Genomic DNA, 144,179 nt, shown 5'->3' with positions numbered 1-144,179 from the left:
GTTCACGATGCAGAGGAGAAGGAGCATGGTGACCATTACGAAGCCTCTGAGGAATCACCACATCCCATATAAATGGGCCTATCCAGCCAAGCTTCTAGTTTCTAAAGAAGGGAGAACAATCCCCATCAAGTCAGTGGAAGAAGGAATTCGCCTTCTGCGCGACTGGAACATTCTTGCTGGAGAAGAAAATGCGCACTCTTCCGATTCATCTCCGCCTCAAGGTTCCCATTCCTGGCCGAGACCCATTTCAGATTGACTGCCCAGGTAATCAGTATTTTGTATTCTCATAGAGCTCCGGGACATGGTGGAACATGCTTTGCTCTCTTGAAGCCCTCCATAGTTTAAGGGTCAAATCCCTACAGATTCTATTGAATCGCCTGTTTTTACGAGTTTTCTTCTTTTTTTTTTTTGTGTTTTGTTTTTTGTTTCCTGTTTTTTTTTTTTGATTTTCTTTTGCAGCGCATTACCACGTGCACATTATTGATCCCCTCTGGATAAAGCATCGATAGAAGACGGATAAGACACTCACACGGGTCTATTGGTCATAACTGGTGGAACCCAATTGGATCGGTAGACTGTTTCTTTTTTTCTTTTTTTTCTTTTTTCTTGTTGACTTTTTATTTTGTTTCTGTTTGACACCTCATTGGTATTTCCCTGCCCACGGTTACTACGGTGTAAATTGTTTGGTCTCGTTTTTCTAGTCACAAAGCTGTTCAAGTGGTCAGTATTTTATTCTAGTGTCTGGTAAAATGGGTTTTAAAATTACCTCTTTTAATGTTAGAGGGCTGAATAGCCCACAAAAACGTGGTCTTCTTTTTAGAGAAGCGAAAAAATTGCAGAGTGACATATTATGTCTACAAGAAACTCATCTTTGTGCTTCTAAACACCCTCAACTTCGGAATAGCCATTTCCCTACTGTTTATTACTCAAACGCACAGAAGAAGCATAGGGGAGTGGCTGTTCTGTTTGGGAAATCGATTTCATTTAATTGCACTCATGTTGAAAACGATCAAGCAGGTAGATTTATTATTTTGGTAGGGGAAATCAATAGCACTGTATACACCTTTGTAAATCTTTACTTGCCTAATACTAAGCAACTTTCCTTCTTGCAGAAGTTGTGGAAGAGGGTCGTTGCGGTGCGCAAGGGTTACCTGGTAGTCTGTGGCGATTTTAATGCCATACCTAATCAAGCTTTAGATGTTTCACCGAGTCCTAGGGTATGCAGGGACAGGGTCACCCTTGCGCGCTTCATGTCCTCTGAAAATTTGTTTGACGTGTGGAGATGTCAGCACTCCACAGAACGTGATTATTCATACTATTCGAAAGTGCACAACTCCTACTCGAGAATAGATGTCTTTCTAACTGATAAATTCCTGCTTCAAAAAATTAGTTCCTCAGTTATTCACAACATATCATGGTCAGACCATGCACCAATTTCCATTGTGGTGGAGGGGTGGCGCACAGAAACCAGGGCCAACCGATGGAAAAACGACACTTTTCTTTTTTCAAATCCGAAATTTAGTAAAGAAGTTGCCTCTGAATTGAAAGGTTTTTTTGAGATTAATGCCCGCTCTGTGTCAGACCCCTTCATCCTTTGGAACTCCCATAAAGCTTTTGTATGAGGCATTCTCATTAAAATGAGTAGCTTGGCTAGAAAACAGTCTATGTTGAAGACTCAAACGCTTCTCTCCCAAATAGATCAGTTAGAGTCAGCGAATAAAAAGTTACCAGACCCTGCCACGAGCTCTAAGCTTGACAATCTACGTCACGAACTGCGTTTACTACTGATTTCACAACAAGAGCGAGCATTTAAAAAGTGTAAAGCTCGCCTTTACTACCAGGGGAATCGTGCGGGAAAACTTTTAGCCAGACAAATAAAAGAAAGATCTGTCCAACAGAGGATTCCCTTTGTTTATCACCCAATTACGGGCTCTAAATTGTCCAACCCTAGAGATATTGCTAATGCTTTCCGGGATTACTACAGTACCCTTTACAATTTAAAAGATGACTCAAATATTCCACAACCGTCCGCAGATGTGATACGCTCGTTTTTGGATAAAATCTCCCTTCCCAGGATCTCCCAGGACCAATTAGACACCCTAAATGTTCCTATTTCTTTAAGTGAACTGTCTAAAACAATATTAGCTATGCCGTTGAATAAATCACCAGGTCCAGACGGTTTCTCGGTGGAATATTACCGAGCATTCTACCCAATTATAGGTCAATACCTTCTTGAAACCTTTAATAAGGCCACAGCAAACTCTTCTTTTCCAACGGAAATGCTAGCTGCTACCATAGTTACCCTTCCAAAGCCAGGCAAACCTCCAGATAGACCGCAGAACTTCAGGCCCATCTCGTTACTAAATGTGGACCTGAAGGTCTTTGCAAAAATTTTGGCTAACAGATTGTCGAAAGTTATGTCCTCCTTGGTCGGCAACGACCAAGTGGGATTTATACCGGGGCGTCAGGCACCTGATGCAACTAGGAGGATTATAAATCTGATTCACGCGGCAGAAGCATGTGGGGAGCCTTCTCTGCTTCTCACGTTAGACGCAGAGAAGGCTTTCGATAGGGTCCATTGGGGATACCTGGAGCAGGTGCTTGCCAAATTCGGTCTCTTGGGGACCATTAATTCAGCTATCTCAGCTCTCTATTCCAATCCCTCAGCTATGGTGTTTACTGACGGTATGTTCTCTGATTCATTCCACATCACCAATGGCACTCGTCAGGGGTGCCCGATGTCACCCCTGATCTTTGCCCTCCTCATGGAACCTCTGGCGGAAACGATCCGCACACATCCTTGCATCTCCGGCATTTCGACGCCTAAACATTCACACTCCATTACACTATTTGCAGATGATGTTATTTTAACCTTAACGGACCCTGTCTCCTCCTTGCAAGCAGTGCACGACACCCTTGGAGAATTCAATAAAATCTCATACTACAAGGTGAATTCATCCAAATCCAACATTTTAGCAATTAAAGTTAGTGACAGCACCAGATCGCTATTAGCCTCCCGATTTCCCTACCCTTGGTCTGACAAACCCATCCAATATTTAGGAATCCTTCTGGCCTCTCCAAGCGCTAATATTTTCAAACTCAATTTCTTACCCCTCCTATCCTCGCTACAACAAGAACTCAGCAGAATGGCGAAGTTTTATTTGTCTTGGATGGGCAGATTGGCAGCTTACAAAATGTTAATTCTCCCAAAGTTGTTATACCATTTTAGGGCCCTTCCTGTTCATATCCCCATGTCATTTTTTAAATCTGCCCAAGCACAGTTAAATAGGTTTGTGTGGGGGGACAAAAAACCCAGATGTTCACATTTATACTTACTTAGAAAGAAGGACATAGGGGGCATGGGTCTTCCTATTCTTAAAGACTATTATGTTGCATGCTTGTTGGACCAAATGAAATATTGGATAAATCCTCCAGTGGAGAAGCAGTGGGCTCTGATTGAGGGCTCATGGCTTTTGCCTGGGACGCCACTTTCCACCTTACTAGCCGCGACCTATGTCAATCAGACATCTATATCAGAATTTCCTGTCATACAGCTGGTACTCAATACTTGGAGATACTTCTTGAATAATGTCGAAGTGTCACGTCACTCTATTAACATTGACATTCCGCTTACCTCTATCAGTACTTGCATTCAAGACCTGAACTTGGATATTTGGGTAGAGAAGGGTATTTTAACGGTTTCAAACATAGTGGAGAACGGGAGACTCATCTCATTTGCATCGATTGTGGATAAATTTGGTGTTCCTAGTTCGGAATACTTTACTTATTTAAGAATTCGGTCCTTTTTTTCTCAATCTAGGGGTACTTGTGTGACAATCCCTCAACAGGCATGGGCGTTCTGGTGGGACAACTCGAAAACCAAAGGGGGAATTTCGCTCTTTTACAGTCTTCTTCAAAGCAAAAATGTATTTAAGAAGCTTTCCCCCCTGCACAAATGGGAGACTGAATTGAATAATCGGTTCTCAGATATGCAATGGGGAAAGGCCATCAGAAACAACAGTAGATTTATCAGATCAGTAACACAATGGGAAGTTTCCCAAAAAATGTTACTTAGGTGGTACTATACGCCCTTTATAACAGCAAAGTTCACTCAAAGTAGTTCCAATGCATGCTGGAGAGGTTGTGGAAGAGTTGGAACACTTCTTCACATGTTATGGGAATGCCCTCACCTCAGGAGCTTCTGGCGAGGAGTATTTGCCCTGCTTGCTAGAGTTACTGGCATTCTTAGAACAGGTTCACCTGAAATGGCTATCTTGAATTTAGACGTAGATCAGTACCCGCCCCAATTTAGAATGCTAGTGGTTCAGTTACTGTCCACAGCCAGACTTATGGTGGTTAAACATTGGAAATCCTCTTGCTCCCCAAACATAGGGGAGTTGGTCAGAAGAGTCGATGAGACTTTCAAATATGAGCAAATTTTGGCCAACTTGGAAAGTAGATACTCCCGTTTCGCTGCACAGTGGGCCCCTTGGTCTGAATTCAGGAAAATATTCTAAACTGTTTTTCATACCTTAGGTTCTTATTCTGGTACGGTATATTGGACATCACCGTCAAATGTTTGTGTTCGTTTACTTTGTTTTTTTTTATGCAAATGTATTTTATAGGTAAAATGTGAGGCTTGCAAACCCTCTGGATCTCAGTGGGTTGACCTGTGTTATCGTTCTAAATAGTTGGAGACTATAAGATGTAAAGGATTTCCTTATGTCTGCTGGCTGTTTGTAAGTTTCTTCTTTGTACCATGCAAGCCTTTTAATAAAAATTAATATTATAAAAGAAACAATTTTTAACTATGGAACTTTTAGAGGCTGTTATCTACATGTAATAATATGAGAGACTTTTTGTTTTCTCTTATATCCACATCGGAAAATACAAGGGCTTTATGGAATTTTCTGTTGCAGCTCTCAATTGATTTTCCATGGCACAAGTAGCTCATGGGACATTTTGGCGTGGTGCAAGTTGCACATTTTTTCCTGAGCGTTTTGCTGCATTTGATCACCACGTCCAGGCCAGAAATCATTGACCTGGGCCTGGGGACTGGTCGGTTCTGAAGCAAATCCGATCGCCCGACGTATAGCTACGACGCTACACCCAGCCATGCCGACGCGCCACAGTATAACTGCTGCGGCTGGTCTGGAACTAGTTCATTTTAGGTATATAAAGGTGGCCTTACACCCAGCCTTTTTCAACCAGGGTACCTTGAGGTTTCCTCAGGGGCAGGGGCGGACTGACCATTGGGCCACTCGGGCACTGGCCGAGGGCCCTGAGCCACTAGGGGGCCCCATCAGGGTTGCCAGCCTCAGTAAAACAAGGGACAGTATATAAAAACCTGTGTTTTTTTTACATCTGTCTCTAAAATGTCCCTTACCGACATGCTTTTGGTCTAAAAATCCCAAGATTATAGCTGTCCCACCTCTCCAGTACCTTCTCAGCCAATAGAAACATGTCTTTGTATACTGTGTGGCCCCATAATCTCGGATTGCCTGGAGGCCCCATAATCTCCTATTGCCCGGGGGCCCCATGAGTTGTCAGTCCACCCCTGCTCAGGGGTGCCTTAGCAAAGTGCAGAAAAATTGACTACAGATTGTATACAACCAGAAGATGGATAAAGCCTGCCCTTTTAGTTACACAAAGCCACCGGTTTTTATTCTGCGCCATTTCAACCTTTCAGCCATCGGTGACCTAACCACCAGTGATGTCATCAGCATTAATAAGAAGGGTGTTGATTGCCTGCACAGCATCCTTGTTGCCCCCCCCGTCAACACTGGGTTCACACTGTGTGATGGAAAGAAACTGAGGGAGAGGAGAAACACTGGAATACTAGTCGGTACTAGTGTGAAAAAAGGACATTTTCTTTAAAAAATAAATCACCTCTAATGATGGGTGTCCTACGTATGTCAAATAGTTTTTTATATTTTACAGTGGGGTGCCTTGAGACTTTCCATAATTTTAACTTGACTGAAAAAAACATTGAGAAATCAGGGTGTGTGTGCAAATGAGGTCAGCCGGTAAACTCCTTCCTGTGTCTTTCTGGTTTCTCCATCTCAAATATAGAGCAGGAAGTCTCTGAAGCTTTCTAAGAAATAGGGCTAAGGTAAGGCCTTGTTCTAAAAATCAAAGAAAACTTTTATTTTTCTGCAACCGAGGTACATTAATGGCATATTAGTACATAGGGGAGCTGGAAACTAGGAAAACAAAAAAGTTAACTTATGTTTTAAACTAACCATACACTAATAGAAAAGTTTTTTATTCATTTTTAGATTGTTCGTTCAATTTTCTAGTTGTTAAGGAGGAAAAATCAGCATTTGTTTTTCACTGTATAAGCAAGAAAATTGGTGGAAAAATGTGCTTGTTTCTTATTTGATCAAAGGAAATGCTATTAATTCTCAGTTGGGAAAAAAAGTTTACATTGTGTTCACATACGATTGTAACGATTCAAACTTAAACATTAACCGCTTAGCGACCGGCATGGCGGCCGCTCTGCGCCAGATCATGTACCTGGTACGTGATCTGAAAGTTCCGGGTCTGGAGAACATGTGCGTGCTGCCGGCGATGCACTCCCACTGTGAGTGGAGATAACGGAAGCCAATCAGCGGGTCCGGCGGACACGGTGTCCGCCGGGTCCCACTGATTCGTGAGAATCGTGAGATATTCGTGAGAAAGACAGAACAGCGGTCTGCCTACGTAAACAGGGCAGACCGCCATTCTGTGAGAGGGGAATGGGCTGGTCCTGAGTTCCGGGTCTGGAGCACACGTGCGCGCTGCCGGCGATGCACTCCCGCTGTGAGTGGAGACAACAGAAGCCAATCAGCGGGTCCGGCGGACACGGTGTCCGCCGGGTCTCACTGATTCGTGAGAATCGTGAGATATTCGTGAGAAAGACAGAACAGCGGTCTGCCTATGTAAACAGGGCAGACCGCCGTTCTCTGAGAGGGAAATGTGCTGATCCTGAGTTCCCGCTAAACAGGAACACGGATCTTTACATTCCCCCCAGTCAAAGCACCCCCCCCCCACAGTTAGCAATTGCTCCTAGGAGACACATTTAACCCTTTGATCGCCTGTGATGTTAACCCCTTCCCAGCCAGTGTCATTAGGACAGTGACAGTGCATATTTTTTTTAGCACTGATCACTGTATTGGTGTCACTGCTCCCCAAAAATTGTCAGTTAAGTGTCCAATTTGTCTGCCACAATATCGCAGTCCTGCTATAATAAATAAATAAATAAATAAAAATATACCATAGTGTAGACGCTGTAACTTTTGCAAAAACCAATTAGCATTCACTTATTGTGATTTTTTTGTTTTGCCAAAAATATGTAGCTGAATACATATTGGCCTAAATTGATGAAAAAATTTGATTTTCATTTTTTTTTTATTGGGAATGTTTTATAGCAGATAGTAAAAAAAAATATATATATATATTTTTTAAATTGTCATAAATTTTTGTATATAGCTTAAAAAATTAAAAACCGCAGCGGTGATCAAATACCACCAAAAGAAAGCTCTATTTGTGAGGGAAAAAAAGACATCAATTTTATTTTGGTACAGCATCACACACCTGCGCAATTGTCAGTTAAAATAATGCAGTTATTTATGTAGTAGTAATGTAGTTATCACAAAAAATGGCCTGGTCATGAAGGAGGGTAAACCTTCCAGAGCTGAAGTGGTTAAAGTGATATACATTGGCATGCCAAGCAAAACACATTTTTAAGGGCTTTTGAAATTCATTGATTCCATGATGGCATCATCAGACGCTGTAATGATTTTTCAGAATTTCGTATGAACGTTTCATCAGAAATGTAACCAAATATGGCTAGCTTTAGTAGTGTAGATTCTTTGCCTTAAAGTGGTTGTAAACCCTTACAACACACTTTGACCTACGGGTAAGCCTAGATTAAGGCTTACCTGTAGGTCCAAGAAATATCTCCTAAACCTATACAGTTTAGGAGATATTTGCCCGAAGACAGGCACCGCTGTCTACGGCGCATGCGCTGTAGACAGCGGGGCGCAGGCACACTGATCGCAGCATCTTTAATGACGGAGATGCCGCACGTGTCGGCTCCCGTGCGCATGCGTGGGAGTGACTTCATCGTGGCTTCGCCGAATGACAGCAGCGGAGCTGCGAGACCCCACCGTGAAGATGGATGCGCCGGACTACAGGGGACAGCGGGGACTTCGCTGGCTCCTGTGTCAGGTAAGTGACACATAATGGGGTAGTATGCGATGCATAGTAGTCCATTATGCTTTGCCTTTGCAGGGAATGAAAGAGGAAGTAAACCCATCAGGGTTTACTTCCTCTTTGAGAGCGTCAGCACTGAAATTAACCACGTATTCTTAACACAGTGTTCCTGAGGCTGTAAAAACACCAGAGTGTCTCCCCAGCCAAAAAATAAGCAGGCGGTATTTTGTAGTTCTGCAAAAAAGTCACAGTTTAAAGTTGTTTGTATTTGGGTTATAGAGTAATTGTGTGCTAAGTATGATTCCATAAAAAATTGTGATGGTCGTTGTTATTACTACTTTTTTTTCTAATTACTACTAGATTACTTCATTTATCACTTGCTTATTGTGGAAGAGTTGAAAGCATTTCAAAGACTGGGGAGCTACTGAGGACAGAATAGTTAGATGGAAACACTGATCCCTTTCCTCCCTGATAACTTCTATCTGTCATGGTGTGGAGTCAGGCTTGAAGGCCAGTAGCCTATAGCAATAGAGAGGCTCCCACTTAGCAGTAGAGAGGCTCCCACTAACCAGCTGGATGAGTACAGAAGCAGGTTACCCTGGTGGATTAAACTTGGTCACCTGAGGAGCCTAAGTACTGACCAGTGTTCACCAGAGCACCTGATGGTGGAGATGGGTTTTGCTGACTGTTTACCAGGTCACTGTCCTCAGGTCAGCCCCACCAGGAGGTGAGCAAGCCAGGATCCAGTAGCAGATAAAGCAGCTAGGGATAAGCAGAAGCTTAGTCAACAAACAAGTCAAAGGTCAGTTATGATTGGCTGCAGGTTGGGATCAAGCATAAGCGTAAAGGAGGAATAAGCCAAAGGTTTGTAATGAATGGTTGCAGGTTGGGTTCAAGCAGAAGCATAGTTGAGGAACAAGCCAAAGGTTGGTAATGAGTGGTTGCAGGTTGGGATCAAGCAGAAGCACAGTCGAACAACAAGCTGGTAGCAGATATAGCAGGTAGGGATAAGCAGAGGCATAGTCAGTAAACAAGCCAGTGACGAGTGGCTGCAGGTTGGGATCAAGCGGAAGTGTAGTCAAAGAACAAGCCAAAGGTTAGTATTGAGTGGTTGCAGGATGGGATCAAGCAGAAGCATAGTCAAGGAACAAGCCAAAGGCTGGCAATGAGTGGTTGCAGGTTGGGATTAAGCAGAAGCATAGTCAAGCAACAAGCCGGTAGCAGATACAGTGGGTAGAGATAAGCAGAGTGGTTGCAGGATGGGATCAAGCAGAAGCATAGTCAAGGAACAAGCCAAATGTTGGCAATGAGTGGTCACAGGTTGGGATCAAGCAGAAGCATAGTCTGGCAACAAGCCGGTAGCAGATATAGCAGGTAGGGATAAGCAGAAGTGTAGTCAGTAAACAAGCCAAAGGTCAGTAACGAGTGGTTGCAGGATGGGATCAAGGAGAAGTGTAGTCTAGGAATAAGCCAAAGGTTGGTAACGAGTGGTTGCAGAATGGGATCAAACAGAAGCATAGTCAAGGAATAAGCCAAATGTCCATAACAAGTGGCTGGAGGTTGGGGTCAAGCAGAAGCCTAGTTGAGGACCAAGCCAAAGGTTGGCAAAGAGTGGTCGCAGGTTGGGATCAAGCAGAAGCATAGTCAAGCAACAAGCAGGTAGCAGATATAGCAGGTAGAGATAAGCAGAACTGTAGTCAGTAAACAAGCCAAAGGTCAGTAACGAGTGGTTGCATGATGGGATCAAGGAGAAGTGTAATCTAGGAACAAGCCAAAGGTTGGTAACGAGTGGTTGCAGGATGGGATCAAGCAGAAGCATAGTTAAGGAATAAGCCAAATGTCCATAACAAGTGGCTGGAGGTTGGGGTCAAGCAGAAGCCTAGTTGAGGACCAAGCCAAAGGTTGGCAATGAGTGGTAGCGAAGATTCAGACAGCAGCGGGAGTGTCAAACATGAGATATTGGCTGAAGAGGGCGCAATAATCTTGCAAAAAGGAAGGGAAAAGGCTTGGCTAAAATAGAAAGTTCATGGGAGGAGCAAAGGGTTCAAAATTCAAGAGAAACAGGGTTCAAGGCAGAATCATTCAAGGAATTGTCCATGAAGCTGTCCAGACCCAGTCCCTGACACTATCCACAGTTCTGGTCCTTAGTAACCTACTGTCCATGTTGACAAGCTCTCCTGCTACCCATCCTTGGTTCAGCCATACTTTATGCCAAGATCAATGACACTAGGGAGGCTGACGGTGGGGCCCCTTCACCATTTTCTATGTAGCCCTATGATCTGTAGTTACTCTCCTCCATCCAATACAATTGCATTAGATACACTTGACCTGAATCATCTTGACCTGGGCTTCCTTTAATGGTCCAAGTCCAGCCAAAACATTCTTTTGTTTTTGGTTAAAGTTGGAAAAGTTTACATATCTGTTTCTCTGTTGTGGGAACGTCATTTACTTGTTGTGACCACACAGAAAGTAAAACCTTCTTAGTAAAAACACAGATAATTATCTAAATATAACCTTCTCACACTTCCTCATACTACAGTATATGAAAAAGAAAGTTACTGTGAGAATTTCCCTTGTTCCCGTCTAGGCGACCCTACAGGAAGTGAGGCAAATCTGTCCGATGACTATAGAAACAGGGATATTAACCCAAGAGAGGAGCTAACCCTTCTCCACTCTCTCCAAAACTATAAAAGCTGCAATTATTACAAGATAAATGTCTTACAAGAAAGGAAATATAACATTTTACTTACAGACCAAGAGCACAGTTAATTCGGGATGCATGATGACTGGCAAATGTCTAGAAAGATAATACTGAACACATAGAAAGGGGAACGTAGTCTGTGTGCCGCTTCCTCTATTTTACAGGGTGAGATAAAATGTAGAAATATTTATTACAACACCACGGCGTCTATGAAAAAAAAAAAGTTTTTGGAAATTGTAATAGTTAGACTTGAATTTACTGTAAAAATATGCAGCTCCGTCCTAAACATTGTGTACAATTTTACGTTTTTTTATTTTTCTGTTTTATTTTATTTTTTAGCTTATATAGGCGACTGACTAAAATACTAGGCGACCGACTAAAAATGGTTTTCCCTTAACCACTTGTTGACTGGGTACTTATACCCCCTTCCTGCCCAGGCCAATTTTCAGCTTTCAGCGCTGTCACACTTTGAATGACAATTGCGCGGTCATGCAACACTGTACCATTACGAAATTCTTTTCTTTTTTTTTTTCTCACACAAATAGAGCTTTCTTTTGGTGGTATTTAATCACCACTGGGGTCTTTATTTTTTGCTAAACAAACAAAAAAAGACCAAAAATTTTGAAAAAATAGTTTGTTGTAAAATCGTTTGTTTGTAAAATTCTGCAGAACAGGTCATTTTTCTCCTTCATTGATGTGCATTGATGAGGCTGCACTGATGGGCACTAATAGGCAGCACTGATGGGCACTGATAGGGTGGCACTGATGGGCTACACTGATGGGCACTAATAGGCAGCACTGATGGGCACTGATAGGGCGGCACTGAGGAGCTACACTGATGGGCACTAATAGGCAGCACTGATGGGCACTGATAGGGTGGCACTGATGGGCTACACTGATGGGCACTAATAGGCAGCACTGATGGGCACTGATAGGGTGGCACTGATGGGCTACACTGATGGGCATTAATAGGCAGCACTGATGGGCACTGATATGGCGGCACTGATGGGCTGCATTGATGGGCACTAATAGGCAGCACTGATAGGCACTGATAAGATGGCACTGATGGGCACTAATAGGTTGCACTGATGGGCACTGATGAGGTGGTACTGATAAGTGGCACAGATGGGCACCACTGAAGGACACTAATAGGTGGCACTGATAAGTGGTGCTGTTGGGCACTGGCAGGGGACACTGATAGGTGACACTGATGGAGAGGCACTGATGGGCTGCACTGATGGGCACTAATAGGCAGCACCGATGGGCACTAATAGAGAGGCACTGATAGGCTGCACTGATGGGCACTAATAGGCAGCACTGATGGGCACTAATAGGGCAGCACTGATGGGCACTAATAGGCAGCACTGATAGGCACTGATAGGGTGACACTGATAGGCAGCACTGATGGGCACTAATAGGGCAGCACTGATGGGCACTAATAGGCAGCACTGATAGGCACTGATAGGGTGACACTGATAGGCTGCACTGATGGGCACCTATAGGCAGCACTGACAGGCACTGATGGGCACTGATAGGTTGCACTGATGGGCACTGATGAGACGGCACTGATAGGTGGCACAGATGGGCACTGATAGGCGGCACTGAAGAACACTGATAGGTGGTACTGATGGGCACTGGTAGGTGACACAGATAGGCAGCACTGATAGGTGACACTGATGAAGACGAGACAGAGGCTCTAAAATGCTTCAAAAAAGGGTGGGCACTGCACTCTGAGCCCACCCAGTTGTGTGACAATAGCGAATTAATATTAATATTATTATAATATTAAAAATAAGCCGATCCTGAGACCGGTTTGGCCAGGGAGTCTTAGAACTCCCGGTCAATCGGACCCACTTCCTGTTCGGCCGGGAGCAGAAGCAACGGCCTGGCTCTTCTTTGGAGCCTACAACCTGCAAGGAGCAGCATCGGCCTCTTCTCTGGAGCCGGCAAGCTGGAGCATCGACCTTCTAAGGTAAGGCCACCGATCCCCGCTGTCCATCTCCCATGGGGGGGTTTGTTTGATGCCCCCCACAAATTTTGAGCACCAGCTGCCACAGCTGTCAGTGCTGACTGGTCTTCAGCTTTCCCTGTGTCTTTAGTGTATCCTATATCTGACTTCCGTTGATGACTTGGCTTGTTACTGACGACCTGATCCTAGATTCTGCTTGTACCTCTGCCCACCTGTTACTGACCTCGGCTTTGTTCCTGACCATGCTTCCGCTTAAGCTTCTGTGCCTCATTGCCTGCCTGCTATTCACCTTGGCTACCGCTGTGACCTCGCTTCTGCTTCCAACTTGGCTTCATACTACTTCTGAGTGTCTGCTTCGGCTGTCCTTCATAACCACTCCAGTCATCACAATGTGTTCCTGCCTAAAGCCTGCTGAGAGCTTTGACAAACCACACTTCCAGAACCTTTAGTACATGCTGAGTGACCCTTTAGCCTCAGCTGGTCCAGCGTGCTTCTCATCTGCTCCCGTTCCTGATGTTCTGCCTGACTTCTCAAACCTGCATCTCCAACTGCAAGTTCTGCTATCAACACCTACCGTCACTTGTGTTCCTCCAGTCCCTTTGCACCATCTGGTCCACCTTCAGTGGGGCCTGGGCTGGAGATACAGGAGAGGCTGACCTTGTGAATTTTGTCTCCTACCAGATATGCGACATTGACTCTGAACATTTTAGAAGGGGAACATTTGTGTATCTTCCTCTATTTTACAAGTTGAGAAAAGATGTCAAAACGCCTACTGCAACACCATGGACTGTGTACAAACGTTTTGAAAATGGCAGATTATACATTTTAGACTTACAATATACACTATATTGTCCAAAGTATTGGGACGCCCGCCTTTACACGCACATGAACTTTAATGGCATCCCAGTCTTAGTAGTCTGAAGGGTTCAATATTGAGTTTGGCCCACCCTTCGCAGCTATAACAGCTTCATCTCTTCTGGGAAGGCCGTCCACAAGGTTTAGGAGTGTGTCTATGGGAATGTTTGACCATTCTTCCAGAAGCGAATTTGTGAGGTCAGGCACTGATGTGGACGAGAAGGCCTGGTTAGCTGTCTTCACTCAAATTCATCCCAAAGGTGTGCAGGACAGTCAAGTCCCTCCACCTCAAACTCTGCTCTAATTCATCCCAAAGGTGTTCTATCGGGTTGAGGTAAGAAATCCGTGCAGGCCAGTCAAGTTCCAAACCCAAACCTGCTCATCCATGTCTTTATGGACCTTGCCAAAAAAATGACATGCCAAATGTGGCATGTAAGGGGCCGAGGAGTGCTTAAAGCGGAAGTTCCACTTTTTGGTGGAACTCCGCTTTAACCGCTTGCCGACTATCGTCATTTTACAGTGGCAGGTCGGCGCAATCCCGCGAGCCATCATAGCTATATGTTGGCTCGTGTGATAGGAATAGGAGGTGGCTGCACTGCGGGAGTGCCAATGCTCATTGCCGATGGTCGCGATGACTGCCAGCCACAAGCGATCACGGGCACGAGAGGCAGTATGTATGTGTGTAAACACACAAATTCCTGTTCTGCTCTGAGGGGAGTGACAGATCGTGTGTTCCTAAAAGCTAGGAACCACGATCCGTCACTTCCTCTAGTCAGTCCCCTCCCCCTTCAGTTAGAAACACACTGCGGGAACACATTTAACCCCTTGATCGCCCCCCTAGTGTTAACCTCTTCCCTGCCAGTGACATTCTTACAGTAATCAGTGCATTTTTATAGCACTGATCGCTGTATAAATGCCAATAATCCCAAAAAATGTGTCAAAAGTGTCATAATGTCACGGTCATGATAAAAATCTCAGATCGCCGCCATTACTAGTAAAAAAAAAAAAATTATAAAAATGCTATAAAGCTATCCCCTATTTTGTAGACGCTATAACTTTTGCGCAAACAGATCAATATACGCTTTTTTTACCAAAAATATTTAGAAGAATACGTATCGGCCTAAACTGAGAAAAGATCAGTTTTTTGTTTTTTTTAAATGGGGATGTTTATTATAGCAAAAAGTACAAAATATTGTGTTTTTTTTCAAAATTGTCGCATTTTTTTTTTTCTGTTTATAGCGCACAAAATGAAAACTGCAGAGGTGATCAAATACCACCAAAAGAAAGCTCTATTTGTGGGGGAAAAAAAGGACATCGATTTTGTTTGGGTGCAGCGCCGCATGGCCGCGCAATTGTCAGTTAAAGTGGCACTGTGTCGCTAAAAAAATGGCCTGGTCATTCAGCAGCCAAATCTTCTGGGGCTAAAGCGGTTAATGTATATTTATTGCCCTCAGAGCTTCTGGGTCATCCCAGCCAACACTGAAATTATCCCTGAGCATTTTAAAGGGGAAACATTAAATTTTTGCATCTTTCTGTATTTTAAAAGATGAGATAGAATGAGATTAAATTCGATTATTTACAATAATTATATTCAGGTTCTTCATACACATTGAACTATATATAGAATTTTAATTTTATTTTCATTTTTTTTTAATTTTTTTTAACAGACTAGTAGAAGCCAAACTTAAAATTTCAAATTGTTTTTTCCTCGGCGGCTGTACAGGAAGGATAATTTGTTTAGCTGTCTTATTAGCGTAGATTTATTGTCTTTTGACCTTCCGGTCATCCTGGCCAGCACTGAAATTAACCCTGAAGGGGGAAATAAAATTTGAGTATCTTCCTTTATTTTATCCGATGAAAGTAGATGTCAAAATACAGTATCTATTGCAACTTCATGGCGTGTATATGAAAAAAACGTTTTGTAAATTACAGATGTAGCGCCCTGCTCCTAATGGGCAGATGCTATTATTTTTCAAATTTAGTTGTCTGAAGCTGCAGTTGGGCTCAGGCTAATTTTTCCTAAAAGTTCTGGTTTCTGTGCCAGTCCAGCTGGGTTGCACCGATTCCCACGTGACCGTAGGTGTCGCTGTCACTGCCGGTAAGTGTGGAAATGCAGCAGGCTGGATGTATAGAATACCACCTCTTGCTCGGAAATAGCTCAGTGGGAGTGGTTTCCCTGCTGTGCATTCTGTGAGAGGGTATTTAAGGTACCGACGCCATTTTTGGTGGTTATTTTTCCGGGGTCTGCCCGACCTCATGGCCCTCCTGGGTGGGGTGTGTGTTGCATGGTCCTGTGCCTCTGGGCCGGCTGGCCCGAGGCTTTGCAACTGAGAGGGTAGGCCCAGAAAAGTCTTGGGGCCTACTGATCCAGGGGTGGTCCTGTGCTGTCTCGCCTGCGGGGAGAAGCCAAGAAAACTGGAGGATCCAGGAGGACTTTTCTAGTAGAGGACCGAGCACAAGGCTGGTATCTCTGGAGGAGCCTGGAAACTCAGTTAGAGGACGCAACCCGGATCAACACCCATACAGTACTCTTCCTTTTTTCACTTCACAGTTCACGGTAATTCACTCTTCGTATTTGTTATGCATGTCTATTGTTGGTGTTTGTGTTTTCTTTTCTTCTACATCACCCTCAGTCTCCTTTTTCCTGTACGGTGGGACCTAACCTGCACTGCTCCATCACTCTTATCATTCTTTATTTCACTCTCCTTCCCCATAAACCCTCATACTATACTTACCTGCGTATTTTATATATTTACACAATATTTATGTATTACAGCATACTCCTTGGGGTTATATTCACCCCTATAACTTCAGAATGGGGAGTCCACTCTTGCACTTTTCATTATTCCTAAGCCCTGTTTTGGTCTCACCCTGCTGCCGCAGTGTCTGCCCCCTCAGCTCCCGGTGGGGATGTATTCCCATCCCCCGATGTCCTCCATTACATGTATACTAACATACGTTATTTTGTACCTCTATCAGCTACCCATAGGTAAGAGTGATAGGACCATCTGTTGGTGTTCCCTCTCTTCCCATGTTAATTTATGATTATTAATTAATTATATAATTACAATCTATTACAGGCACTCCCAGACTGGTTGCTCCTGATGAGTGGATACTACTCCACGAAACGCGTCGAGCTTATATATTTGGTGATATATCATGGTATCCATGTGTACACTATGGGTTTCTTTCGGCTGAGTCATAAAGAATTTTTCTTGAATTTTTTTATTCTTATATCTGTGCCTATCTTTGGGTATACTGTTGATACATATTGTACTATGTGTTACATTGTCTACTATGCTATGAATTGTACATTGTTATGATGGTATAATCATGTTTGAATATGCATTGTATCCAATTATTTATTTGATTACATTTTTATCAATTATTATAATATGCCCATGATGGCCACTTATTTAACAACATATATTATATCTACCGTATGTCTCATCCGACCTGAGTGGTGTGCTTCATATAAAGTCCCAATTTCCCTTAATTTTTCCCCCCTTTTCCCCTTTATGTTTACCCATACAGTATTGCAGGGTCGGCTGAAAGAAACTGGTACTGTATGGTAGTTCTTCTAAACTCTCAAGATTTCTTAGTTTAATTGACAAGTCTGTGGCAGAGACTTTGTTGAGCATCTCATCGGCTGGTAGGTCAAGTGAGAGGGGCCTATCCGGTGGTTGCTGGATCCAGTCTGTGGAGCTGTTTGTCCTCTGGATCTGACCAATACCTCTAACCCGCAACTACTAGGTGCCTGAACATCCCCCTTTATCCTTTGACCCTCTATTGAAGGACTTTTGTGCTTACCCTTAATAAATGTTAAAAAAGGACTAATGCCGCGTACACACCACCGGACTTTTTGACAGCAAAGGTTCGATCTTGTGTTGGCTCCATCGGACCATTGCTTGCCAAAAATCCGGCGGACTTTAGAAATAGAATTTTTTTTTTAATTTTCTACCGGAACTCCGCCGGACCGAGAAATCCGTTCGTGTGTATGCTAGTCCGACGGACAAAACCGGACGCTAGGGCAGCTATTGGCTACTGGCTATGAACTTCCTTATTCTAGTCCGGTCGTACGTCATCACGTTCCAATCCGTCGGACTTTGGTGTGATTGTGTGTGGCCAAGTCCTTTCATTCGGAAAGTTCGTCGGAACTCCACCGAAAGTCCGTCGGGAAGACCGTCGGACCTAGTCCCTCGAAAAGTGTGTACGCGGCATTAGTGTCGGATTCAACATCATTTGAGCTACTTTCCAATGGGACCCCTGTGACGAAGAAGCGAGCAGGTGAGGTAACAGTAAGCCCAAATAAAACCAGCAGCTCCTTCGGGGGTTAGTGCTACACAGATTATAAATGTTTAGGCTTATACTTAAAATAATTATATTCAGTTTCTTCCTAAACATTGTATTATGTATAGAATTTTTATTCTTTTTCTTGACTATCTTTTTTCCCACTTCAGTGGCTTCGCAATAAGGAAAATTTGTTTAGCTTTCTCAATAGTGTTGATTTATTGCACTTTATGATGATCCCGGCCAGCACATGGCGTATATGACAACATTTTGGAAGTTGCAAACGATAAATGTTTCGGCTTTTATTTTACAATAATTATATTCTGTTTCTTCCTAAAAATTATGCTAATTTATAGAATTTTTATTTCGGATTTTTTATTTTTTTTTATTCCTCTCAGGACTGGTGACAACGCCAAAGTAGGATCCAAGTTCAGGTCAAAGGCAAGCAAGGCAAGGTCTGTAATAAGAAAACAAGCAGAGTAGGAGCAGGACACATGGAGTAACTGAAAGACTAGTCAGCACGTAAGCATGAGTAGAAATAGTCTAAATAGCCAGACTGGTGCCAACATACACTGAGTGCGCGCCCGTGCGCGCCCGTGCACGCCCGTGTGCGTGTGCGCGCGCCTGCACATGCACATTCCTGGTCACAACTCTTCTGAAAATTCTGCGAGCCAAAGGTCTGATAAGCATTCTTTTACAAATATAAAGGGGGAAAAAAACGAAAAAAGAAACAAATGCACTAGCCACGTTTAAGGATTGGTAGTTTACAACGTATTACATTTTTGTTTTTGGGTTTTGATAGCCCTTTAAACAGTGGAATGCAACAGTCCCCTGTGTTTGATTTTTTCACAGCCGCCAACCAGTCTAGATGGTTCATGGCCTTACAGATTACATTATCTGAATAATAGAACGTTGGGAGGAAGGCCTCAATAAGAGGCCCTCGTTTGGTAGACCATGTAGGTCTCGTAACTCATCTCACTCCATGCCGATCTGAGGAACGACATGATGGGAACCTCTTTACCTATCAAATATATCACCTTGTATATCACTAAGTGTATACTATACGATTTGACTATGGATACCTAGTTCCGATTACATAGAAACTAACAACTATCTTGGAAAACGATGAGAACCGTCCTGTGGCATTATATGGGTGACAATGACCATTTGTAGGAGGACCATTCAATGTGTTTCTATTTTGATGTGTTTGACTATTAACCGTGAGTGTTCTTGCGGAAACTTTTCCTGAAGATGTGGGTTATCTCCTGCGAAACGCAAACTGCATCGAATTTACAGCAACTCACTGTGCTCTACCATAGTGGTGCCACCAAGAACCTGTATTCAAGGAGCACTAGATGGTTTTGATTATGTTTTTATGTGCAGCTGTAAGAGTCCAGGGCTTACTACGCATGCACCAATGGCGCGTTGCCGCAAGAGAAAATCCGTGGCAACTGAGCATGCGCCAAAGACACCTCAGTGCACCAACCCGCACCCGTGCGGAAGACCTGATGGGAAAGTGCAGGAAAATGCCCAGGAAGCTGACAGGAAGTGACCTCAACCTGATGGAAAAAGGCGGGAAAATTTCCAGAAGGCGCACAGGAAGTGACCTCAACCTGATGGAAAAAGGCGGGAAAATTTCCAGGAGGCACACAGGAAGTGACCTCAAACTTCCCTATATAAGCCCAGCCCAGACACTGCCAAATTGCTGGATAATCTTCAGTCCCCCCCTTGTTCCTGTGCTAGTGTGTGATCTGTCTGAAATTGTTGTGACCTAGAAACCTATTTGACTACTCTTGATTGCTGCTTGCCATTGACCTCGGATTTGTACCTTGACCATTCTACTTCTTTGCCCCATTTGTACTCAGCTGCCAGATTGGAACTGACCCCGGCTTGGATCTCGACCATTCTTCTTCTGATTAACCCTTTTATACTTCGTTGCCAAACTGGACTTGACCACAGCTCGGATCTTGGAATAAGGCTTGCACGGTGCTCCGCACCCCTAGCACCCCTGCCACTCTGTCTCCATCTCCAGAGGCTTTAAGGACCTGAGGTGCAAGGGAGGCCTCCACAGTACTTCAGTCTCATCTCGGGTACGTGGCCCGTGTGACAGCAGCTTTTGTGTGTTTTGTATGTTTGTTGATATGTACAATTTTTATTATATAATAAATACTTTTTGATAATTTTTACAAAATTTGGTACCGTTATAATAGTCCTTATATTTAGTTTGCTAGGGTCTATTATTTTGTAGATTACAGGGATCACCTTTTATTTTGAATAAAAATATTTTCCTCAAAATATGGTACAGCAAGGGTGTACAGAGTGTATCAATGTAAGAAATTACTTTTTTTTGGTCAAATATTTATGTTGTAAGATCTAGTGATATATTTAGATCAGAAACTGTAATCACTTTCGGCCGGGACCTTTCCACCTTTTGTCTCATTGTTCATGACATTCAATGTTTAGCTTGGCATTTCCTCTAATGGTAGCACACTGCTGAACATGTGTTGGCTCTCCATAATAATGACGAATTTTAGAAATGTATTAGAGTTACATCAGGTCGCTCTGATGGACGCCTATCTTTTTTCATGCTCACTAAGTGACAATGCGTACTCGGTGAAAAAATAGATGATGGCTTCCTGTTCAAGGTTTAGAACAGTCCAGATCAGGAAAGGTGGTGTAAACACGGGCAGATGGCTGGAACAATGCAAGGGATCTTCTCTAGGGTAACCACGCTGCACATTTTTTTTTTTTTCCAACCAAAATAAGTAAAGCTTCAAAAATTCACCTAGAAAGGCAACTCTCCACCAACCTCTGCTAAATACTGTAACTGGGCACAATTCATTTAGCTAATATGCAATTTAATTGCTAGCTCTGGGGCAATTTTCAAATGTTTCACAGACATGTTAACCACTCGATGACCAGGCCTTTTCTGGAACTTTACGTTTACCAGCTTAAATTAGTATTTTTTGATAGAAAATTACTTAGAACCCCCAAACGATATAGATATAGATGATATAGATGATATAGATATAGATGATATAGATATAGCTTATATAGATATAGATGATATAGATATAGATGATATAGATATAGATGATATAGATATAATGGATATAGATGATATAGATATAGATGATATAGATATAGATGATATAGATATAATGGATATAGATGATATAGATATAGATGATATAGATATAGATGATATAAATATAATGGATATAGATGATATAGATATAGATGATATAGATATAGATGATATAGATATAATGGATATAGATGATATAGATGATATAGATATAGATGATATAGATATAGCTGATATAGATATAATGGATATAGATATAGATGATATAGATATAATGGATATAGCTGATATAGATATAATAGATATAGATGATATAGATATAATGGATATAGATGATATAGATATAGATGATATAGATATAATGGATATAGATGATATAGATATAGATGATATAGATATAATAGATATAGATGATATAGATATAATGGATATAGCTGATATAGATGATATAGATATAGATGATATAGATATAAGGGATATAGATTATATAGATATAGATGATATAGATATAGATGATATAATGGATATAGATGATATAGATATAGATGATATAGATATAGATGATATAGATATAATGGATATAGATGATATAGATGATATAGATATAGATGATATAGATATAGCTGATATAGATATAATGGATATAGATATAGATGATATAGATATAATGGATATAGCTGATATAGATATAATAGATATAGATGATATAGATATAATGGATATAGATGATATAGATATAGATGATATAGATATAATGGATATAGATGATATAGATATAGATGATATAGATGATATAGATATAATAGATATAGATGATATAGATATAATGGATATAGCTGATATAGATATAATAGATATAGATATAGATGATATAGATATAAGGGATATAGATGATATAGATATAGATGTTATAGATATAATGGATATAGATGATGTAGATATAGATGATATAGATATAGATGATATAGATGATATAGATATAGATGATATAGATGATATAGATATAATGGATATAGATGATATAGATATAGATGATATAGATATAGATCTATACATATATATATATATATATATATATATATATATATATATATGATATTAGATATATAGATATATAGATATCTATATATTTTTATTTTCTTTTGCCAGAGACCCTAGAGAATAAAATGACGATTGTTTTTTTTGTATTTTATGTCCCACTGCATTTGCGCAGCTGTACTTTCAAAAGCAATTTTTGGGGAAAAAAATACAATTTAATGAATTGAAAAAAAAAACACAATAGTTACCCCATTTTTTTTTGTATATAGTGAAAGATGATGTTACATGCTAGGTATCTATTAGCAAATAGATACCTAACATCTCATGATTTAAAATTGCATACGCTCCTGGAATGGCGACAAACTACGGTACTTAAAAATCTCCATATACGATGCTTTACATTTTTTTTAGTTTACCTGTTTAGTGTTACAGAAGAGGTCTTGCAGTAGAATTATTGCTCTCGCTCTAATGATCGTGGCAATACCTCACATGTGTGGTTTGAACATCGTTTACATATTTACGTTCGCTTCTGAGCGTGAGCATGGAGGGATGGGGCGCATACATTTTTTTTTTGTATTTATTTTACTTTTTGTCCCTTTATTTATTTTTAGCCTTTTCATTCCTAATACAAGGGATGAAAACATCCCTTAATATAAATAAGCCTGAACAAAATAATACTGCATTTTTTGGGGCGTAAAATATAAAATATGATGTTGTGTCGAGTAGATAAATACCAAACATGTCAAGATTTAAATCTGAGCAGGCCAGCGAAAGGTTGACAAATTGTGGTACCTAAAACTGTCCATAAGTGATGATTTAATAGCCTTTCCAGGTCATTAGTGTAGAGTAAACTAGTAATTGAGGCCCTAGAATTATTTCTCTCACATCAATGTTTGAAGTGATATCTCACATGTGTGGTGCTATCACCAGTTCCATATACGAGCCGGACCTAGGCATGTATGCATTTCTGTGTGTGCACAGGAGCAAGGGGGTGTTTTTAATTTTTAATTTAAATTGTTTTTTTACATTTTTTATACATTTTTTCATCCAACTTTATCGCTATCGCAATAGGGCGAACAGGCCCCCTTGGTGATAGCTTTGGGCAGGTGACATGTACTCTTTATGGAGACAGAACCACTGATAAAGCAGTACAACTGGTCCTGTTGTACTGGGACCAGGCCTCATCGGCTAAACAGGGGGGCATGGGGACAGCTTTATTGTTCATTTCGGCCTAAATTAATACTTTGATTTTACTTGGCCATACCCCCACTCCTACTTGCTTACTAGGGCTTACATTTCCCTGGGCCCTATCACATCAACAGAGGGGCCTAGGAGGTGGGAGCAGAGGAAGGAATTTTTTTTTCGGTCACTCTTTTGGTGTTAATGAAATTACCGACAGGTGCACTAGATGGGCAACAAAGAGACAAACTCCAAACAGGAATGGTTTTACAGGTGGAGGCCACTGACATTTTTTTCCCCTACTCATCTTTTCTGAATGTTTTTCACTAGTTTTGCATTTGGCTAAGGTCAGTGTCACTACTGGTAGCCTGAGGAGATACCTGGACCCTATGGAGGTTGCACAGTCAGTCCAACTCCTCCAGGATGGCACATCATTACGTGCCATTGCCAGGCAGTTACTGGACAGGGCAGTAGAAGGCCCCTAATCAGCAGGACCAGAATCTGCTCCTTTATGCAAGGAGGAACAGGATGAGCATCGCCAGAGTCCTTCAAAATGACCTTCACTGGTGTGAATGTTTCTGACCAAACAATAAGAAACAGACTTCATGAGGGTGGCCTGAGGGCCCAAGTTCCACTTGTAAGCCCTGTGCTCACTGCCAGGCACTGCAAAGCTTGATTGGCATTTGCCATTGAACACCATAATTGGCAGGTCCACCGCTGGCGCCCTGTGCTTTTCACAGATGAGAGCAGGTTCACGCTGTGCACATGTGACAGATTTGAAAGGGTCTGAAGAAGCCATGGAGAATATTATATTGCCTGTAACATTTAGTGGTGGGTTAGTGATGGTCTGGGGGGGGGGGAGCATATACATGGAGGGACTCACATAGGTTAGACAATGGCACCCTGACTGCCTACTTGCTTACTAGGGCTTAAATTACATTTCCCTGTGCCCTATCACATCAACAGAGGGGCCTAGGAGGCAGGAGCAGAAGAAGGAATTTTAATTTTTCGGTGCTGGGGGAATAAAGTTAGTGCCCCTGTTCCGCTGCTTCTCGGGGTTGGGGGCCCCCCCATCAGGAAAGATGTACAGTGCCCCACGACTTCTAACAGCAGTCCTGTATGGAGTCTGTCTCCCCTGCCCCCCGTAACAGCCAAGGAATGACTTTGATCCTTGTCACTTCCAGCTTCTTTCTTCTCAGAGATCGAGGGAATGGATCCTTCTCCTCTGTGGGAAGCCGACCCACAGCTTACTGTGGTCCCAGGATCCCTGGAAGAACGGGAGAGACACAGAACCACCTTGGGTGGTGATGGGGAGGTCTACCCCAGTGCATTACAGCCACCCAGGTCTGGACAGCCAATAGCAGGCTGAAAAAAATAGGGGCAGCTGCAGCCATGATCCTGGAATTAATCACTTGCTGTCAGGGCATTTAAATACGTACATTGGACAGCAATTGCTTAATTTGATGTGGGCAAAGACGGTATTCATATAAATTCATTTTTGGGGGAATTAACAAAGAGTGATCAAAGCACAAGCTTGCACCACACTTTAGAGCATAAAAAGAGGAGCAGATGTTGCTCCCAATTAATAATAGGAGCACAAGCCCCTTTGTTTATTAGGAGAGATCAGTTTTCTGTTCTGCCCTTCCTGCGACAGGCAGCAAAGAGAACAGAGAGCTGGAGCTGCATGCCAGTCCACGCCCCCCTGCCCGACTCAGAGCGGGAGGGACTCGGAGAATTGTTAACCCAGCAGGCTCTGCTCATGTAATGTAATCACTGCACAAGCAGAGAGAAGGATGTTTTCAAAAAATGAAAAGGTGAACACCATACCTTCTCCCCAACCCCCTGTTCATTGCTGTACTTAACTCTGTGGGTGAAAAGCTGTCAGTGCCCCCACAGCCAGTGTAGCTTAGTGGTCTGGAGATTTTAAATCCCCACTGTTCTTTCCCTTCTTTATTTAGGGCTTTCCAGGATAGATAAAAGTGATTTATATTGGTCAAAGCGGTCATGTGCCAGTGCTGACCAATTGGAATTGCTCCGATCTGTCCCCAAAAGGCTACAGAAAGAAATAATTGAAATTGTTGGATTGCTACACTGGCTGTATGGGCATGGACAGCTCCTCTCCTATGAAGTCCAGCGTGGACCAGAAGGAGAAGGGTGGGTGTAGGATGTTCACCTTTTCATTATTTGTTTAAATTTAAGAACTGTCCTGATTTTCACACAAATTTTTGGGGGAAATGAGAAATCTCACCCTTAATCTTCACTGATTGTAGTGGTAAGTCTGGGAACTGTCCACTGGGATCCTGATAAGCAATTTCAGCTGGTGAACAGGAGATGACCACAATTTAATTTAAAGAAGAGTTGCTCGTTATTATACAAAGCAAAAATCTGAAAATACGCTTAGCTATATTCATTTAATACAAAAAAGACCAAATGTAGGTTTCATAGTTAAATGTATGATTTTTATTATACACACAAAAACATTGAAAAATAGGCTATAAAAGTAGAATATATTGGCGGTAACATGGAAAGCCGTGAACACAAATCAGGGACCTTTAATCTGTTACATTGTTAAATATATAGAGACTAATTGTAGACATAAGTTAAAGTCAGTGGCGGCCCGTGCATTGTGGGCACACGGGCACCGCCCCCCCCCCCCCCATTCATGTGTCCGGCCACTTCAGGGCGCCGGACACATGAAATACTATGGCGGGATAGGCGGGGGGGTGTGTATTTTGAAGCACATGTTTAGAGCCAGAGGGTCTAATAGGCTTTTAAATAGGGTGGGCTTGGAGCACACAAGACTGTTTCCCAATCCCACCCTGTTGTGTGATTAATTTTTGCTATTTTCACATTAACGTTCCTCCCTGCCAGTGAGACCTGTCTCCTGATTGGCCAAAGCATTAGACGATCCTATTGGATGCCTAACGCTTTGGTGGAAGAGGAGACACGGCGATGGAAGCCTGAGGAGCCGAGGGGACACAGGAGTCGCCGCTTATTGCCACTGCAGAAGAAGAGGCGGCGAGCCTTGTCACTCCAGGAGAGGAGCAGAGCCCCGCCACACAAGCGGTAAGTGCCGTCGGTCCGGTTCCAGGGTGAAGAGATGTCATACATATGCTGCTCAAAAAATGAAAGAAACACTTATTAGCATCAAGTCAGTTAGGCTCCTGGAATATTGATCTGGTCAGGTAAGTAGCAGAGGGGTTTGTTCATCAGTTTCAGCTGCTTTGGTGTTAATGAAATTACCAACAGGTGCACTAGATGGGCAACAATGAGATGAACTCCAAAACAGGAATGGTTTTACAGGTGGAGGCCACTGATATTTTTTTTCCCTACTCATCTTTTCTGAATGTTTTTCACTAGTTTTGGTCAGTGTCACTACTGGTAGCATGAAGAGATACCTGGACCCTAAATCGTTTGCACAGTCGGTCCCACTCCTCCAGGATGGCACATCATTATGTGCTATTGCCAGGGTTGCCGTGTCTCCCAGCACAGTCTCAAGAGCATGGAAGATATTCCAGGAGACAGGCAGTTGCTGTAGGAGAGCTGGACAGGGCCGTAGAAAGTCCCTAACCCATCAGCAGGACCAGAATCTGCTCCTTTGTGCAAGGAGGAACAGCATTGCCAGAGCCCTTCAAAATGACTGGTATGAATGTCTCTGACCAAACAATAAGAAACAGACTTCATGAGGGTGGCCTGAGGACCCGACTTCCTCTAGTGGGCCCTGTGCTCACTGCCCAGCACCGCGAAGCTTGATTGGCATTTGCCATTGAACATCAGAATTGGCAGGTCCACCACTGACGCCCAGTACTTTTCACAGATGAGAGCAGGTTCACCCTGAGCATATGTGACAGATTTGAAAGGGTCTGGAGAATGTTATAGTGCCTGTAACATCATTCAGCATGACCGGTTTGGTGGTGGGTTAGTGATGGTCTGGAGGGGGCATATCCATGAAGGGACGCAAAGTAGACATGTGCATTCGTTTTCGTCCGAATTAATTTTCGTCCGAATTTCAGGTATTTTCATTTTTGTTTTGAGAAACGATAACGAAAGCACAGAATCCGAAAAACGAAAGATCCGACATAAATAAATGCTTTATTTTCGTTTTCATTGTTACAACAGTTCGATATAGAATAGGAGATTCGACATGACTCTGACAATAACAATCTGTGTCTATAGAACCTGTGGTCGAATGTGCCTAACTTTACCTCTATTAGTCCAAGAGTATATAGAGAAAATATTCGACAGAGAAAAAAGATTTGACATAGAGAAAAGATTCTGCAAGTTACTGTCCTAAACAGTGTTTGGGGACCCGGGTCCTGCCCCAGGGGACATGTATCAATGCAAAAAAAAAGTTTTAAAAACTGCCATTTTTTCGGGAGCAGTGATTTTAATAATGATTAAAGTGAAACAATAAAAGTGTAATATTCCTTTAAATTTCGTAGAGAGGGTGTCTATAGTATGCCTGTGAAGGGGCTCATGTTTCTGGTGCTTAGAACTGTCCCTGCACAAAGTGTCATTTATGCAGGAAAAAAGTCCTTTAAAATCACTCGCAGCTATTATGAATTGTCGGCTCCTTAATACAGAGAACACTCATTGAAAGTCATTGATAAAAAAATAAATAAATAAATAAATAAGCGTGGGGGTCCCCCAAATTCAATTACCAGGCCCTTCAGGTCTGGTTTGGATATTAAGGAGAACCCTGCCTCAAATTTAAGAAAAAAATTGACGTGGGGTTCCCCCTAAATATCTATAACCTTCAAGTCTGGTATGGATATTAAGGGGAACCCCGCGTCAAATTAAAAAAAAAATTGACGTGGGGGTCCCCCTAAAAATCCATACCAGACCCTTTATCCAAGCACGCAACCTTGGGAAAAGAGGGGGGGACGAGAGAGCGGCCCCCCCTCCCGTACCAGGCCACATGCCCTCAACATTGGGAGGATGCTTTGGGGGTCTGTGACCCCTCAAAGCACCTTGTCCCCATGTTGATAAGGACAAGGGCCTCATCCTCACAACCCTGGCTGGTGGGGCTTATCAGAATTTGTAAGCCCCCTTTAACAAGGGGACCTCCAGATCCCGCCCCCCCTGTTTTAAATGGTAAGGGGGTACAAAAGTACCCCTACCATTTCACAAAGAAAGTGTAAAAAATTGTTAAATAAGACAAACACACTTTTGAAAAATTCCTTTATTAAAAATAAAAAAAATAAAAAAAAGATTCCAGCGGTGGTAATCCACTCTTGCTATCCAGCGACGGACGGTCATCTCTCCGGCGATGGCTGATCTGAATCAGCGCAGCGAATTCATCCTTCTTCTGTCTCCGTGGAGGAGACACTGCAGGGATTCCGGTGGCCTGACGTTTCTTATATAACACAGGCAGGTTTCCGTTACATCAGAGGGGGGCGGGGTCACCCATACGTCACGGGGAACCCCGGGTTTCCCCTTGCGTCAGAGGGGGCGGGGTCAGGTGACGGGTGGCCCTGCCCTCCGTATATAAGAAACGTCAGGCCGCCGGAATCCCTGCAGTGTCTCCTCCACGGAGACAGAAGAAGGATGCTGCGCTGATTCAGATGAGCCATCGCTGGACCCCGGAGAGATGATCGTCCATCGCTGGATAGCAAGAGGGGATTAGTACCGCTGGAATCTTATTTTATTTTTTTTATTTTTTTTTTTAATAAAGGAATTTTTCAAAAGTGTGTTTGTCTTATTTAACAATTTTTTACACTTTCTTTGTGAAATGGTAGGGGTACTTTTGGGGGGCCGGGATCTGGGGGTCCCTTTGTTAAAGGAGGCTTCCAGATTCTGATAAGCCCCCTGCCCGCAGACCCTCACAACCACCGGCCAGGGTTGTGAGGATGAGGCCCTTGTCCTCATCAACATGGGGACAAGGTGCTTTGAGGGGTCACAGACCCCCAAAGCATCCTCCCAATGTTGAGGGCATGTGGCCTGGTACGGTTCAGGAGGGAGGGGGGGGTCGCTCTCTCTCGTCCCCCCTCTTTTCCTGCGGCCTGCCAGGTTGCGTGCTCGGATAAAGGGTCTGGTATGGATTTTTAGGGGGACCCCCACGTCAATTTTTTTTAAATTTGACGCGGAGTTCCCCTTAATATCCATACTAGACCTGAAGGGTCTGGTTTGGATATTTAGGGGGAACCCCACGTCAAATATTTTCTTAAAGTGGAGGGCCACCCTGAAAAACAAAAAAATTTGAAAAATTTGAAAAAAATCTAAAAAAAAAAAAAATGAACATTTTTTTTTTTTTTTTACTTACCAGAAATGCCTGTTGCTAGGCACTTTATCCTAATCTTCCTCTTCCTCCTCCGCGGAGATCTTCTGTCTTCTGTCTTCGTTGCGATGTCTTCTGGGTAATGGGTCGCGCTGTGTTCTGGGAACTGTGTGTTCCAGAACACAGCGCGTCCCATTCGGAAAGCGCTGCGGGACTCGCGCATGCGCAGTAGCTGCGGGACTCGCGCATGCGCAGTAGGAAACGCGCAGTGAAGCCGTAAGACTCCACTGCCTGTTTCCCTTACAAGGAATGGCGGCGCCGGGACCCGAGAGCCGAGGGACGGGTCGGCCTCGGGCGGCCGACATCGCGGGCGCCCTGGACAGATAAGTGTGTTTATTAAGTCAGCAACTGCAGTGTTTGCAGCTGCTGACTTTTTTTTTTTTTATTATTTTAACCGGCCCTCCTCTTTAAATTTGAAGCAGGGTTCCCCTTAATATCCATACCAGACCTGAAGGGCCTGGTAATTGAATTTGGGGGACCCCCACGCTTTTTTATTTATTTATTTATTTATTTTTCATAATAGCTGCGAGTGATTTTAAAGGACTTTTTTTCCTGCATAAATGACACTTTGTGCAGGGACAGTTTTAAGCACGGGAAACATGCGCCCCTTCACAGGCATACTATAGACAACCGCTCCTTACGAAATTTAAAGGAATATTACACTTTTATTGTTTCACTTTAATCATTATTAAAATCACTGCTCCCGAAAAAACTGCCGTTTTTAAAAAAAAATTTGCATTGATACATGTCCCCTGGGGCAGGACCCGGGTCCCCAAACACTTTTTAGGACAGTAACTTGCAAATTAGTCTTTACAATTAGCACTTTAGATTTTGAACGTTGGAGTCCCATAGACTTTAATAGGGTTCTAAAGTATGCTATATACTAGCTCCGTCGAATCTTCTTTATACATTCAACAGACACCATAAGCCTTCAAATACAGATTCGATCGTAATTCATGTGGATTTTCGGACGAATGCAATTTTTGAACGAAAAACGAAATTCGGGAGTAACTAAATAAATTAAGTTTTCGGACGAAAACGAAATTCCGAAACAAAATATTTTACTCTGCACATGTCTAACGCAAAGACCTCTACAGACTAGACAATGGCACCCTGACTGCCGTAAGGTATCGGGATGAAATCCTTGGACCCATTGTTAGACCCTACACTGGTTCAGTGGGTCCTGGGTTCCTCCTGGTGCACGACAATGCCCGGCCTCATGCGGCAAAAACATGAAGCCAATTCATGGGGGATGAAGGAATTGATACCATTGAATGGACCCCATGCTCGCCTGACCTAAATCCAATAGAACCAGGGCCGGTGCTAGACTATTTTGCGCCCTAGGCAGGACCAGCTACTTGCACCCCCCTCCTGTGACAGATCTAGCCGGGACAGAGGCTTTTTGAGAGGACTGAATGTGAGCCTCTTGCCGACGGATTATGGGCCCTGGATTTTAAGGGGCACAGGGTGAATGAGAACCCCACTATAATCTGTGCTAGTGAGATTCAATGCTGTATATATGTATATATAATGTGTGTTGTCTCATGCTGTTGGGACACACACTGTCAGATGCTAATGTCATGAACTCCAGCCCCCTAAGTCTAGTCTGGCTTGTAATGGTATTCCACACATTGTTGCTTGGGCTAATTAACCCTGTGTTGATGTTTATGGTAATGTTTATTGAATTGTTAGTGAGCTAGGAGCTGAAAAGTCTTATCTCTCAGTCAACTAGTCTGAGTGTTGATTTAGATAATTAGCTCATGCAAATTAGTTTAGGTTTTAGTCTTCTACTGTATTATAAATACTTGGCATTTTGGTTCTAATAAATGAGTCCAAGTTAGCACTAAGCAAGTCTCATCTTGTTTTGTGCTTGTGAGCGGTTGGAATATCTAATATCTATATTCAGACTTAGGAAGCGGTATACTGATGGAAGCACTCAAGCGGAGTGTGGGATCGGTTCCGTCACACCTCCCATAAAAAAAAAAGTCAATTGTTCAAGCATAGAAGGACAGAAAATGGTCAACAGGTCTTTCAAGTTCCCAGCCTGACCAGCCAATTTCTTCAAAGATAACAAGGAAAAGGTCAAACAAATCATGGGTGACTGACACAGGACTCTGAAAGAAGAAGTCTAATCATCATTCACCCATCCTGTGCGCAGTGTATTATGGGATAAAAGATAACAATGAGACCAGTAGTATACATCCTGAGAGTACCAGCCAAGTAATGTTCTGATTAAATGCTGAATTCTCATATCCTCTGATCATTGGACCTGAAAAGAGACAAAACATCTGAAATCAGGAAAAAATGTAATTTGTCTTCTGTGTCTAACTGCTCTGTTATCTTGTGTGGTGTCCTGTGCAGGGGCTTTTTATGATATAGGGGGCCTTAAGCACGACCTTTGAAATGACTAAAGGGCCACACATTTAATTAATGTAATGCTATAGAAAGCTGTTACACTGCAGAAATGCAACAGGATGGTGGTCAAAGCCTACGCGCTTGCTACAAGAGATGGTCAGGGAGTGAAGACACATTGCAGGGGATGGCCAAAGACTATGTGCTTGCTATAAGAGATGGTCCAAGAGTGAAGACACTTTGCAGGAGATGGCCAAAGACTTTGTTGTGTTTGCTACAAGAAATGGTCAAAGAGCGAAGACACATTGCAGCAAATGGTCAAAGACTACGTGCTTGTTACTAGAGATTGTCAGGGAGTGCACACATTATGCAGTAGATAGTCAAAGACTACATGCTTGCCACAAGAGATGGTCAGGGAGTGAAGACACTTTGCAGGCGATAGTCAAAGACTATGTGCTTGCTACAAGAGATGGTCAGAGAGTGAAGACACATTGCAGGAGATGGTCAAAGACTACGTGCTTGCTACAAGAAATTGTCAGGGAGTGCACACATTATGCAGTACATAGTCAAAGACTAAATGCTTGCCACAAGAGATGGTCAGGGAGTGAAGATACTTTGCAGGAGATGGTCAAAGACTATGTTGTTCTTGCTACAAGAGATGGTCAGAGAGTGAAGACATGTTGCAGGAGATGGTCAAAGACTATGTGCTTGCTACAAGATATTGTCAGGGAGTGCACACATTATGCAGTAGATAGTCAAAGACTGCATGTTTGCCACAAGAGATGGTCAGGGAGTGAAGACACTTTGCTGGAGATGGTCAAAGACCATGTTCTTGCTACAAGAGATGGTCAGAGAGTGAAGACACATTGTAGGAGATGGTCAAAGACTACATGCTTGCTACAAGAAATTGTCAGGGAGTGCACACAGTAGGCAGTAGATAGTCAAAGACTAAATGCTTGCCACAGGAGATGGTCAGGGAGTGAAGATACTTTGCAGGAGATGGTAAAGACTATGTTGTTCTTGCTACAAGAGATGGTCAGAGAGTGAAGACATGTTGCAGGAGATGGTCAAAGACTATGTTGTTTTTGCTACAAGAGATGGTCAGAGAGTGAAGATACGTTGCAGGAGATGGTCAAAGACTATGTGCTTGTTACAAGAAATTGTCAGAGATTGCACACATTATGCAGTAGATAGTCTAAAGCCGCGTACACACGGGCGGACTGTATGGCCTACTTAGTCCGTCATACAATCCGACGGACAGTCCGTCCTACTTTCGAATGAACAGACTTGACCACACACGGATGCACAAACAGTCCATCGAAAGCTTGTGCGATGACGTGTACAGCACGTACGACGGGACTAGAAATAGGAAGTCCAATACACAGCAATGCACCCTTCCGCCGTGTAAATCCTTTCTGAGCATGCGCCATTCTTAGTCCATCGAACTAGCCTACTGACGAGCGGATTGTCCGCTGAAACCAAAGTATGACGGACATAATTTCGAAAAATCCGAAATACTTAGTACGCCAGACTGCACGCTGAAAAAGTCAGCTGAAGCCCACACACGAGCGGACTGTCCGCTGAAATGTGTTTCGACGGACTAAGTAGGCCATATAGTCCGCCCGTGTGTACGCGGCAAAAGACTACATGCTTGGCAGAAGAGATGGCCAGGGAGTGAAGACACTTTGCAGGAGATGGTCAAAGACTACGTTATTGTTACAAGAGATGGTCAGAGAGTGAAGACACATTGCATGAGATGGTCAGAGACTGCAAAGCATGAAGCCATCTCCAACAACTCCATAGGAGTTGTTGGAGACTGAGGACATGCTTATCTCCTTCTCTCATAGCTCCCACATCCCTTTAACAAGGTCTTTACATTGGCAAGTGGGAAGGATCAGCCATTCATGGTGATTGGCTGTTACAGTGGTCACATGATCCTGGGCCGGTCTTTCTGGTTACTGATTAGTAGCAGAGACTGAGAGCTGCCTTTGACAACTCACTGATTGTGCTGTGAGTGTACAGTGAGAGCGCTGTCAGCACTGCAAGCTCTGCCACCCATGGACACATGCGCGGTGGGTGGGCGTTAAGTCCACCCTCTTTGCTGCCACACATATGCAGAACATAGGCAGCAACAGGTGCAGGAGACATAACCTGGAGGCCCATTACATGAGACTGTTAGAGACCCCTGCTATTACAGGACAATAGGGAAACATAGATTATTATCGCCAGGGGCCATAAAAAAAAGAAAAGTTGTGTATGCTCCCCAGGTCATAGCTTGGACAACGTGGCTTTACAGGCTTCATGCTAGGATTCTTTTACTGCCTGCTGAAAAAAAAAAATGGGGTCACCCCCAATTTTGGTTGGGTCTGCAAGACCAGAGCAGTACATCAGGAGACCTATTGTGAATGTGAAAGATGGATACGATAAAGCTACAGGATAACATGTCTCTATTTTACATACCTTGTATATGGACATAGACCTCTTTACTTCGTTTTGTTTCATTCCTGGATGGGATTTTCACTTCACAAGAGTAATTCCCGGAATCCTCCACCTGAGAAAATGGGACTTCATACTGGTCAGATCTGCTGAAATTCCGGATATTTTCTCCATCTTTGTAGAAAGCAAAGTATTGGTCTGCATACCATGTGCTGGAACTTGTTTTACAGTATATGTTTAAGTGGTCTCCCACTATCTTCTCATCTGCAGATGTCCATATATGTGGAGCAGTGATCCATTCTGATTAAGAAGTCAATAAAAGGAAGATACATCACTGGTTTTATATGTTCTGAATAAATGTAATCCACTCAATCGTTATTTTATTACCAATGTGGTAGCAATATATTAGAAACCTTAAGGTGTGTAGGTATCCGTATTACTCATTTAACCACTTAGAGCCCAGGCCTATTCTGACACTCCTCTCATACATGTAAAAAATCCAATTTTTTTGCTAGAAAATTACTCAGAACCCCCAAACATATATACATATATATATATATATATATATATATATATATATATATATATATATATATATATATATATATATATATATATATATATATATATATATATATATATATATATATATATATATATATACACACACATATATATACACACATATATACATACACACACACACACACACACATACATACACACATACACATACATAAATACATACATACATACATACATACATACATACATATATATATATAGATATGACCATCTCTTGTATCATGTCTACACTCTGACCATCTCTTGTATCATATATACACTCTCTGACCATCTCTTGTATCATATCTACACTCTCTGACCATCTCTTGTATCATATATACACTCTCTGACCATCTCTTGTATCATGTCTACACTCTCTGACCATCTCTTGTATCATGTCTACACTCTCTGGCCATCTCTTGTATCATGTCCCCAGTTTCTGACCATCTCCTTTATCGTGTCCGCAGTCTCTGTCCATCTCCTGTATCATGTTTGCAGTCTCTGACCGTCTCCTGTATTATGGCTGCAGTTTCGGACCATAGCTCCCAACTGTCCCTGATTTGATTTTTTTTTTAAGTCATGAAAGTGTCCCCCACCCCCCCCCAAAAAAAAATCACTTTTGGAAAATTGCTACGCAAATACCGTGTGTCACACGGTATTTGCGTAGCAATTTTCCAAAAGGGATTTTTTTGGGGAGAAAAAACCTTTCATAAATAATAAAAAAAAAAAAAAAAACATCAGGGACAGTTGGGAGCTATGGTCAGAGACTGCAGCCATAATACAGGAGGCGGTCAGAGACTGCAGATATGATACAGGAGATAGTCAGAGACTGCGGACACGATAAAGGAGATGGTCAGAAACTGTGGACATGATACAAGAGATGGTCACATACACTTTACCGTTATTTTGAATTTTATTTTAATCACTTTTATTCCTAATAAAAGAAATGTAAATATCCCTTGTAATAGGAATAAGGCATAAGAGGTCCTCTTTATGGAGAGATTTGGGGTCTACAAGTCCTCACATCTCTCCTCTATATGCTGGAGAGCCTGAGATGAAAAAAACAACAACACAATCTTATGCTTTCTAGCTAAAAAACAAAAATGTGTTTACATAGTTAGTAAGGTTGAATAAAGACACCAGTCCTTGATCCCTACCCTCAAGGAGCCCACAATCCAAGGTCCCCATTCATATGCTGGGGCCAATTTACCTACCTGCATGTCTTTGGAGTGTGGGAGGAAACCCACGCAGGCACAGGGAGAACATGCAAACTCCAGGCAGGTAGTGTCGTGGTTGGGATTCAAACCAGCAACCCTTGTTACTGCTAGGTGAGAGTGCTAACCACTACACCACTGTGCCACCCTACATCTGTCAGAGCTGGAAGTTTCCAGCATCCAAAGGGTTATAAAGATGGTCGGGGACCACCTGGTCCACAGTTGGCTCTATGGTAAATTGCCACCACCAGCCAATTCATTCTCAGGCCCGCATGAGCCGGGAAAAGCACCAGAGGATGGTGGGGGTCATCCCATCCTGCCACCTGTAAAGGCAATCAAGTGGCTAAACAGCCACTATGGTTGCTTTTACATATGAGAGATTGGCAGCTAAAAATAAAAAAATGAGGATATCTGAATGATGCCTGCAGCTGCACTTCAACCTAAGAACATCATATGATGTCCACCTAAAATGAAATGGTTTACAAGTGCATCTCCACTATAGGGTGCTTGTAAAGCCATGCAGTTTTTAAAATGTTGGATAGAGTAGAGAAGGGTTGAAGCCCACGTTTTTGCTGCCTATGTCCTGATGGGGAGAAGTCCCTTCACTTTCTGTGCTGGAGAGATAAGAAGTGGAACTAAACCCTCCTTTCCTTTACAGCCAAGGAAGCTGCCATCTTAGCCCAAGTTAAATCTGCAGTTGCCCGGGTGCTGCACATGTGATCAGTTATGACAGAAGCCATTTGATAGCTGGACAATCCGGGTTTAGCCCTAACATAAGCACACTGGCAACTGTGAGATGTATCATTCACATCATGCCTTGGATGTAAGCGTTTTGGGTTTACTTCCTCTTGAAGCTGTCCATAGATTCAAAGATTTCTTTTATTTCGCCTGTGGGGTGAACTTAAAGAATCTAAACGGTTTCTCCATCCAACGCAGATGGACAAATCTTCCCTGTCGGCTGTTGCACTCTTGAATATTGCCCATATCTGATTGGATCCAGGAGCTGTTTGGCTCACAAGTTTTCACCTTGTAACCCTTGTCACCCTAAGGCACTGGGGAGCTACAGTTCATTGAGGGAATCATGAATGCCAACATGTACTGTGACATACTGAAGCAGAGCATGATCCCCACCCTTCGGAGACTGGGCCGCAGGGCAGTATTCCAACATGATAATGACCCCAAACACACCTCCAAGACGATAACTGCTTTGCTAAAGAAGCTGAGGGTAAAGTTGATGGACTGGCCAAGCATGTCTCCAGACCTAAACCCTATTGAGAATCTGTGGGACATCCTCAAATGGAAAGTGGAGGAGCGCAAGGTCTCCAACATCCACCAGCTCTGTGATGTCATCATGGAGGAGTGGAAGAAGACTCCAGTGACAACCTGTGAAGCTCTGGTGACCTCCATGCCCAAGAGGGTTAAGGCAGTGCTGCAAAATAATGGTGGCCACACAAAATATTGACACTTTGGGCCCAATTTGGACATTTTCACTTAGGGGTGTACTCACTTTTGTTGCCAGCGGTTTAGACATTAATGGCTGTGTGTTGAGTTATTTTGAGGGGACAGCAAATTTACACTGTTATACAAGCTGTACACTCACTACTTTACATTGTAGACAAGTGTCATTTCTTCAGTGTTGTCACATGAAAAGATAGAATAAATTATTTACAAAAATGTCAGGGGTGTACTCACTTTTGTGATTAAAAACAGTTAAATCTTATGGGACTCTTCACAGCACTGTGCTGTGGTGCATTTGGAAAAGTCCTGCATGCGGCATCTTTGGTACGGTTTTCAAAACCTCACCAAAAACGCAGGTCCTCATTGAAATGAATAGAAAATGCTTATAAAATGTGGAATGTATGTTCTATTTTTAAGGAACATTAATTGTTCTGGATAAAGTCCTGCTATGTACACTTATTCTGTTTGAGAACTATAATTCTTTTTGAGGAATCAGCTACTGTATGTTCAAATGTCTTGTAAAGTAACATCCTTTTTGAGATAACAAGATGTTTTATAGTTTTCACAAAATGGGTATGTTAAAATCCAGTTAAAAAAATAAATTACCTGTACGTACCGCTAGTGGGAAGCCTTTGAGCACCTCTCCTCGATCAGTGATTGCCTTCTCCATCTTCCTCACTAAGTCCCCCAGTAACGTCTAAGTTGAATGATGCAAAACATCAACCACCCTCTTCTTGTGACCTAATGTGGCCACAACTGTCACTCCTGTCAATTGCTGTCCAGTCAACTGCTGCCAAGACGTTCACACAGACCCAAAGGGGGCGGGCATGCTCATTACATCATTTACCTAATATGGTCACATCTGTCACGTACTCCCACTGCCACCCAATCAACTGCGGCCACGTCATTCAAAGAGACCCAAAGGGGCGGGGATGCTTGTTATATCATTGACCTAATGTGGACACAACTGTCACTCCTGTCAACTGCCGCCTAGTCAACTGCTGCCAAGACGTTCACACAGACCCAAAGGGGCGGGCATGCTTATTACATCATTTACCTAATATGGTCACATCTGTCACGTACTCCCACTGCCACCCAATCAACTGCGGCCACGTCATTCAAAGAGACCCAAAGGGGCGGGGATGCTTGTTATATCATTGACCTAATGTGGCCACAACTGTCACTCCTGTCAACTGCCGCCTAGTCAACTGCTGCCAAGACGTTCACACAGACCCAAAGGGGCGGGCATGCTCATTACATCATTTACCTAATATGGTCACATCTGTCACGTACTCCCACTGCCACCCAATCAACTGCGGCTACGTCATTCAAAGAGACCCAAAGGGGCGGGGATGCTTGTTAGATCACTGACCTAATGTGACCACAACTGTCACTCCTGTCAACTGCTGCCCAGTCAACTGCTGCCAAAACATTCACACAGACCCAAAGGGGCGGGCATGCTCATTACATCATTTACCTAATATCGTCACATCTGTTACGTACTCCCACTGCCACCCAATCAACTGCGGCCACGTCATTCAAAGAGACCCAAAGGGGCGGGGATGCTTGTTATATCATTGACCTAATGTGGCCACAACTGTCACTCCTGTCAACTGCCGCCTAGTCAACTGCTGCCAAGACGTTCACACAGACCCAAAGGGGCAGGCATGCTCATTACATAATTTACCTAATATGGTCACATCTGTCACGTACTCCCACTGCCACCCAATCAACTGCGGCCACGTCATTCAAAGAGACCCAAAGGGGCGGGGATGCTTGTTATATCATTGACCTAATGTGGCCACAACTGTCACTCCTGTCAACTGCTGCCCAGTCAACTGCTGCCAAAACATTCACACAGACCCAAAGGGGCGGGCAGGGGCGTAACTATAGGGGGTGCAGCAGTCGCGACCGCAACTGGGCCCTGTGATGCAGGGGGCCCATGCAGCCCCCTCTACATATGGCAGGCAGCAGCATAGACAGCTAGCACACACTATTGCATACCCCCTCCATATCCCCCTGGGGACAGGGACCCCTTCTCACATGGGGACAGGGACCCCCACCTCCCCTGGGGACAGGGACCCCTTTTCACCTGGGGGCAGTAACTTCATCTGCCCCGGAGAAAAGGACCTCATCTCTTCTGGGGACGGGGACCCAATACTGCCTAGGGACAGTCCCCCAATGGGGCACCTAAAAATGTAAAAAAATAAAAAAATTAAAACTACTGATACCAGTGGTGGAACTACAGGGCTCACAAAGGTCATACCTGTGACCACGCCCTGGAGTTCCACCGCCGGACTCAGAGGGAAGGGCCCTGGCTGGAGTTCAGGGGGGCCCTTCATGGTTTCTTGCATCGGGGCCCTGAAGGTTCTAGTTACGCCACTGGGGGCGGGCATGCTCATCACATCATTTACCTAATATGGTCACATCCGTCATGTACTCCCACCCAATCAACTGCGGCCACATCATTCAAAGAGATCCAAAGGGGCGGGGATGCTTGTTACATCATTGACCCTTGCTGCACAAATCAACTGCATGTGTCTTTCCTACAGACACAAAGGAATGGTAATGTTTGTTAAATCATTGACCTAAGATGGCCACGTGGCCATCTGTCATGAGCCAACATTAAGTCAATGATGTCACAAGCCACCCTGTCCCCTTCATGTATGTTTAGCTGCAGTTTGGGGAATGCCTCGGCTGCTGTTGATTGGGCAGTTGGTGGGGGCGGGAGTGACAACTTCCTTCCAGGCTCAATCTGTATCCAAGTTCGGACCAAACCCATACTTATCCCTATTTGCCTTACTTTCTTGAGTTCTACTTACTGTTTACTTCAATATAAAACATTTTGCTTCTTTTTATTATTCCGTCAACTTTTGCTATGCAGGAATAATTCCCGGAATCCTTCAGCTTAATGGACTGAATGACATAGAAAGAATTAGAATTGAAATTCTGAATATTCTGCCCATTTCTGTAGAAAGCATACTGCATTTCTTTCTCCAGTCGAAGTGGACTCAGCTTTGTCTCACATTGAATGAACACCTGTTTATCTTTTAACACTGCAGATGCGTCTGTTCTAATTTCTGGAGGGGTAAAAATCTCTAGAAGGAAAAAAAGAAAAAAAAAAACACTTATTGATGCGTGAAGATGGCATTACCAAAAGTATTGGGACACTTGCCTTTACACGCACATGAACTTAAATGGCACCCCAATCTAATGCCGCGTACACACGATCAGAATTTTGGTCGGAAAAAGCTCTGATGGTTTTCCCGACGGAATTCCGATGGGACTTTGCTCAAGCTGTCTTGCCTACAAACGGTCACACCAAATTCCGACCGCCTAGAACGCGGTGACGTACAGCACGTACGATGGGACTAGAAAAATTAAGTTCAATAGCCAGTAGCCAATAGCATCCATCTCGTAGTTGAATCTGAGCATGCGTGAGTTTTTGCGTGTCGGAATTGCATACACACGATCGGAATTTCCGATAGAAAGTCCTTCTTTCGGGAAAATTGAGAACATGCTCTTAAATTTTTGCTGGCGGGAATTCGGCCAGCTAAATTCCGATGGAGCATACACACGGTCGCATTTTCCGATGAAAAGCTCTCATTGGTCTTTTGCTGGCCAAAATTCCGATCGTGTACGCGGCATTAGTCGGTAGGGTTCATTATTGAGTTGGCCCACCCTTTGCAGCTATAACAGCTTCAACTCTTCTGGGAAGGCCGTCCACAAGGTTTAGGAGTGTGTCTATGGGAATGTTTGAACATTCTTCCAGAAGCGCATTTGTGATGTCAGGCACTGATGTTGGATGAGAGTCTCTGCTCTTATTCATCCCAAAGGTATTCTGTTGGGTAGAGTTCAAGATTCTGTGCAGGCCAGTCAAGTTCCTCCACCCCAAACTTGCTCATTCACACTACAGTGCCAAAAGTATTGGGCCACCCGTCTAAATCATTTGGTGGAGGGGGGATTATGGTGTGGGGTTGTTTTTCAGGGGTTGGGCTTGACCCCTTAGTTCCAGTGAAGGTAACTCTTAAGTAGTCAGCATACCAAGACATTTTGGACAATTTCATGCTCCCAACATTGTGGGAACAGTTTGGTGTTGGACCCTTCCTGTTCCAATATGGCTGCGCACCGGTGCACAAACAAGGTCCATAAAGACTAGTGATGGCCGAACGATTCGCCCGGCAGTCATTTTGCGGGGAATTTCGGTCGTTCGCGGTCCGCTCGTTCGCTCGCCTTTTGCCGTCGTTCGCCCCGGCGGACTTACGTGTTTAATGTGTAAAAGAACTTTGACCTATGATGACACGTCTATCATGGGGTACAGGACAGCCAATTGAGACATGACAGCACATGGACACTTGGACATTCCCCCTAACCTATAAATACACCCGATCCGGTGGCCATTTTACATTCTTTCTTCTGTCACTATAGGGAAAGGTTGCTGTGTGGAGTAGGGAGAGATAAATCGCTAGCTATTTGGTACACAAAAGTTCTTTTCAGGACTGGTATAGGTGTTAGGTGTATATAGGTTTGCTGTGCTACTGATTCTTGCAGAAGCCTGAGTGTCTTTTGTCAGTTTAGAGAAAGGGAAAGGACGGTGTGTGCTACAGGGAGAGTCAGTTTAGTCGTCATCATCATCATCATTAGCTGTTACTATCAGGTCCACAAAAGAACTATTCCAGTAACCACTAATTGTTCCAGGCTCCTCTTTTTTGCCACTTTGTATAGGGACAGGAAGGAAGCAGTGTTTCAGGCAGTGAGGGTCAGTTTAAAGACTTGCTGTTACTATTAGTTCCACAACCGTTCTTTTCAGGACTAGTATCAGTGGTATGGTAATAGGCTTGTACACGTATAATATTCTTTCTTCCAAATATAGAAAGAATATTATACTTGACTGCTGCCCTTCTGCTGCAGTCTGCTAATCATTCACAACTCACTTGTTCCACAAAGCTCTTTATCAGGACTGGTAACTTGGTCTGTGTAGGGTGCTACAGTACATAGGGTTGAGTGCGGTACAGTCTGCTGTTCTGTAAGGACCGCTATCGGTCCACAATAGATAGGGTTGAGGTGCACCACTGCTGACCGCTGCCCTATACTGCAGCAGTCCTTCATTGGTATAGGGACTGAAGTACAGTCTGCTAATCACTAACACACAACCTGCTTGGTTCACAAAAGTTCCTATAAGGACTGGTAACTTGGTCTAGGGTGCTACAGTACATAGGGTTGAGTGCGGTACAGTCTGCTGTTCTGTAAGGACCGCTATCGGTCCACAATAGATAGGGTTGAGGTGCACCACTGTTGACCGCTGCCCTATACTGCAGCAGTCCTTCATTGGTATAGGGACTGAAGTACAGTCTGCTAATCACTAACACACAACCTGTTTGGTCCACAAAAGTTCCTATAAGGACTGGTAACTAGGTCTAGGGTGCTACAGTACATAGGGTTGAGTGCGGTACAGTCTGCTGTTCTGTAAGGACCGCTATCGGTCCACAATAGATAGGGTTGAGGTGCACCACTGCTGACCGCTGCCCTATACTGCAGCAGTCCTTCATTGGTATAGGGACTGGAGTACAGTCTGCTAATCACTAACACACAATCTGCTTGGTCCACAAAAGTTCCTATAAGGACTGGTAACTTGGTCTAGGGTGCTACAGTACATAGGGTTGAGTGCGGTACAGTCTGCTGTTCTGTAAGGACCGCTATCGGTCCACAATAGATAGGGTTGAGGTGCACTACTGCTGACCGCTGCCCTATACTGCAGCAGTCCTTCAGCGGTATAGGGACTAAGAGTTTTGTCACAGGGTGATTTATAAAATGACAGGCAGAGGAAGAGGCAGGCCCTTCCGCAGGGGTGGTAGGGGTAGGGCAGGAGCAACAGCCTTGAGCCAAAGTGGGAAGTTGCAGAAGGTGCGTTCAATTACTTTAAAGGATGCACCAGACTTGGTTGAGTGGCTCACTCAGCCTTTTCTCTTCTGCACCCTCCTCATCCTCTCGATCTGCACCCTCTTCTTCACTCTCTGCTATGCGCACCCCCAAAGACACTACCACCAACAACACCACCACCACCACCACCACATACCTTCCGCTTGAGTCACAGGAATTATTTTCCGATCCATATCAAGAGGACATTTCTGATGCGCAACCACTCTTGGTATTGGATCAGGAAGAGGAGGTAGCAACAACCGCTACTCAGCAGTCTGACGACAGTACCCAGATCAGCCCAAGGAGGAGTTTGGTCCCCGGTGTTGCTGCCTACTCCGAGATCTCTACTTATAGCGGTGGGGAAGGTGACATTGATGATGACGTGTCTAGTGATGTCACGTGGGTGCCCACAAGAGAGGAAGAGGAGGGGAGTTCAGAGGGAGATATGGACCAGCAGATAGGGAGGAGAAGCAGGAATAACTTACATTGCACAGGAGGGACAAAGCAGACTGCAAATGTATCAGGAGCGAGTCATCGACCATGTACAGTCACATCTGGCGCTCCCAGGACACCGGCACATGGCTCCGCAGTGTGGGCTTTTTTTAACGTGTCCGCTGCTGACAATAGCGTTGCCATCTGCAATCTTTGCAGTCAACGCATTAGTCGCGGTAAGCCCAACACTCACCTAGGGACGACCGCCTTAAGAAGGCACATGAGCAGCCATCACCGAGCCCAGTGGGAGCAACGGAACACACAAAGCCACACTGCAGGCTCTCACCGTCCAGCCTCGTCTTCTACTTCTCCTTCTCCTCTCTCCTCACAATTGTCCTCCACTCCACCTTCCATCACGCCAAGCTCACATTTTTCTGCAAAAAGGCAGGCATCCGTGGGCCTAATGTAAGAGCGTAAAAAAATGATGACGCCGGATAACCCTCTTGCCCAATGGTTGACGGCTGGCTTGTCAGAACTGATAGCCCGCCAACTACTGCCATATAAACTGGTGGACTCGGAGGCCTTTCGCAAATTTGTGGCCACTGAAACACCACAATGGAAGGTCCCAGGAAGGAAGTATTTCTCAGAGAAGGGCATCCCAGAGCTATATGGCCATGTTCAGCGGCAAGTGAATGTATCTCTGGCACACAGTGTCGGTGCCTAGATACATCTGACCACAGACACGTGGTCTAGCAAACACGGGCAGGGAAGGTATATCAGTTTTACTGCCCACTGGGTGAACCTTCTGACGGCCGTCAAGCATGTAACCCGTGGCACCCGTGTAGATTTGGTTTTACCGCCACGGATTGCATGCAGGCCTGACTCTTCTTCTCCTCCTCCTCCTACTCCATCCTCCTCCCTCTCCTCCTCAGCTGCCTCCTCCTTTTCCGCTGCTAGCGTCTCTTCCACTGCACCGCCCAAGCTCCCCAGAACCTATTTCACATGCCAGGTAAGACGTTGCCATGCCGTGCTGCGTCTGTTGTGCCTGGAAGCCAAGAGCCACACTGGCCCGGCACTCCTTTCAGCTTTGCGTTCACAGGCAGATCAGTGGCTAACACCGCTCAATTTGACAGTTGGTAAAGTGGTGTGTGACAACGGTGCCAATCTGCTTAGCGCATTGAAACAGGGCAAAATCACGCACGTGCCATGCATGGCACACGTCTTAAACTTGGTCGTGCAGCGATTCCTTGTCAAATACCCTGGGGTCCAGGACATCTTGCGGCAGGCAAGGAAAATCTCGGCCCATTTCAGAAGATCTTACACGGCCATGGCTCGCCTTGCTGACATTCAGCGGCGACACCATCTGCCGGTCAGACGTCTTATTTGCGATTGCCCGACGCGATGGAACTCAACCTTCTATATGCTTGATAGGCTGCTCCAGCAGAAACGTGCAGTTAACGTCTACCTGTATGAACTCTGCGAAAGAAACGGTTCTGGGGAGCTGGGGTTTTTTTCACCGCGCCAGTGGCTGCTCATGCGCGACGCATGCAGACTTCTGCGGCCATTTGAGGAGATCACCAAACTGGTCAGTCGCAGCCATGGCGCCATCAGTGACATGGTACCTTATGCCTTCTTTATGGAGCGTGCATTGCGTCGTGTCATTGATCAGGCTGTGGAGGAGCAGGAGCGGGAAGATGAGGAAGTCGCAATGCTGGATGAATTCCCAGGGGGGGCTACTCTATGTGAGACAAGTCAGCAACAGGAGTCTGAAGAGGAGTCAGAGGAGAATGGTGCCGGGGCGGATGAGGAGGAGCAAGAAGAGCGTGCTTTAAACCTTTCTGGGATCCCTGTTGTGCGTGGATGGGGAGAGAAGAATGAAGAGGACGACATTATCCTGGATGATGAGCAGGAGCCAGGCCACCACACCGCTTCCACTTTAGTGCAAATGGGGGCCTTCATGCTCCAGTGTTTTAATAGGGACCCCCGTATAAAAAGAATAAGGGTCAAGGACCAGTACTGGGTGGCAACGTACTTAGACCCCCGGTACAAACACAAAATGGCGGAAATGTTACCGCCGTCGCAGAGGGCTGTCAGAATGCAGCACTTCCAGGCCTTGCTTCGAGAAATGCTGCATTCTGCTTTTGCGTGCGCTGGCAGAGGAGCAATTCCCACTCCCAGAGAAGGATTTGCGGGTACCAATCCAACAGCGCCTGCAAGAAGAGGCCGGTTTGAAGATGTGTTGGTGACTTCGGATATGAAGTCATTCTTTCAGCTGACCCATCGACAGGTGTCATCCGGATCCAGCATCAGGGAACGCCTAGACCGTCAGGTGTCCGACTACATTGGGTTAACAGCCGATGTGGATGCTCTGAGGAGTGATGAACCCCTGGACTACTGGGTGGGCAGGCTTGACCTCTGGCCAGAGCTTGCCCAATTTGCAATGGAACTGTTGGCTTGCCCCTCATCCAGTGTCCTGTCCGAAAGGACGTTCAGCGCAGCAGGGGGGATCGTGACCGATAAGCCTAGCTCACGACAGTGTTAACTACCTCACATTCATAAAAATGAATGAGGCATGGATCTCGGAGGAATTCAACACATGTGACCAGTAGACCATGTATATGTCTATAAACTATTTTTTTAATCAAGCACACAGACCTTCTTTCTTCATTTGGCTCACTTCCTTGTCCCAAAAAAGCACACCATACTATATGCCCCTACCCTCCTCTTTGAAGAGGTTGAGCGGTGTCATATTTCTACTGGGGCTGCTTATGATATCCCTGTGCTGTGTTGACTTCCTCCTGGGGGTTCTTATTATGAGGGGATCACACCATCCCTGTGCTGTGCTGACTTCCTCCTGGGGGTTCTTATTATGAGGGGATCACACCATCCCTGTGCTGTGCTGAGTTTCTCCTGGGCCTGCTTACTATGAGGGGATCACACCATCCCTGTGCTGTGCTGACTTCCTCCTGGGGGTTCTTATTATGAGGGGATCACACCATCCCTGTGCTGTGCTGAGTTTCTCCTGTGCCTGCTTATTATGAGGGGATCACACCATCCCTGTGCTGTGCTGACTTCCTCCTGGGGGTTCTTATTATGAGGGGATCACACCATCCCTGTGCTGTGCTGAGTTTCTCCTGGGCCTGCTTATTATGAGGGGATCACACCATCCCTGTGCTGTGCTGACTTACTCCTGGGGCTGCTTACGGTGCTGCTGTCAGTGCTGTATATCACGGTGCTGCTGTCAGTGCTGTATATCACGGTGCTGGTGTGAGTGCTTAATGTCAGGGTGCTGCTGTCAGTGCTGTATATCACGGTGCTGATGTCAGTGCTTAATGTCACGCTTCTGATGTCAGTACTCTCTATCACGGTGTTGCTGTCAATGCTGTATGTCACGGTGCTGGTGTTAATGCTTTATGTCACGCTTCTGATGTCAGTACTCTCTATCACGGTGTTGCTGTCAATGCTGTATGTCACGGTGCTGGTGTTAATGCTTTATGTCACGCTTCTGATGTCAGTACTCTCTATCACGGTGTTGCTGTCAATGCTGTATGTCACGGTGCTGGTGTTAATGCTTTATGTCACGCTTCTGATGTCAGTACTCTCTATCACGGTGCTGCTGTCAGTGCTGTATATCACTGTGCTGATGTCAGTGCTGTATGTCACGCTTCTGATGTCAGTGCTCTCTATCACGGTGCTGCTGTCAGTGCTGTATATCACGGTGCTGATGTCAGTGCTGTATGTCACGCTGCTGATGTCAGTGCTCTCTATCACGGTGCTGCTGTCAGTGCTGTATATCACGGTGCTGATGTCAGTGCTGTATGTCACGCTTCTGATGTCAGTGCCCTCTATCACGGTGCTGCTGTCAGTGCTGTATATCACGGTGCTGATGTCAGTGCTTAATGTCACACTTCTGATGTCAGTACTCTCTATCACGGTGTTGCTGTCAATGCTGTATGTCACGGTGCTGGTGTTAATGCTTTATGTCACGCTGCTGATGTCAGTGCCCTCTATCATGGTGCTGTTGTCAGATGCCTCTATCACGGTGCATGTGTCATTGCTGTATGTCACGCTGCTGGTGATCATCTCCTGCACCCTCTTCTTTGCCTACCCTGGTCCCTGACCTTCCCTCTCCTCCATTGCCTTCATGCGCTCCACAGTCCTGAATTGTCAGAACAATTTCCCATATAAAAAAAGAATGCTTGTAGTTACCGATCCCAAATTCACCTCATACATGTATTATGTCATTGGCCATGTGGTGGGACTATGTTTGCCCTGCTAATAATTACCTCGTGGCTGCAAATTTGACCTAAAGGTTGGCGAAGTTCGCCTCCCATTGAAGTCAATGGGGCCCGCGTCGAACGTTCGGATTCGCGAACGGTCGGCCTCGTTCGTGTTCCGCGTTCACAAAACGTCCCGTCGGAAGTTCGTCCATCACTAATAAAGACATGGATGAGCAAGTTTGGGGTGGGGGAACTTGACTGGCCTGCACCTCAACCTGATAGAACACCTTTGGGGGGGAATTAGAGCAGAAACTATGAGCCAGGCCTTCTCGTCCAACATTTGTGCCTGACCTCACAAATGGCTTCTGTGTTCTTCACCTATAGCAGCCCCATTTCCCATAAGGCAAGCAGGCCTACCGGTACTCGATTGCCCCCAGGACTTGTACACAATGCTATAGTGCCTGGCTGTCATGCCAAGGCATGCGGGAACTGAGCAAAGCAAACAGGTACTTGCGGTTGGCAGACTGGCAGAGTGGTTCAATGACAGTCCAGGTACAAGGCAGGCAGAGTTCGGAGAATAGTCAATATCCAATCCAAGGTCATCAACAATGGAATCCAAACAGCAGAGCAGAGCAGATCAAAGACAAACAGGCAGTTTGAACATGTGTAACAAACGCAATATCACAAGTATTAAACTGCCGGCTTGGCTTGCTTAAATCAGGTTTGGTCTCCATCCAGAGACTGGCCACGCTAATCACCTTGCAGGTGGACAGACAGACAAGGAGATTGCCACAACCAAAACCAGGATGCTGGAATGAGGCGCAGGAGTGCTAGACACTCCTGACAGTGGTGATGCTTAATACAACAAGATTGTTTACTAGAGTTTGTTCATGGTTGTCATCTACCGGGTCGTGTATGTGGCTTAAGTAAAGGTACTCCATGTGTGAGGAGAGTGACCATGATACAGGTGCCTACCGTGATAGACCTAGCTGGGACCGAGGCTCTTGGAGGGGATAGAATGCGAGCCTCTTGCCTTGTCATTGTGGGCCCTCGCATTTGGGGGAACGGTGCTTTTTGTGAGCTGTATGCCTAGGGACCCCTGAGGTGTTACTTGGATTCAAGTCTGAAGGAGTCCAGTGTTGATTAGATTATTAGCTCATGCTAATTAAGTTAGGTTTTAGTCACCCCGCTGTATATATTTTGTGTGAGATCTCAAATAAAGGTCATTCCTGATGTCCTCCAAGACTGGTGTTGTCTAGTTCTTGGGGGTTCCTATAGCCAGATCCATTGGACTTGTGTTCCAGGACTTAAGAAGCGGTATATAGACGGAAACACTCAATTGGAGTGTGGGGGACGTTCCGTCACACCTACCATTGCCCGGAAGAACCCACCCCTGGGTAGTCCTCTCATGTGACCTAGAAATTGGCACCCAATGAGTTAATGGGGAACATGAAGCAAGGTCCATCAGTTTTCTTGTCACTGTGGCTGAAAATGAACATCAATTTGACCACACTAATGATTGGAAAAATTAATGAATGTTCTTACAACGTTCTTACACTGAAAAATATTGAACAGAATTCTAAAAGGATATACCCAGTTTTATTGCTGCTTCCTGTGATCGCTGGGTGCTTAGAGTAAAGCAACAATATGCCTCCCACTAATGGGCTGGAGTGCATTCTTGTTGGATTGGGGGACGGTCGTGATGGAACAGAAAAGGACCTCCAGAGATCTTAATAATAAACAACACTGGAGGGGACTGACCCTATCGCTCTTTACCAAAATCAATGTAGAGCTTACCTTTGATAGACACAGAAGCTTCTCCGCTGTACTGGTAATACAGTAAGTGGCGATACACCTCTTTTATACATTTATATCTACCAGATCTTTCCAGGCTTATGTTTCCAATACGTAACTCATCATCAGATCCCCAGTCTCTTATTACAGTATTATCCTCATAAAATATAGTCTGTCTTGCAGAATATCCGGGATAATGAGCACATCTCAGAGTGAGGTCCTCACTTTCATGAATATACAGAGGACCCTGCAGGATTACCCAGCCTGAAACACAGAAATAAATCATTTACAATCTGTAGTATGCTGCGTACAGACGATCAGAATTTCCGACAACAAATGTTCGATGTGAGCTTGTTGTGTATGCTCCATCGGACATTTGCTGTCGGAATTTCTGACAACAAATGTTTGAGAGCTGGTTCTCAAATTTTCCGACAACAAAACATGTCGGAAATTCCGAGCGTGTGTACACAATTCCAACGCACAAAAGTCCACGCATGCTCGGAATCAAGCAGAAGAGCCGCACTGGCTATTGACCTTCATTTTTCTCGGCTCATTGCACATATTGTACGTCACCGCATTTTTGACGTTCAGAATTTCCAAGAACATTTGTGCGACCGTGTGTATGCAAGACAAGTTTGAGCCACCATCCGTCGGAAAAAAATCCACGGTTTTCTTGTTGGAATGTCTGATCGTCTGTACACAGCATTATGCCGCGTACACACGGCCGGACTTTTCAACATCAAAAGTCAGACGGAATGATTCCGGCAGACCATTCGATCGTGTGTGGGCTGCAGCGGACTTTTGATTTGCAAAAGTCTGACAGACTTTAGAAATGGAACATGTTTCAAATTTTTCCGCCAGAACTCCGCCGGACCCAGTTCCTACCGAGAAATCCGCTTGTGTGTGTGCTATTCCGACGGACAAAAAACGACGCTAGAGCAGCTACTGGCTACTGGCTATGAACTTCCTTATTCTAGTCCAGTTGTACGTCATCACGTTCTAATCCGTCGGACTTTGGTGTGATTGTGTGTGGCCAAGTCCGTCAGAACTCCGTCGAAAGTCTGTCGGACCTAGTCCCTCGAAAAGTCCGGTCGCGTGTACGCGGCATTAAAGTAAGGTTGCTAGGAGAGCATGCTACTCTTCAGAAGTGAGAAATATACTTTCTAAATGTGGCTAACTACTACAACACTCCAAAGCCAAATGTTCGTGGACTCTTGATTATCACATCTTTATGAGTTTGTTGGATATCACTTTCCAAAACCATGGGCATTCATTTGGAGTGGACCCATTTTGCACTATAGAGCCTCGTACACACGATCAGATTGATGGCCGACAAAACCGTGACATTTTGTCCGAAGGGCATTGGCCCAAACTTGTCTTGCATTCACACGACCACACAATAATTACGAACGTAGTGACGTACTAGACATACTACGTGTTTTTTGAGCTCTTGGTGTATATAACCAAAAGTATTACAGTGGTCACTTCAAGAGGTCATCTCCAGCTGGAGTAATTGTCATGGTTGACAAACTCCGTTGTTGCACTTTTGTAAACGTTTACTTATTTTTGTGTGTCCACTGCTGATGGAATATTATCAACTTTCTGTGTGTCCTCTGTGGGTGAAATTAAACCCCTCTCTGAGGGTAGCATTGCATCCCTTTATGTGGGTGGAGTAGTACCCCTTTCTGTGGGTCTTCTCTGGGTTGAATTAGGCTCTCTGTGGGTGGAATGCTCCTTTCTGAGGGTTTGAATAGGCGGTCCATTAGGGGCTCATGGGCGCGGCCCCCTCATCCATGTGTCCAGCCCCCTGATCCACATACAGGGCGCCAGAACAGGATTTCCAGTGGGGGGGGGGAGGTTTGAAGCACGTGATTAGAGCCTGAGGCTCTAATGGGCTTCAAAAAAGGGTGGGCTTGGGGCACAGTGACCCTCCCCCACTTATATGACTATAGTGAATGAATATTGAATCAATATTTGCTATCACCACACTGATCCTCCTCCCAGCCAATCAGGAAGCGGGTCTTGAAACCCATCACCTGATTGGCTGAAAGGACAGGTGATCCTTTTGGATGCTTAGGAGGAGGAGATGCCAAATGCCGTGATGAGGAGGAGAGGACACAGGAGACGCTACCCACCGCCTGCTGCCCGTGGGAGCCAGCAACCCGCCCGCTGCCTGCCCACAACCTAGATGGGGTAAGTGCCAGGCTTGATGAACGATTGCCTGATGGGGGGGGGGGGGTTTCGGGTGACCCAACAATCAACCTACCTACAGCGGATGGGGGGGAGGGCACCAGCCACCCCTTTTTCTGGTACCGCACTGGTTACCCCCACCAAAAGGGTGGTGAAATGTACAATTGGACAGATTACCGCACGTTTATTTGCGCTGTTTATCAACAATTTTTTTTTTTCTCGTTGTTTAGCAAAATCTTTATTTAAAAAAAATAAAATAAAACATTTATGACTTGGTCTTCATTTACCGCATGCGATAATTTATGCAAATAAGAAACATGATACCCTTACCGCACGTGGTAAAGCTTAGTGAATTGACCCCTATGGCTTTATGGAGCTTAGAGCTTTAGGGGCATAGTCATGTAAGCAGGCAGGGCCAGGACAAGGGCTGGGCAGGAGGGGCGGCTGCCCTGGGCACTGTGGTATCATGGGCGGTGGGGGGGGGGGGGGGATAACCACAAGGAAATAGGGGGGGAGGGGATTTGTGTTGGAAAGGGGGATTTGGGGGGCAGCAGGGAGTAAGTATTGTTCTAGGAGGGGAAATTTTTTGGGGTATGCTAAAATTTAGGGTCGAGAAGGAATCTTTAAGTACATGTACTCACCATTACTGACTTGCAGGCCGGCAGGGTCACTTATTACAGTAGAAAAACTTTGTTGGCACTGGTAATTCCCACTGTCCGTTATTTTTAGAGATAGAATTACAAAGATCTCTTTTGTGTGCTGTAGCTTTTTATTATCCTTGTACCAGATATAAAGACTGCCTGAAGACAAACGCAAATGCAGATTGCTCTTAATTTCACACTTTAGTCTTATATTCTCTCCTGTGAAAACTGTATCCCATTTTGGAGTGAAGGTGACCACAGGATGTCCTACAGGTCCTACAAATTAACACATTGAATGTTTAAATTATTAGAGATTTTTCAAAAAAAAAAAACACACAAAAAACTTTTATTATTTATACTGTCTACTGAATTGTGAAATCGATTTTTTTTTTTTTTATACAGCCAACCCTTGATTTCATGAGTCTCAAATAATGCTACTTCAACCTAATGACTGTTAGCCCCTGTACACACGGTCGGAGATTCCGACAACCAAATCCGTCGGATTTTGTCCGAAACTGTTGCATACACACGGTCAGACAAAGTTGTCGGAAAATCCGATCGTTCAGAATGTGATGACGTAATTTCGTTACGACGGGACTACATTCACGCTAGTAGCCAATAGCTTTGATGTAGGAATTTGATCTGAGCATGCGTGGCACTTTGTCCGATCGGAATTCTCTACACATGATCGGAGTATGTCCGATCGGAGCAAAATATTTCCGGCAAGTTGGAAAATTTGGTCCGACGGATATTCCGACAGAATCAGTCCGATGCAGACCACACACAGTCGGATTATCCGACAACACGCTCCGATCATGCACATTCCGACGGATTCTCCGACCGTGTGTACGGGGGCTAATTCTAAATTTGGCTAATTTGGTTAAATTTGGTTAATTTTGCTGAATGAAAAATAAAACAGATTTCCCCATCCACATGAATGAGGTGGATGGAGGTATTCCCCTCACTAGGGCATTGATTTCTGACAGCGGGTCAAACTAACAACTGACTTCTGTCGTACAGAATGGGCCACACACTGATTGGAATTTGTCCTCCGGACCCTGCTGAATCAGCCTGCTTGAATAACCTAAGCCCTTGTACATACGGTCAGACATTCTGACAACCAAATCCGTTGGATTTTGTCAAACGGATTTTGTCCGACAGATTTTGTCCGAAACTGTTGCATACACACGGTCGGATAAAGTTGTCGGAAAATCCGATTGTACATAACGTGTTGACGTTATTTCGTTACAACGGGACTACGTTCAGGCCAGTAGCCAATAGCTTTGGTCTAGGAATTTGATCTGAGCATGCGTGGCACTTTGTCCGTCGGAGTAGGCTACACATGATCGGAGTATGTCCGATCGGAGCATTTTGTCGGAAAATTTTACGGACAAGTTGGAAAACTTGGTCCGTTGGATACTCCGACGGAAACAGTCCGATGCAGACCACACACAGTCGGAAAATCAGACAAAACGGTCCGATGGGACACATTCCGTCGGAATCTCCGACCGTGTGTACAAGGGCTTAGATCCATCTTCCTGTTCACATTTGCCTCCAAGCTCATAGAACACCTCATCCATGACCGAATGAGTCGCTACCTCACTGACAACAACCTTCTTGATCCCCTACAGCAGTGATTCTCAACCAGGGTTCCATGGAACCCTAGGGTTCCTCCAGAGGTTGTAGGGGTTCCTTCAGCATTGGGCCATTTCTGCCTCTCGAATAAGTTCCCACTGACACCATTGACGTTTTTAGCTATCTGTAAGGAGGTAATTCTTCCCAATGACCACAAGTGTGAGGACCATTCTTCCCACTGACCATCACACTAATGTATCATGAGGTGTAGATTTCGAAAATTTAGCAGGGGTTCCCCGAGACCGAAGAACTAGTTCAAGGGTTCCTCTGTGTTGAAAAGGTTGAGAAAGGTTGCCCTACAGTCTGTCTTCCACCCGCCACATTCCACTGAAACTGCCCTACTAAAACCCTGGGACCTGTCAGAGCCCTGCTCTCTTCTATGGGGACATCGGATGAAAACAGACCACCTGTTCATTTTCATTCGATCCGCCAGACTTGTAGTCCTACAAGTCTATTCGAAATTGGAATTCTGGAAGATGGTGGTATTCTTCCTACTTTATTGTATTCTATGCCATTGGTTTTCTATTCTACTCTATTCTTTTATTTTCTATTCTAATCTAATCAAATCTTTTCTATTTTATTCAAATGTATTCTATTCAAAATTTGAATTTCAGAAAAAGGTTATATTCTTTCTATTTTATTCTATTGGATTGTTTTTTCTATTCTATTCTATTCTATTCTATTCTATTCTTTTTCTTCTATTTGAATTCCAATTTATTCAATTTGAAATTTGAATTTCAGAAGATTCTCTTATTATTCTTTTAATGTCTATTATATTCCTTTATTTTTTATTCTATCCCTTTATTTTCTATCCTATTTTTTTCCATTTTTTTATGTTCTGATCTGTTTTGCTTTACTTTATTATATTAAATTCTTTTTGTTTATTCTATTATATTCCTTTATTTCCTGTTCTATCTTACTCTGTTCTTTAATTTTTTTTTATTCTAATTTGTTCTGTTTTACTCTATTCTTTTATTTTCTACTCTATTCTTTTATTTTTATTTTATTCTATCCCTTTATTTTCTATTCTATTTTATTCTCTTCTGAAATTCAAATTCTGCTCTTTTATGTTTTATTCTAATTTGTTCTATTTTACTCTATTCTTTTCTTTTCTATTCTATTCTTTTATTTTTTTTATTCTATCCCTTTATTTTCTATCCTATTTTTTCCATTTTTTATGTTCTGATCTGTTTTGCTTTACTCTATTATATTATATTCTTTTTGTTTATTCTATTATATTCCTTTATTTCCTGTTCTATATTACTCTGTTCTTTTATTTTTTTTATTCTAATTTGTTCTGTTTTACTCTATTCTTTTATTTTCTACTCTATTCTTTTATTTTTATTTTATTCTATCCCTTTATTTTCTATTCTATTTTATTCACTTCTGAAATTCAAATTCTGCTCTTTTATGTTTTATTCTAATTTGTTCTGTTTTACTCTATTCTTTTATTTTCTATTCTATTCTTTTATTTTATTTTTATTCTATCCCTTTATTTTCTATCCTATTTTTTCCATTTTTTTATGTTCTGATATGTTTTGCTTTACTCTATTATTTTATATTCTTTTTGTTTATTCTATTATTTTCCTTTATTTCCTGTTCTATCTTATTCTGTTCTTTTATTTTATTTTTATTCTAATTTGTTCTGTTTTACTCTATTCTTTTATTTTCTACTCTATTCTTTTATTTTTTATTCTCATTCCTTTTATTTTCTATTCTATTTTATTCTCTTCTGAAATTCAAATTCTGTTCTTTTATGTTTTATTCTAATTTGTTCTGTTTTACTGTATTCTTTTATTTTCTATTCTATTCTTTTATTTTATTCTATCCCTTTATTTTCTATCCTATTTTTTCAATTTTTTTAATGTTCTGATCTGTTTTGATTTACTCTATTATATTATATTCTTTTTGTTTATTCTATTATATTCCTTTATTTCCTGTTCTATCTTATTCTGTTCTTTTATTTTTTTTAATCTAATGTGTTCTGTTTTACTCTATTCTTTTATTTTCTACTCTATTCTTTTATTTTTTTATTCTATCCCTTTATTTTCTATTCTATTATATTCTCTTCTGAAATTCAAATTCTGTTCTTTTATGTTTTATTCTAATTTGTTCTGTTTTACTGTATTCTTTTATTTTCTATTCTATTCTTTTATTTTTTATTCTATCCCTTTATTTTATTTTATATTATTTATTCTCTTCTGAAATTCAAATGTTATTTGAAAATTATTCAATTTCAATTAGAAACCTATCCGAATTTGATTAGAAAAACTATCCACATTTTGTCCGCAATTTTTGTTATTCGGATTTGTTTAAATTCATTAATATTGTAATTCAGAAATTCATCAGAAATGATAACACTTCCCTGTCTTCAAAAACTCAAAATTTTTTTTTGAATATAGTCATTAAAGTAGTTGAAATTTTGAGATGTCAGGTTCACTTACGTAGAGTTGAAGCATTAACAACTAAAACAGAAAAAAAGAGAGTGTTAACACAAAATAACACAACATTTTGGCAACATAACCAATTAACAGAAATATAATTTTTTTTATATTTTCTTCTGTATTGTGTATTGTGTATTTATTTATTTTTTTGTGGGTTTTTTTTTTTTTTGTGTGTATATCAGTATGGAAACATAATTTTGGCATAAATCTTTTTTAAATTAAATTGCTTATCACTTAGCAGGTTCTGAATTTTCAAACTATGTCTGGTCTTCTATGGGGTTGCTTTTTTCACGTAATTATCCAAGCAAGCACAAGCAGAGGCCAGTACATCTTTTTTTTGCTAATACCCAATCTACAGTCTGAGAGCAAATACTTTCTGATAGTCGAAGCTTAACCACTTCAATATCGGGCATTTTCACCACCTTTGATCATCCCTCGCTGGATAGCAAGAGTGGATTACCACCGCTGGAATCTTTTTTTCATTTTTTCTATTTTTAATAAAGGACTTTTTCAACGGTGTGTGTATGTTTCTTTTTTAACATTCTTTAACACTTTATTTGTGAAATGGTAGGGGTACTTTTGTACCCCCTTACCATGTCAAACAGGGGGGGGCAGGAACTGGCGGTCCAGATTCTGATAAGCCCCCCGCCCGCAGACCCCCACAACCACCGGCCAGGGTTGTGAGGATGAGGCCCTTGTCCTCATCAACATGGGGACAAGGTGCTTTGAGGGGTCAGAGACCCCCAAAGCATCCTCCCAATGTTGAGGGCATGTGGCCTGGTACGGTTCAGGAGGGGGGGTGCTCTCTCATCCCCCCTCTTTTCCTGCTGCCTGCCAGGTTGCAAGCTCGGATAAAGGGTCTGGTATGGATTTTTAGGGGGAACTTCATGCCATTTTTTTTTTTAATTGCCATGGAGTTCCCCTTAAAATCCATACCAGACCTGTAGGATCTGGTATGGATATTTAGGGGGAACCCCACGTAATTTTTTTTTATTTGATGCGGGGTTCCCCTTAATATCCATACCAGACCTGAAGGGCCTGGTAATTGAATTTGGGGGAACCTCACGCTTTTTAAAAAATTTTTTATCAATGACTTTCAATGAGTGTTCTCTGTATTACGGGGAGCTGACAATTCATTATAGCCGCGAGTGATTTTAATGACTTTTTTTCCTGCAGAAATGACACTTTGTGCAGGGACAGTTCTAAACACGGGAAACATGCGCCCCTTCACAGGCATACTATAGACACCCCCCAGGTACGAAATTTAAAGGAATATTATACTTTTATTGTTTCACTTTAATCATTATTAAAATCACTGCTCCCAAAAAAACTGCAGTTTTTAAAACTTTTTTTTGCATTGATCCATGTCCCCTGGGGCAGGACCCGGGTCCCCAAACACTTTTTAGGACAGTAACTTGCATATTAGCCTTTAAAATTAGCACTTTACATTTCTCCTATAGACTTGTATAGGGTGTTCCACGGCTTTTCGAATTTGCCGCGAACACCCCAAATTGTTCACTGTTCGCAGAACAGGCAATGTTCGAGTCGAACATGAGTTTGACTCGAACTTGAAGCTCATCCCTAGGTGGCACTGATAGGCGGCACGTTTAGACAATACTGATGGGTACTGAGGGGAGGCACCGATGGACATTGAGATGGGCAGCACAGATGAGCAGGCACTGATGGACACTAAAAGGCTGCACTGATTGGCATCACTTATGGACACTGATTGGTGTCACTGGTGGGCACTGATTGGTGGCACTAAAGGGCACTGATTGTTGTCACTAGTAAGCACTGCTTGGTGTCACTGATTGGCACTGATTGGTGTCACTGATAGACACTGGTGCCACTGGTGGGCACAGATTGGTGTCACTTATGGGCACTGATTAGTGTCACTGGTGGGCAATGATTGGTGTCACTGATGGGCACTGATTGGCGGCACTGATTGGCAGCACTGATGGGCCCTGATTGGTGGCACTGATGGGAGGCCCTGATGGGCATTGAGATGGGCAGCGCAGATGAGCAGGCACTGATGGGCGCTAAAAGACTGCACTGATTGGCATCACTTATGGACACTGATTGTTGTCACTGGTGCGCACTGATTAGTGGCACCAATGGGCACTGATTGGTGGCACTAATGGGCACAGATTGGTGTTACTTGTAGGCAAAGATTGGTGTCCCTGATTGGCACTGATTGGTATTGGTATATATTATATATATATAAAGTTTGGGTGTTCTAAGTAAATTTTCTAGCAAATAATACGGATTTTAACTTGTAAGCAACAAATGTGAAAAATAGACTTGGCATGAAAGGGATAAACAACTATCAAGTTGTGCTCAACATGTTTTGTTTACAGTATTAGGCCATTTTTAATACAATTTAATAGTAAAAGAGATTTTTTTTACCTCTTACTCCAAAAGTCACTAGAAAAAAGGAAAAAGAGTGTCAATTAAATGTTGTCATGGTCTTTTTTGTAAAGGTTTTCTCTGTCTCTCTTTATAAATGTGTTTATTCTAATCTTTCTCTCTATAGGGGAGATTTACGAAAACGTGAAAGCGATAAATCTGGTGCAGCTCTGCATAGAAACCAATCAGCTTCCAGCTTTTATTGTCAAAGCTTAATTGAACAAGCTGAAGTTAGAAGCTGATTGGCTACAATGCACAGCTGTACCAAATTCTGACTTCTCCACTCTCCAGTCCAGGCCGGGTTCACACTGGTAGGACACAACTGTCATTCTACTTTTACCTGGGACATTGGTCCTACTTCCATTTTTTGTTCCAACTTTGAGATAGTACGACTTGTCCTTTGACCAATCAAAATAATCCCAGTGTGACATAAATTCCTTTTACTGCTGCTGTTATCACCATGTTGGATGTTACAAGTCGGATGGTTAGGACAAGGGTTCTACTTTGACCCGACTTCAATGATATTCAATGGGCTGAAGTAGGACCAAAGTCAGACCAAAGTAGTGCAGGAACCTTTTTTAAAGTCGGACCGACTTGTGTCAGACCAATTAGGATGGCTCTCAAAGGGAACCATTGATTTATACAATTCATGAGACATGAGCTCCCAATGTCAGAGTGTTTGTCGTACCGGTGTGAACCCGGCCGTATACACCCGAGGGATGTTTCCATGGCCACTCTCCAAAAGACACACTTTGAGGCGACTTTAAGGAACTACCTACTCCATCATCAAGCACAGATCTTTTCCTCTTAGTGATATTTATCCAAAAGAGAAACAGAACATCTCCACATAGTATTAAACCATAATATTGAGGATTTATTTAAAAAGTCAGAACACCTTACATTCAGCTGGTAGAAAAACATTTATCAAACAGCATCAAAAAGCATAAAAGATGCAATGGCCTGGATAGGACTCGATCTGACACGTTTCGTCTACTTGACTCATCTTTTAAAAGGTGGTGGATATCCTTAACCGTGGTCACCTATCATTATTGGGATTGCCAGCCATTACCATTGGATTACTATCTCTGTTAACATCGGGACATTTCTGCAACACTCCTATGGATTTTTTTCAACACTCTTGTTCTAGTATTGTTTATATAATGATAATTATTTGCAGTATGATATGAGCACATGAGGATATAGTGTTTAAACAACATTGTTTGATGGCTTCTATAATTGCATTTTAATTGCATTTGACACTTTATTCATGCAATTTTTTGGTTATCAAATTTTATTTAATATTTATTTAAGATTTACACAAGTGACTTTGTTACACCAGTAAAAGACCTATGAGGGTCCCCATCAGAGGAGATCACCATATGTCCTCCTTGACACTTTATTAGAGCTGCACATAGGATTTTTAACACACATGTATTTGTCCTTTTGTGGTACTAGCAGCTTTTTAGTACTTTCAGACTTGAGCACGGTATTCTTCTGGGAAATTGTAGATAAATACTCCTTACCAGACAAGATGGACCCACCTGTCATACGACAGTGGGTCAATAAGGCTTATATCGGCAGAAGCCAGATGGTCATCAGAGGAACACGCTCTGATGTAGAAGGAACCGGTGAAGGAGTTGCTCTGGATGCAGGCATTGGATAAATCCCCAGAGATGGATCCCACTGTACCAAGCCAGATATCCGAAGCTCCAAGGGGTCCTGGAGCTTTGGATATCTGGCTTGTTACACCAGGATCCATCTCTGGGGATTTATCCAATGCCTGAATCCAGATCAACTCCTTCACAGGTTCCATCTACATCCGAGCGCGTTCCTCCGATGACCACCTGGCTTCGACCGATATAAGCCTGATTGACCCACTGTCGTATGACAGGTGAATGAATGAAAGAATGACTTGTATAGCACTGCAAATGCGAACTGAAGGCTCAAGGTGGGTCCATCTTGTCTGGCAAGAAGAATTTATCTTCTCATCAGACGAATGCCTATCCTGTGTTAAATGTGCCTTACGGCTCCGTGATTACATCTCTTCATTTGTCAATGAGGAATTGACCACAGTTTTTTTCATTTGGACACATGCCCTATGAAGCTAGGCTTGGGTCCTGGGTAAGTGACCTTGCTGTCCTCCCTCCCTCTCTACTTTATTATTGGTTGTTGAATTTTTTCATATACTGTGACACTGTGATATTTGGTGTTTACTGTCATAATGATTGATTACATATATTCTCCTGATAAAGTAGTAGAACTCCACGAAACATGTTGAGAACAATGATATCCGTGGGAACCCACCTTAATCCTCCTTAACAGGATTCCTCCTTAATAGGGGACATGAGTGTTGGTGATATACATGGATTGTTACCATACACTTTTTATGATGTTTTTCAATAAGCATTTGGATATCCTGTTTTTATAGGTTTTAGTATCAATAAATAATTGAATATTTTTTATTAAATCTTGAGTATACGCAGTGTAAATTGGTACCAAGATAGTTCTTCAAAATTTCCTTTTTATGGGTGACCGGGTGTGGACTGAGCTCCCAGCCTCTTTCCTTCTAATCAGATGATGGTACACCATATCTAGTCTATATGTAATCTATACCAATAGAGGCTTTAGCCACTTAACAATACAATATAATACAATACAAAATAAAACAATACAATGCAATACAATATAATACAATACAATGTGAAAATGAATACAGTTGGCACAAAAGACCTTAAAATCTGACATTCCTTCCAAATTTTTGAATTGAACTTTGATCTTCGAGTGACTAATTACGCTTTTATGAATTTATTAATGCAAGATGTATGGTATACTGTGAGATTAAAATATAAAATACATACAATTTACTTACAGACCAACAGCATCAGTAATTCAGGACACATGTTGACTGGAAGGTGAGTACACAAATGATGCCAAACATTTTGAAAAGACAAGATAAGATCTTTGCTCTTTCCTGTACATTGCAAGCAGGAAGGGACATCAACCTCTATTGCAGTTCCACTGAAATTTATGAAACATTGGGGTTGATTTATTAATGGCAAATAAACTGTTCACTTTGCAGGAGAATTTGCACCCAGAGCTTACTGAATGAGGTGAAGCCCTGCTGACTTCCATCAAAGGAGGTCAAAAAAAGAAGAATTGATCCAGATTTTAAAGGCAAAATGGAAAGGGTAATATAAATAAGATCCGTATTTTTAATGATGTGCAAATTTCATAAAATAACACATAAAGTTCACATATTAAAAAAAAATAGTCACATAGAAATGCGATAAATGGCTAATGTAAGCCCAGTTTGTAAACAGAGGTATTGTTAAATGCTGGTGAATAAGCCCTTGTGTGTCAACACGTTTCGCTGATCCGCTTCCTCAGGACACACACAAAGGGGAAAAGGCAATGATTGCACTGATTGCACTCGACTGTATGATAGGATGCATATGACGTATTCTCCCTGGGCAGGCACTGGAATAGAAAGAGAGCAGGCCCTACTTATCCCACACTAGGTGGACCCAAGTTAGATGGTAAATAGGCAAGCCACTATGGGGAACCTCGGGTCCCAGCTACAGTTTCCCTGGGATGCTATCACTACACAATATATTGGGATCTTGGGATTCCTGGGACAATTCTATCTGGAAGATAAAATGCCTTTCCCTGTGCATTTTTTGTGCTTAGCTACTTTGTACTGATTATCATTATAACCCTCTCTTGCTATCCAAAATGAAAAAAAAAAGTTTTGTCTATAGTTCTACTTTAACTTTCCCTAGTTCGACACTTACCACCTCCCCTACCCTAAGACTTGCCCCTCTCCTTTGCACCTCAACACTTACCCCCTCCCCTTCTCCCCTGAACACTTAACCTCATACTTTCCCACCTCAACACTTTCCCACCTCAACACTAAACTCTTATCCCATCCCCTTCCTACCTATCCCTACCTTATAACTTGCCCTCTCCCCTTCCCACCTCAACACTTACCCCCTCCCCTACCCCAAAGCTTGCACCCACCCAGCCCCAAAATGTATCTTCTTCCTAGGGGACGGGAGCCACACTGGGGCAGAGATTCTGTCAGCTCTGCAGAGGCAGGCTCAGAGGTGGTTGACGCTACACCAGCTTCAGCCAGGAATGGTTGTATTCGACAATGGCACCGACCTCCTCTTCGCCCTCCAACAGGGACACTTGACCCATGCTCCCTGTTTGGCTCACGTCCTGAATTTGGTGGTGCAGCAGTTCTTGAGCGGGTACTTGGGCTTACAGGATCTCCTGAGGTAGGCCAGGAAAGTCTGTGGTCATTTCCGCCGGTCATCTAATGCCAGTGCTTGACTGGCTGACATTCAAAGAGACGCCAGTGGCTATTGATCAAGGATGCATGCACTGTCCTGTCACCATTTGATGAGGCCACAAGGATGGTGAGCAGTGACAGTGCATGCATCAGTGATACTGTCCCTCTTGTATTCCTTTTGGAGCACACACTTTGTGGAATAATGGACAGGGCACTTGAGGCAGAACAGTGGGAGGAAGAGGAGGACTTTCTTACCTCTCATGGTCCCCTTTATCCAGATACTAGTATTCCTGCAGCCCGCTGATCACACAGGAAGAAGGAGAAGAGGAGGAGGATTGTGTCAGTATAGAGGTGGAGGATAACACTCAGCATCAGCAGCAGTCTTCAAGGGATCGTTTTCAGTCCCCAGAAACCCATGGAGTTGTACGTGGCTGGTAGGAGGTGGTTGAGGATCATATGATCCTTAGTAGACATGTGCAGAGTAAAATATTTCGTTTCGGAATTTCGTTTTCGTCTGAAAACTTAATTTATTTAGTTACTCCCGAAATTCGTTTTTATTTATTTCGTTTTTCGTTCAAAAATTGCATTTGTCCGAAAATCCACATGAATCACGGTCGAATCTGTCTTTGAAGGCTTATGGTGTCTGTCGAATGTATAAAGAAGATTCGACGGAGCTAGTATATAGCATACTTTAGAACCCTATTAAAGTCTATGGGACTCCAACGTTCAAAATCTAAAGTGCTCATTTTAAAGGCTAATTTGCAAGTTACTGTCCTAAAAAGTGTTTGGGGACCTGGGTCCTGCCCCAGGGGACATGGATCAATGCAAAAAAAAGTTTTAAAAACGTCCGTTTTTTCGGGAGCAGTGATTTTAATAATGATTAAAGTGAAACAATAAAAGTGTAATATTCCTTTAAATTTCGTAGGGGGGGGGGGGGGGTTGTCTATAGTATGCCTGTGAAGGGGCGCATGTTTCCCGTGCTTAGAACTGTCCCTGCACAAAGTGTCATTTATGCAGGAAAAAAAGTCCTTTAAAATCACTCGCAGCTATTATGAATTGTCGGCTCCCGTAATACAGAGAACACTTATTGAAAGTCATTGATAAATAAAAAAATAAATAAATAAATAAATAAAAAAGCGTGGGGGTCCCCCAAATTCAATTACCAGGCCCTTCAGGTCTGGTATGGATATTAAGGGGAACCCTGCCTCAAATTTAAGAAAAAATTGACGTGGGGTTCCCCCTAAATATCCATAACCAGACCCTTCAGGTCTGGTATGGATATTAAGGGGAACCCCGCGTCAAATTAAAAAAAAAATTGACGTGGGGTTCCCCCTAAAAATCCATACCAGACCCTTTATCCGAGCACGCAACCTGGCAGGCCGCAGGAAAAGAGGGGGGACAAGAGAGCGGCCCCCCCTCCCTCCTGAACCGTACCAGGCCACATGCCCTCAACATTGGGAGGATGCTTTGGGGGTCTGTGACCCCTCAAAGCACCTTGTCCCCATGTTGATGAGGACAAGGGCCTCATCCCCACAACCCTGGCCGGTGGTTGTGGAGGTCTGCGGGCGGGGAGCTTATCAGAATCTGGAAGCCCCCTTTAACAAAGGGACCCCCAGATCCCGGCCCCCCCCTGTTTGAAATGGTAAGGGGGTACAAAAGTACCCCTACCATTTCACAAAGAAAGTGTAAAAAATGGTTAAATAAAACAAACACACTTTTGAAAAATTCCTTTATTAAAAATAAAAAAATTAAAAAAAGATTCCAGCGGCGGTAATCCACTCTTGCTATCCAGCGACGGACGATCATCTCTCCAGCGATGTCTCATCTCATCCAGCGCAGCGATCCATCCTTCTTCTGTCTCCGTGGAGGAGACACTGCAAGGATTCCGGCGGCTGACGTTTCTTATATACGGAGGGCGGGGCCACCCGTCACCTGACCCCGCCCCCTCTGACGCAAGGGGAAACCCGGGGTTCCCCGTGACGTATAGGTGACCCCGCACCCCTCTGATGTAACGGAAACCTGCCTGTGTTACATCAGAGGGGTGCGGGGTCACCTATACGTCACGGGGAACCCCGGGTTTCCCCTTGCGTCAGAGGGGGGCGGGGTCAGGTGACGGGTGGCCCCGCCCTCCGTATATAAGAAACGTCAGCCGCCGGAATGCCTGCAGTGTCTCCTACACGGAGACAGAAGAAGGATGGATTCGCTGCGCTGGATGAGATGAGACATCGCTGGAGAGATGACCGTCCGTCGCTGGATAGCAAGAGTGGATTACCGCCGCTGGAATCTTTTTTTTATTTTTTTATTTTTAATAAAGGAATTTTTCAAAAGTGTGTTTGTTTTATTTAACAATTTTTTACACTTTCTTTGTGAAATGGTAGAGGTACTTTTGTACCCCCTTACCATTTCAAACAGGGGGGGGGGCGGGATCTGGGGGTCCCCTTGTTAAAGGGGGCTTCCAGATTCTGATAAGCCCCCCGCCCGCAGACCTCCACAACCACCGGCCAGGGTTGTGGGGATGAGGCCCTTGTCCTCATCAACATGGGGACAAGGTGCTTTGAGGGGTCACAGACCCCCAAAGCATCCTCCCAATGTTGAGGGCATGTGGCCTGGTACGGTTCAGGAGGGAGGGGGGGCCGCTCTCTCGTCCCCCCCTCTTTTCCTGCGGCCTGCCAGGTTGCGTGCTCGGATAAAGGGTCTGGTATGGATTTTTAGGGGGAACCCCACGTCAATTTTTTTTTAAATTTGACGCGGGGTTCCCCTTAATATCCATACCAGACCTGAAGGGTCTGGTTATGGATATTTAGGGGGAACCCCACGTCAATTTTTTTCTTAAATTTGAGGCAGGGTTCCCCTTAATATCCATACCAGACCTGAAGGGCCTGGTAATTGAATTTGGGGGACCCCCACGCTTTTTTTTTAAATGTATTTATTTTTTTTTTTATCAATGACTTTCAATGAGTGTTCTCTGTATTACGGGAGCCGACAATTCATAATAGCTGCGAGTGATTTTAAAGGACTTTTTTTCCTGCATAAATGACACTTTGTGCAGGGACAATTCTAAGCACGGGAAACATGCGCCCCTTCACAGGCATACTATAGATACCCCCCCCCTACGAAATTTAAAGGAATATTACACTTTTATTGTTTCACTTTAATCATTATTAAAATCACTGCTCCCGAAAAAACTGCAGTTTTTAAAACTTTTTTTTGCATTGATACATGTCCCCTGGGGCAGGACCCGGGTCCCCAAACACTTTTTAGGACAGTATCTTGCAGAATCTTTTCTCTCTGTCAAATCTTTTTTCTCTGTCGAATATTTTCTCTATATAATCTTGGACTAATAGAGGTAAGGTTAGGCACATTCGAACACAGGTTCTATAGACACAGATTGTTGTCAGAGTCATGTCGAATCTCCTATTCTATATCGAACTGTTGTAACAATGAAAACGAAAATAAAGCATTTATTTATGTCGGATCTTTCGTTTTTCGGATTTTGTGCTTTCGTTATCGTTTGTCAAAACGAAAATGAAAATAGCTGAAATTCGGACGAAAATGCATTCGGACGAAAACGAATGCACATGTCTAATCCTTAGTGACCCAGGGTACTTAGGATCGAATGCCTCTGCAAACCTACCTTGCATGGCCTCCCTGATCCTGCAAAGCCTGCGAAAGGACCCTAGGATTTGTGGTATCAAGGAGAGGGATCATTACTGGCTGGCAACCCTTCTTGATCCACGTTACAAGGGTAAGGTTGCAGAACTTATCCAGTCTTCACAGAGGGAGCAGAGGATGAAACATCTTTGGAAGGTCTTGCAGAAACGTTTGTGGAATGCGTTTCCAGATCCTGGGAGGTTACAATTTCCTGGTGCTGGACAACATGTTGTTGAGGCTTCTTCAGTCACAGAAAGAGCGGCGAAGAAGGTGGCCGGCTGACCGATGCCTTCAGGCAATTCTTCAGTCCTCAGCACCCAGGTCTGATTGGTTCCAGCAGCAATTGCCAGCATATGAATTACATGGTGCAGGAATATCTAGGGGCAAGATCAGACTTGGTGAGAGAAAGAGAATAGATGTGGCGCTATACCTTATTAAACTCACTAAAAAAATATAAAATAAAATTGTACAAATTTTCCAGCTTGCTGGCTAATATATTTTTTTATATAAGCCAGCGATAAACCTTGGTGGACTGAATAGTAAAATCAATAAATGATAAAGTGCTGGGGGTTAATCCTTATTAAATAGTGAATGCAAAGTGAATATAAATTTTCCAGCGTGCTGGTTAGTAAAACTGTACGGTCCACAAAAATTAGGTAAAGATGAATAGATAAATATTTAGATAAATAATTAGTAAAACTCCCATGAATCAATCAATATTCAATAGTGAAAACTACTTAAGGTGCTTGTGACTGTGATTGTGGCACAACCAAATGAATGGCCACAAGGGGAACAATCAAAATTATATAAACGTGAATACTGGTGGGATGGTGGGTGTGAACACACTGTGTCAAATCTCAGAACATGCCAAAAATTGTCACAATATGAAAATAGAAAAAATAGGAAAATAAAGATAAAAAATTTATAAAGATAAAAAATTAAGAAATTAAGTCCAGAAAGTAAAAAGTAAAAAGATCTTGCGGTGACAAGTCAAATGTGAAAGTCCAATTGAATAAAGTTTAAAAATTAATATTTAAACATGAAACGAATATTTGATGGTGAAAAAGGTAAGTGAAGAGAGTGACTTCGATATTCGTTCGCAGTGAACGTTTGCAGTGAACGTTTATGGATTTTGCTCTCACCAGAGATATGACCCCGTCCGGGGTGGATCAGCCTCCACAGTATAAGCCACTGTGTCGCTTCTTGGGCTGTCTCTGCTGTGATGCTGGGGAGATCCTTCGTTCTTCCGTGGGGATGTTGTACCTCGTTTACATGTGATAGAAAAGAGGACTGCCCATGGTGTAGTATGTTTGAAACTCAGTTTATTTGAAACAACCTTAAAAATACTCACATTTAGTACGAAAAAACACATATTGTATTAAAAGCGTTCGGAACATCCACTCGGCTGACACGCCGTTTGTGCTGAAGGTGTACGTATCTGGCCACGCCCTACGCGTTTCGTCATTCAGACGTCATCTGGAGCCTCCAGTCCTCTTTTCTATCACATGTAAACGAGGTACAACATCCCCACGGAAGAACGAAGGATCTCCCCAGCATCACAGCAGAGACAGCCCAAGAAGCGACACAGTGGCTTATACTGTGGAGGCTGATCCACCCCGGACGGGGTCATATCTCTGGTGAGAGCAAAATCCATAAACGTTCACTGCAAACGTTCACTGCGAACGAATATCGAAGTCACTCTCTTCACTTACCTTTTTCACCATCAAATATTCGTTTCATGTTTAAATATTAATTTTTAAACTTTATTCAATTGGACTTTCACATTTGACTTGTCACCGCAAGATTTTTTTACTTTTTACTTTCTGGACTTAATTTCTTAATTTTTTATCTTTATAAATTTTTTATCTTTATTTTCCTATTTTTTCTATTTTCATATTGTGACAATTTTTGGCATGTTCTGAGATTTGACACAGTGTGTTCACACCCACCATCCCACCAGTATTCACGTTTATATAATTTTGATTGTTCCCCTTGTGGCCATTCATTTGGTTGTGCCACAATCACAGTCACAAGCACCTTAAGTAGTTTTCACTATTGAATATTGATTGATTCATGGGAGTTTTACTAATTATTTATCTAAATATTTATCTATTCATCTTTACCTAATTTTTGTGGACCGTACAGTTTTACTAACCAGCACGCTGGAAAATTTATATTCACTTTGCATTCACTATTTAATAAGGATTAACCCCCAGCACTTTATCATTTATTGATTTTACTATTCAGTCCACCAAGGTTTATCGCTGGCTTATATAAAAAAATATATTAGCCAGCAAGCTGGAACATTTGTACAATTTTATTTTATATTTTTTTAGTGAGTTTAATAAGGTATAGCGCCACATCTATTCTCTTTCTCTCACCTATTTTACTGTTCCATCCATCTGGATGGAAACATAATAGAGGCTGCTCTTACCTATATTACACTACATACTCTCTGTATAACAGATTCCATAGCGCACCCTATCCCTTTGTTTTAAGATCAGACTTGGAGACCTTTCCACCAGAACATCCACTGGGTTACTGGGTCTTGAGGATGGACCACTGGCCAGAGCCTGCTCAATATGCAATTGAGCTACTGGCCTGTCCTGCATCCATTGTTCTTTCTGAATGCACATTCAGTGCTGCTGGAGGCTTTGTAACTGATCACAGAGTGCGCCTGTCCACAGACTGTCCACAGACTGTCCAACAGCTCACATTCATGAAAATGAATCATTGTCTTGGATCCCCAGCTACCAATCACCTGATGCTAATGTAACCAAATGATTTTTCTATGGATGTGGGATGCCTTGAAGACTGCATATGCTGAGTGACTATCCTATTGCTCCTCAATTTTCATGATGATAGCTTCTAATGATATTTTCGGTTCAGGGCACCACCACCACTACCTAAGGCCCAATTTTTCTACCACTGTTTAACAGGGGCACGTAATTACAATTTTTGTTCAAATATTTAACAGCAGGGCTCATTCCTGCACTCAACAAGAGTATCTTTGAGGGGTTGCAGTGTTGTGGCACCACCACCACTGCCTAAGGCCCAATTTTTCTGCCCCTGTTTAACAGGGGCGTGTAATTACAATTTGTGATCTAATATTTGTCAGCGGGGCCTTTTCCTGCGCTCAACAAAAGTATCTGTGAGGCTTTACAATGTTGTGCCAGCACCACCACCGCCTAAGGCCCAATTTTTCTGCCTCTGTTTAACAGGGGCGTGTAATTACAATTTTTGATCTAATATTTCAAAGCAGGGCCTGTTCCTGCACTCAACAAAAGTATCTGTGAGGCTTTACAGTGTTGTGCCACCACCACCACCTAAGGCCCAATTTTTCTGCCCCTGTTTAACCACTTGCTTACTGGGCACTTAAACCCCCCTCAGTCCCAGACCAATTTTCAGCTTTCAGCGCTGATGCACTTTGAATGACAATTGCGCAGTCATACAACACTGTACCCAAATGAAATTTTTATCATTTTTTTCCCACAAATAGAGCTTTCTTTTGGTGGTATTTAGTTACAGCTCGGAGTTTTATTTTTTGCTAAACAAACAAAAAAAGATGCAAAAAAAAAAAAAAAAAAATCATGTTTTAATAGTTTGTTATACAATTTTGCAAACGGGTCATTTTTCTCCTTCATTGAAGTGCGCTGATTAGGCGGCACTGATGGGCTGCATTGGTGGGCACTGATGGGCTGCATTGGTGGGCACTGATAGGCTGCATTGGTGGGCACTGATAGGCTGCACTGGTGGGCACTGATAGGCATAGTTAAGGCGGCACTAATAGGCACAGATAAGGCGGCACCGATCGGCACAGATAAGGCGGCACTGATGGGCAAAGATGGGCACAGATAAGATGGCATGGATGGGTGGCACGGATAAGTGGCACGGATGGGTGGCACAGATGGGCACTGATAGGTACCACTGATAGATGGGACTGATGGGCACTGATAGGTGGCACTGATAGGTGGCTCTGATAGGTGGCACTGCTGGGCACTGATGGGCGGCACTGCTGGGCACTGATGGGCGGCACTGCTGGGCACTGATGGGCGGCACTGGGGTGCAGCACCTTTGCGGCAGATTGTGGGCACTGTGGGTGGCACTGTTGGTGGCACTGCTGGATGGCACTGTGGGTGGCATTGTGGGTGGCACTGTGGGTGGCGCTGTGGGCACTATGGGCACTGCTGGGTGGCACTGATGGGGGGCACTTACTTTCATTCAGGATGGCACTGCGGTGGGCAGGTGGGCACTGGCAGGGAGCAGGTGGTCAGCTGTATTGCTGGCCGTGATCGGGACTGATGTCCCGATCACGGCCGCCGGTGATCGGCTTTTTTTTTCTCTCCTCGCGCTGTCACCGCGAGGAGGAATAATAGCCGATTACCGGCTCCGTTCTGTCACATGATCAGCTGTCATTGGCTGACAGCTGATCACGTGATAAGGGGTCGGGATCGACCCCTTACACGGATCGGTGATCAGGCGAGTCTCATGGACTCGCCGATCACAGAGCGCGCCGCGCGCGCCCCTCAGGGGGCGCGCAGGCCGCTCGTAACCGGGACGACGTCAATAGACGTAGTCCCGGAAAAGTAGATCCGCGCTAATGCCGTCATTTGGCAATAGCGCGGATCTCAAGTGGTTAAATACAATTATTGATATAATATTTCACAGCAGTGCCCATTTCAGCGCCCACCAAGAGTAACTGTGAGTGCGTACAGTGTTCTGGTACCACCAACACCTAAGGCCCAATTTTACGCAGAGTGTATATTTCAGGAAAGGTTCCCTCCACTGGTAATATCGATCATTTGGTGTACAGTACTGAGATCCACAAGCAGGTGTCTCCTGGCAGTTTGGAGCTGTCAGAAGAGCTTTTCCCTGCTGGAATTATGTCATCTTTGGGACGAAGTACTGGCGTCCACCAACGGAGGGATCCTGGCAGTGTGGAGCAGGTATTACCTTCTGCAATCAGGCGTCACATGACTGATAGCAGCCATTGTATAAATACCTGGCAAGTGCACACACAACTTGCCCTGGTATTGTCCTTGTGCCCTGACCTGCAGTCAGTTTATCTGTTATCTGATCCTGATCTGCTGCCCACCTTGATGTGCCCATGCCTGCTGCCCAGCTTGATGTGCCTGCTGCCCAGCTTGAAGTGCCCGTGCCTGCTGCCCAGCTTGAAGTGCCCATGCCTGCTGCCCAGCTTGAAGTGCCTGCTTCCCAACCTGATGTGCCTGCTGCTCAGCTTAATGTGACTGCTGCCCAGCCTGAAGTGCCTGCTTCACCAACCTGATGTGCCCATGCCTGCTGCCCAGCTTGATGTGCCTGTGCCTGCTGCCCAGCTTGATGTGCCTGCTGCCCAGCTTGATATGCCTGGGCCTGCTGCCCAGCTTGATGTACCTGCTGCCCCGCTTGATGTGCCTGCTTCCCAGCTTGATGTGCCTGTGCCTGCTGCCCAGCTTGATGTGCCTGCTGCCCCACTTGATGTGCCTGCTTCCCAGCTTGATGTGCCCGTGCCTGCTGCCCAGCTTGATTTGCCTGCTGCTCCGCTTGATGTGTCGGCTTCCCCGCTTGATGTGTCCATGCTGGCTGCCCAGCTTAATGTGCCTGTTGCCCAGTTCAATGTGCCTGCTACTCAGCTTGAGGTTCCTGTGCCTGCTATCCATCTTGATGTACTTATTGCCCAACCTGATGGGACTTTGCTCATGGCCCAGCTTGACACAATGGACTTTCCCCAGCAACCGTTAGTTGGAGCATCCGGAGGTCGCTCCTTCGAGGGGGGTACTGTCAGAAAAGGTTCCTTCCGCTGGTAATATCGATCATTTGGCATGCAATACTGAGATCCACCAGCAGGTGTCTCCTGACAGTTTGGAGCTGTCAGACTGATAGCAGCCATTCTATAAATACCCAGCAAGTGCACACACACCTTGCCCCGGTATGGTCCTTGTGCCCTGACCTGCAGTCTGTTTATCTGTTACCTGATCCTGAACCTTGATTACTGCATCCTGCCTTCTGCCTCCTGAACCTGTTATACCTGATCCTATCTATTCCTGCATCCCTGGAACCTTATCCTGCAACCTGATCCCTTTCTCCTTGTCCCCCCATCTGCTGACCTCCTGTTTATGACCCTGGCCTGCCTTGACTACGATTCTAGTACTCCCTTATGCTGGTGTGTTGGTTTATCATCACTGTTTGGTTGTTTGGTTTGTTCACTCAGTTTGTATTGGTGGTGTGTTCACATTTATATGCATTTATTTTAATAAACTTACCTTTGCTTATTTATGTCTGGTTCACTGTCGAAGTCACACAGTTCTGGTCACATTTAGTTTATGACAGTATAGGGCAGGCCATATAGTATATACAGGAGGTCCCCTATTTTCAAACATCCGACTTAAAAATGACTCCTACTTACAAATGGAGGGAGACAACAGGAAGTGAGAGGAAATGTACCCCATAGGAAGGGAAATTCTCTCCTGTAAGAGTTAATATGGGAAAAAGGTGTCTCCCCATTGATGCTTTATCACCAATCCTAGTTTCCCCAATAACCCAAAATTTTCAAAATCCAATTGTCTTTGGGACAGAAAGTGAGGTGAAAATCAGGACAGGGGCACAGACAGCAAAACAAATGTTACAGGGGTGATGATAACCCTTCCATATGTTATCCAAAAAAATTGATTGTTTGGCTGGAACTACACTTACAAAATGCGCCTGTTCCAAATTACAGATTGAACTTAACAACAAACCTACAGTCCCTGTCTTGTTTGTAACCCGGGGACCGCCTGTATACTGCTGCTGTTCAGAGTATATAGGGCCTCGAGGCCCCACACCTTTTTTTTTTATTTGGTGTGGGGTTCACCGTAATATCCATATCAGACCCAGAGGTCTGGTATGGATATTACATTATATCTGCAAGCAGTTTTAAATTACTTTTTTTCCTTTAGAAATGTCATTTTGTGCAGGGACTGTTCTAAACATGGAAAAAATGCACCACTTTACAGGCATACTATAGACACCCCCCAGGCATGATATTTAAAGGAATATTACAATTTTATTGCTTCACTTTAAGCGTTATTAAAATCACTTCTCCTGAAAAAACTACAGTTTTTAAAACTTTTCTTTTGCATTGATACATGTCCCCTGAGGCAGGACTCGGGTCCCCACTTTTGTGAGCTAGGTCTTCTCACCAACATCAGTACCTGACCTCACCAATCTTCCTTAACTATATTAGCACACATTACCATAACACTTTAAAACCTTGTGGAAAGCCTTCACAGAAGAATGGATGGTTGTTATAGCTATAAAAGGTGGGGGAAGCCATATCAATGTCTATGGGGTTGGAATGGTATATTTACCTAGCTCATTGATGGTCAGTGTGATGGTCAGGTGTCCATAAATGTTTGGTCACTAAGTGTATATTATAATTGTGAAGGTCACTAACACAGAAAAGGGAAAATTAAGCAACCTATCGTTTTTAGTTTTTTTTAAAGAATTAGCTACAGCCTAAAGACTACAAATGTGTTTGACAAAAATAGATAACCGTTTTCTTAAAGATGTAAAATAAGATGTAAAAAAATAAAATAAAATCTGACAAGCTGTCAAAACAATGTAAGGCATCTTCCAAAGAAATCACATGGCAAGTTATTACTTCAACCCATAGAAGTAAAATTGTCATGGTGACTACATTTATCTGGAAAGGTAATTCGGCTGAAAACTCTTGCTACATATCTTTGCTAGGTACAGAACATTTCAACACATACTGTAAGCAACTGCATGTGGCCAGGTAAATTATACTGTATACATATTTATTCATTACCTAACTAATTCCCATAATGTACATTAAGCCAATTCCTGTTCCACTGACACGTGTTCTTTGCAATATGGCAGGCTTAGCCAAAAAAGTAAGGTTGCAGCTTCTTGAGCTACAAATCTTTCTTTTGAAAATCGAAATCCTCACCACGCATGCCTGAACTCTCCGAGTTGCCTTCAATTGTCTCCCATCGCTCTGAAATTAGAGCCTTTCAGAAATGTAGATGTGATAGACCTCAGAGGGCTATAAGTATGTGCACGTCCATCCAAATTATTAGGTTCAGATGTTTCCACTGAATAACACTGTTAATGCTACACCATATAAAGCCATGTTGGACAATTGTGTGCTGTCAGCCTTGTGGGAATAATTTGGGGAGAACCCTTTTCTCTTCCAGTCTGACCATGCCCTTTGTACAAAGCCAGCTCCATGAAAAAAACATTTTAAAACATGGTTTAAGGAGTATAGAGGGGAGGAACTCTGCACAGAGCCCCGACCTCAACCCTACACCTACCCTGAACCCTACCCTACCCTGAACACCTTTGGAATTAATTGTAACACTGGTTACGAGCAAGGTCTTGTCACCCAACATTTATACCTGACCTTGTAAATGGTGGCCTGATCCATTTAGACATAATTTGCCCATTATGATGTGAAACTCAAGTGGCCTACACAGGGGCCACACAAAATCTTGTGGAAGGCTTTCCCAGAAGAGCAGAGACAAAAGTGGGCTAACTATTAATGTCATGGTTTTGGAATGAGATGACTTATAGGTGTGATGATCCAATAAGGCTTTCTTGGATGAATGAGCTGAATTTGACTAAATAGGCACACATTTCCAAAGACATGATTTTACCATTTTGGAGGAACTCAATTGTCCTGCAGAGAGCCCTGACCTCATCCCTACTGAACACCTTTTAGCCCCTGTACACACGGTCGGAGATTTCGACAACCAAATCCGTCAGATTTTGTCCGTCGGATCTTGTCCGAAACTGTTGCATACACACGGTCGGACTAAGTTGTCAAAAAATCCGATCTTTCAGAACGTGATGACGTAATTTCTTTACGATGGGACTACATTCAGGCTAGTAGCCAATAGCTTTGATGTAGGAATTTGATCTGAGCATGCGTGGCACTTGGTCCGATCAAAATTCTCTACACATGATCGGAGTATGTCCGATTGAACCAGTTGGTCGGGAAATATTTCCAACAAGTTGTAAATTTGGGTCCAACGGATATTCCGACGGAAACATTCCGATGCATACCACACACAGTCGGATTATCCGACAACATGGTCCGATAGGACACATTCCGACGGATTCTCCGATCGTGTGTACAAGGCTTAAGATGAACCGAAAGACCAATTGTGAGCCAGCTCTTCTTGTCCAACATCAGTACCTGACCTCACAAATGCTTCTTAACTGAAGGGGCACAAATTACCATAACACACTTTAAAACCTTGTGGAAAAAGCCTTCCCAGAAGAGTGGAGGCTGTTGGGGGAACCCTATTAATATCCATAGATTTGGAGTTCAATGTTTAGTTATCTCATATAGGTTTTGGTCAAGTGTCCACAAACATTGTTATTATTATAATCAAAAACAGCCCATCTTTGCTTTTATTTTTGCTTTTTTAACAATTGGAAAGAGCCTAAGGACTACCAATGTATTTGAAAAATTTAGATAATGGGTTTCATGAAGATGTAAAAAAAAAAAAACTAAATAAAATCTGACAAGCTGTCAAAACAATGTAAGGCATCTTCCAAAGAAATCACATTGCAGGTTATTACTTCAGCCCATAGAAGTAAAATGTTTATAGTGACTACATTTATCTGGAAAGGTAACTTGCTTGAAAACTCTTGCTACATATCTTTGCTGGGTACAGAACATTTCGACACACAAGCAACTGCATCTAGCATGGTAAATATATATTCAGTATTTATTTATACTTTACCCAACAAATTCCCAAAATGTACATATACGATATATACAATACATACGGTAAGTAATAGTAGAGTACTATTACTACCTAACCATCAGTAGCCAATCCCTGTTCCACTGGCAATTTCCGCAGCTACGGCAACTTTATGACTGCTATGGAAACTTTAATCAAAAAGTAAGGTCGCAGTTTCTTGGGATACAAATCTTTCTCTTTGAAATTGAAACCCTACCAAACATGCTTGTAGTTTCTTGGTTGCCTGAAAATATCTCCCAAACTTCTCAAATAGGAGTCTGCCAGGGCTGTAGATGATAGACCTCAGACGTCCCTCCAAATGATTAGGTTTAGGTGTTTCTACTGAAAGGTACTGTTAACACTATAGCATACAAAGGCATTTTGGACAACCTTATCTTTACAGTTTGGTGAAGATCCCTTTTCTGTTCTAGCATAACTGTGCCCAGGTATACAAAGCCAGCTCCATTAAAAAAATGGTCCAATGAGTTTAGAGTGGAGTAACCCAGGTGGTCAGCACAGAGCCCTGACCTCAACCCTACCGAACAACCCTTGGGATGAATTGGAACACTGGTTGCGTGTCAGGTATGCTCACCCAACATCAGTACACAACCTCATAATGGTAGCCTGATCCATTTAGATATGTATTGACTAGTTTGGTGTGGAGGAACTTAAGAGCCCTGCACATAGCCCTGACCTCAACCCTACTGAACATATTTGAGATAAATTGGAAAGCTGACTGAGAGTCGGGTCTTCTCCCCCAACATCAGTACTGGACCTCACAAATGTTTTTTTGGATGAATGGGCACAAAATATTTGTGGAAAGACAAAAGAGGGCCAACTCCATATTAATACCTATGGTCCTACAAGTGTGATGGTTCAACAAGGCTTTTTTGGCTGAATGGACTAAATTTGACTTGAATGGACACAACTCTAAAATCTTGGAGAAGTGACTGCCATAGTCCATACTGTCTGTCTCCATACTCACGTCAGAAGTAATTGTGGAGATCGTCCCTCTGCAATTTCAACTGATGAGCAAGTAATGATATGAATTTCACTTAAATGAGAGGGTCTATTAAATACATACAGCAGTTTTTGAAGGCAGGTTTACCATTTTTTGGTGAATATATGCGGAACAAATGGAGGATTCTTAATTACATTTATTTTTTCATTTATTTTTAACTTAGACCATAAATGTACAATTTTATTGCAGGAAACATGGCAAAGCAACAGCATTAGAGAATGCAATTAAAGAACTAGCAATATATGATGATGCCATCACTATATACTCAGCTGTGGTAATACAATGAGATCATGGGTAATAATCCATCATGATTTATCGGTTATAGAGCAGTTGAATATTCATTCACAACTTCAAGTGATTTAATGAACTTTATGTGATAAAAGATGAAAAGGATAGTAAATATCAGTATACATCCTGATAGTACATGCCGCATCATGATCAGCTCATAGGCTAAATTCTTTTGTTCTGAATTTTGACCTGAAAATAGATAACATATATTAAGTTGTGAAAAAAAACAACATATATAACATGCTGTTTCTAAGGGCCCATTCACACCCAAGGGTTTTCAATGGCCCCTCAATGCACTAAAGCAATGCACCTGTAATGCAACTTATTAAGCCCATTAAGCCCCGCATCTAATTGGTTAGGTGTAAATGGACCCTAACTGTTTTAAGCTGCTCTAAAGGCTCTGTTAACTCATGAAATTTCTTGTGTCACTATATACTGCTTTGTTACATCATGCAATGTCCTGTGTCTGTGTATACCATTCAACTATGCAAAACGAAGACCCTGCTGTACCATAAAATTGAGACCCTAGAACCATTTTACTGATTTTACGGGTCGCGTCAACTCAGATCTTGGCAGAAAACCCAACCAATCATTGCAAAATTTTTGGAATGATTATAAGAAATAAAACCAGAGATTGGGAATTTATTTCCACCTCCATTGGAGAAAATTGAACCATACTTTATTAGGTATTTTGCCTTCTTCTAGAATCTAGATCAACTCTGGGTATAGAGTTCTGTAGTTTTCTGTAGAGTTCTGTAGTTTTCTGTGGTTTTCTATTTATTTTCTTCTTTATTTTCTTCTTTTTTTTTTCAATTGGTTGAACTGGATGGACTTATGTTTTTTTTTTGTTTTGTTTTGTTTTAAACCAAATTATGTAACTACACTATATTGCCAAAAGTTCCTCCACCCCAAACTTGCTAATTCACACTATATTGCCAAAAGTATTGGATGTCGAATTCCCTTCCACAGGCGGTGGTCTCAGCGGGGGGCATCGAGAGTTTCAAGAAACTATTAGATAAGCACCTGAATGACCGCAACATACAGGGATATACAATGTAATACTGACATATAATCACACACATAGGTTGGACTTAATGGACTTGTGCCTTTTTTCCAACTTCACCTACTATGTAACTATGTATTGGGCCACCCTTCCAAATCATTTGGTGGAGGGGGGATTATGGTGTGGGGTTGTTTTTCAGTGGTTGGGCTTGGCCCCTTAGTTCCTGTGAAGGGAACTCTTAAGGCATCATCATACCAAGACATTTTGGACAATTTCATGCTCCCAACTTTGTGGGAACAAGAAACTATTAGATAAGCACCTGAATGACCGCAACATACAGGGATATACAATGTAATACTGACATATAATCACACACATAGGTTGTACTTAATGGACTTGTGTCTTTTTTCAACCTCACCTACTATTAAGCTGTTTATGAACATTTATAGCAGCGGGAGTCTACTTACTTCAAAAAAGGTGTCCTTAGGTGATATCACCAAAGAGCTTCTCATTACATTGAGTGAATGTAATGCTATGGAAAGCTGCCAGGGACTGCGGACATGCAACAGGTGATGGTCAGAGACTATTGACTAGCAACAGGAGCCGGTCAAACACTACAGGCATTCTACAAGAGAAGGTAAAAGACTATGGGCAAGCAACAAGAGATGGTCAGAGACTATGGACAAGCAACAGGAGATGGTCAAAGACTACAGGCATGCTACAAGAGAAGGTAAGAGACCATGGGCAAGCAACAAGAGATGGTCAGAGACCATGCACAAGCAACAGGAGATGGTCAGAGACTATGGGCAAGCAACAAGAGATGGCCAGAGACTATGGACATGCAACAGGAGCTGGTCAAAGACTACAGGCATTCTACAAGAGAAGGTAAAAGACTATGGGCAAGCAACAAGAGATGGTCAGAGACTATGGACAAGCAACAGGAGATGGTCAAAGACTACAGGCATGCTACAAGAGAAGGTAAGAGACTATGGGCAAGCAACAAGAGATGGTCAGCACCATGGACAAGCAACAGGAGATGGTCAGCACCATGGACAAGCAACAGGAGATGGTCAGTGACTATGGACAAGCAACAAGAGATGGCCAGAGACTGCAGACATATTACAAGAGATGTTGGAAACATGTTTCAGGAGAAAGTCATAGTGTTACGACCTGGTAGAAGAGCCTGATAGGATGAGGAAGGTCTCTCTTACACCTATGACTCGGCACCTCGATAGAGTAGACTTGGTAATGCAGGAGTGCAGATTAACACGAGTGCCTGATGGTATTGCTAGCCGCAGGGCTGGACAGGATCTCCCAGTCAAGCAGCGGATGGTCATCAGTGAATGGCAGTAGGCAGAGATGCCAGGTAGCAGCTGATGAACAGTAGGCAGGAGCAGGATGGCACTGGCAAGAGCAAGCAGGTGAACCGCAGGCAGCAAGCAGGTGAACCGCAGGCAGCAAGCAGGTGAACCGCAGGCACCAGTGGATGACAGGCAGATGCTTGCAGCTTGGAAATCCAGTAATGACTGGAACATAGACAGGGTCAGATGAGCTGGGTCATACACAGACAGATCAGGTAGAGATGCGGAAGCAGGAGTGAAGTCAAGGTACAGGCTAGGTCAGTAACAAATCAGCAAAATGGCATTAATGAGTGCAGGCAGAAGCAAAGTCAAGGACAAGCTGGGGTCGATGCAGGCAGAGTTCAGGAGTAGTCAAGGCAAGCCAAGTCAATAACTGGAGACAGAGGCAGAGTAACAGGTTGAAGGTTAGCATGGGAACGGTGTAGACAAGACAGCACTGATCTTGAGTACTGACCCAGTTTAAATAGGCACTTGGCACCAACATAAGTCACTGGTGTGGGTGCACATGCCAGTGCACGCTCATGCAACTCTATGAACATTCCTATGCACATTAGCGCACATACGTGCACACGAAGGCGCACACATGTGAGCACGAGCATGTGCACAATTTCTATGTGCACCTGCAGAGCCGTGTACAGGAATCTGTCCAAGGGAGCCATCTTGTCTGCTGGCATGCCCTTCCTGCCCTGGCATGCCCTGCATGCCCTTCCTGACACATAGACGGCAGACACATTGTATGTACCTTATAGAGATCAGTTCCTTTATAAATCAATACTACCACATTTGTGCTCCCTGCAGCCCCAATTTAAAATGACTTGTACCAGATTTGATATTTCACTCAGCAATATCCACTATAAAAGATCATAGAAATAGAAATACAACGAGAGAAGGGATGGACAGCACAGAAAAAGTAAGATTGTAATAAAAAGGTAAGGCAAATCATCTGACTGCTAGAAGCCACTATAACCTAGGTAAGTAAAAACAATAATACTGTTTATAGGGGCCCCAGGGCTGCACAACAAGGTTGCTGAAAATAAGCTGCATATTCAAATTATTTTTCCACCATCTTACATAGTTAGCAAAGTTGAAACACAGAAGTCCATCCAGTTCAACCCAAGTAAGCATGGGTGCGTGTCTACAATTGTCCCTATCCCTGAACATTGTGTCTCATTAAGATGCTCATCTATTATGTTATTATTTATTTACGGTACCCATATAGCACCATAAATTTACACAGCGCTCCACACATACATCGCACACTCACTTCAGTCCCTACCCTCAAGGAGCCCACAATCCAAGGTCCCCAACTCACATTCATGTACTAGGGTTAATATTGGACAGAAGTCAATTAACCTACCAGCATGTGTGGGAGGAAACCGGAGTACCCAGAAGAAATCCACGCAATCACAGGGAGAACATGTGAACTCCAGACGGGTGGTGTTGTGGTGGGGAATGTGAACCAGTGACCCTTTTGACTGCTAGGTGAGAGTGCTAACCACTACACCACTGTGCCGTCTTTCATTACATTTTGTAGCCTAATCTGCATAAGACCAAAAATGTGCTTGATTAAGCTCCAAAGCTAAATGTGTTAGGGGCGTGGCCTGGTTGGAGTCCGGGCTGAGGCTGCATTTCACCTTTCCACACACGGGTCTGCCATTAATGTGCAGCACATGGACTTCTTTACCTGAGATTACCAAAAATGTACTTGATACCATATTATGCCCCGTACACACGATCGGACTTTCCGACAACAAAACCGTGGAATTTTGTTCGAAGGTTGTTGGCTAGAACTTGTCTTGCATACACACGGTCACACAAATGTTGACCAACAATTCCGAACGTGGTGACGTGCAAGACGTATGTCGAGCCGATAAAAAGGAAGTTCAATAGTCATGTGAGATCGCCATTACGAACGCTAGTTTTACAAGACCGAGCGTTTCCGGCTCGTACTTGATTCCGAGCATTCGTGAACTTTTGTGTGACGAACTTGTGTACACACGATTGGAAAGTCTGACAACAAAGTTTTGTTGGTGGAAAATTTGAGAACCTGCTAACCAACATTTGTTGGCGGAAAGTTCCGACAACAAATGTTCAATGGAGCGTACCCACGGTCGAATTTTCAGCCAACAAGCTCACATCCAATATTTCCCATCGGAAAATCCGGTCGTGTGTACGCGGCATTAGACTAAGTCGGTATATTTTGAGCGTCACGGAAAGCCAGCATAATCTAAAGCTACGTCCTCTGTTATCACAACCTGCACCGCTTCTACCCACCTCGTATCGGGACGTAGAATTTTTTGCTCCTCTTTGTTAAATTTCTGGTTGACATTTCCACCTCACAGAAGTAATTGCCAGAATCCTTCACCTCCGCATGGCTGACCGTGTATTGTTTGGATAAACTGAGATTCTGAACATTCTGGACATCCTTGAAGAAAGCAAATTGCAGGTCTTGTTCTGTACCGGGGATGGATCTTGTGTTACAAGTCAGCGTCATCTTGTCTCCTTCTATCATTAGAGGCAGTTCTGGTTTTATTACTGGTTCAGTGAAGTCCTCTGATAGAGAGAACAACATACGTAAGATACATGGCTGGTCCCATATGTCCTGAAATAACGTATTTTGCATAATCACAAATATATGATGAATATGTATTAATATGGTTCAGACCTAATTTTTTATTGATATGTTCATTTGGCTACAGGGGCGGACTGACCATTGGGCCACTCGGGCACTGCCCGAGGGCCCCATGCCACTAGGGGGCCCCATCAGGGTTGTCAGATTAAGTATAACCAGGGACAGTATGTAAACATTTTTTTTTTTTTTTTTACATCTGTCTATGAAATGTCTCTTACCGACATCCTTTCGGTCTAAAAATCCCGAGATTATAGCTGCCCCACCTCTCCAGTACCTTCTCAGCCAATAGATACATGTCTGTGTATACTGTGTGATTGTATACTGTGTGTTTGTGTATACTGTAGGGTCCCATAATCTCTAATTGCCTGGGGGCCCCATAATCTCCTATTGCCCGGGGGCCCCATGAGTTATCAGTCCGCCCCTGTTTGGCTATGTACCTGGTGACATTCATTTGCTCTTTACCTATTTCTTGAGCCATGATTGTTCTTCATTCCTCCTATCTTATCACAAGTGTTTCACTCCTATGTGTCCCTAAACAGAATATAGACAGAAGGTGGAAATGCGGCACATCGGAGACCAACCACTATTCTGTAGACTTGTGCGGTTCGTTCCGTTACGAATTGCTGAAGGCCTGGCTCGCAGTCTCCCCTCAAATTCATTCCAAAGGTGTACTTTCAGCTTGAGGTCGGGACTCTGCGAAGGCCAGTCAAGTTCCTTCACCCCAAACTCGCTCATCCATGTCTTTATGGACCTTGCTTTATGCACTGGCAGGCAGTCATGTTGGAACAGGAAGGGGCCGTCCCCAAACTGTTCCCACAAAGTTAGGAGCATGAAATTGTCCAAAATGTCTTGGTATGCTGATGCCTTAAGAGTTCCCTTCACTGGACCTAAGGGTCCAAGCCCAACCCCTGAAAAAAAAACCCTGTGCCATATTCCCCCTCCACCAAAGGATTTGGACCAGTGCACAAAGCAATGTCCATAAAGACATGGATGTGCAAGTTTGGGGGTGAATGGGGGCAAGTTTGAGGGTGGAGGAACTTGACTGCCCTGCACGGAGTCCTGACCTCAACCCGATAGAACACCTGTGGGATGAATTAGAGTGGAGACTGCGAGCCAGACCTTCATGTGCAACATCAGTGCCTGACCTCACAAATGTGCTTCTGGAAGAATGGTCAAACATTCTCATAGACACACCACTCCTAGACCTTGTGGACAGCCTTCCCAGAAGCTGTTATAGCTGCAAAGGGCGGGCCAACTCAATATTGAACCCTACGGACTAAGACTAAGCTCTTGTGCGTTTACAGGCAGGCGTACCAATACTTTTGGTAATATAGTATATGTTAATAGTAATATATATGGATGACCGCCGACATCCGCTGATCAGCGAGGAGGAAGACAGAACACAGCTCTGTCAATATAAACAATACTGAGCTGTGTCCTGTCAGCGGTGATGTGCCAGGTTTTGTTTCCCTGCTAAGCAGGGAATAAAAATTGGCACATCCCTTAGTAAAAGCACCTCACAGTACACACATAAACACTGGTTAGGCACACATTTAACCCTGTGATCGACCCTACATGTTAACCCCTTCCCAGCCAGTGTCATTAGTACAGTGACAGTGTATATTTTTAGCACTGATCACTGTATTAGTGTCACTGGTTCCTAGGGCTGGGCGAACGGTTCAACCCGAGCATGAGTTTAGGCCGAACATTTGCCTGTTCGTCTATTTGCCGAACACCCGAATTTGCAGAAAAAAGTGGGGCAGGTCACAAGTTAACAATCACTGATATAGACATTGCATCTACATTTTTTTTTTCCATTTATTTAGCAAAAAAATTGTTTTGTGTGAAAAAAAGATAATAATTTCCTTTGGGTACACCATTGTATGACCGCGCAATTGTCATTCAAAGTGTGACAGCGCTGAAAGCTGAAAACTGTCCTGGGCAGGAAGAGGGTGAAAATGTCCGGTATTGAAGTGGTTAAGAATACATACTTAAATATAATTGTGTTTTTTTTTTGTTTTGTTTTTGTCAATTTAAAGTATCTCCAAACTAAAGCACAAAAAATTTAATATACTGCAGTTTACTGGTTCTTAGATGTGGTGATTTTCATTTTTTTAGCCTAAGAACATTTTTGTCAAGCAGGGCTGGATCTAACCTATGTGATCGGGGGGTGCATTAAAAAAAAGGTCAGGAGGCACAATGTCATATTGTCATGAGATTTAACAGAAACTGTGCCCTCTTACATCATATGTTTCTATCAGAGTGCCCCCTTACATCAAGAGTACTCATAAGAGTGCCCCTTACATCAGGGTCTCCATCAGAGTCCCCCTTACCTTAGGGGCCCCATCAGAGTGCTCCCTTACATCAGGTGTCCTCTTTAGAGTGCCCTTTTACATCAGTTGTCCCCATCAGAGTGCCCCCTTACATCAGGTGTCCTCTTTAGAGTGCCCTTTTATGCCAGGTGTCCTCATCAGAGTGCCCCTTACATCAGCTGTCCCCATCAGAGTGCCCCCTTACATCAGGTGCCCCCTTACATCAGGTGTCCTCTTTAGAATGCCCTTTTACGCCAGGTGTCCCCATCAGAGTTCCCCCTTACATCAGGTGTCCTCATCAGAGTGCCCCTTATATCAGGTGTCCCCATCAGAGTGCCCCCTTACATCGGGTGTCCTCTTTAGAGTGCCCTTTTATGTCAGGTGTCCCCATCAGAGTGCCCCTTAATCCGATGTCCCCATCAGAGTGCCCCCTTACATCAGGTGTCCCCATCAGAGTGTCCCCTTACATCAGGGGTCCCCATCAGAGTGCCCCCTTACATCAGGTGTCCCCATCAGAGTGTCCCCCTACATCAAGTGTCCCCATCAGAGTGTCCCCTTACATCAGGTGTCCCCTTACGTCAAGTGTCCCCATCAGAGTGCTCCCTTACATAAGATGTCCTCATCAGAGTGTCCCCTTATGCCAGGTGTCCCCATCAGAGTGTCCCCTTACATCAAGTGTTCCCATCAGAGTGTCCCCCTATATCAGGTGTCCCCTTACGTCAAGGGTCCCCATCAGAGTGCCCCCTTACATCAGTTGTCCTCATCAGAGTGTCCCCTTATGCCAGATGTCCCCATTAGAATGTCCCCTTACATCAGGTGTCCCCATCAGAGTGTACCCCTACATCAGGTGTCCCCATCAGAGTGTCCCCCTACATCAGGTGTCCCCATCAGAGTGTCCCCCTACATCAGGTGTCCCCATCAGAGTGTCCCCTTACGTCAAGGGTCCCCATCAGAGTAGCCCCCTACATCAGGTGTCCCCATCAGAGTGCCCTCTTACATCAGATGTCCCCATCAGAGTGTCCCCTTACGTCAAGGGTCCCCATCAGGGTGCCCCCTACATCAGGTGTCCCCATCAGAGTGCCCTCTTACATCAGATGTCCCCATCAGAGTGTCCCCTTATGTCAGGTGTCCCCATCAGAGGGTACCCTTACATCAGGTGTCCCTATCAGAATCGCTGTTTACATCAGGTGTCTCCATAAGCCTGCCCCTTTATATCAGGTGTCCCCATCAGAATGCCCTCTTACATTAAGTGTCCCCATCAGAGCGTCCCCTTACGTCAAGTGTCCCTATCAGCGTTCCCCCTTACATCAGGTGTCCCAATCAGAATCGCTGTTTACATCAGGTGTCCCCATAAGAGTGCCCCTTTACATCTGGTATCTCCACCAGAGTCTCCAATACATCAACTGTCCCCATCAAAGTGCTCCCTTACATCAGGTGCCCCCATCAGAATCCCCCTTTACATCAGGTGCCCCCATCTGAGTGCCCCCTTACATCTGGTATTCCAATCTGAGTCCCGTATTGCATCAACTACCCATCAGAATGCCCCCTTACATCTAGTGCCCCCCGTCAGAGTGGCCCCTTACATTAACAGTCCCCATCAGAGTTCCCCTTTACATCAGGTGTCCGCAACTACAATTTGGGGGGGAATAGCCCGCCCCAACACTACCCTAGATCCAGCCCTGTCGGCGACTGCAGAAAATACCTGTTGATCCTGCCAGAAATGCAGTATCCCTGTCACCTCCTGTGTTGAAAAACACAAACAATGTTATCTTTCTTCCAATCTTTCTTCTATAGAGTCCCCTATCCCCACTATGTACTGTAATGGAGAGGAAGACGTGTTTGTAGTCCGCATTGGGGGGAGCAGCCTAGTGTGACAACCATGGATCTGGTGATGTACCATAATGAAGTGTAGTCACCCTGGGACAGGAAGTGTGTTACTAAGGGCTGGAAAACTGCCACATATTACATATTTGGGGCTTTCATTTATACTTACTGTTTATTTCAATATTAAGTACTTTGCTTCTTTTTCTCACTCTGCCACCTTTTACTTCACAGGAAATATTCTTAAAATCCTCCAGCTGATCGGCCTGACCATAATAGTGGTCAAAGTCATTGAACTGTCGAATTTCCTTTCTATCATTGTAGAAAGCATACAGCAGGTACTTAAACTGCCCAGAAAGACCATGACTTGTTGTACAATGTAGAGTCAACGCATCCCCTTCTAACACCGGAAATGGGGACACTGAAACTTCCGGAACGGTGAACAACTCTAAAAGGGAAAAATTATAAATAATTAACGAGTAGGCATGGACCACATCGTCTTTAATAAAGCCATTATAACAGTTTTGCTGTCACTGACGAATGGCTTGACAAGAGGACGTTCTTAGCCCCGAAACGCGTAGCCACGCCTACCCCACTGGCCTAGTGACAGCCAAGTGGAGCCGAATCCTGCCAAACCGAACCGATCCTGGAAGCTACCTAGCCACATCGAATGGAGCTCGCGTTCTAGCTTGACAGCGATCATCTTTTCTTTTCCAGAAGCTTTCCAGAGGCTTCGTGGTGCAGTTCCGCCTCCACCAGCCGCCTTCTTGCTGATCTCTGCAGATAAAGTTTGCTGCACAGAGGGTTCCATCTTGAGTTTATTGATATACTGACCTATTAATTATGCAGAGAGTCCAATCTTGCATTTTTATTATTTTTAATAAAGAGTTTACACTTATGCCGCGTACACACGATTGGAATTCCGGCCAGAAAAAGACAGATGAGAGCTTTTCATCGGAAAATGCGACCGTGTGTACGCTCCATCGGAATTTAGCTGTCCGAATTTCCGCCAGCCAAAAATTGATAGCATGTTCTCAATTCTCCCGATGGAAAAACTTTCTGTCGGAAATTCCGATCGTGTGTATGCAATTCCGACACGCCAAAAATCACACATGCTCAGATTCAACTACGAGACAGAAGCTATTGGCTACTGGCAATTGAACTTCCTTTTTCTAGTCCCGTTGTACGTGTTGTACGTCACCGCCTTATAAACGATTGGAATTTGGTGTGACCGTGTGTAGGCAAGACAGCTTGAGCCGAATTCCGTCGGAATTCCATCGGGAAAACCATCAGAGCTTTTTCCGACGAGAATTCCGATCGTGTGTACGTGGCATTAGAGGGTGGCACCCTTTTCTGCTTTGCTCTTAATTGTTGCCACCAACATATGGCTTCGAGCCATCGATCAGCTGATGAAAGCAATCAAGAAACTGTACTTATGGAGTTTTTCCACACACCCTGGGGACATATTGCCCCTACCCCACCCTGCTGCACAGGGCTGGGACAAGGGGTGGGTAGGTGAGGCGGTTGCTCTGGGCGCAATGGTTTACTAGGTGTAGGATCCTCTAAGCTTGCACATTATGAATGGGGGAGGGGGGAGCAGTTTGGTATCTTTGCCCTGGATGCTGGGTGACCTTGTCCCAGTACTGCTGCTGCACACCCCAATCCCGTTTTCTCTGGCGTCACGTTTCCGAAAGGCGGACCTAGCCCTGGCAGGGTGAGTGCCGCCGGGTAGAGGTGAAGGGGCTCCATTCACTGGTCTCTCCCACCTAGTAAGAACCTGGGAGTGGCGTGTGTATTACATCACATCCAGGTTCCTCTGTTAACGCTCATGAAGCATGATCTGTGGTCCATTGGCTTCACCGGAGGGCAGGTGAGAAATCAGGAGTCCAAAAGTCCCCCAATTTCTACTAAACCACTTCACCCCCGGAAGGTTTGGCTGCTGAATGACCCGGGCCATTTTTTGTGATTCTGCACTGCGTCGCTTTAACCGTCAATTGCGCGGTCGTACCACGTTGCACCCAAACAAAATTGATGTCCTATTTTTCCCCCACAAATAGAACTTTCTTTTGGTGGTATTTTATCACATCTGCGGTTTTTATTTGTTGTGCTATAAACAAAAAAAGAGCGACAATTTTGAGAAAAAAAAAACACAATATTTTGTACTTTTTGTTATAATAAATATCTTATAATAAAACATTTTCTCAGTTTAGGTCGATATGTATTCTACATATTTTTGGTAAAAAAAATAAATCACAATAAGCGTATATTGATTGGTTTGTGCAAAAGCTATAGCGTCTACAATATAGGGGATAGTTTTATGGCATTTTTATTATTATTATTATTTTTTTACTAGAAATGGCAGCAATTTTTATCAGGACTGCGACATTATGGCGGACACATTGGACACTTTTGACACATTTTTGGGACCATTGGCATTAATACAGCGATCAGTGCTATAATAATGCACTGATTACTGTAAAAATTTCACTGGCAGGGAAAGGGTTAACACCAGGGGGCGATCAAGGGGTTAACAGTGTTCCCTGGGAGGTGATTCTAATGCCGCATTCACACGACCGGACTTTCCGGCAGACTAGGTCCGGCGGTCTTCCCGACGGACTTTCGGCGGAGTTCCGATGGACCTTTCCGAACGAGCGGACTTGCCCACACACGAATGGGCGATTTGAATGTGATGCCGTAAGACGGGACTAAAAAATGAAGTTCAATAGCCAGTAGCCAATAGCTTCCCTTGCGTCATATTTGGCCCATTGAAAATGGGCTGGGACTAGGTAGGGCGACCTTCTTTACAAGTAGGGGCTGTGAGGGAAAGGGAGGGGGGATGTTTGTGTACAGGGAGGGGCCAGATCCGTGTGTGTTTACAGGTTTGTGTATGTGAGGGGCTGACATATATACAGGTGTGCGGGGGGGGGGGGGGGGGCTGACATATATAGAGGTGTGTGTGGGGGGCTGACATATATACAGGTGTGTGTGGGGGGCTGACATATATACAGGTGTGTGTGGGGGGCTGACATATATACAGGTGTGTGGGGGCACTGACATATATACAGGTGTGTGTGGGGGGCTGACATATATACAGGTGTGTGGGGGTACTGACATATATACAGGTGTGTGTGGGAGGCTGACATATATACAGGTGTGTGGGGGTACTGACATATATACAGGTGTGTGTGTTGGGAGCTGACATATATACAGGTGTGTGTGGGGGTACTGACATATATACAGGTGTGTGTGGGAGGCTGACATATACACAGGTGTGTGGTGGTACTGACATATATACAGGTGTGTGTGTTGGGGGCTGACATATATACAGGTGCGTGTGGGGGGCTGACATATATACAGGTGTGTGTGGGGGGCTGACATATATACAGGTGCGTGTGGGGGGGGGGGGCTGACATATATACAGGTGTGTGTGGGAGGCAGACATATATACAGGTTTGTGGGGGTACTGACATATATACAGGTGTGTGTTGGGGGCTGACATATATACAGGTGCGTGTGGGGGGCTGACATATATACAGGTGTGTGTGGGAGGCAGACATATATACAGGTTTGTGGGGGTACTGACATATATACAGGTGTGTGTTGGGGGCTGACATATATACAGGTGCGTGTGGGGGGCTGACATATATACAGGTGTGTGGGGGAGGCTGACATATATACAGATGTGTGTTGGGGGCTGACATATATACAGGTGCGTGTGGGGGGCTGACATATATACAGGTGCGTGTGGGGGGCTGACATATATACAGGTGCTTGTGGGGGGCTGACATATATACAGGTGTAGCGCCGGTACTTCTGATGCGTACCCTCTATGTCTGTAAATTTAGTTTTTCTCCAAAAAACTCTAGTTGAGTTTGGGGTTAATTGTTCTAAATTATGCTTTGGCATCAGTTTAGCTGGGCTGCATTGAGGTTCTGCCTGGTCATAGGTGGGGTTTGCACCTGTGAGAGGAATTAGAACACAGTCTGGTTGGACGAATCTCTTTCTCTGAGCCAATCAGCGGGTGCGTTGTCTCACTGTTTATTCCAGGAGAGGGTACTTAAGGTGCCGAAGTCAGGTGGTTCTGGGTTCCGGGTCCAGAAGTTGTTGCTGACTCCGTGGTCCTGGTCCTCCTGACCAGCCCCCAGAGGCCCTCATGGCCTGGGGAGCGGATCCATCCATTTCCGAGCCTCGGAATTGGTTAGTTCGAGACGCAAAAACTGGAAGGAGGATTCTAAGGTGTTCCGGTGCCGTCTCGGGTTTGGAGAGGCCCAGCAATTCTACATGCAACCAGGGGAGGACTCTTCAGTAAGAGGGCCACGCATGAGGCTGGCTGCTCGGTAAGAGCCTGGAAGCTGAGCTACCATGGACATTGATTGAATCCACAATTCTTACGGTATTGCCGGAGCGGCTACAAGATTCTGGTACAGTAAGAAAAGTTCCTACCTCTTTCCTTCCATTTACAACTAAAGCCGCGTACACACGGGCGGACTGTCTGGCCAACTTAGTCCGTCGAAACACATTTCAGCGGACAGTCCGCTCGTGTGTGGGCTTCAGCGGACTTTTTCAGCGTGCAGTCTGGCGGACTAAGTATTTCGGAATTTTCGAAATACTGTCCGTCATACTTTGGTTTCAGCGGACAATCCGCTGGTTTCAGTGGACAATCCGCTCGTGAGTAGGCTAGTTCGACGGACTAAGTATGGCGCATGCTCAGAAAGGATTTACACGGCGAAAGGTTGCATTGCTGTGTATTGGACTTCCGATTTCTAGTCCCGTCGTACGTTCTGTACACGTCATCGCGCAAGCTTTCGACGGACTGTTTGTTCATCATGTGTGGTCAAGTCCGTTCATTCGAAAGTAGGACGGACTGTCCATCGGATTGTCTGACGGACTAAGTTGGCCATACAGTCCTCCCGTGTGTACGCGGCTTAACTTTTCAACCAAGTCTGAGTGAGAGACTTTGCAAGGCTAGAATTATTTGTTGGCTGCTAGATCCAAGGTCAAGGATTTATCCAACAGTTAAAGAATCCAGTTGCGAGTGGCTATTCCTGGATTGTGTACAGAGAGAGAGACTTTTATTGAAGTCAGCAGTTCCAAGAACCTGAGCTAAACTCTACCCTGATACCCTCTATTCCCAACTTAGAGACTGAGTTTGTTTAACTGTTATACGCAAATAGAAATCTTAAAAAGGAATTCAAGTGTCAGTCTCTACAGTTACTGGGTCATCAACCCTGGGAACCCCTAGACAAGGACAACGAGTTACGAGCTGGTGGAGGTAATCGGTAAGCCCAGAAATATTCAGCCGCTCCTTTGCTACACAGGTGTTTGGGGGGGGGGGGGTGCTGACATATATATACAGGTGTGTGTGTGGGGGGCTGACATATATACAGGTGTGTGTGGAGGGCTGATATATATACAGGTGTGTGTGGGGGGCTGACATATATACAGGTGCGTGTGGGGGGGGGCTGACATATATACAGGTGTGTGTGGGAGGCAGACATATATACAGGTTTGTGGGGGTACTGACATATATACAGGTGTGTGTTGGGGGCTGACATATATACAGGTGCGTGTGGGGGGCTGACATATATACAGGTGTGTGTGGGAGGCAGACATATATACAGGTTTGTGGGGGTACTGACATATATACAGGTGTGTGTTGGGGGCTGACATATATACAGGTGCGTGTGGGGGGCTGACATATATACAGGTGTGTGGGGGAGGCTGACATATATACAGATGTGTGTTGGGGGCTGACATATATACAGGTGCGTGTGGGGGGCTGACATATATACAGGTGCGTGTGGGGGGCTGACATATATACAGGTGTGTGTGGAGGGCTGATATATATACAGGTGTGTGTGGGGGGCTGACATATATACAGGTGCGTGTGGGGGGGGGCTGACATATATACAGGTGTGTGTGGGAGGCAGACATATATACAGGTTTGTGGGGGTACTGACATATATACAGGTGTGTGTTGGGGGCTGACATATATACAGGTGCGTGTGGGGGGCTGACATATATACAGGTGTGTGTGGGAGGCAGACATATATACAGGTTTGTGGGGGTACTGACATATATACAGGTGTGTGTTGGGGGCTGACATATATACAGGTGCGTGTGGGGGGCTGACATATATACAGGTGTGTGGGGGAGGCTGACATATATACAGATGTGTGTTGGGGGCTGACATATATACAGGTGCGTGTGGGGGGCTGACATATATACAGGTGCGTGTGGGGGGCTGACATATATACAGGTGTGTGTGGAGGGCTGATATATATACAGGTGTGTGTGTGGGGGGCTGACATATATACAGGTGTGTGTGGAGGGCTGATATATATACAGGTGTGTGTGGAGGGCTGATATATATACAGGTGTGTGTGGAGGGCTGATATATATACAGGTGTGTGTGGAGGGCTGATATATATACAGGTGTGTGGGGGTACTGACATATGTACAGGTGTGTGTGTTGGGAGCTGACATATATACAGGTGTGTGTGGGGGTACTGACATATATATAGGTGTGTGTGGGAGGCTGACATATACACAGGTGTGTGGTGGTACTGACATATATACAGGTGTGTGTGTTGGGGGCTGACATATATACAGGTGCGTGTGGGGGGGGGGGGGCTGACATATATACAGGTGTGTGTGGAGGGCTGACATATATACAGGTGTGTGTTGGGGGCTGACATATATACAGGTGTGTGTGTGGGGGGCTGACATATATACAGGTGTGTGTGGAGGGCTGACATATATACAGGTGTGTGGAGGGCTGACATATATACAGGTGTGTGTGGGGGGGGCGCTGACATATATACAGGTGTGTGGGGGGCTGACATATATACAGGTGTGTGGGGGGCTGACATATATACAGGTGTGTGTGGGGGGCGCTGACATATATACAGGTGTGTGTGGAGGGGGCGCTGACATATATACAGGTGTGTGGGGGGGCTGACATATATACAGGTGTGTGTGTGGAGGGCTGACATATATACAGGTGTGTGTGGAGGGCTGACATATATACAGGTGTGTGTGGAGGGCTGACATATATACAGGTGTGTGGAGGGCTGACATATATACAGGTGTGTGTTGAGGGGGGCGCTGACATATATACAGGTGTGTGTGGAGGGCTGATATATATACAGGTGTGTGTGGAGGGGGGCGCTGACAAATATACAGGTGTGTGAGGGGGCTGTCATATATACAGGTTTGTGCATGTGAGGAGCTGGCATATATATAGGTGTGTGTTTCTGGGGGCTGAAATATATATGGGTGTGTGGGGGGCTGGCATATATACAGGTGTGTGGGGGGGCTGGCATATATACAGGTGTGTGTGGAGGGGGGGCTGTCATATATACAGGTTTGTGCATGTGAGGAGCTGGCATATATATAGGTGTGTGTTTCTGGGGGCTGAAATATATATGGGTGTGTGGGGGGCTGGCATATATACAGGTGTGTGGGGGGGCTGGCATATATACAGGTGTGTGTGGAGGGGGGCGCTGACATATATACAGGTGTGTGTGGGGGGCTGACATATATACAGGTGTGTGTGGAGGGCTGACATATATACAGGTGTGTGTGGAGGGGGGCGCTGACATATATACAGGTGTGTGTGGAGGGCTGATATATATACAGGTGTGTGTGGAGGGGGGCGCTGACAAATATATAGGTGTGTGAGGGGGCTGCCATATATACAGGTTTGTGCATGTGAGGAGCTGGCATATATATAGGTGTATGTTTCTGGGGGCTGAAATATATATGGGTGTGTGGGGGGCTGGCATATATACAGGTGTGTGGGGGGGCTGGCATACAGTATATACAGGTCTGTGGGGGGGCTGGCATATATACAGGTGTGTGGGGCGCTGACATATATACAGGTGTGTGCGCGGGGCCCAAAAATTTCAGATGGCTGCCCTGACCAGACATAAAGCTGGACCTGGCATTACACAATTTCAGATCAGGTAGAGGGAGATCTTTGGGAATAATTTAGGACTTACCTTTGACAGAAATTGAAGCTTCTCCAATATGCTGATTATATTGTGAATTGTAAAGGACCTCTTTTATGCATTTATATCTACCAGATATTTCATGGCTTACATTTTCAAAAGATAACACAGCTTCAGGTCCCCAATCTCTTATTACAGTATCGTCCTTATAGAATATAGTTAGGTTTGCTGAATAACCATAATAATGGTGGCATCTCAGTTTCAGGTCATCACCTTCATGAATATATGGTGGGGCCTGTAAGATTACCTGCCCAAGTTGCCCTGAAACACAGAAATATATACATAGCATGTTAAAGTATGGTCACTTTGAGGGCAATCCTTATTGTTCCCACTGACAATATAGCACCCCTCTTCACCAAGGATGGATCTCTTGTAAATCCACTCCTTCTCCATGATCTGACATCAAGTGTGCTGCCAGGCCGACATACAGCGCCCCATTCTTAGCCCTTGTACACACGGTCGGATATTCCGATGGAGAATATCTGATCGGACCGTGTTGTCAGATAATCCAACCGTGTGTGGGCTCCATCGGACTGTTTCCGTCGGAATGTCCAATGGACCAAGTTTTAGACCTGGGCTATAAAATTTTCCGACAATATGGTCCAATGGGACTTTGTCCTATCGTTTGTAGAGAATTCTGATCGGACAAAGTGCCACGCATGCTCAGATCAAATTCCTAGACCAAAGCTATTGGCTACTAGCCTGAACGTAGTCCCGTCATAACTAAATTCCATCATCATGTTACAAACGATAGGATTTTCTGACAACTTTGTCCGACCGTGTGTATGCAACATAAGTTTCGGACAAAATCCGTCGGACAAATTCCGACGGATTTTGTTGTCGGAATGTCTGACCGTGTGTACATGGGCTCAGAGTGTGGAAGTCTGGAGGACCATATGTAACATGCATGGGGAAAACGTTACACACTTACTAAAACCTAGACAAGTTTCCCTCCAGGATTGTTCTAGTAGAACTCAATGAGCGGCTATGAGACTTAGCCCTAATCCTCTGTAAACACAAACCAGTTTTCACTAAAAGGAATCAGTAATCATCTTAGCCCTTGTACACACGGTCGGAGATTCCGACGGAATGTGTCCGATCGGACCGTGTTGTCGGATATTCCGACTGTGTGTGGTCTCCATAGGACTGTTTCCGTCGGAGTATCCGACGGACCAAGTTTTCCAACTTGTTGGTAAAATTTTCCGACAAAATGCTCCGATCGGACATACTCCGATCATGTGTAGACAATTCCGATCGGACACAGTGCCACGCATGCTCAGATCAAATTCCTACACCAAAGCTATTGGCTACTAGCCTGAACGTAGTCCCATCGTAACGAAATAAGGTCATCACGTTCTGTTTCCGACAACTTTGTCCGACCGTGTGTATGCAACAGTTTCAGACAAAATCCATCGGATTAGGTTGTCGGAATGTCTGACTGTGTGTACAAAGGCTTAGAAGGCCTTATACATCATCCTCCAGTAATTCTCTACATCACGACTCCTCACTTGGGGCACCAATCCTAAATTGTGTACTCTACATTCTGACTTCTCACTGGGGACATCAGTCCTAAGAAGCATACTGTCCTCCTTTAGCGTACCCATGGTTGCTGCACACCGTGCTTCTAGTCCATCTTTCCTCCAACAAGCACTAACTTCACTTCTCACAGTATAGATCCACCACTGGAGACAAGAAACACGCACGCCATTTTATGCTGTAGAACCTTTACTGAAAACTCCTCATCCTAGAATAGACATCTTTAAAATAAAGGCTCATTTTAACAAAACCAAGGTTACTCAACTTTGGTTGATGCATGTTGTTCTTCCTTTATTTCAATTTCCCATGACATTGGGAATCCCAGGAGAACATGATCCCATGCAAGTGTTTTCCCCAGGACAGGGAAAGTCCATCAAAGGATCTTACCAGGGGCGTAACTATAAGGGGTGCAGCAGTTGCGACCACAACTGGGCCCTGTGCTGCAGGGGGCCCATGCAGCCCCCTCTACATATGGCTGGCAGCAGCATAGTCAGCTAGGGGTACCAGTGCACCATCCACACGGGAGGCTGGAGGTGGAGGGTGACTAGCAGAGCTCCATGCTTGACTATTGCACTGGCTGCTCTTTAGTTGTGCATTCCCCACATGACCTGTGTCCTCGGCTGGCTCCTCAGAGTACCCTTCTCCTGCTCCATACATTGCCGCTCAGTCCGATGTCTGTTCTTCCCAGCCAGAGACCCCAGCCAGGTCTTTCTGGAAGATATGCTGATAACCCGCCCAGCACACTGGATGGAGCCCAGGCCAACATGGATGAGTGCACGGCCTGCAGCTTGGTCATGGTGAGTGAGAGGATCCCGTCCCCCACACACCATTACTTACCCCCTCCATCTCCCCCTGGGGACAGGGGCCCCTTCTCACGTGGGGACAGTAACTTCATCTGCCCTGGAGAAAAGGACCTCATCTCTTCTGGGGACAGGGACCCCATCCTGCCTAGGGACAGTCCCCCAATGGGGCACCTAAAAATAAAAAAAAATAAAAAAAAATACTGATGCCAGTGGTGGAACTACAGGGCTCACAAAGGTCATACCTGTGACCACGCCCTGGAGTTCCACCGCCGGACTCGGAGGTAAGGGCCCTGGCTGGGGTTCTTCATGGTTTCTTGCATCGGGGCCCTGAAGGTTCTAGTTATGCCACTGGATCTTACGGTAGGCCTGAGTGTGTCGACCTACACTGAAGGTAGTATTACCTTAGCAACTGCTTCCACAGAATGACCTACTCCAACCAGCAACTGGTACACTTTCTCTTGATTGGAGGAAGACTTCTTCCAGCCAGTGAACAAAACCTCTTTTGCTAACATACGGTGGGGGGGAATTGGATCAAACTATGGAAGCATGTCTTAAGCAAGGTGATAAAGTAGATATTTGCCGGCACACCAAGGACCCCCCAATGGGAGTAAAGCACCCTGGGGCCAGAGGAAAGGGCCCCAGGACTGATGCAAAGGGTCCCGGCGGTCAGGGGGCCCTACATGGTTTCTTGCACCGGGCTTCTGAAGGTTCTAGTTACGCCTCTGAATTCTATACAGTAAAGTTTTCCTCAAACAAAAGAAGAGAAGGACACACCAGTACTCGTGCATTATTCCAAGCACCATTTACCGATAAAAAAAAAAAATGTGTAAAAATCCTCACAAAAGCTGCAAGTACATGGAAATGTAATGAACCCTAAATCAGGGTCTCCTGAGTTTCGAAGACCTGGATGACCAATGTGAAAGTCCCCATGACTCAATACATTGTGTGGGCCAAGTCTAATCCTGAGAAATCCCGGCAGGCTGCAGTGAGATTTCAGATAACCGGGAGAAGAGGGTAAGATATAGATGATTCCCAAAAGAAAGGATGATTTGACAGCCCTTGGATGAGCTACTCTCAGGGCCGGTGCTACCACTAGGAAAACTAGGCAGCCGTCTAGGGCGCCCTGCTGCCTAGGGTGCCGGCCACTGGTGTTTCTACTCTCTTCTCTCTGCAGCAAGCAACTAAGTCTCAGCATCAGCAGGCAGCCGCCACGCCACTCAGCCATAGTGTCAGAAGTGCAGCAATGGCAGAGAACTGTATCTGCATCCTGACTCCTGAATGGATCGAAGCAAGCAAACATTCATCTATGGGCACTGGTGAGGCTGCATTCGATGGCTGCTTGTGAGGCTGCATTTGATGGCCGCTTGTAAGGCTGCACTTGATGGGCGCTGGTGAGGCTGCATTGATGGGTGCTTGTGAGGCTGTGTTGATGGATGCTGGTGGGCTGCATTTGATGGGCGTTTCGTTAAAAAAGGAGGGGTATACATGGGCATGGCAAAGTGGGTGGGGTGAGGGGTGGAGCCGGGGTGGGGCGGCAAAATGAGGTTTTGCCTAGGGTGTCAAAAATCCTTGCACCAGCCCTGGCTATTGTGATATTGTTTAACTAGTTCCCGACCGGTGCACGCCGATGTACGTCGGCAGAATGGCATGGGCAGGCATATTGGCGTACAGGTACGTCCAATCTTCAATGCCGCCCTGCCATCGCGAGTGCGCCGCCGGCGGCGCACTCGCGTGCCGGTCGGGATCCCCGTGAGTCCGGACGCGGGTCCCGCGGACTCAATCGCCGCGGGGATACCCGCGATCGTCTCACGGGACGGCTGAATGGAGGAAATGCTGTGTAAACAGCATTTCCCCATTCTGCCTAGCAACTAGTGACGCTGATCTCTGCTCCATGTGATTGGAGCAGAGATCAGTGTTTACTAAATGAAAGCCCAGCCCCCCCACAGTTAGTAACACACCCCTAGGAACACTTAACCCCTACACTGCCACCCACTGGTTAACCCCTTCACTGCCAGTGTCATTTACAAAGGAATCACTGCATTTATATAGCAGTGATTGCGGTATAACTGACAATGGTTCCAAAAATGTGTCAAAAATGTCCGATGTGTCCGCTGCAATGTCGCAGTCACAATAAAAAAATAAATAAAAAAAAATTATTAATAAAAATGCCAATCAATAATCTCTTATTGCGATTTTTTTTTACCAAAAATATGTAGAAGAATACGTATCAGCCTAAACTGAGGGAAAAAAATGTTTTTTTATATATTTTTGGGGGATATTTATTATGACAAAAAGTAAAAAAGAATGCGTTTTTTTCAAAATTGTCGCTCTATTTTTTTTTATAGCACAAAAAATAAAAACCGTAGAGGTGATCAAATACCACCAAAAGAAAGCTCTATTTGTGCGAAAAAAAGGACATCAATTTTGTTTGGGAGCCACGTCGCACGACCGCACAATTGTCAGTTAAAGCGACGCAGTCCCGAATCGCAAAAAGTGGTCTGGTCTTTGACCAGCAAAATGGTCTGGTCTGTAAGTGGTTAATACTCTCTCCTGTCTCTAATTAAGTTGTTACTTTTATTTGATTCTAGCCTGTGTTCACCCTTTCAGCTATTGTCTTTTATGTGTCTAATTAAAGTTGTTGTAAACCCGTACAAACCACTTTGACCTACAGGTAAGCCTAGATTAAGGCTTACCTGTAGGTCCAAGAAATATCTCCTAAACCTACACGGTTTAGGAGATATTTGCCAAAAGACAGGCACCGCTGTCTATGGCGCATGCACCGCAGACAGCGGCGCGCAGGCACACTGAGCGCGCCACTGTTAACGTCGATATGCCACGAGTGGCGGCTCCCGTGCGCATGCGAAGGATTGACGTCATCGCGGCTCCATCGAATGACAGCGCCGTAGCAGCGAGACCCACCAAGAAGATTGAGGCTCCGTACACAAGGGGACAGCGGTGACTTCGCTGGCTCCTGTCCTGTGTCAGGTATCCTTCTGACCTTGGTTGGCTTTGGCTTTGGATCTTGTCTCAGCATCTTCTTCCTGGATCCTGTTGCAACTTGTTTGTTGCGTAGCTCCACACCTACACTTGTCTGTTGCCTATTTCGACCTTTGGCCTGAACCTGACTGCAATTATGCCTCAGGACTGGAACTCCCCCTGATAATTTCTGTACTCCTAGACCAGCCTTTCTCCACCTTTTCAACACAGAGGAACCCTTGAAATAGTTCTCCGGTCTCGGGGAACCCCTACTAAAAATTAGATATCTACAACTCATGATACATTAGTGTGATGGTCAGTGGGAAGAATGGTCCTTATACTTGTGGTCATTGGGAAGAATTACCTCCTTACAGATAGCTAAAAAGATCAATGGAGTCAGTGGGAACTTATCTGAGAGGCAGAAATTGCCCAATGCTGAAGAAACCCCTAGCAACCTCTGGAGGAACCCTAGAGTTCCACGGAACCATGGTTGAGAATCACTGCCCTAGATGATCTGTTACAACAATCCTATGGGCCGCAGATTGGGACTTGTGATAGCCAAACCCATCCACACCACAGGCAATGGTCATGAAGGTAAAGCACTGCAAGAGCCTAAGCTTTGTAGAGTCTTGCTTCACAGGATAGCGACACAGAGAATCTCTTCCTCTCTGTACCGATTCTCAGAATGTTTTCCAGTTCTAGCTTATCTACACTCATCCCTGATTTCCACACTATTCCCGACACCAACCCCAAGTTCACACCTATGTGTTTTTTAGTGTGTTTTTAAGTTTGCAGAAATGCACTACAGTCCATTTAACATGGATTCCTATGCTACACCTTCACATCTGTGCATTTTTTTTTTTTACGCCGGTTCATTTTTGGAAAAGGTCAGGGACTTTTTTCCTACAGCAGATTGGGTTTTGCATGTAATAGACTTCAATGGACCCACACCAAAAACGCAAGCGTTTTTACATGTGGTTTCCTTTTTTTTTCTTTTTTTGGTTGGCAAAGGTGATTGACGATGGATCTACTCCAGGGGACATTTTTTAAATTTTATTAAGGGACTTCAAAAACTCATGTTGTGTCTTTATTCACTTTGTACACTTTTTTGGTGAATGGGTAGGGGTCAGTGGCAGCTGGTGAACTTTTAGGATGGGGGGGCACCACACCCCACCCTTCCTTTTTGACCCCTCCCACTTGGTGAAAATGGGCATGGTTTTAGCAAAATCGTGGGAGTGGCTCTAAGGTGGTGTGGTTAGTGTCTGAGATGAACGAGGGACGGAGGGAGAGGGAGAGAGGGATGGAGGGACAGCAGGCCCAGATCCTACAAAACAATAGAAATATGTGTATTCTAGAAAGTTTAACAATCAGCAGATAAAGATATTCCAAATACCTGGTGTTAGCACTTCAATCATCCTGGCACCATGGTTGTTATGGTGTCAGAATGATTGAAGAGCATCATTTCTATTATTACATTGTAATATAAAATGAAATCATTCAACTAACCATAATGCAGAATCTGTGGGAGCCCTGAGCGTGTCACTAGCAACGTCGCCTGCCACCAGATACCATCAGGTGTCCCCAGTGGAGTCCGTCCTTACATCAGGTGCCCCCAGCGGAGTCCCTCCTTACATGCAGCCTGTGTCCCACCAAATGCAGCCTGTGTCCCACCAAATTGCAGCAGCCTATGTCACCATCAATTGCAGCAGCACGTGTCACCACTAAATTGCAGCAGCACGTGTCACCACCAAATTGCAGCAGCATGTGTCACCACCAAATTGCAGCAGCATGTGTCCCACCAAATTGCAGCAGCATGTGTCCCACCAAATTGCAGCAGCATGTGTCACCATCAAATTGCAGCAGAATTTGTCACCATCAAATTGCAGCAGCATGTGCCACCATCAAACTGCAGCAACATGTGTCACCACCAAATTGCAGCAGCATGTGTCACCATCAAATTGGAGCAGAATTTGTCACCATGAAATTGCAGCAGCATGTGTCCCACCAAATTACAACAAAATGTTTCACCACCAAATTGCAGCAGCATGTGTCACCACCAAATTGCAGCAGCATGCTTCCCACCAAGTTGCAGCAGCATGCCTCCCACCAAATGGCAGCAGCATGTGTCCCACCAAATTGCAGCAGCATGTGTCCCACCAAGTTGCAGCAGCCTCACATCAAACTCCCCTCCCCCTTACTTACCCTGCAGTGTGTTGTCCTCTCCAGCGGTGTCTCATGTGGAGAGGTCCGTCCTCTCATACGTACTGTTTCCTCTCTCCTGGGTGAATTGGAGAGAGAAAACAGGAAGTGACATCAAACTCAGATGTCAATCAAACCGTCCAGCCGTAGTAATACTACGAACGGACAGAAGCTACTCTGCGCTTCAGAAAGCGCCGCAAGTAAATGTCCGCAAATGAAGCACCACGTTTGCAATCTCGTGATTGCATAGACGTGGCACTTCCCATAGGTGCACTGTGTCCAGCGTCCGAACACAGTGCACTTAAGGACCTTAATTTTTATTTTTTTTAAAGGGTATATTAGTATATGTAGTATATTAAAAAAAAGGGTATATGTAGTATATTAAAATAAAAAACAATATCCTATCCAAGTCAAAGACGACATCCGTCAGTACAGAAGCTATAACGTAGAAATACACAAAAGAGGTATGCAACATATTTTCATCTCAAGACCTATACAAATAAGACTCAAACAATTACATGTACATCAGCTGTAGGTGATGAAGGATAAACATGAACGATGCCTTCTTCAAAGGAAAATTAAGAAAAGAAAGAAAAATAAATAAACAATGAAACATAAAGAACAAGATATGGTCAATCCCGAAGTCTGAATAGAAACCAAGGGTTCCATTTTGAATCAAATGCAGAAGTAGAATCCTGTAAAGTATGGAAAAAAATTTCAGTTAACATTATATGGTCTGTACGTGATAGGACCTGGGCAAAGGGGGCAACTGGTGTCTAACAATGTAAGGCTATTATCCAGTGCATGGCCACGCATATTGAGTGAATCAGCCTCACCAGCGGCTTGGGGATGTCTGGGGGGGTCTGGAAAAGTAGGCCACATCGGACAATTTTGACACATTTTTGGGACCATTGGCATTAATACATCGATTGATGCTATAAAAATTGCATTGATTACTGTAAAAATGTTACTGGCAGTGAAGGGGTTAACCACTAGGGAGCGAGGAGGGGTTAAGTGTTCATAGTTCGTAAGGTTGAATAAAGACACCAGTCCATCCAGTTCAACCTGAGTGAGTTTCTACAATTGTCCCTATCCCTGTACATTGCACACTCACATTGGTCCCTACCCTCAAGGAGCCCACAATCCAAGGTCCCCACTCATATACTAATGCCAATTTTGGACAGAAGCCAATTAACCTACCTGCATGTCTGTGCTTGTGTGGGAGAAACCCGGAGTACCCGGAGGAAACCCACGCAGGCACAGGGAGAACATGCAAACTCCAGGCAGGTAGTGTCGTGGTTGAGATTTGAACCAGCGACCCTTTTTACTGCTAACCACTACACCACTGTGCCGCTTGAGGGCGTGTTTCTAATCTGTATGGGGGTGCGGTTGTGTGTGACACCACACTGATCCCTGCTCCCGATGACAGGGAGTAGACGATCGGTGTGCTGCCACTAGGCAGAACGGCGAGATGCTCTTTACATCGGCATCTCCCCCCGTTCTTGAGCTCCGTGACACGATCGCGGGTATCCCCGCGCCGTTCGAGTCCGCGGGACCCACGGTCATGGAGCTCTCTGCGCACGCGCGCACGCGGCGGGCAATTCAACGTAACGTACGGGTACGTTACTTTGCCCAGCTGTGCCATTCTGCCGACGTATATGTGCAGGAGGCGGTCGGGAACAGGTTAAGGATGTGGCGGCCGGCTTTCTGGCCCGCTCCTCAACAACCAGCTAATCATAGTTTGTTAAAAAGAATGTGGTGACAAAAGAAAAACCCATCAACCGCGGGCACATAGATGTGAACTTAGGGTAACTGGTCTTCAATAAACTGTTGTGTACTTAGCTGAAACATCAATTTTTGGGTGAATAGACGTTAAACTACAGGGTTAAAGAGAAAGTAAACCCTGATGGGTGTTACTTCCTCTTTGATTCCCTGCAAAGGTAAAGCATAATGGACTACTGTGCATCGCATACTACCCCATTATGTGTCACTTACCTGACACAGGAGCCAGCGATGTCACTGCTGTCCCCTGTAGTCCGGAGCCTCCATCTTCTCGGTGGGTCTCGGTTAGGATTGCCACCTTTTTTGCAAGTCAAACCCCAACAGTTTTGCGGCTCACAGCAAATTTTTTTTTATAGTATAAACTATACATATATTTTGGTACTAATTAACATTTCTAATCATATGAACATAATAACAAGAGTCCCCCTTTACATCAGAGTTCACAGAGTTCCTACTTTACATCTGAACTTGCAGAGTTCTCTTTCACTGTAAGGGGGACTCTGATGTAAGGGAGAACTCTGGGGACTCTGACTTCAGGGATGCTCTGGGAACCCTGATTTATGGGGGAACACTGAGAACTCTGATGTACGGAGAGGACTCTGCTGTAAGGGGAAACACTGTGGCCTCTGCTGTAAAGGGTAACTCTGATGTAAGGGATACTCTGAGAACCCTGATTTGCCTTAGTGTACTCAGAGGCAGGAGGGGGAAGGGGGGAGACTTCAGTCAGAAATAGGGATGGATGGTGAGCTCACTCACCCCTTGGCAGTCAGCACCTCTCATTCAGATGGATCTGAGGCTTCAAATTTCCGGCCCCCACTTTCCTTTTCTGAGGCACAGCGCCAGGGATTGGAGTGTGGGCAGACACAGAGGGGTAGGGATGAGGGGAAGAGGTGCAGATCAGGCCTTCTCTCCTCTCCCACCTGTATGTGTTTGGGGGGGGGGGGTATGGTTTGTTAGTGCTGGCTTTGGGCAGTGTGAAAGAGAGTGTAACAGACACTCTCAGCTGCAACAACTGCAGCCAGCAACCCTGCTAGGAAGCCATAGTCCAGTCTAAATAATGTGTCCGGGTTTCAGACAGTCTGAAACCTGGACACATGATTTCAAAACCCGAACTGTCCGGGTGAATCCTGGACAGGTGGCAACCCTAGTCTCGATGGGTCTCGCTGCTCCGCCGCTGTCATTTGACGAAGCCGCGGTGACGTCACTCCCGCGCATGCGCCGTAGACAGCGGTGCCTGTGTTTTGGCAAATATCTCCTAAACCTACACATATTTCTTGGACCTACAGATAAGCCTTAACCACTTTCAGACCGGACCAATTTGCTGGTCAAAGACCAGACCACTTTTTGCGATTCGGCACTGCGTCGCTTTAACTGACAATTGCGCGGTCGTGCGACGTGGCTCCCAAACAAAATTGACGTCCTTTTTTTCCCACAAATAGAGCTTTCTTTTGGTGGTATTTGATCACCTCTGTGGTTTTTATTTTTTGCACTATAAACAAAAATAGAGCGACAATTTTGAAAAAAACGCATTATTTTTTACTTTTTGTTATAATAAATATCCCCCAAAAATATATAAAATAACATTTTTTTCCCTCAGTTTAGGCCGATACATATTCTTCTATATATTTTTGGTAAAAAAAATCGCAATAAGCGATTATTGATTGGTTTGCGCAAAAGTTATAGCATTTACAAAATAGGGATAGTTTTATAGCATTTTTATTAATAATTTTTTATTATTTTTTTTTTTTACTAGTAATGGCGGCGATCAGCGATTTTTATTGTGACTGCGACATTGTGGGGGACCCATCGGACATTTTTGACACATTTTTGGGACCATTGTCATTTATACAGTAATCACTGCTATATAAATGCAGTGATTCCTGTGTAAATGACACTGGCAGTGAAAGGGTTAACCAGTGGGTGGCAGTGTAGGGGTTAAGTGTTCCTAGGGGAGTGTTACTAACTGTGGGGGGGTTGGGCTTTCATTTAGTGTACACTGATCTCTGCTCCAATCACATGGAGCAGAGATCAGCGTCACTAGTTGCTAGGCAGAATAGACAAATGTTGTTTACACAGCATTTGTTCTATTCGGCCGCTCCGTGAGACGATCGCGGGGATGCCCACGGCGATCGAGGCAGGGCGGCATCGAATATTGGACGTACCTGTACGCCAATATGCCTGCCCGTGCCATTCTGTCGACGTACATCGTCGTGCGCTGGTCGGGAAGTGGTTAATCTAGGCTTACCCGTAGGTCAAAGTGGTTTGTAAGGGTTTACAACCACTTTAAAGCTGTTGGCTTACTCACCATTGATGACGTGCAGTCTGACTGGGTCACTTAAACCAGCAGTAAACCCGAGTGTACACTGGTACTGCCCATCGTGTGTCGTTTCTGCAAACTTAATTAACAAGCTATTTTCAAGACGTTTGTGTTGAATCTCTTCACCATCCTTGTACCAGGTATAGGTTGGGACTGCTGATGTACGCTCTGTATAAGCACAGGTCAATCTTATATTCTCTCCCGAGAAGATGGGGCTCCAGTTTGGTATGAAGGCCACCACAGGTTTACTTTCAAGTCCTAAAAAGTAACAAGTTTTACTATATTAAGTGAAGTTCCAGTTAAGAAATAAAGCTTATTGCCATCTATAAAGGTCATTATTATTATACAGGATTTATATAGCGCCAACAGTTTGCGCAGCGCTTTACAAAATGAAAGGCAGACATTACAGAAACAATCATTTCGTTTTGTCACACTCGTTATGTTAGAATGATTCGTTTTCGGAATTTATTTTGTATATTTGGATTTGTTTCATATATTCAGATTAGTTTCGTATAGTCAAATTAGTTTAATTTATTTTGGAAGATTGGCTTTATTATCTAAGGCAGCCTTTCTCAACCTTTTCAACACGGAGGAACCCTTGAAATAGTTCTCCGGTCTCGGGGAACCCCTGCTAAAAATTAGAAATCTACTCATGATACATTAGTGTGGTGGTCAGCAGGGGCGGACTGACCATTGGGGTACTTGGGCACTGCCCGAGGGCCCCATGCCACTAGGGGGCCCCATCAGGGTTGCCAGCCTCAATAAAACCAGGGACAGTATGTAAAAATCTGTATTTTTTTTTTAAATCCCAAGATTATAGCTGCCTCTCCAGTACCTTTTCAGTGTGTGTATGTGTGTCTGTGTGTGTATACTGTATGTGTGTGTATACTGTGTGGCCCCATAATCTTCTATTGCCCGGAGGCCCCATAATATTCTATTTCCCTGGGGCCCCATAATCCTCTATTGCCCGGGGGCCCCATAATCTCTTATTTCCCGAGGGCCCCATAATCCTCTATTGCCCAGGGGCCCCATAATCTCCTATTGCCCGGGGGCCCCATGAGTTGTCAGTCCGCCCCTGGTGGTCAGTGAGAGGAATGGCCCTTACACTCAGTGCTGAGACAAAGTCATCCAGTGCCCAGGGCAAAGACGGCAAAGTGCGCCCAAACTTGGGCCCATTTCACACGGGATTTCCGATCAGGTCTGTCAGTTTCTCAGGCGGACCTGATCAGAACCTCCATTCACTCCTATAGAGTCCATTACCCTTTTCTAAAAATGTCCTGCACCAAACCCATACCTCCCAACTTTTTCAGATGGGAATGAGGGACGCAGGGGCGTAACTATAGGGGGTGCAGCAGTCGCGACCGCAACTGGGCCCTGTGATGCAGGGGACCCATGCAGCCCCCTCTACATATGGCCGGCAGCAGCAGCATAGGCAGCTAGCACACACTATTACATACCCCCTCCATATCCCCCCGGGGACAGGGACCCCTTCTCACGTGGGGACAGGGACCCCCACCTCCCCTGGGGACAGGGACCCCTTCTCACATGGGGACAGGGACCCCCACCTCCCCTGGAGACAGGGACCCCTTCTCACCTGGGGGCAGTAACTTCATCTGCCCTGGAGAAAAGGACCTCATCTCTTCTGGGGACTGGGACCCAATCCTGCCTAGGGACAGTCCCCCAATGGGACACCTAAAAATGTAAAAAAATTAAAATAAATAAAAACTGCTGATACCAGTGGTGGAACTACAGGGCTCACAAAGGTCATACCTGTGACCACGCCCTGGAGTTCCACCGCCGGACTCAGAGGGAAGGGCCCTAGCTGGGGTTCAGGGGGGCCCTTCATGGTTTCTTGCATCGGGGCCCTGAAGGTTCTATTTACGCCACTGGAGGGACACCTATCAGCAAAAGTATACAGGCATCGGACAGACCCCTTGCCACGCCCCCTTAAAGTAGAACTGTACAAAAAAAAAAAAGATTGGTTAAGCCCACAACTGCTGCAGCACGTGTGAAAATGTGTGTGTTTGCAGATGTGTGGGGGTGCCTTTAACTATCAATGGCACTGCTGTGCATCTACTAAAGGACAGTCCGCTTCTTTGTCAACAAAACCACACTTTTGTGCATGATCCTAACATGCAAACGTGTGAACCTAGCCTTATAGCGGGTTCACAGTGGCGCAATGTGGTTTGGCCGCAGTGCGATTGTATGTGTGATTTGCCTGCAGTTTTAGGTGTGCTCCTGATGAATTATATTGGACTGTGCATTTTCCGAGTGTGCATCAAAGATGCAGCATGCAAGAAGTCTAATAGAACTGAATGGGAGCACACCTAAAACGGTGAGTAAACTGCATATACAATCGCGCTGTGGCCAAACCACAGCACATCAGTGTGGACCTGCTATTAACCCCCATTCACATTGACCGTGGCTTTGAAATGGGCCGACTTCACCTAAAATCGCACAATTTCAAAGCTGCGTCTCTGTACGACTTTGAAGACATCTGTGTGGCTTCATGCATAGATGTCTATTGAAGTCGCACCCTAAATCGCAAAAGTAATGCATGTACTACTTTTTCAAATTGATGCAGCAGCGCAAACTCGGCGTCAAACTGATTTGAACACTGCCATTGCCGGGAATAGGATGTGACTTGTCAAATCGCAAATTGCTCCAATGTGCATGGGTGCTAGGAGATAAGAAAAGAGAGAATCGGTGAGGAGGCTGGGGTGCTAATGAAGAGCAAAGTGACAGAGTGTATAGAATGTGCTAGGCTGCATGGTGGGGACAGGACAATTTACAAGATCTAAAAGCAAACTGGGACGGAAAGAGTGTAAGCCCCTGTACACACGGTCGGACATTTCGACAACCAAATCCGTCGGATTTTGTCCATCGGATTGTGTCCGAAACTGTTGCATACACGCGGTCGGACAAAGTTGTCGGAAAATCCGATCTTTCAGAACGTGATGAGGACTACATTCAGGCTAGTAGCCAATAGCTTTGATGTAGGAATTTGATCTGGGCATGCGTGGCACTTTGTCCAATCGAAATTCTCTACACATGATCAGAGTATGTCCTATCGGACCAGTTTGTCGGAAAATATTTTCAGCAAGTTTGAAAATTTGGTCCGATGGATATTCCAACGGCATACCACACACAGTCGGATTATCCAATGACACGGTCCGATAGGACACATTCTGACGGATTCTCCGACCGTGTGTACAAGGGCTAAGTGTCTGGAATGCTGGGCTGAGATCGGAGGCTGCATGATATGTGTAGTGAAGATTTATGGAGAGGACCGAAAATAAGAGAAGGAGAAGGGAAGAAATAAACAAGGCAGAGGAGGGAGGAGGATCGGTGCTGACTTACTCAGGGCTGGATTAACGTAGGGGCTATTGGAGCTGCAGCTCCAGGCCCCTACCTTAATATAGGCCCAGCCACCCAAAAAGGACATGAAAAGCAATGGGTCAATGGGAAGAGATCTCCCCTGGCGGGCCCTGCATTCCACATGCACTGCCGGGGCAGGGTGGTGGGATTGATAATGGGCACTGCATTAGCAGTCCTAACAGAAGCCTGGGGCACGCCAATGCAGGGCTCTTACAGTCTGGGGCTTCCAATAGTGTTAGGCCTGCGCAGCTGCACTCTTTCAGCACAGAGTGCACGCCAATGCCCTTACAGAAACTTGGCGAATCAAATGCCAGGCTTCCCTAGTGTTATGCCTGTGCGGCTGCGCACTTTTGAGTATGGGCACATGCCAGCACATGCTCTTGGAAAGCAGAAGGGTGCCCAGTAAAAGGCCCACCAAAATCCTCAGCACCAAGCACATGATGCTCTTAATCCGGCCCTGGACTAACTGTGTGATCGTGCAGGAAAGGTAGAGGGAGGTGTAGACGGGGTGGAGCGGAGATGAGCCGGACCATAGTAAGAGTAACAGGGAAGATGGTGAAGTGACCCGGTGTTCCATCATATAAGGTCCCCCATCACATAGTGTCCGCTGTGTACTGTGCATGCGCAGTACACAGCAACACAGATTCCGAAAATAGCCGAAGATGAACGGCGCCTGCGCCGTGAGTCCAGGTTCTAGCCCCACCATCCAAGTGGACATGGAGTAGGAATAAAAAAGAGCCGAGAGCAGCGAGGCCGAGCCCGAAGCGTGGCGAGCGAAGCTCGCCCGCGAGGGGCTGTCTAATTTTCCCAGCCCTATGTCCGCTTGGATGGTGGGGCTACCACCTCCACTCACGGCGCAGGCGCCGTTCAGCTTCCGAAATTTTACGAAGCTTCTTCTGCCCCGTACTGCGCATGCGCAGTACGCGGCGGACGCTATATGATGGCTGGATTGAATATGCCAGAACACCGGGAAGGAGAGAAAGTTGAGAGCAGGAGTGTGGCTTGCTGGAGGAGAGAGTGATTATTAGCAGCAGTAAATAGCAGAGATAAGGCAGAGTTGGATGAGCGGAGGAGTCCGGTAATCAGTAGATATGCGGTGAATCACTCCTTTCAGCAAGGCAGGAGCAGCTACTGAAGCTCCCAGTGCGCCCCCCTCCCCTCAGATTAAGACACCGCCCAGGGCAGTTGCCCCTCTCGCCCGCCCCTTGTACAGGCCCTGCTTACACTTGTGTTCATTGGGAAGAATTACCACTTTACAGATAGTTAAAAAGATCAATGGTGTGAGTGGGAACTTATCTGAGAGGCAGAAATTGCCCAATGCTGAAGGAACCCCTAGCAACCTCTGGTGGAACCCTGGTTGAGAATCACTGATCTAAGGACCAGGCCTATTTTTCACACTTGTTGTTTGCAAGTTAAAATCTTTTTTTTTGTTAGAAAATTACTTAGAACCCCCAAACATCACATATATATTTTTTTTCAGACACCCTAGAGATTAAAATGGCGGTTGTTGCAATACTTTCTGTCACACCGAATTTGTGATTTGTGCAGCGGTCTTGTATTTTACAATACAATTTTAAATGAAAAAATAAGACAACAGTAAAGTTATCCCAATTTCTTTTTATATTGTGAAAGATAATGTTACGCCGAGTAAATTGATACCCAAGATGTCACAGTTCAAAATTGCGCCCGCTCGTAGAATGGTGACAAACTTTGACCCTTAAAAATCTCCATAGGCGACGTTTAAAAAAAATAGCTACAAACGTTCGCAAAAAGGCCCAAACTATTGCATCATGTCATCTGCATAAAACACATAAATACAAATAAATTTTTATAATTATTTCTGATTTTGCAGAAATTCATTACTAATGTGATTTGGAGGTTCGTATCCAACCGAATCTCCGAAAAAAATTTAAATGTTGTCCGAATTTCGATTCATAATGAAATGAATCGCATATATCCAGATTATTGTGTTGTGGAGGAAACTTAATTTGTAACTCGCTCTAACGTGAAGGATTACAGGTCATAAAGGGCAAAAACCTTCTGCACAAAAAGTCTCTATTCAAATATTATATAATATCATCAAGTACATTTCTAAGTAAGGAATTTTCACTTACCTTGTGCTTGTGTCACGGAGACCACTAAAACATACAAAAAAGAGTATTAATACAAAAAAATTTATTTTTTTGTTTAATAGTTTTTCTTTTTTCTTTTTTTTTCTTTTTTTTTATAGTTTTTTTTATTTTTTTTGTACAAATGACTGTCATTTGACTTATGCTACAAAATGTGTCACTTGGGTTAGATAAACCCAAATGAGTCACACCTCATTTTGGGGTTCTGTATTCCTTACCATAAATTAATATAACAAAATATGAACCTGAGATACCTTATAAAACATCATTCCTGTTCTTGTGATAATGTTATACTAATTGCTTATTACCCTTTTTACGATGCTTGTGAGATTTCACAATTTTGTATGTTTTTTCTATAAAGTTACTTCACTTACTTACTCTATGTATGCAGTCTCAGTTTTACAAATACATATTTGATAAATGAGAAAGGATTCCCAAAGTGCTGCGGATAAGCATAAGAAGGTGGTACAGCAGAAGTATGAAAAAATATTGTGGTGCCCGGATCTACCGCACTATTAGTATACAACTATTTAGATAATAAATATAGAAATTACGAACAAGGTCATCAAGCGCCCAGGACGAAGATGCCAAATGGGCGCCCTCTTCAAAATGTATTAACATTATGTGTCAACACCTCCCCCCCCCCCCCGAAAAAAAAATGTAAGTACTATAGAGTGTATAGAGGGCTATAAGATCAGTCTTAGTGCAGTCCTGGGCCCTGCACCAGATGTGCCAATGGCTGTCAGATTGTCACTGTGCAGTGTTTGCTTACCCGCTCCCTACCCGGGTTCTTTGCTGGGATGAGATGGGGGAAGATAAAGAAACTCTGCCCAGTGGGAGTCCGGCTGTCCCGATCCAAGAGAGAGGCAGTGGATGGAGACAGATCTGGAGGGGTGAGAGAGCACAAGCCGTCCCTCCTCCATTCACTACTCCTGTCAGCTTGTAGGTAGAAACTCTCTATTCAGTGCCCCCCACCTCACATGATACCACCACGCCCAGGGCATGCCTATTCAGTATAAAGACCCTAGGACGGTGTGGTGACACTGACCCCCCAAGAGTTTGGCCTTGACCACCTGGGCTTATAGGCTTACAGAAATCCAAAGACATGCAGGTAGGTTAATTGGCTTCTGTCCAAAATTGGCCCTAGTATATGAATGGGGACCTTGGATTGTGGGCTCCTTGAGGGTAGGGACTGATGTGAGCGTGCAATGTACAGGGATAGGGAGAATTGTAGACACTCACTCAGGTTGAACTGGATGGACTGGTGTCTTTATTCAACCTTACTAACTATGAAACTATGAAACTATGAAATATGGTTGAATGAGTCTGTTTGTCAATGAACCTGGAAGACTAATGCCTCGTACACACGATCAGACTTTCCAGCAACAAAACCGTGGAATTTTGTTCGACGGTTGTTGGCTCCAACTTGTCTTGCATACACACGGTCACACAAATGTTGGCCAACAAGTACAAATGTAGTGGCGTACAAGACATAAGACAAGCCAATAAAAAGAAAGTTCAACGGTCATGTGATATCTCCGTTACAAACACTAGTTTTACAATACCGAGCGCTTCCGGCTTGGACTTGATTCCAAGCATGCGTGGACTTTTGAGCAACGGATTTGTGTACACACGATCGGAAAGTCCGACAACAAAAATTTGTTGGCGGAAAATTTGAGAACCTGCTAGCCAACATTTGAGAACCTGCTAGCCAACATTTGTTGGCGGAATGTCCGACAACAAATGTTTAATGGAGCGTACACATGGTCGGACTTTCCACCAACAAGCTCACCTCCAACATTTGTTGTTGGAAAATCCAATCGTGTATTCGGGGCATAGCTCCATATAAAGTAGACTTTCTGTCTGGGATAACGTCATCCTGAAGCCACCAAAGCTCAATCAAAATGAATGGGGTCAGAATCAAAAAAAAAAAAGCTGGGAGGAGAATATTGTTAGGTGACCTGTCAAAGTTACCTAACCAGCTCTCCTCCAGGTATTGATACAAGGAGAACTCCATAGTGCCCCACACCATAACCTATATTTTATGAATGGGCCATAAAATGTGGGCAGCAGTTATCATCTTATTATTATTATTATTATTATTATTATTTTTATTATTATTATTATTATAGAGGATTTATATAGCGCCAACAGTTTACGCAGAGCTTTACAACATGAGGGCAGACAGTACACTTACAATACAAATCAATGCAGGAGGGATCAGAGGGCCCGGCTCGTTAGAGCTTACAATCTAGAAGGGAGGGTCAAGTGGAAACAAAAGGTAATTACTGTGGTGGGTGAGCTGATGGAGAAAATGAAAAAAACTGTTGTTGGTAGGTGTGGGTAGGGTAGGCTTCTCTGAATAGAAGAGTTTTCAGGGATCGTCTAAAAGCTAATAGAGTAGAAGATAAGTGGACAGATTGAGGTAGGGAATTCCATAGGATTGGAGAGGCTTTGGAAAAGTCCTGGAGGCGAGCATGGCAGGTGACGGGGGAGCTAGAGAGCAGGAGGTCTTGAGAGGAACGAAGAGAATGAGTAGGTTGGTATTTAGAGACTAGGCTAGTGATGTAGCTGGGGGCTAAATTGTGGATGGCTTTGTAATCAGTTGCTAGTATTTTGAATTTAATTATTTGGCCGACCGGAAGCCAGTAGAGGGATAGACAGAGAGGGGTAGCAGACACAGAGGGATTGGTAAGGTGGATGAGTCTGGCAGCAGTATTCATGATGGATTGAAAAGGTGATAGACTATGTAGAGGTAAGCCAATGAGAAGGGAGTTGCAGTAGTCGAGGCGAGAGATGACCAGCGAGTGAATTGGTTAGAAAAGGTCGTATTTTGGAGATGTTGCGGAGGTTGAGTCGGCAGAATTTGGACAGTGATTGGATGTGGTGCTTAAAGGAGAATTCGGAGTCCATCAATCATAGCCCAACTGAGTATAATGGAAAGTGATATCCCCTCTCCATTCTAAATCAACCCCCTAAATCTTAAATCAAAACGCATAACAAAACACAACAAATAGGCACAGAGCTCACTAAAACGTATTGCTTCTCTTTTCCTATACAAAATAAAGTAAATTTTTTAACAAAAATGTTCACCTATTTTTAATAGTTCTATACAAAAGTAGATACACATCTACTGCACCACAAATTTCTCAAAGAAATTTGCATTTCGGGGGGGAAATATACCACATGCAAAAATATTAGCCGGTAATACTTTTTCAAATGGCACGCAGTTAGTAATAATTATGTAAAGACATAGATTAAACCATATTTGGTTGTACGTATTCATTGAGTTGGGATCATGCAACAGAAGCTCTCAGACCAGCTTTACTCAACCTTTTCAACACAGAGGAACCATTGAAATAACTTTCCAGTCTCAAGGAACCCCTGCTAAAAATGACTAAAGCCGCATACACACGTAGCGGTATGTCCGACGTAGGGGAAAGACCGCTCATTTCGAGTGCGTCTCCAGGTAGGCGGGGCCCGCGAAGGAGACGTCGCTGGCCCCGCCGCCTGGTATGGACATAAAGGGGAACCTCAACGCCGAAAAAAATCGGCGTGGGGGTCCCCCCCAAGTCCACAACAGACCCTTGTCCGAGCACGCTACCCGGCTGGCCAGGAAAGGGGGGGCTAGCGAGCGCCCCCCCCCCCCCCCTCCTGAGCCGTACCAGGCCGCGTGCCCTCAACATGGGGGGTGACTTGGGGAAGGGGTGGCCATGCGGCCCCCCACCCCAAAGCACCTTGTCCCCATGTTGATGAAGACAAGGGCCTCTTCCCGACAACCCTGGCCATTGGTTGTCGGGGTCTGCGGGCGGGGGGCTTATCGGAATCCGGGAGCCCCCTTTAATAAGGGGGCCCCCGGATACCGGCCCCCCACCCTATGTGAATGAGTATGGGGTACAATGTACCCCTACCCATTCACCTGTAAAATAAAAGTACAAAAAAAACACAACACACGAGATAAAATACTTTATTGCACAGCTCCGGGGGTCTTCCGTCTTCGGGGGTCTTCTCGCCGGACTCCTCCGCTATCTTCTTGTAGCTCTTTTGCTAGCGGAGGAGTCTGGCTTTCTTCCTCGCCGCCGGCCTCTTCTTCCGACTTCGGGGGTCTTGTCCCCCTCTTCAATTCTTCTGCCAGGCCACCGCGCCTTCTTATAGCTCTTTTACAGGCGGTGGCCCGGTCTTCTGTCGCCGCCGCCGCCTTCCGCTCTTCTGTTCTTCTCTTCTTCTTCTTCTCCAGGAGATGTTGACTCGACAATCTCTCCGGCCGCAATGCCAGGGACATGCTGTGCTGCCACTTATAAAGGGACAAGAGGCGGTGTCACATGGGTTTATGTCACATGGGTTGGTCACATGGGTTGATGTCACATGGCGACAGTCCCAGCATCCTCCGGGACTGTGACATCGTAAGGGGGCGGGGTCACCATGTGACACCAACCCATGTGACATAAACCCATGTGACACCGCCCCTTGTCCCTATATAAGTGGCAGCGCAGCGCGTCCCTGGCATTGCGCCCAGAGAGATCGTCGAGTCAACATCTCCTGGAGAAGAAGAAGAAGAGAAGAACAGAAGAACGGAAGGCAGCGGCGACAGCGACAGAAGACCGGGCCACCGCCTGTAAAAGAGCTATAAGAAGGCGCGGTGGCCCGGCAGAAGAACCGAAGAGGTGGACAAGACCCCCGAAGTCGGAAGAAGAGGCCGGCGGCAAGGAAGAAAGCCGGGCTCCTCCGCTAGCAAAAGAGCTACAAGAAGATAGCGGAGAAATCCGGCGAGAAGACCCCCGAAGACGGAAGACACCCGGAGCTGTGCAATAAAGTATTTTATCTTGTGTGTTGTGTTTTTTTTGTACTTTTATTTTACAGGTGAATGGGTAGGGGTACATTGTACCCCATACTCATTCACATAGGGTGGGGGGGCGGTATCCGGGGGCCCCCTTATTAAAGGGGGCTCCCGGATTCCGATAAGCCCCCCGCCCGCAGACCCCGACAACCAACGGCCAGGGTTGTCGGGAAGGGTCTGTTGTGGACTTGGGGGGGACCCCCACGCCGATTTTTTTCCGTCGCTGGGGTTCCCCTTTAAGTTCTCCTTCGCGGGCCCCGCCTACCTGGAGACCCGTTTAAAATGAGCGGACTTTTCTCCGGGCGGGAAAAATCCGCTCATTTCAAAAGTACGGCGGACTGGCATACACACGGCCAGATTGTCCGCCGAAATGCGAGTCCGGCGGGAAGATTGGAGTGCAACACGGCATTCTAAGTCCGCCGTACTTTCGGGTCAAAAAAGTATGCCGGAGGCTACACACGGGGGGATTGTTTGGCGGACTTGAGTTTGCTGGACTTTTCCACCGGATTGTTTGATCGTGTGTATGCGGCATAAGTCTACAACTCATGATACATTAGTGTGATGGTCAGTGGGACTAATGCTCACCCTCACTGAGAGGACGTACCCCCTTACAGATAGCTAAAAAGATCAATGGTGTCACTGGAAACTTATCCGAGAGGCAGAAATTCTAATTTCTCAAGGAACCCCTAGCAACCTTTGGAGGAACCCTGGTTGAGAAGCCCTGTCTCAGACAGTGCACAAAGGCAACATCTGGCCATACAGTATAGTCATCCATAGTAACCAATCAGATCTCAACTTTTATAGGTTTAGCACTATCAGAAGAATGAAAGATGGCTGCTGACTGGTTGGTAAGGGCTAGTGTGGACTGTAGTTTGGTTTTTAATTGACTAATATGGGTGGATTTACTAAGACTGGAGAGTGCAAAATCTGGTGCAGCTGTGCATGGTAGCCTATCAGCTTCTAACTTCAGCTTGTTCAATTAACCACTTCCAGACCGCTGCACGCCGATATACGTCCTTACTTTGAGGATGGATATCATAGCTGCCATAACCCCCGTATCCTCTTGTTCGGCCGGCGGTCCGCTACAAGATAAAAGTGGTCTCTTCAGAGGTTTCGCCGCAAGATCACTTTTATCAGCAGCGGGAGAGGGGCCCTCCTCCCGCCGTGCTCCGGTGCCCTCCGCCCCTTACCAGAGCCGTCGGCAGTGGCGGAGGCGATACAGTCCTTCTCCAGGCTAGACATGGAGACGAGTGAGGGGAAGATGGCCCCCACCCGCCTCCATGACACTGCAGGGCGGAAGCGACGTCAAAACGTCACTTTCGCCCATAACTCTTAAAGGGTCATTTAAAAAAAAAAAAAATTCAAATGACAATTTTTTTTAATATATATATATATATATATATATATATTTTATTGCATTTTAGTGTAAATATGAGATGTGAGGTCTTTTTGACCCCAGATCTCATATTTAAGAGGTCCTGTCATGCTTTTTTTCTATTACAAGGGATGTTTACATTCCTTGTAATAGAAATAAAAGTGGCACAATTATTTTTTTTTAAAAAACATTGTAAAAAAAAATTTAATAAAAAGGTAAAATAATTAAGACAATTTTTTTTTTTTTTTTTAAACGCCCTGTCCTGCCAAGATCATGTGCAGAAGTTAACATATATTTAAGTAGTACCCGCATATGAAAATGGTGTTCAAACCACACATATGAGGTATCGCCGCAATCGGTAGAGTGAGAGCAGTAATTGTAATTGTAACTTAAAACATGCAACGTGTATAATTTTTTAAACATCGCCTATAGAGGTTTTTAAGGGAAAAAGTTTGTCGCCATTCCACGAGCGGGCGTAATTTTGAAGCGTGACATGTTGGGTATCAATTTACTCTGCGTAACATTATCTTTCACAATCTAAAAAAAAAATTGGTTAACTTTACTGTCTTATTTTTTAATTTAAAAAAAGTTTATTTTTTCCCAAAAAAGTGCGCTTGGAAGACCACTGCGCAAATACGGTGTGACAGAAAGTATTGCAATGACCGCCATTTTATTCTCTAGGGTGTTCGAAAAAAATGCATAATGTTTGGGGGTTCTACGTAATTTTCTAGCAAAAAAAAAAATGTTTTTAACTTGTACACAACACATCTAAAAAAGAGGCCTGGTCCTTAATTGGTTAAGCTTTGACAAAAAACCTGCAAGCTGATTTGTTTCTGCACCAGATTTTGCACCCACCAGTTTTAGTAAATCAGCCCCATAGAGTCTGTCGGTCTATATTATTACAAATGTTGCTGTAAATGTATAATAAAAAAAAAAAAAATCTACAAGGTCCTCTTCCGCTGGTACTGGGTCAGGACCCAAATTGCCAAATCAAGTCCATCATACAATGCCAGATGTTTCTGAGGTTGTGGCCAACGTATAGATGAAATCTATATTTGGTGCTCCTGCCCCCGCCTGGTGAGATTTTGGTCAAGGGTCATCAGACTCTTGTATACTCTTTTTCATGCCAAATTAGCCATGCTTCATTGTCCGATCCTGGGCCTGTTTTCCTACCAAGAGGAAATGGCCACCTACCTATTTATTACAGCCAAACCCGTAATTGCTAGAGCCTGGAGAAAAAAACTACTGTCTTGTTTGCAGAGGTGAAGAGCATCTTGATGACCCTCATGGTCAATGAGAAAGTTGACCAGTATCCCCCACGATCCCCATGCTAAATATCTTAAGGGGTGGTCCCTGTGGTGGTCTTATGATCTTACAACCCAGCATCCGACCAACTTGGGGCTTCCCATCTGATGCCATCCTCTCCCCAGCCCTTGGGGGGAACTCTCTCTTCTCTTGCTTGTTCTCTCTTCTCTTCTTTTTTTCTTCCCCTCCTCCCTCCTTCCTAAATATTTTTTTATTGATATTTATTTATTTGTCTTGTTTGTCCCCCCTTTTCAGTGGACCCGTCCACTCCCTGCACCCATCCTAGCCCCTGGACCTAAAGGACCATGACATGTGAAGGACCTAACCCCCAGTCACTTCCTCCACCCGTTAACCATAATATCTAACCCTCTCCAAATCCCCTCACAAATGACATGACAAGATTTTGGATTAAATGGCCTTGATGGCCTTTTATTAACAATTACTTTGAGATTAAATAAACATTTAAAATAACTCATAACCAACTTTTTGTACTTTTGGGGTCTTTGAGGGGAACCCCACCCCACTGGTCACTGCGACAAACTTCTTTTTACTTTAGGCCTCCAGTCGCAAACCCCCGGACCCGGAGACGGTACTCAACTTTCGCAGTGACCCACCTTTTACCCCTTCCAGGTTAACCCCTTGTTAACCAGAAAGTACCTGATAACCCCATCCACAGATGGGTACCAACCATGTTATCCCCATACCACAGATGGGTACCAACCATGTTAACCCCATACCACAGATAGGTACCACCATGTTAAACCCCATACCACAGATGGGTACCAACCATGTTAACCCCATACCACAGATGGGTACCAACCATGTTAACCCCATACCATATATGGGTACCAAGCATGTTAACCCCATACCACAGATGGGTACCAACCATGCTAACCCCATCCCACAGATGGGTACCAACCATGTTAACCCCCATACCACGGATGGGTACCAACCATGTTATATATGCATATAACATCCATATTCTCCTCCTTCAAAGATCCAACCACTGCCATGGGCTGTCCGTACCGCCCCTATTATTATCAACGATACTCGGGAGGGTGGGTGGGCATCTTTTCCTCCACCGCTCACTACTGACATCACTCCCCTTCCTGCCTAATAATTTTCTAACCCGAGCGCCTCCCCTGCTCCGGCCACTCCCCTTTTCTTAAAGGAGACAAATTATTTTCCTTACAAGCATGACTGTGCTGTCCACACCTGTCATGCCGTCCCTACGCTTATTCTTTTCTCTCCTTCTGCTCCGGGACTCTCTGGCACCCTGTGTTTGTCCCCCAGCCTCGATCAGGAGGACATTGTACACCTATGAGCATGTTCTGTTTGTAGCCTTCTATGGCTGTTAATCGTGCTTACTGTTTATATCCCCCCCCCCCCCCCGCGTGGGATTTCTATGGCTGTAATTGTCTATTCGCTTCAATAAAAAATATTGAAATATTGTACCAGAAAATAAATAAAAATTCAGTTTACTTACAGAACAGCATGAATAATTCCAGATACATGTTGACTCGTCAATGAGCATACAAAAAAAGCAAGGCGTCTTAAATGGACGAGATAAAATCTTGGCAACTTCCTTTCTTTTAACAAGAAGGAGTGAGGTAAAGAAAACTTCTATTGCAATACCAAGGACGTGTATGAGAAATCTGTTGCAATCTGCAGGTTGAATATTTTGCTTGCTATTATACGTTGGTATTTCCCCTTAAAATGGGTATAAAATATGGGCAATACTCTCTCAAATGCTGCCCCTATCCACTCTGCTCACTGTATTATTTTGAGTATTTCATTATATTAAGTGAGTTAAAGTGGTTGTAAACCCTTACAAACCACTTTGACCTACAGGTAAGCCTAGATTAAGGCTTACCTGTAGGACCAAGAAATATCTCCTAAACCTACACGGTTTAGGAGATATTTGCCGAAAGACAGGCACCGCTGTCTACGGTGCATGCGCCGTAGACATCGGCGCGCAGGCGCACTGAGCGCGCCGCTGTCAACGGCGATATGCCGCGAGTGGCGGCTCCCGTGTGCATGTGTGGGAGTGACGTCATCGTGGCTTCCTCGAATGACAGCGGTGGAGCGGCGAGACCCACCGAGAAGATGGATGCTCCGGACTACAGGGGACAGCGGTGACTTCGCTGGCTCCTGTGTCAGGTAAGTGACACATAATGGGGTAGTATGCGATGCATAGTAGTCCATTATGCTTTACCTTTGCAGGGAGACAAAGAGGAAGTAAACTCATCAGGGTTTACTTCCTCTTTAAAGTGATATTAAATAATATTCTTATTCTCAAAAAAAAATCCATTACTTAACCATTTAACCACTGGGTACATAAACCCCCTTCCTAACCAGACCAATTTTCAGCTTTCGGTGCTCTCACACTTTGAATGACAATTACTCATGCAACACTGTACCCATATGAAATGATTGTCCTTTTTTTTCCACACAAATAGAGCTTCATTTTGGTGGTATTTAATCACTGCTGGGTTTTTGTTTTTTTTTGCACTATAAATCAAAAAAGTCTGATTCGTTAAAAAAAAATTCTATGTTTCTGTTAAAATGTATGGGTCCTAACCATGTTATATATATATATAACAGCCATATTCTCTTCCTCCAAAGACCCACCACTGCCGGGCTGTCCTGACAGCCCCCCTAGATACAAACCAAACTTCGGGAGGGTTCTCTTTCTCCTCCGCTCTAGACTGACGTCACTTCCCCCCTTATCCTCCACTTACTTCCTCTTGGGGCCTCCCGTCTCCAGACCACCCCCCCCCTTTCTTAAAGGGGACAACCTCTACCTTGTCCCCTTGCCTGTATACTGTCCAGCCCTGTCATGCCGTCCCTCCATCCATTCCCCTTTCTGTTCTTTTACTACGGGACTCCCTTTAATAAGAATTTATTTATTTTTTCCAATGTAAGGGAACTCCTTTCTTAGGCCCCTTGCACATGGGCACTGTCTGGAGGCAAAAACAGTGATTTTTAACTCTCCCCAGACACCCAAAAACGGGCAGTGGACGCCTGACAGTCCCATACATGTTGACAAAAACAATAGGGCAATTTGCTTTGGATCGGGGACATCACCTACCTACCCCATAATGTTGAATGGGGCTGCACCGCGACTGTGACGCAACTGCATCCAATGGGCGTGGTTGCGGCTTGGTCTCACTTCAAACAGGCCCATGGGAAGCAACTTATTGCTTCCCGATGACCTGTTAATCATGAATCAGCCACTGTTAACAATGTGATGTAGTCAGCAGCTAGACCCATGTGAAAGAGGCCTTAGGCAGTTGTCATCAAAATACAGAAGGGTCCATATTGGAAGAATTTCCTGCTATACCTGTTCTCGATACAACTCACAATTCTCACTGTTTGACTTTGGATACAGATTTGCTTTCATGACTATAACTAACCTGGGACTATAGTGGCAACCTAATGACAATTTTTTATTATTATTCACTTTTCTGTAATTGCAAATTGTAGCTGCCAGAATCCTTGGCCCATAATACTGTATGCCATTAGACCTCATGGAAAAGAATAAGCCAACATGTAGGCAGGTGCAGTTAGCTACTTTGCCACTAGACAGCTCTGTACCTGAATAGTGTCTGGTTACAGTATGTATGGTTATCAGGTGCTAGGCCCTTTTAGGTAGAGCCCTTCTGCAGTAATGTCATGGATGAGTCAGTGCCCACTTATAAGCCAGGTTGGGAGGAGCTCTAGGACAGCCAGGGCCGTCTTTAAGGCAGGGCAAAAGGGGCAGCTGCCCTGGGCCCTGTCATTGTTGTGAGGCCCAAAACAACTGCCTCATACTTGCCAACTATCCAGGTTTAAATTCCCTTGTCCCTTGAAGTTTTAGTCATGTGCTGTGTCCTGATATCTCAGTGTGAAGAGCTGGTACTAATGCTGCCCAGCTCTGCCATATTGTTGTGTACAGATGACTCACCTGCAAACCCTGTGTTTACATGTAAATAACCGGCATTTGTATATAAAAAGCGGCGACAATACTAAGTAAATAGCTGCGGCCGGTGGCATTTATGTGTAAATAAAGGTGGCATTCCTATGTATATAATGCTCCCCTGCTGTGAGGAGGTGATGTGCTGTAACCTCTAGCAACTAATCAGTGATCCGTAATGTGTGCTGTAACCTCTAGCAACCAGTCAGTAAGCAGTAATGATATGCTGTAACTGCTGGCAACCAATCGCAATAGCTGCCTGATCTGATACAGAAAACTGATTTTAAGTCTAGCTGCTATTTATTGTATGTCTCAGAGTAGGTGACGAGGAAAATTGCATGTGGGGGGGGGGGGGGGGCAAGAAATTTTTTGCCCAGGGTCCAATCAATATTAAAGACGGCCCTGAGGACAGCTTGGAAAGGTGGGGCATGGGAGCCAAACACCCCACACCATCACAGATGTAATCAGTAAGTGTAGGCCCTGGACAGGACTGGAGGCCAGATGGAGTGGGCCTGTACTCAGGAGGGGCCGACTATTGTCTTTTTGTCCCTTATGGAGGTGGGGGCTAGGGTGGATTGCAAATGGCCTTTGAGACCAGGCCATTAGATCCCAGTGTGAGGCTGCATTCCTGGAGGGTCCTGGGAAAGGTGTACCCAGGGCTGGACTGGGACAGAAATTTGGCCCTGGACTTCATCCAGGCCGGCCCACTTACATTTTGAGTGTCCTATCACCAGCCACTTACAACAGAGTGTCCCATCAGCACCACTTTACATCAGAGTGTCCCATTACCAGCCCCCTTACATCAGAGTGTCCCATCAGCACCCCCTTACATGAGAGTGTCCCATCAGCACCCCCTTACATCAGAGTGTCCAATGAGCAGCCCCCTTACATCAGAGTGTCCCATCACCAGCCCCCTTACATCAGAGTGTCCCATCACCAGCCCCCTTACATCAGAGTGTCCCATCACCAGCCCCCTTACATCAGAGTGTCCCATCACCAACCCCCTTACATCAGAGTGTCCCATCAGCACCCCTTACATCAGAGTGTCCCATCACCAACCCCCTTACATCAGAGTGTCCCATCACCAGCCCCCTTACATCAGAGTGTCCCATCACCAACCCCCTTACATCAGAGTGTCCCATCAGCACCCCTTACATCAGAGTGTCCCATCACCAACCCCCTTACATCAGAGTGTCCCATCACCAGCCTCCTTACATCAGAGTGTCCCATCACCAACCCCCTTACATCAGTGTCCCATCACCAACCCCCTTATATCAGAGTGTCCCATCAGCACCCCCTTACATCAGAGTGTCCCATCAGCACCCCCTTACATCAGAGTGTCCCATCAGCATCCCCTTACATCACAGTGTCCCATCAGCACCCCCTTACATCAGAGTGTCCCATCACCAGCCCCCTTACATCAGAGTGTCCCATCACCAGCCCCCTTACATCAGAGTGTCCCATCACCAGCCCCCTTACATCAGAGTGTCCCATCACCAGCCCCCTTACATCAGAGTGTCCCATCACCAACCCCCTTATATCAGAGTGTCCCATCACCAGCCCCCTTACATCAGAGTGTCCCATCACCAGCCCCCTTACATCAGAGTGTCCCATCACCAGCCCCCTTACATCAGAGTGTCCCATCACCAACCCCCTTATATCAGAGTGTCCCATCACCAGCCCCCTTACATCAGAGTGTCCCATCACCAGCCCCCTTACATCAGAGTGTCCCATCACCAGCCCCCTTACATCAGAGTGTCCCATCACCAACCCCCTTATATCAGAGTGTCCCATCACCAGCCCCCTTACATCAGAGTGGCCCACTGAGCCATCGGCCCACCGGGAAACTCCCTTAGTCCCGATGGCCAGTACATGCCTGGGTGTACCTAGCGAGGAGGTAACCTCAGAGAGCACAGTCCTGTGAGTACCCACTGTAAAGGAGAGGCTGTAAGGGAGATGGCTGCTAAAGGTGCTGCAAATGCTTTCACATGGGACTGCTGTGGACCTTTTACTAAATGTAATGGATTCTGTATGTGATTGACTCCAGAATGTACTGTATGTCCTAATGATGTGACTGTTATGCCATTTTCTGTATTCCACCAGTTGCACAGCAAAACTACTTTATGTGGACATTCCTTACTTTGGGGATGTAAAGGTCAATGGCCGGGAATGCCGTGTGGAGGCCTCTGGCATGGAGTGGTGCACAAGATGGCGGAAGGTTTGGCCTCAGCAGGAAGGATAATGTTCTAGCAGGACAGGAGCGAGAGTGGGGACTTGCTCATGGCTTCAAATCTAGCCAACCATGAAGCCCCTCTTACAAACACATAATAGGCTTAACATTTTTTATTTTTTTTTATTTACAATAACCCTCGGGCCATTGGTGTTGAAGCAGAACCCATGTATGACACCACAGTGAGGATTTGAAAAAAAATTATTTTGTCAAGCAAACCAATTAAAATTTTCCTTCAGATTTTATATTTTAACATGCTTACTAAACCAAATGCAGTCCCTTGTCATGCCTTTCTTGTCCACGTAAAATACATATTTCTCAAATAAGCCAGGTACATGTAAAAGGCAATTACTTTAATCAAATTTTTATTATTTTCAGATACATTTTACAATCATATATAAACTTGATAGGGAGTGGTCCAACAGAGTGTAAAGAAATATATGAAGATGCAAAGAATGTATAAAAAGCATTAAAAATATAATTATTGTGGTCACAGTGGTAGCAGATATATATTCTCATTTCAATGTCCTGAAAGTCCCACTGATACAGGTCCCTGGTGATTATTCCCATTTAGGTCAAAGGTTGCCCTTAAAGCTTTATTGCTCTCCGCCACTTTGACCGATGGAGCCCTCGGAGATGAATGCAGGGCCGTCTTTAATATTGATTGGACCCTGGGCAAAAATTTGCTTAGGGCCCCCCTCCCCACCCCCCATGCAATTTCGCTCTCCACCTTCTCTGAGACATACAATAAATAGCAGCTAGACTTAAAATCAGTTTACTGTATCAGATCAGGCAGCGATTGCGATTGGTTGCCAGAGGTTACAGCATATCATTACTGCTTACAGACTGGTTGCTAGAGGTTACAGCAGTCCTTAAGGCTCACTGATTAGTTGCTAGAGGTTACAGCACATGATTTTGGTTTGTTGATTGGCTGCTAGAGATTACTGTACAATAATACTGCTCACTGGTTGCTAGAGGTTATAGCAGTCCTTAAGGCTCACTGATTAGTTGCTAGAGGTTACGGCACATGATTTTGGCTTGTTGATTGGCTGCTAGAGATTACTGTACAGTAATACTGCTCACTGGTTGCTGTAGGTTACAGCACATCATCTCCTCACTGCAGGGGGGCATGATATACATATGAATGCTGCCTTATTTACATATCAATGCAGTTGGCCTCAGCTATTTACATATGCATGTCACTGCTATTTACATATGAATGCTGGTTATTTACATGTAAATAACAGGGTCTGCAGGTGAGTCATCTGTACACAACAACAGGACTAAAACCTCAAGGGACAAGGGAATGTAAACTGGGATAGTTGGCAAGTATGAGGCAGCTGCTTTGGGTCCCACAACAATGACCTGGCCCAGGGCAGCTGCCCCTTTTGCTCTGACTTAAAGACGGCCCTAGATAAATGGTCTTTTTGGGTTTGGAAAAGAATGGGACTTTCTTTCTTGGATGCAGTGCTCGTTTTTGACCACCAGTCACTAGTTCCAAACACCTTCATGTGGGGGGAGCAGGTTATGAACCCTATGTATGGCCTAACGCTGACCAGCACAGAACTTAGAGAGGGTTTTATCATGTTTAAACAGATGAATGGAGCAAAATGGGTTAGCAAGGAAGGTATCAGTGGAGGTGGTGGGATTGAGCTTTTAATAGGCCTTTGCCCATCCAGGACAAAGTGACAAGGTCTCCTGAAATGCATTGGATATATTTGATGTTCTTAACCATTTAATGTTTCAAAAAGTCCTTTAAGTTAGATGAACTTTTGTACCATGCGCTCCTCAGTGCGCATCCAAGAATTTACCCTTTGGCGAGTGCTTTATTTGTTGCCATCTGAGAGGTAGCACCTAGGACCACAACAGGGTCCACCCACACTATATTTTCATAATGGATTTCCTTCTTTAACCACTTCTTGATCCAGATTTGGGCAGGTGTCCATGGATGTCCCCTCCCCAGAACCCCGCCCCCTGCGTGCTCCTTGGGGGCGCACATCCGGCTCGCTCTGTGATCGATGTGTCCTTTGGACACAGGTTAATTAACCCTTTCAAAATAAATAAAATGTAATAAAATTGGGAACACTCACATTTGAATAGATGCAGGGCCGTCTTTAAGACAGGGCAAAAGGGGCAGCTGCGCCAGGCCCTGTCATTATTGTGGGGCCCCATACTTGCCAACTAGCCCAGTTTAAATGCCCTTCGTCCCTTGAGGTTTTAGTCCCATGTTGTGTCCTGATATTTCAGTTTGAAGTTCTGTTACCAATGCTGCCCAGCTCTACCCTATTGTTGTGTACAGGTGACTCACCTGCAGACCCTGTGTTTACATGTAAATACCAACATTGATATGTAAAGAGCGGCTGCATTCATATGTAAATAACGGCAAACTGGCAGCATTCATATGTAAATAGAGGTGGTATTCATATATATATCTATATCATGCCCCCCTGAGGTCATGTCCACCATCACCTATACGGAATGCTGCCACTGGGGAGATAAAAGGGGCATGCTGAAAATTGATCACACCCACCCCTCCCCCAGCACTGCCACTGATCCCAGGAGTCCTAGGATCCCTAGGAGTTTTCTGTCTATTAATGGGTCCCCTCACCTCCTCAGTCCATGGTGTGCAGGCAGTGAGGAGATGATGTGCTTTAACCTCTAGCAACCAGTCAGTAAGCAGTAATGATGTGCAGTAACCTCTAGCAACCAACCAGTGAGCAGTATTGATGTACAGTAATCTCTAGCAACCAATCAACAAGCATAAATCATGTGCTGTAATCTCTAGCAACTAATCAGTGAGCGGTAACGATACACTCTAACCTCTGGCAACCAATCGCAATTGCTGCCTGATCTGGTTCAGTAAACACATTTTGAGCCTAACTGCTATATATTGTATGCCTCAAAGCAGGTGGAGAGCGAAACTGCATGGGGGGGGGGGGGCAAGAAATTTTTTGCCAAGGATCCAACCAATATTAAAGACGGCCATGAATAGATGAACAAGCCCTTGTAATGGACAGTAAAAGCAATGCAATGACATCAGCAAGGTTTGTACTAACGCCTTTCATCTAAGGAGACATATGATGCATTTATGGACCTTCCTTTGTGCTGTGGAATTCATTTGGTGGAGGGGGGATTATGGTGTGGGTTTGTCTTTCAGGGGTTGGGTTCGACCCCTTCGTTCCAGTGAAGGGAACTCTTAAGGCGTCAGCATACCAAGACATTTTGGACAATTTCACACTCCCAACTTTGTGGGAACAGTTTGGGGATGGCCCTTTCCTGTTCCAACATGACTGCGCACTAGTGCACAAAACAAGTTCCATAAAGCTATGGATAAGCGAGTTTGGGTTGGAGGAATGTGACTGGCCTACATCTGAAAGAACACCTTTGGGATGAATTAAGAGTGGAGACTGTGAGCCAGGCCTTCTCGACCAACGTCCGTGCCTGACCTCGCAAATGCGCTTCTGGAAGAATGGTCGAACATTCCCATAGACACACTCCTAAACTTTGGGGACAGCCTTCAAAGAAGAGTTGAAGCTGTTATAGCTGCAAAGGGTGGGCCAACTCTATATTGAACCCTACAGACCAATGCCCTGTACACACGGTCGGACATTCCAACCACAAAATCTGTCGGATTTTTTCCGACAGATTTTGTCCGAAACCTGTGTTGCATACACACGGTCGCACAAAGTTGTCGGAAAATCCGATCGTTCCCGAATGAGGTGACATACAAAACGTACGACGGGACTACGTAGAGGCCAGTAGCCAATAGCTTTTGTCCCCAAATTTATTCTGGCACTTCGGAATTCTATACACACGATCGGAAAAAGTCTGATTGGATTTTGTTGCCGCAAAATTTTAGGTCCTGCTCTCAAATGTTTTCCTTCTGAAATTCTGATGAGCTAGAGCCCACACACAGTCAGATTTTCCGACAACATAATCTGATCGGACTTTTCCCATCAGAATTTACGACCGTGTGTACAAGGCATTAGCCCCTGTACACACGGTCGGAGATTTCGACAACCAAATCCATCGGATTTTGTCAGTCGGATCTTGTCCAAAACTGTTGCATACACACGGTCGGACTAAGTTGTCGAAAAATCCGATCTTTCAGAACGTGATGACGTAATTTCGTTACGATGGGACTACGTTCAGGCTAGTAGCCAATAGCTTTGATGTAGGAATTTGATCTGAGCACGCGTGGCACTTGATCCGATCAAAATTCTCTACACATGATTGGAGTATGTCCGATCGAAACAGTTGGTCGGAAAATATTTCCAACAAGTTGGAAAATTGGGTCCGACGGATATTCCGACGGAATCAGTCCGATGCATACCACACACAGTCGGATTATCCGACAACACGGTCCGATAGGACACATTCCGATGGATTCTCCGACCGTGTGTACAAGGGCTTAGACTGGGACGCCATGAAATTTCATGTGCGTGTAAAGGCAGGTGTCACAATACTTTTGACAATATATTGTATGTAGATAATATATTCCCAGCGGGATAGGCAAACTGAAACACCATTAGGTAATAAGCAATCACGTTTCATCACAGGTTTTCATTTATAGATTCAAGGAATGTAATAAGCTTTATGTGATGGCTGATATCATCCCAGTAGGACAGGCAATCCGATAAACCAGCAGGTAATAGGTCACCGTGTTTTATCACAAGTGTTCATACATGGGCTCTTCATTTACAGATTCAAGAGATTTAATAAACTTAATGTGATAATAGATGAAAGTGAAAGAAATGATCAATATACATCCTGCTAGTATTAGCCGAACCATGTTCTGCTTGGATATGGAAATGGCTTCCATTGTTGCCTGCCGACCTAAAAAAGAGAAAACACATTTGCAGTTACACAACATTTTTTGTGTCTACTCCCATATGAACAGGGGCGGACTGACAACTCATGGGGCCCCCGGGCAATAGGAGATTATGGGGCCCCAGGCAGTCAGATTATGGGGCCACACAGTATACCATCACACAGTATACACATTTATGTACACACAGTATACACAGACATGTTTCTACTGGCTGAGAAGGTACTGGAGAGGTGGGGCAGCTATAATCTCAGAATTTTTAGACCAAAAGGATGTCGGTAAGGGACATTTCAGAGACAGATGTAAAATTTTTTTACATCCTGTCCCTGGTTTTACTGAGGTTGGCAACCCTGATGGGGCCCCCTAGTGGCCCGGGGCCCTTGGGCAGTGCCCAAGTGGCCAAATGGTCAGTCCGTCCCTGCATATGAAGTCCTGTATCATCATACAAGATATACAGCTGTGTTGTATCATTTGATGACCTGTATGCATAGGAGTTGATTTACTAAAGGCAAATAAACTCTGCACTTCCGAAGAAGTTGCACCAATTTTCCCCAGAGGCTCGTAAATGTGGTAAAGCTCTGCCGATTCCCATCATCCAAAAATGTGCAAGCAAAAATGTACTTACAATTTGCTTTATAAAGTGAAATGTCACCTCATTCACTAAGCTCTGGAGAAAATTAGTGCAATTTGACCTGCAAAGTGCACAGTCTATTTGCCTTTAGAAAATCAACCCCTTATTGCCCCGTACACACGAGTGATTTTTTTCCGACAACGAATGTTGGATGTGAGCTTGTTGGCGGAAAGTCAGACTGTGTGTTTGCTCCATCGAGCATTTACTTTCGAACTTTCCCCCAACAAATGTTGGCTAGCGGGTTCTCAAACAAACAAAACTTTGTTGTCGGACTTTCCAATCGTGCGTACACAAGTCCGTCGCGTAAAAGTCCACTGGAAGAAGCAATCTGTTTTCTTGTCCCTGGTTTTTGTGTAGTCCAGGTTGAGGAGAGATGTGATGCCGTTCTGTGGAGGGGGGCTGCTGTGCCCTATGCAATCTGCCCAAAGATGTTGCCTTATCCGAAGCTCTACCAGGTATAGACTACCACCTTATCGAGGTATACCTGGGCAGCTACATAGCAGTAGATATAGGGATGAGACTAAGTGAACTATGTTACACTTTAATCTGTTGTGCTGCAAAACCATCAATAAAGTTTGTTAAACTTTTCCTAAACTTGATCTGAAAGGGGCACTCAAAGGTAAACTGGCAGCTAAGTCTACTTGGGTCAGTTAAGCACATACACGTTATGAGGCAGGATAGTCACAAAGGGTTCCCTCGGCATCAGGAGGGAAGGAAGTAAGCAGTTGTACATTTATTGCACGGCTCATCTCTAAGTCGAGGGCATGCCTTAAGGTTGATTTCGCCTGAACACACATCCGCTTCATCCAGGGGCATTGATGAGCATGCGTACATTAAGGTAACTCATGTACAGAGAGAGTGACCTTGCCAATACTGCCTGACCACATTCATCTCAAAGTCTTCCATCTACAGTATATTTACTCTGTGTATCAAGTCAAATTACTGAAAATTGTATTTCTCCAACATTCAACCAATGGAATTGACCAAAAAAAATTTTGGTTGTACCATTTGTTGAAGTTTTTGTATAATTGGGCCTTTATAAATGAGTGAAAAAGGGTTAAAACCTCTGTCCCTTTATTTCTTGCTGTCTAGGAAGATTTTCTATACCCTCCTGTCGTTTTTGAAAAAATGCCCCCCCCCCTGGATAAATTCCCCAGTCTTCCTGTTCTAAAGGCAGCTCAAAATTTTGGATATGCTATCACTTCCTGTTTAGGTGACAAAGGTCACCAGGACAAATAGAGAGGATAAATGTACCCAGTGAAAGCAGCATCAAAAACTTGACAGGCATTTCAAAACCTTCCTCCTCTAGCTAAAGCTAAAAACAAAAGTTTTGCCTATACAAACACTTTAAAGCTGAAGTTTGTTCTGCTTACGGTATATTTTCTCTTCCCTGGTTCCTCCCTTCTCTCCCATCAATGTTTTTATTTGACATGCATTTGTATTTGACCCTTTTACTGTGATAGCCCTAACTAAAATCTAGTGGAACCAACTGCTTTCAGAAGTCATCTAATTAGTAAATAGACACCTGTGTATAATTTCATCTCTGTATAAATACAGCTGTTCTGTGAAGCCCTCAGAGAACATTAGTGAACAAACAGCACCATAAAGGCCAAGGAATACACCGGATAGGTCAGGGATAAAGCTGTGGAGAAGTTTAAAGGCTATAAAAAAATATCCCAAGCTTTCAACATCTTAGGGAGCTCTGGTAAATCCAGCATCCGAAAATGGAAAGAGTATGGCACAACTGCAAACCTACCAAGACATGGCCGTCCACCTAAACTGACATCCCAGGCAAGGAGAGCATTCATCAGAGATGCAGCCAAGAGGCCCATGGTAACTCTGGAGGAGCTGCAGAGATCCACAGCTCAGGTGGGAGAATCTGTCCACAGGACAACTATTAGTCGTGCTCTCCACAAATCTGCCCTTTATGGAAGAGTGGCAAGAAGAAAGACATTGATGAAAGAAAGAAGTCCTGTTTGCAGTTTGCAAGAAGCAATGAGGGGGATAGAGCAAACATTTGGAAGAAGGTACTCTGGTCAGATGAGACCAAAATTGAACTTTTTGGCCTAAAAGCAAAACGCTATTTGTGGCAGAAGACTAGTGCCACGTACACACGACCGGACTTTTTGACAGCAATTCGATCGTGTGTGGGCTCCATCAGATCTTTGCTTGCCAAAAATCCGGGAGACTTTAGAAATAGAACATGTTTTACATTTTTCCACCGGACCAAGAAATCCATTCGTCTGTATGCTAGTCCGATGGACAAAAACCGACGCTAGGGCAGCTATTGGCTATGAACTTCCTTATTCTAGTCCAGTCGTACGTCATCACGTTCGAATCCATCGGACTTTGGTGTGTTTGTGTGTCGCCAAGTCCGTTAATTCGGAAAGTCCGTCGGAACGCCGCCGAAAGTCCGTCGGAAAGACCGGCGGACCTAGTCCCTCGAAAAGTCCGGTCATGTGTACGCGGCATAACACTGCACATCACCCTGAACACACCATCCCCACCGTGAAACATGGTGTTGGCAACATCGTGTTGTGGGGATGTTTTTCTTCAGCAGGGACAGGGAAGCTGGTTGGAGTTGATGGGAAGATGGATGGAGCCAAATACAGGCAGGGCTGGACTGGGACAGAAATTTGGCCCTGGACTTCATCCAGACCAGCTCACTTACATTTTGAGTGTCCTATCACCAGCCACTTACAACAGAGTGTCCCATCACCAGCCACTTACAACAGAGTGTCCCATCAGCACCACCTTACATCAGAGTGTCCCATTACCAGCCCCCTTACATCAGAGTGTCCCATCAGCACCCCCTTACATCAGAGTGTCCCATGAGCTGCCCCCTTACATCAGAGTGTCCCATCACCAGCCCCCTTACATCAGAGTGTCCCATCAGCAACCCCCTTACATCAGAGTGTCCCATCACCAGCCCCCTTACATAAGAGTGTCCCATCACCAGCCCCCTTACATCAGAGTGTCCCATCACCAGCCCCCTTACATAAGAGTGTCCCATCACCAGCCCCCTTACATAAGAGTGTCCCATCACCAGCCCCCTTACATCAGAGTGTCCCATCACCAGCCCCCTTACATCAGAGTGTCCCATCACCAGCCCCCTTACATCAGAGTGTCCCATCACCAACCCCCTTACATCAGAGTGTCCCATCACCAGCCCCCTTACATCAGAGTGTCCCATCACCAGCCCCCTTACATCAGAGTGTCCCATCACCAGCCCCCTTACATCAGAGTGTCCCATCACCAGCCCCCTTACATCAGAGTGTCCCATCACCAGCCCCCTTACATCAGAGTGTCCCATCACCAGCCCCCTTACATCAGAGTGTCCCATCACCAGCCCCCTTACATCAGAGTGTCCCATCACCAACCCCTTTACATCAGAGTGTCCCATCACCAACCCCCTTACATCAGAGTGTCCCATCACCAACCCCTTTACATCAGAGTGTCCCATCACCAACCCCCTTACATCAGAGTGTCCCATCACCAGCCCCCTTACATCAGAGTGGCCCACTGAGCCATCGGCCCACCGGGAAACTCCCAGTAGTCCCGATGGCCAGTACATGCCTGAATACAGGGCAATCTTACAAGAAAACCTGTTAGAGTCTGAAAAAGACTTGGAGGTTCACCTTCCATCAGGACAAGAACCCTAAACATACAGCAAGAGCTACAATGGAATGGTTTAGATCAAAGCATATTCATATGTTAGAATGGCCTAGACAAAGTCCAGACTTGAACCCAATTGACAATCTGTGGCAAGACTTGAAAATTGCTGTTCACAGACGCTCTCCATCCAATCTGACAGAGCTTGAGCAATTTTGCAAAGAAGAATGGGCAAAAATGTTCCTCTCTAGATGTGCAAAAGTGGTAGAGACATCCCCAAAAAGACTTGCAGCTGAATTTTCAATGAATGGAGGTTCTACAAAGTATTGACTCAGCAAGGCGCCATACAAATGCACCCTCCACACTTTAATATATTTTATTTGTAAAAAAAATTTGAAAAGCCATTTATCATTTTCCTTCCACTTCACAATTATGCGCCACTTTGTGTTGGTCTATCTCATAAAATACCAATGAAAGACATTTACATTTTTTGGTTGTAACATGACAAAATGTGGAAAATTTGAAAGGGTATGAATACTTTTTTAAGGCACTGTTCCATAGGCTAAATTAAAACATCAAAATTGATGTGAATTTTACAGATGGATAGCCTGAAGCTCAAGCTCTATCTTCTCTCCTAGGACAACATGCCCCGTTCTGCTCACCTTGTATATGAATGTAGACCTCTTTACTTCTCTTTCTTAAATTTAGATCGGGCATTTGTACTTCACATGCATAATTCCCAGAGTCCTGTGCCTTGGACGGTTTGGCTGCATATTTATTGGATGGACTGAATTTCTCGACTTTCCGCCCGTCTTTGTAAAATGCGTACTCCAGTTTTCTTGACCAATGACTTTTCGTGTAACAGATCAGGTTCAGGTCTTCTCCTTCAATTATGACATCTAGGTGTTTTTCGATTTTGTTTTCTTCTAGTTTTGGATCCGTGAAAAACTCTAAAAGAAAGAACAATGGAAGTTAAGTACATTACTGGTTTCATATTTTCTAAAAAGAAGAAACTCGGCTGAATCGATGATATTACTATCGCGTATTAATATTTGCGATACTTTATTTTTACTTATAACCACTTACTGTCCAGGGCAATTTTTCTTCATAAACATATTAAAATCAGCATTTTTTGCTAGACTTTAACTTTTTTTTATTTACATTAACCCCCCAAAAATATTACTGTATATTCACAAAAAATCAAAAATCCTGCAGAATAAAATGCGGTTGTAAAATAAAATTTTTAATTTATAATTTAAAAAAATAAAAAATTTGTAAAATATAGGGGTTGCGTTAAGTATACCAGACATGTCAAGACTTTTGCACGGATCCCTGAAATGGTGAAAAACGACAGTACCTGGTGCAATCTCCATACGTTTACATGCAAGTGCAGGCCCTACGTGTGCGTTTGCATTCACGTGCGTGCATGGGGGAAGGGGCGTGGATGCTAGAATTTTTTTTTTATATATATTTTTTAATTTATAAACTTTTTTTTTAATGCAACGTAGAAATAAAGGCACTCAAACATCTGATACATCTATTATTAAAAAAAAAAAAAAATCCACAAAAAAATGTCCCTCGTTGTAAATCCATCACCATGCCCACCATGCCCATGAAATTAAAAGCCTGACGGATTCAGCCTACATGAACAATCCTGATGGTACTGCTCACCAGTAGACAGCTCCCCAAGCTGTCATCCTGCTGATATCCACCAGGATCTTCCTAGTGAGGGAGGTGTAGACTCACACCACCATAGGACGACTGGACTCTTTCCCACTAACTTCCTCCTGGCTCTCTGGAGTGAGCTTCTCCAGCCCCGACTTGATCCCCAGACTCAAACCCAGTGGCGGCCTGCCCATAGAGGCCCCATAAAAAAAATGTGTGCGGGATGCCGGACAAACAGGTGTATGGGAAGTGTGACGTGCTGCAATCACGTGATTGCAAACAAGAAGCTCTATTGGCTTCCTTTAGAAAGTCCTCGGGGGGGAGAGCTCTGTGCCCTAAACACCTGAACACTCCCTCTATTGCATTGTTCCCTGCTGTGGTGTGTGATTGGCGGGTCCTCTGCCTTCACTTCTGGTTTCTCTGACTCATCCTGGCCGGCCCGAAGCTGGATGACAGGGGACTTGCTGTGAGAGCTGGGAGCATGAGGCCGGGGGGGACTCTGAAGGGGACATCTAATATCAAGCAAGACCCTGATGGGGACATCTAATGTAAAGGGAGACTCTGCTGGGAACATCTGATGTAAAGGAGGACCCTGATCTAATGGAAAGGGAGACTCTGATGGGGACATCTAATGTAAAGGGGGACTCTGATTGTGACATCTGATGTAAAGGAGGACTCTGATGGGGACACCTGATGTAAAGAGGGACTCTGATGAAGACACCTGATTTATAGGAGAAAGCTGATGGGGACACCTGTTGTAAAGGAGGACTCTGATTGGGACACCTGATGTATATGGGGACTCTGATGAGGACACTTGGTGTATAGGGGGATGCTGGTGGGGACACCTGTTGAAAAGGGGGACTCTGATTGGGACACCTGATGTAAAGGGGGACACCTGTTGTAAAGGGGGACTCTGATTGGGACACCTGATGTATATGGGGACTCTGATTGGCACACCTGATGTATATGGGGACTCTGATGAGGACACTTGATGTACAGGGGGATGCTGATGTGGGTAACAAAATATCCACCCAAGCAACATTAGACCTCCCCCCCAGCAGCAACAACAGATCTCCCAACAGCCAACATCAATAGATCCTCCAGCAGCCAGTAAAAATAGACCTCTCCCTCAACAGTAGATCCCTTCCAGCAACAATAGATTCCCCATCAGCAACAATAGACTCTCACACAATATCAGATCCCCACCAGTGATCCCCACCAATAGATCCACCAGCAGCCAACATCAATAGACCCTCCAGCACACCCCACACCCCCTGTGTTCCCATGCATTCCCGCTGAAAAAAAACCCTGCCTCCTGCAGGACTAGACCCAGAAACTCTGCACCCTGCTGCTTGGGCCTCAGGTTATTTATGGGCCCTCTAACCAGCTACTGGGCAGCTACTGGGCAAACTTCCTCGGGGATTGGCTAGAGTTCCATAAATATTCAGGCTGCATGCCCCGTCCTTCCTCCCACTTTGATTCTAGAATCCTCTAGAAAACTGGAAAGTAAGAGAGGAAGAACCTGTGAAACAATGATCAGCCCTAAATAATTAACCCCCGCTCTTCTGGTTATAGGAGAGCCAAACTGAATTTACCTAGCAACTTACTCTACACGTGGAGGGTGCCACTCTGGGCGTAAAATCCTCAGTTTGCCATCAATGTACGCCATATGTCGGTGACAGGAAAAGTGTTAAGGGGATGAGATGTCCAAAAAGTGTGATGGTCGCGTGTCCATAAACTTTGGCCCTAGGCTACTCCTAAAATCTACTTCTATCTGTGTCACGTACCTTCTAGTAGCGAGCCCGGATTGCGGAGAGAGGCCTCCTTTACGACTCCCACTACCGGTTTCCTGGCAATACAACAGGGAACACAGGAGTAAGGAGGGGTACATGTGCCTGGCAGGATCAACAGATGGGTAGGATGAGTAGGCGAGGATCAGTGGAGCAGGTGATCACAGTGAAGGGACCAGCAGGTAGTTTATAGCAGATACACTGTTCAATGGAGCAGGTAACTTGGAGATAAACAGTGCAGGGAAGCAGGTCACTAGTAGCAGGTGAACAGGGTAATATACACAAGTGCTTGCAGCAGATAACAGTCAATATAAGCAGGTACTAGAAGCAGATGGATAGTGTAATACTAGCAGATCACTTGTAGCAGATAATACAATCCAGTATAAGCAGGTGACTTGCAGCAGACAGGTAGTTCAATATGAGCAAGCACTTATAGCAGATGAACAGTTCAGTATAAGCAGATTATTTGCAGCAGATAGGTAGTTCAATATGAGCAGGCACTTATAGCAGATGAACAGTTCAGTATAAGCAGATTATTTGCAGCAGATAGGTAGTTCAATATGAGCAAGCACTTATAGCAGATGAACAGTTCAGTATAAGCAGATTATTTGCAGCAGATAGGTAGTTCAATATGAGCAGGCACTTATAGCAGATGAACAGTCCAGTATAGCAGGTTATTGCAGCAGATAGGTAGTTCAATATGAGCAGGCACTTATAGCAGATGAACAGTTCAGTATATAAGCAGGTTACCCTTCTAGCAGACGGATGGTCAGAGCAAGCCGAATCGGATACCAGGCAGGAACGAAGTACAAGGGAACAGGCAGGAGAATGGTCACAACAAGCCGAGGTCGGGTGCAGGCGGATAGCAGATGGGTCACAGGCAGGCCGGGTCAAACAGGAACAAACAACACAGATCAGGTCTCACAGGTATAACGCTGTTGAGCAGACAGCAAAGACTGTTGGCAAGAGGCTGGTTTAAATAGGCCGTTTGGCGCCAATACGGACGCACGCACGCGACCGTGCGCGTGCCCGCGCACCTGTGTACGAACGTAAGGGCGTTCGTACGATCCTGCGTACCCGCGACGATCGTACATCAGAAGACCTGGAGGACAATCTCTTCGTGAGATTTTCATGACAATCTGGTGACTGTTACCGATTTTCTGATAGTTTACCTTATTTATCAAACCTTGACTTATACTTACTATTAACGTTAAAAACAAGTTCTTGGCTTCTCTTTCTCGCTTCACCAAGAGCCACTTCACAGGAATAATTCCCAGAGTCCTCCAACCCAATGGACTGAATTTTATAACTACGAGAGGAATTGAATCTTTGAATTTCCCATCCATTTCTGTAGAAGGCAAACTGCAGTTCTGTCTCCTCTCTTAACAGACTGAGATTCGTGTCGCATTCTAGAGTCACTTTCTCTCCTTCCAACACCGAGTCCGGAGATGCCGACAAATTTGGAGAGGTGAACAACTCTAGGAAAAAAAAACAAAAAAACTAGTGTGATATATTACCAAGTGGGTGAAACCCAGTACATTGTACTGTCCCCTATTGATGGAATGGGTTCACTTTTATTTCATGTACAGTTTTGTAAAGCACGAAATATCACACAATGGGCCACCATTATTTTTCTAATGTGTAAAACAAAGTTTAGAGCAGCCTTTCTCAACCTTTTCAACACAGAGGAACCCTTCAAATAGTTCTCCGGTCTCGGGGAACCCCTGCTAAAAATTAGAAATCTACAACTCATGATACATTAGTGTGATGGTCAGTGGGAAGAATGGTCCTTACACTTGTGGTCATTGGGAAGAATTACCTCCTTACAGATAGCTAAAAAGATCAATGGTGTCGGTGGGAACTTATCTGAGAGGCAGAAATTGCCCAATGCTGAAGGAACCCCTAGCAACCTTTGGAGGAACCCTGGTTGAGAATCACTGGTTTAGACCTTTTAGCTTGGCTTGCATTAACAAGGAACCTATTCTGGTCCTTTATGCTTAACTAAAGCCAATTTCGTACCCCACCCAATTGGTGTTTTTTTTTTTTTAATGCTTCTAAAACCACCCAAATAAAAACTGCCGTGTTTCTTTTAACACTTGTAGGGGTCTACTGCCCTATTTATCACAATTTTATGTACATTTTTTGCCTTTGCTGGCTGGGCTGTGGGATCCTGAATGAGGAAGTAGGGAGAGAAAGAGAAGGTCTCAGCCACATGTGTCCTGCCCATGCTGCTAATCCCCAAACCAGAAGGGGCTGCAAGTATTCCTAGGATCTATTAGTTTACATGAGTTTATATCTAAATCCTTATGATAGGGTCTCTCTGTCACAAGGATCATGGAATCTTGTTTGAAGGTGGTTGGCTCCAACTTGTCTTGCATACACACGGTCGCACAAATGTTGGCCAACAATTACGAACGTGGGAACGCCGGTGACTTACAAGACGTACGACGAGCCGAGAAAAAGGAAGTTCAATAGCCAGTGCGGCTCCTTCTGCTTGATTCCGAGTATGCGTGATCTTTTGTGCGTCAGACTTGTGTATACAAGATCGGACTTTCCAACAACAAAGTTTTATTGGCGGAAAATTTGAGAACCCGCTAGCCAACATTTGTTGGCGGAAAGTCCGACAACAAATGTTCGATGGGGCGTACACATGGTCAGACTTTCAGCCAACGAGCTCACATCCAACATTTGTTGTCGGAAAATCCGATCGCGTGTACAGGGCATTACACTTAGCGAACGTTCTGATTCTCTAATTTACCTACAGGTTTAGCACCATATTTGGGGGAGGCAATTTCTAAGAACACCCCGACCACCCCCACCAAATTATAAGCCTTCGGCCCTTCTCGGCGGCCGAAAACCGCTGAGAAGGGCCGAGAGCGGCCGAAAGCAGGCGAGTACGGCCGAGAGCGGCCAAAAGGCGCCGAGTATGGCCGAAGGTGGCCGAAAGCCGCCGAGTACAGCTGAAGGCAGCCGAAAGCCGCAGAGTACGGCCGAAAGCCGCCGAGTACGGCCGAAGGCAGCCGAAAGCCACCCAGAACTACCAGGCGCATCTACACAGGACATCTCGGCGGCGCCATTTTTAAAAATAAAAGCTGACATCAGTGAGGGGACAATGATGTACAAGGCTGCAATGACGGACAGGCTGCATGACAAGGCTTCAATGACAAGGCTGCAATGAGGACAGGCTGCATGACAAGGCTGCAATGAGGACAGGCTGCATGAAAAGGCTGCAAATGACACTGATAAGGCTGCATTGATGGGCATTTAAATGTAAGTTTTTTTTTCTTAAATTTCCCTCCTAAAAGTTTTTTTCCTTAAAATTCCCTCCCAAACTTGGGATGTGTGTTATACACTGGTGCGTGTTATACGCCGATAAATACGGTAAACATTTTCTCCATTTTAGTTTGTAAAATATATAATTGAAAGCATTGTGTTTTAGATATTCTTTAACATCACTGGAATGGGTCAAAGCATTCATAGGACTTACCTTTTACGGATAAAAACGTTTCTGCAGAGTGCTGATAATACAGTAGATTGTGAAAAATGTTTTTAGTGCATTTATATCTTCCAGACCTTTCCAGGCTTACATTTCCGATATGTAACACATCCTCAGACCCCCAGTCTCGTATTATGGCATTATCCTTATAAAATATAGTTTGTCCTGCAGAATATCCGGGATAATGGTGACATCTTAGAGTTACATTGACATCTTCATATACATAGAGAGGGGCCTGTAGGATTATCCAGTCTGAAACACAGAAACAAGTATGATGTGTCTCCTGAAGAGTATTCTATACCGTTCCATACTGGCTGAAGGAAAGTGGAGTTTAGCTGAGTTACATTTAAGGGTATTTTACTCATCCATACTGCCCCCACTCATAATATTACACCCTGTTCAACCAGGCTGGACCTCTGGTTGGGTTACTCCTCCTACAATCCTACAATAGGTTGTGTCCTGAGAATGAAGAAGCCATTACCAAAGACCCTCTCCAGCGCTAATATACGTTTTTAAAGTTTTAGCAGTTAATGGAGTGGGTATGGGGAGGGGGGACTCCATATTAACGCCTATGGTTTTGGAATTGGATGTCCAACAAGCTCATATAGGTGTGTTGGTCAGGAATCCGAAGACTTTTGTCCAGGAATGGCAACAGTTACTGCAAAGGACACCTGGGACACTCAGTAGAAAAGCCAAAGAATTTTGCAAGAGCAACATTTTTGCATACCTCTGTTTTCACATCCTTGGCTCAGCATCTCAATGTCCTTTGGAATACATCTTTTCCCACCACATCCTTGGTTCAGTATCTCAGTATCCTTAGCCCTTGTACACACGATCGGAGATTACGACGGAATGTGTCCGATCGGAGCGTTTTGTCGGATATTCCGACTGTGTGTGGTCTGCATTGGACTGTTTCCGTCGGAATATCCGTCGGACCAAATTTTCCAACTTGCCGGAAATATATTCCGACAAAATGCTCCGATTGGACATACTCCGATCATGTGTAGAGAATTCCGATCGGACAAAGTGCCACACATGCTCAGATCAAATTCCTACATCAAAGCTATTGGCTACTAGCCTGAACGTAGTCCCGTCGTAACGAAATTACGTCATCACGTTCTGAACGATCGGATTTTCCGACAACTTAGTCCGACCGTCTGTATACAACAGTTTCGGAGAAAATCCATCGGACAAAATCCGACGGACAAAATCCGACGGATTTGGTTGTCGGAATCTCCGACCGTGTGTACAAGGGCTAAGAGATACTGAGCCAATGTGAGAACAGGGGCATTTCAATATCCTTTGGAATATACCTGTTCACACATACTTGGCTCAGTACCTCAATGTCCTTTGGAATACCCCTATTCCAACATACCTGGCTCAGTACCTTAATGACCTTTGGAATGCCTCTGTTCTCACATCCTTGGCTCAATATCTCCATGTCCTTTGGAATACACCTGTTCCCATATCCTTGGCTCAGTATCCCAATGTCGTTTGGAATACCCCCGTTCCCACATCCTTGGTTCAGTATCTCAATGTCCTATGGAATACCCCTGTTTGCACATCCTTGGCTCAGTATCCCAATGTCCTTTGGTATACCCTTGTTCCCACATCCTTGGCTCAGTATCTCAATGTCCTTTGGAATACCCCTGTTCCCACATCCTTGGCTCAGTATCTCAATGTCCTTTGGAATACCCCTGTTCCCACATCCTTGGCTCAGTACTTCAATGTCCTTTAGAATACCCCTGTTTCCACATTCTTTGGTCAGAATCCCAATGTTCTTTGGAATACCCCAGCTCCCACATCCTTGGTTCAGTATCTCAATGTCCTCTGAAATACCCCTGTATGCACATCCTTGGCTCAGTATCCCAATGTCCTTTGGAATACCCCTGTTCC

At 44.6% G+C, this 144,179-nt stretch overlaps 3 protein-coding genes across 3 annotated transcripts in view; all 3 read right to left on the bottom strand.

Moving 5' to 3' along the window:
* LOC143958851 (high affinity immunoglobulin gamma Fc receptor I-like) overlaps positions 1 to 10,983 on the bottom strand; it is a 27,966-nt gene extending 16,983 nt beyond the window's left edge. Inside the window, exon 1 of the mRNA XM_077467833.1 lies at positions 10,947 to 10,983. The gene's annotated coding sequence lies outside the window, so the exon portion shown is untranslated. The remainder of the gene's footprint in view (positions 1 to 10,946) is intronic.
* Positions 10,984 to 30,369: 19,386 nt separating this feature from the next.
* LOC143958861 (Fc receptor-like B) lies at positions 30,370 to 40,723 on the bottom strand. The gene is made up of 3 exons (XM_077467840.1): positions 40,440 to 40,723; positions 34,406 to 34,681; positions 30,370 to 31,862 (listed from the first exon to the last, which is right to left on the bottom strand). The coding sequence occupies exons 1-3, from the start codon at positions 40,603 to 40,605 to the stop codon at positions 31,756 to 31,758; spliced, it is 549 nt and encodes a 182-aa protein (XP_077323966.1). The 5' UTR covers positions 40,606 to 40,723; the 3' UTR covers positions 30,370 to 31,755.
* A 37,441-nt stretch (positions 40,724 to 78,164) lies between these two features.
* On the bottom strand, positions 78,165 to 121,619 carry LOC143958874 (Fc receptor-like protein 5). Its single transcript, XM_077467856.1, has 7 exons — positions 121,563 to 121,619; positions 112,545 to 112,568; positions 107,041 to 107,310; positions 95,431 to 95,700; positions 87,600 to 87,875; positions 82,937 to 83,215; positions 78,165 to 78,487 (listed from the first exon to the last, which is right to left on the bottom strand). The coding sequence occupies exons 1-7, from the start codon at positions 121,588 to 121,590 to the stop codon at positions 78,330 to 78,332; spliced, it is 1,305 nt and encodes a 434-aa protein (XP_077323982.1). The 5' UTR covers positions 121,591 to 121,619; the 3' UTR covers positions 78,165 to 78,329.
* Between the last annotated feature and the right edge of the window lie 22,560 nt (positions 121,620 to 144,179).

This window comes from Lithobates pipiens, unplaced genomic scaffold, assembly GCF_037356315.1.
Source record: "Lithobates pipiens isolate NorthernLeopardFrog02 unplaced genomic scaffold, aLitPip1_a1.2 Scaffold_62, whole genome shotgun sequence".
Lineage (NCBI taxonomy): Eukaryota > Metazoa > Chordata > Amphibia > Anura > Ranidae > Lithobates > Lithobates pipiens.
The sequence above is the reverse complement of the archived record's forward strand: the minus strand, read 5'-3'. Positions and strand labels throughout refer to the sequence as shown.

Excerpts from the sequence above, each read along its gene's own strand:
- LOC143958861 (XM_077467840.1), bottom strand. The coding sequence starts at position 40,605 with ATGCAGTATGCTTTCTACAGAAATGGGCAGAATATTCAGAATTTCAAT. Across the intron at positions 34,682-40,439 it reads GTTTTATATTGAAGTAAACA|AATGGATCACTGCTCCACAT; the intron begins GTAAGTAGAACT and ends CTTCTTAATCAG. Across the intron at positions 31,863-34,405 it reads GGTCTATGTCCATATACAAG|GTCCAATGATCAGAGGATAT; the intron begins GTATGTAAAATA and ends GTCTCTTTTCAG.
- LOC143958874 (XM_077467856.1), bottom strand. The coding sequence starts at position 121,590 with ATGTATCTGGAATTATTCATGCTGTTCT. Across the intron at positions 95,701-107,040 it reads CAGACTGCACGTCATCAATG|GGCAACTTGGGCAGGTAATC; the intron begins GTGAGTAAGCCA and ends TCTGTGTTTCAG. Across the intron at positions 78,488-82,936 it reads ATTCTACGTCCCGATACGAG|GTCAAAATTCAGAACAAAAG; the intron begins GTGGGTAGAAGC and ends ATCTATTTTCAG.